We start from the raw sequence: 126,356 nt of genomic DNA on the forward strand, positions 1-126,356 counted from the left end.
GCAAATCAGTCTTTTCTACAGAACTCGTACAAAACGGAAATAATTAAAAATATAAAGCGCCTTATGGATTTGAAATGCAGCTGACAGCTGCCAACGCAAAGTTGGGTCTTGGTTCGATGTCGAAAGTTTTCTCCAAAGCCTTATTCGTAATAAACCATAAGCAAACGGAGAAAATGCACTGAACTTTTAAAAATATGCTGCAATTTCTTTGGTTACCATTAGTGAATGGAAAGTTTCCAAATTATGGTGAACCTCAATTCTCAATATTGGTGTATTTAATTTAGCACTCCGTGTAAATATTTTTAAATTCCGTAGTATTGTTTTTACAGTTCCACAGCCGGTACTTATTAACTAAAATTCTCACCTTTTTTGTTGGTTTACCGCCGAGTTAACTTGACACTCGACTAATTTTATGTACCTAGATGCGCGCCGTTAACCAACTCAACTTATCAATTGGACCTAAAATAAAGGACCTATCGCCTAAATTATTTTGCTAAACCAAACGCGTGAGGCGTGACGTTAACACCGCCAACTATCATGCAAATTTTTCTCTTGCGAGCGTGCCAACTTGTCTCTGGTCTCCGCACATCACTTACTCCAGCCGAATCTTATCTCACATTCCACATAAAAATAACTTTGCGTAGTTAAGTAGTCTTTCCTTTGCGTTCAGCTACTTCTCCTGCAATTATAAGAGCTCTGGAAGAAAACGTTTTTTTATTATTCTTGGTTCCGCGTGGGATAATTGTAGACAATGGAGTACAATTTCGATGGCGTGAATTTCGTAAACTGTGTAGTAAATATGGAGTAAAAATATCTTATACAGCCCTTTATCACCCACCGGCAAATCCCGTCGGGAGGGTAAACAGGGTTTTGAAAACGGTAATAGCTTCATACATTTCAAAAAATCAGCGCAATTGGGATAATTACCTCCAACAGGCAGCTTGTGCAATCCGCACTTCGAAGCATGAAGCCACAGGGTGTACCCCTTATTTCATAAATTTTGGTAGGGAAATTAGTTTAGATGGAGGTTGAGAGGCGCAGAAAACAGATAGTGATGAGAATATAGAAATAATTAGGGATCTGGAACATTTAAAAATTAGATCTGGTGCTTTCCAATCTTTGTATGGAGACGTTCAAAATAAATTAAAAATGGTCTATGATGAAATGAAGAAGGGATATAATCTGCGTCGCCGAGAAGTCCCATACTTTGTAGGGCAATTAGTTTGGAGAAGGAACCATGTGTTGTCAGAGGCGGCGAAGTATGTATCCGCCAAACTCGCTCCAAAATATGTAGGGCCGTTTAAGATTAATAAGAAATTATCGCCGTGGACGTGTGAGTTGGTAGATACTGATGGGCGGTTCCAAGGGCGAAGCATCTGAAAATACATTGACGATGACAGCTGAAGGGATTTGGGATTGTGAATCGAGTAAATTTTTCTATTAAGGGCGGGGGGGAGTTGTTAATTGAATAGTTCCATGGCGAGTTTCAGGGTTTGCACAGAAAAAATTTCGGAGAAATTTTCTTAAGTGGGGGGTGTTGTAACGGTTAGTTTAATTTAATAAATAAATAATTTTGTAGAGCTCTTTCGGTTATGAATAAAATTTACAGCAGAGGTCACCATCAGTATTATTTTGGTTATTCTTCCTAAAAATGAAAGAATTTAATCTTTAGGTCGAGGTGTCAAGAAATTTTTGATAGGATTTTGAGATAATTAGAGGAAGGGAAGGCAATTCTGAACAGATTTGAGAGCAGAAAAGTTGTATATGATATACTTTTAACTAGAGTTCCAATTAAGGAAACCGATCGTATTGGATTTTTGAAAGATAGGTACCATTTTTGTTGGCATTGGTCGTGGAATTACACCACTCTTCTTTGGAAGGATTTGGGCAATTTTTCTTAATCTCCAACGTTTCTGTTCACCCGAGGACAACGACCGGTGAGTTGGCCACAAATTTCTATAGGTTCTACAGAAGGGGGTATAACAATTTTAGGGTTGTAATGATAGTCGGTAAAAAACCACAACTTGCATCGTCCTAAGTAAATTGGGATTTAAATCCACGCACGCCATAGCTGCAGGAAGTTAACCGTAGCAGTTCAAGACATCCTCATAGGCGGAAGACGTCCTCCGGAGTGTTCCGTCACCGCAACGGCAGAGCAGGGTTCATCTCTCGGGGTTCGTCCTATCAAAAGAGAAGGTCAGACTATCTATACTTGATTATTAGTTGGGAACTGTTGGTGTAACGTGATTAACGAACTTAGACATAATTTTGGTAATCTAATTGGGGTTTGAGTGAGTGAATTTGAGGTTGTGTTTTTATGTAGGTAATTAGGGGGGGGGGGGGGGGTAAGTAGTAAGTTGCACATACTCACCTTAATTGTTGGTGATTCTTTAGCTGAGTTATTAGGCAGCTCGGATTGGTTTTATAGTACATATAGACTTCATTTTCGACATATTTAGGATTAAAAAGGAATTACTTTAATTGAAAAAACGTGGCCCGTTACAGAGGTCGTAACAAAAATAGGGCAAAATGTATTGTTCAGGATTTTATGGCAATTTGTAATATTTCATTAAAAGCAGAAAAAAAAACGATTGAGTAAAATGTAAATTAAAACCATAATAATTATTTCCTATAGCGCGTTCCTCCAGATGCAATATGGCGCTTATGGACATGCAGTACATGCTTGCCAAATGAGAAACAAACGTGAAAATCAGAACAAGGTAGTTATGTTGTGTATTTCAATCTTATGGCAGTTTGGCATCATTTCGGTGAAGAACAAGGATAGCCTTATAAGAGAGGCATTTAGTCCATAAGACCCCATACTGCATTTTTTTTAAATTTTAGTTATAGTATTTAGAGTTCGAATTGAAATAATAAGGTCATATTTACGAACCCCATATCTATTTCAGTAGGGTGGTAGGTACATAGTTAGGTACCATTGCATTTTTGACTTGCCAGTCACAACGACAAACAGGCAAGCAGTCGGATCCACAAAGACTTCCTCATTCTACGAAAGAAATGCGATTGTTTCGCCCTGTAGGAGCATAAATTAATAAATTTTTACTTTGCATTAAAAAAACATCCCTAACTTATACTTTTTTGAATTAAGTATGGCTGTTTTGAGCAGAATCAGACAGACTAATTAATTTACTACGGTTTCCACTTTAAACGAAGCCACACACTTTACATATTAATAAAATAGCAATAAAAGTAGTTTTTACTGCACAATAACTCGAATATGTTATCAAAAAATCATCGTAAAATAATCCCGATTCATTATGTGTTGCACAAAGGTTTTCAGCGCAACGACTTAACAGCAACGCAATTTCTAATTATCGAATAAAGGTTAGGTAAGAGATGTAAGCATTGCAGGAATGTAAAACAGCTTCCGTATAAGACGACTTCGCTACAAGAAACGCGCGGAACAAATTTTCTCAGAGTCGAAGAAGTTCTAACTGAAAGGCCAGTTCTCACGTAAGACATAAAGTGTATTATTGGTATCTTTATATCAAATACACAGCATCCAATCAGTCAGAAAACAGGTCTGCAACGATGGTCAATCAGGAAGAGCAACCCTCCCAGAAGCTCGCGCGTCTCACGGTTTGTCAACGACATAAACTAACTAGGTATAAGTCCCATATGAGGAAGTGGAAGTGTTTTGCTGTATTTGTATATCTCGTGACAAATTGTTATTTTTATAATTTATAATATACTGCATATCGCAAGCTTCGGTTGAAACCCTCGAACTAGTCTGTAATTAATTAAAGAATTTTGGAATGCTTGGTCATTAGTCGATTTTCGACGTGTTTAATTTAATTTCCCTTAAAAAATGGGCTACCGACGATGAAGTCGTCTAATGTCACAGTTAGATAATTTTCGAACGCTAACAAGTTAATTAGTAACTTCGTTTTAATTTTGAAAAATTATAAGTAATGCCAGGAATTACATAAATCTAACAGAACGTTTGTAGTTCAGTTAATTAGCAGCAAACTAACAAATAAATTATGCGATCGGAATTTTTATGTATGGAGAATGTTAATAATTTTATGCATCATCTAAAAATGTTTCCAAGTCCTGGTACGTACGTAAGTAATTAAGAGGACGTATACATAAACTTCACTTTTGGTAGGACCACTACCATATTTAATTTTGGTTAACGAAACAATTTTAATATCTACACTTAATCAATTCGGTGAATTTATAATTAGGTGGTAATTAAAGTACAAATATTTATGAAGAATTTGTTATCGTGACATGGGATCAATTTGCACTAAATTTCCTATTTTCGCTTGATGAACAGGATTACTCTTAAATGTTGACATCCAATTAAAAATTAGTCGCTGTTACACCTCTTTGAATTCTAAAAAAAGTAGTCAAAGTCGGTGGGAGCAGTGTAACTTGATTGGATTAGACTCACAATAACCATTACATTCTTACAAGCAACGTTTTGCATATACCTAGTACTTTCATTGTAATTTTGATTTTTAAAAAAACTCTCCATAATATTAGCATTTACCCCTGCACATCTACTTTAAAATTATAATGTGACCTGCCCCCCCCCCCCCCCCCGCCGCCCCATCGAGTAACCCATCATTTTAAAGCCCATCAAATTTTCTTTACAAAAATACCCATAAAATCAAATGGTCTGGTATTGCTTATTCAAGTATTCTCAAAACGTACCGACAGAAAAAGTGACGTATATCTAACTTTAGTTGTCAATTTAAATGTATCAAAATTGCGTTTTCAAGTATACAGTGAGTTCTGAAAGTGTAATTCCTATACCTTGGCGACTTTTTTTTCTAACTTACCCCTGCACCCTTAACAATAATAAATATGGCAAAGATACGGAGATTCTTAGTGCTAACAAAACTGCACTTATTAATAGGCATATTCTGATTTAAACTGACAATATAATTTCAAAAGAAAAAAAATCCAAAACTGAGTTCTAACGTAATTACTTTATACGATACAATTTTTTGCACCATTCAGCCAATTTAAAGAAATCGATGGTTTCTCCATGGTACGAATCAGTACCGCCCTTCACGAAAGGATGGTGCCTAAAGGCAGACAATATAGGATGTAACCTCGAACTCAGGAACTCTTTTTGTGCAATCGATCCTGCATTGAATCGCCTGCTTTCAATCAACTTTCTGCTTTCGCATTATAAGTTATTAATAGTTCGCTTTAATTTTGTTTCTTGAAACTCACGTTAACAGTAGATTGTTTTAATGATTAAAACTGACGCTCTTAACTCCTTATTTATTCACTTATAATTGCACAAGAGGTTTGTATTTTACCGACAATTCAACTCATGTATAAAAAATCGCATAAGCCGCAGTGCAATTGTCACTTTGACAGCGGCAAAAGTTACCTGCAACTTTTCCAGCGACAAATGCACTAGTGGTTTTTTCACTTATTCATTTTCGCACCAATTATCGCATTATCCTTTCCCATATGACTAGTTTGACGTCTGTCAATAATTGACTAGTTTGGTGAATTTCTTGTTCGTTAAATTGTCCTGCCGAATTACACTCGAGGTTTGTATTTAAACCGAGTAAATTTGGGTTGTTGCAATTCAAATCTGTTTCCTTTTAGCAATTGGACTCGAAAAACTGTCAACCTAAAAATGCTCCACCTGCGGTGTCGCATTTTTATTAGTTGACAGTTTTTCTCGTCTAATTACTAGGTAACAGATTTTCATTACCTAAACAACCCAAATTTACTCGGTAAAATACAAACCTCTTGTGCAATTATAAGTGAGTAAATTTGGGTTGTTTAGGTAATGAAAATCTGTTGCCTAGCAATAGACGAGAAAAACTGTCAACTAATAAAAATGCGACACCGCAGGTGGAGCATTTTTAGGTTGACAGTTTTTCGAGTCCAATTGCTAAAAGGAAACAGATTTGAATTGCCACAACCCAAATTTATTCGGTTTAAATACAAACCTCGAGTGTAATTCGGCAGGACAATTTAACGAACAAGAAATTCACCAAACTAATCAATTATTGACAGACGTCAAACTAGTCATATGGGTAAGGATAATGCGATTATTGGTTCGAAAATGAATAAGTGAAAAAACCACTAGTGCATTTGTCGCTGGAAAAGTTGCAGGTAACTTTTGCCGCTGTCAAAGTGACAATTACACTGCGGCTTATGTGATTTTTTATACATGAGTTGAATTGTCGCCGGAAAAGTCCGCTGATACTTTCATAATTTTTTTTCTTTCTGAATGGATACACGAAACGTCCGGTTAATTTGTCTCCCAACGAAACTGCTGCGTTCTCGATATAACTAACTGCATCCCTCCTCCATTGCCCTCGTAACGTTTATTTATTGGCCTAACATAATCATAAGCATATTTTAAAATGCGTCACGTACAACACTTTGAATAATTGCACAATGCAAATGACGCTCTAGTAGTCCGAAACCGAATGCACCTACGCGTCCCTAGTCTTTATAACACGCCTACAAAGAGGAGCTAATGAATTAAATAGGTCGTCTTTAATCTTTAACCAAGCAACTTCCTTTCGCCCAATCAAGCAGAAAGACCGTTATTCAAAACACACCATATTTCCAAATCGGTAATTCGCGTTTCTCGGTGAAATCACTATGAGAAATGTTTTGGTCACTTAAAAGGCATTAAGATTATGTTATCGTCCGTCATACTGGCGCCGATAACTTATCCCAAGACCGGTCACGACGCGTCCAGTGGCTACAAAGCGGTATGAGTGCAAATTTTCCTATGTTGAACCAAATTCAAATTTGAAAGTAAAACTTTTGGAAACAGGCACCTGTCACAAGAGGTGAGTACGAAAGATTCTGGATTGGAGGGGCCAGGAGGGGGACAGGACTACCAAAGTATTGTTGAGCTAACAAAGAAATTTTTTATCACAACATATTATACCAATAGCCTAACGCAGAACGTATTTGCATTTAATGGCATATATCTTGTTTGGCAAAGAGTCGAACTTCTCGCCATTGTAAGGTAAATCGTTAGGTATAATACAACTGCTCCATCACAGAACCATATGGCTACTCATGTTTATATGTTTTTTTTTTAATTCAAAATGCACATTTACTGCTATTAATAATAATAATAATAATAATAATAATAATAACGTTTACCTCATGAACACAAATACGCAATGATCTTCTAGATACTGGAATTGAAAGGCCAATAGGAGCAGGTTCAGTTATGGTGATAACACCAAAGTTCTACCTACCGCCTGTTCCAACTCATAAAAACATAATATAGGAAGAAAAGATCCTCAATCACACAAGCAAAATAAAAACTATGTGCTGTCACAATTGATCTCAATTTCCACGTCACCATAAATTAAAAAAATAGATTGAAAGATTAAAAAAATGTAAATGTTACACACTCCACGTTTTGGTCAGCAAAAGGAGTTTCTCCGGCAACCCCCTGGTTATTGTTGTTCAAACTACGTCACCCTTTATGTTTTATTTCATTTATTTTTTACATTAAACGTGGTCACAAATTTAAAATGAACACAATTCTTATTATGTTATCTGAATTTAAGGTGAATGTGTTTTGTATCAGATTTATTTGATGTTAGTTGTGTTTAATTAATCGCTTGTTTACTATATCGTAAAGTCAAATTACGTGTGAAAGGATTCATATGTGTTCATATATGAAAATAATTACATTGTTATTTTAAGGTTTATCTCCGGCCATCGCGATAAGAGTTTGTTATCGCTATGTAAATCTAATTAAATTTCAAGATAAGCAGGTTTCGCCTATAGAAAACGCAGATGTTTAATGAGAAGGAGGAACGGAACTGATAGAGGGAAAAATGTTTTAAATTGCAGAGGAAGACATGAATCATGGCTTTTTTGGCGTTGGGCGTAAATTGTTGTTTGGTGGGGGCTCTTAGTTTATGGCAGATGCAATAGAAGAAAGTTAGATAGTGCTTTAAGAGATTTTATGAATACGTCGTTATAAAAGTTAATTAGAGTCGAGCTGAAGCGTTCATCTACGCTTACGAAAAAGTTATTCGGTGTCTATCACTTAAGTAAACCATTTTTTTGAGTTTTCGCAGTACCTGTTAAAGGGAGTTTTCTCCCATCAAAGAGACAATATTTCATCTGTGATTACAACGAACTCCGTGTAATCTAAATCGGGATTCAAATGCAGTAAAAAAATGAAATTTCAGTTAGTGCCTGTGTTTGTGCGTCCGTTTAAGGAGAATCGCAGACCGGGATGTAAGGATTTATAACACTTTGGGCAAATTAAAGATTTCTTAATTTGACAATCGATAGCTTGTGCGTGGTGCCTGTGTGCTGATCCTGAACGCTATTTTCGTATAAAAGATTTTGTTTGTACCTACCATTGAGTTAGAAAACTAATGCATATTTGATAAACATTTTCCGGTGCAACCTTTGGTCGAAATCACAGTCAATGAAGCGTTGTGAGCACAAAAGTAAATTTCGAGAGCTGTTCTTGAGATATATTTACAAATGTAATATTACCATTTTGCTCGAAGTACCGGTTCGTTTGGAAAACTAAGAAACATAAACTAGGTACCTACAACCTCGCCTACAACATGATAAATGACATGTCTTACCGATGAAAGGAAATGCCCTGTTTCTTCCCTTTATGAGAAATTTTGCATGATACGCAGCTAATCATTCTCAATTCACAAAATTGCGTGTGATAAAAACACTATGCGGCAGTTAGTTATTTATATAAACCAGAGCACAAACCGATCCGAAATTATTAGGTACTTTAAAATGGCAAATTTAATAAAATTTGAATTTGGTGGAAAACTGACAGTGACAGGACCCGCGTTTTCATATGTCAAATAATGTCGGCCAAAATGTACCTTCACGGGAATCTATCCACGCGAGTGGCCTCTATCTGTGGCAATTTCCGTCTACAAAAATTCTTACCCCCTCTACCATTATATTCCCTCCATTAGTTTTCTAACTCAATGGTACCTACCTACGTATGGTTATTTGAGCTGATTGGACAGGGTGGTTTCGTTAATAATTTAGGGAATAATAGAAAAAGTAACTGATCTGTAATTAACCACTTTAACACCATTTTTTCATCCAAAATGAGTCAGGCCAACTTCACACCTTGTATAATAAATTAAGCTGCAATTTAAAAAACAATGTTACAAATGGCTAAGAAGGAAAAAATTTAAAGCACTTTTTTTAAATTGTTTTTGGTGCAAACCCTATCCACCCCTGCCCTCGTTTAGAGCTTGTTCGCAAACTAATATTTGTTGTAATAATCCCGCTTATTTTCTTCTTACCTAATACTGTCAAGTAGGTACGGGGGTCAGTGTTCCTTATACGTTTTATTACATTGCGCTGCTGGTTCAAAACAATGTTTAAATCGTTACATTGACAAAAATAATGTGGATTGTCTTGACCCATAAAATATTACTTGACAATTCACCTATCGACTCGGAGATTAATTTTCCACAGGATGAATAATTATACATGCGTAAATGTGTTTAAAAAATAACGTTCTCCTTATAACATCTTCATATTTCAATGTAGTACATAAGAAATACAATTTACACTTAATGAAAGTTGACAATTTTGACAAAAGCTTACAATTTTAACGACAACCAAACATAATTTTCTGGCGGCACGCTTAAATTGATTAAATATTGCGCGCATTCTGAGGTGTTCCTATCGGGCCCGTAATGCATTGCCGAAACGCGACTTCCATATACGGAAAACCATTTCAAACCTGTAGACTCGTGAATTATCATATTATGCGAAAAAAATGGGACACACTTTCACGACGGATTCCAATTTCTCAAACATCTTTTTAAAACATCCGCGATGTTAACTTACCTCCGTAAATAATAATTAATCAAGAATTTTGGCTGTCGTTAAATTTGCACAGATTTATGTAGGAGATTGTGGCATGACAGAAGCTAATCATTATGCTATTCTTAAGTGACACTGCTTCGTAGATAATCTGAAAATAGAGTGGCGCATTCTAAATTAAAAGGATAATAATGCCTCAGTTAATTAGTATTTATTCGTAGTTACCCTCAAACTTACCATCGGTGGCGGTCCCGTTTTGATGGTCGGGTGCGAATGCAACTTTTGCACATAAAGCAAAAAACCACTCTGTACAAGAGATCATCGCGATCCGGCTCGAAGTACCATGAACGAAGGATGAATTTACCATTGCATGGTTTTGAGGTTTGGATACCACCCTTGTTCACTGTGACACAATGGTTGTGGTGCTTTATTCTTAATTGGATCTTTATATGCAAATTTTCAATATGACATATTATTATGTTTGTGACCCTGTTCCTTTTACGGAATTGTTGATTGCATTATTTGGTTGTGATGTGTGTAATTGACATAATTGACAATTTCTGTTGACTAATTCTGAAATAATGATCAGTATGATTAGTGTGATTACGAAATGTGTTCTACATAATTTTACGTAATAAGTATATTTGCTAATTCTAACTTCAAACTTTAGATATTGTAAATTGGAGAAGTTTTTATGCTTTGCCATTAAACAAATAGATTAAATGAAACTAAATTCATATAACAGAGTCCGCAATCCATGCAACCATCGGAGACATTGAAAATGACAACCGTATAACGTTATATCTAATATGTAAAAGACAAAAAATTCTTATTCAATCACTTTTCTTAATAATAAGCCTAGTTCTTATAGACGCGATTATCCATTATCGCAATTCTTATCATCATTTGTTTCGCACAAACGTTCGTTGAAAATATGTTAACTTTTTGCGAATATTTGCATTTCTATGAAAACTAGGCTATAAGCGTCTAGTAGGGGAGCTAGCACGAAATCCACTGAACGAGAATGATCAAAATTTTAACCGATGGAGTTCCATTTTGCCCTATCAGAGTATGCTAAAATCGATCGTCTGCCGCCTCAGGTCATATGACTTAAGGCGCTGCGGGTACTTCTTGCGGTACCAATTCTGAAAGGTTGTTTTTCGAGAAAATAAGTTATACACCAAATGAAAACGTTGATAATAGCTCTTAAAAAAATATTTAAAAAAATCACGCACATTTGATAACTCCGTAAAAAAACAATTCTTAGTCGGTTTTTCACGAACTTTCTACGGATATAACTAGGTTACCGTTGGATGAATGAAGCTGATTTTTTTTACAGACTGATGATAGGTACTACTAATGACTTAACGGTGTTTGGTTTTTAAATTTTTTGTCTAATTATAATATTATCTTATTATCTCAACACTATAAGATATCTTATAATTAGAGAAAAAATTTAAAAAAGAAACACTCTCATAGTCATTGGCTGTACCTATCATTAGTCTGTAAAAAAAATCAGCTTCATTCTTCCAACGGTAACCTAGTTATATCCGTAGAAAGTTCGTGAAAAACCGACTAAGAATTGTTTTTTTACGGAGTTATCAAATGTGCGCGATTTTTTTAAATATTTTTTTAAGAGCTATTATCAACGTTTTCATTTGGTGTATAACTTATTTTCTCGAAAAACAACCTTTCAGAATTGGTACCCAAGAAGTACCCGCAGCGCCTTAAGTCATATGACCTGAGGCGGCAGACGATCGATTTTAGCATACTCTGATAGGGCAAAATGGAACTCCATCGGTTAAAATTTTGATCATTCTCGTTCAGTGGATTTCGTGCTAGCTCCCCTACTAGTCGAACATGTTCGTAATATTGTCAAAGGAGATGTGCCAGAATTTTAGATTGGAACAAAACAATTAAGCGCTACTAAGTAGGTATCATATCGACAGAAAACCGGGATCTTTCGTTCACCTTCCGATCACGGTCGAGTACGGTAGAATCGTCACTTGATGCGACACCGTTGTTTTTTCACAGCTTGAACGAAACTCATAACTTTGTACTCATATACAGAAACACTCACGAAAGCATATACATTTCCAATGTTAGAACATATACACTATGCAGGGTGTCCATTTTTTGACTGCCACTATGGGAATCTCGATTATCTTAAGAGATAGAAAGTTGCGAATATTCGTGCTGAATCGGACAAAAAAATTAAAATATCTTGGATACTTTTAAAAATATCGCAAAAAACGAAAGTTCTTTTCTAATTTTTTCATAATAAACTAATCGTACTAGACATTTCTAACGGAAACATTATTCAGACACTTTTTATGAAGAATTCGAATATGGCATCCCTTTTTAATACATTTCAAGATGGCAGAGAAGCACTGACATTTTCTTATGGACGCCATTTTGGATTTTAAAATGCAATTTTTTCTTTTTTTGGGAAGAGTGCTTTGGAAAAACAAAACGTTCTTTTGTCGTAAACAAAAATTTGACAGTTTGATCCTACTTCAAATAGCGCCATTTACATTGGTGCCAGTTTTATTGCGAAAATGCATTTTTCAAGTTCAATCAAATATCCAGAAACGTCAGGTAAACTGGGTGTAATGGCATTCGCCTTATGGCGAAAGTATTCGTATACGCCAATATACCTACCCAATGTACCTTATGTTTAATATAACACAACACTAACACATACCTTATTTGGGATATTGGGCCTATTGCATAACCTACCCACTTCTTTGGGGTTGAGTCCCAAAAGAAACACATTGGACCGTACGTTTATTTGGAAAAAGTGCTTGTCTTGATCCCCTCTATCACCCAATTTATTTTACATGCGGTCGTGTAACACCCTGTATACCACATAAACTAATAAGAGGTGTATTTTTTACCTCCAAATGTATCCAGTTTATGGTCGATGCAATGTAAGAGAAACGCAAGATTTAGGTTTATTCTATTACACTTCTACTAACTCTTACTAGCATACGAAGTTTTCTTACGGAAATCATCATCGCGCACATTTATTTGAAAACGCAGGCAAAGTGAAATAGATAAGAAAAAATGTATAGAAAGACCATGGGGTTTTGCAACAAATTCTGCGACGGCATGTGTCTGTGTAAACTTGGTTACGTGTTATAAGCATTGAAAGGTATTGCAGACGCCATCACGGAATCGGAACTTAATATTCAGAATGTCGTAAACGACTGAAGATAGACAATTTATTTTCTACATATTTTTTCGTGCCTATTTCGGTTTGTCTGAGTTTTGAATTAAATGCGCGCGATGGTAATGTTCGTAAGAAATCTGTTGGCGATAAATGTTGAAAAAGAAAACTTTCACTTCATTTAAAATTAGTATTTTATTGTCTATAGTGGCGTTTATTCATCTATAGACTAATGATGAACTATACAAATTTCCTTGACATTTAGCTATAATTTCACATATTAAGTCGACAGTTCTGCCATAAAAGAAATAAACCAAAGCTCTATAAAATTAACAAAAAGTACCAACAATACTAAACAATGCTCAACAATAAATGCAACAAAAACAAAATAATACGTACAACTAAATTTAGATCTATTTCACCTTTCCGAGAAAATAACACAAGAACACCATCCAGGTGTACACTTTGAGAACGGAAAAATAAGTTTCGCATCTTTAATGATAATTTTCACGTTTTTAATAACATTAAACATTCAATTTTCCATAAGACTTAAATAAAAAAAAAACCATTGCAACAGAATGCATAACACACATGGCATTTTTCTTACATCGGTATTGGTCGAGAACATTTACTATTACGTTAATTATTATACACAATGGACTAGTTTTAATAATCTTCCTTTGGTCAGCGCGTAAATCTACTATACAGCAATAAGAAAATATACACAATAATTTATACTCTGCGTTGTATACTACTTAACTTTTCTAAATTATAAACAAGAAATATGAGGTTTAGTTTTTCATTTTGGTCTCATCCAGAAACGCACACTTTCATAAACTAACACCCAAAAGCGCGGTATAGGTTAATGGAATAATATTCACAGATACAACAAGGGAAGTAGACAAAAACAGCAGTAACAAATTATTCAATCCGTTAGCGAGATTTGAACAACAATATCACTTTGCCACTTCGCAATGTGTTAAAAGTATACTACAATATATAAGTAAATGACTAGGCTAGATCTAGAGAATTTATGTTAAATTTGAAAGATCCGTCGTCCGCCATGGAGCGGTTTTCCATAGCTAAAGATCTAGTTTCCCCTTGGATTTCCTCCAATTCGCTCTCTTCCAAAAGGGGAACACCTGGTGGAAGTTTAAGTTGGTATCGCGAATAGTGAATGTGGTACTTACCTTCGGTGTTATGAACGGAACTAGTGTCGAAGGAGGCTAAGCTGCCACAATGCGCTCTGCAGGACGCTGATTGTGAACCACTATGGGAGGACGCCGTGTCTAACGTTACGGCCGTGGAACCTTCAGATGCGATCATGGTATCGGTTGATCCCATCGGATCACCCCCTGATCGCGTGCTGTTAGAATGGGATACGCTGAAATGTATGAAAAAAAGTTAGGTGACACTGTCATTTTAAGATTCCCTTCTTATTAAAAGTTTCTACCGTCCGGATAGCTACCAAAAATCTGTCATCAAATTCAACAAGTCAGATTTTGTCATCAACTTCAGTGTTATAAAGAACAAATGAAGTTTCCAGGCGCTTATTTAAAAAAAAGTGTAAATAATTTTAAGACTTCTTATTTTAATTGTAGGCCGTCTGCGTGCGGGGTAATTTTGTAAGCTCTATTAATTGTGTGTTTATTCGAGTTCATTGTGCGACCCGGATAGCTTTTCATGTCATATTCCGAGAGCCGGGCGTCTACGAGGAAAGTAATTACAATTCTAAATTTAAAGATTGATTTGTTTTGAGCTAGCTGGACAAGTGTTTTGTGGGTGTCGTAGTGGCCGCATGCCATTGCACACAGCAATACGTACAGCAGTCATATTAGTGTTTTATTTTAAGTGTTCTCAGAGTGTTAGTTTGTTAATAAATAAAAAATTTTAAATTGCCTTTACAATGTGGTAAAACTGACCGGTGTTGCAATTTAAAAATTTTGAGGTCACCCCCTAAAAAACCATGTAAAGTGTATTTTTATGACGCTTTATTGATCCCAACATTTTCTTCATTCGTTTGAATCTTTTATCTCTGTCCCGGTATTTTTGGGAACCCCAAGCATCAATTTCCTAATTATTATTAATTTATTTCTGGTTAAAATTACAAATAGAGCGCATTTTTAAACCGAAATAGCTTAGTAAATAATTGGGTTTACAACCACCCTTTGAGGGCACCCTTGTCTGACATTTTGTTTTTGATCTATTCGTTTCGACCTCACCAATAGATATGCTTCATTCAACCTCATTCATTTTGCCATTGTGAGTACTCTCCTCCAACGCACCGTTTTTAAGATATTCGTTTTTTTGACATCACCAATGGATATATTTCTTCCAGACGTCCCAATCGCCCCTGCGAGTACCCTCCCCCGACACTCCGCCCAGAAACGGTTAAGTGAAATTTAAAATCGGTAAGATTAATGGAATCAAAAGATAAATAAATAAATTAATTCATTAATTAATTACAAACATAACAGATTTCGCTTTACAAAAAAAAGGTGAAATTGCGGTAGTCTGCAAAACGGTCTCGAGCGCCACCAGAAGACTAACGATCTTGCTCCTGGTCAAGGACGGTCGATTACTGTATCGGAAATTATGAAGTTACAGGTAATTAGATAAAGAAACGGAATTCTCCAGGGATCGACAGGCAGTCACTGGCAAAAGATCTCAAACAAAATTACGGCACATGGAAACTATAACAATTTCCCAAAACGGGAACAGAAAACAATTATTAACGGTTGAAAAGAACGGTGCGGTAAAAATCAAATGCAAACTCAACTCAATAAAATTGAAAATACGATTGCCTCTAAATAACGGCCTCGCCTTTTAAAATTTCGGCAATATCTGGAAGGGAACGCTGAAACATCTTGATAATTTAGCGCGCTTCCAATGACACTAAACACAATCTAATCAAATGTCGTTTGCTGCAACCCATCTAATTAGCAACCTGTAATTATGCTTACTTAATTAGCCAGGCTAAAATTTCTGAACCGAGAAATGTCTGCGTTATGTACGTACTGCGACGACCTTGCAAGTTTAATCCTGGTTTTAAATTATCATTGCGAAATTAATTTGTCCGATAACGCTTTTCAAAACATCAACATAAAAGTTGTAGCTTACATATGCGTTATGATACTAAGTACAAGAAATATCATTAAATGCCTCACACAATTTCTAAATTTACAATAAAATGACAATTTAACAAGTTTTCCAATTCTGTGTTTATTTGAAAGAAATTCTCCCAATTGAAACATTTTACATAGAGGATGTCCCGGCTGCTATTTCCAATGCTTAAACCGAAATTATATTAACAACACGTAAATTTTTCACCACAGGATAGGTCGCTCTCCGGCAGTGTCCTAGAGAAACGACACTCCTCTGCAGTTTATACAACAGTATGTACGTATGTACGTTGGCAATTTTCCGAGATAATGGCTTGCCGGATTGTTTTCAAATCTTGGATAAGGATGTACCTATATTAGGCATACGGAAATGAAAAATAACGGGTCGGACTTTAAAAAAAAATTTTTGGAGCGCCGCAATGGCATCGAACTTTTTTGTTTCAAATAGCAACCTAGAATTGTTATCAAGTTATTCGAAAGACCTTATTTTTCTGTATACAACCTACAAAAATTATGCATGTTTTAAACAAAACGGAGAAACTACATTTCTTTCGGCAAAATGGCTATTTTGATTTCGTTTCGTACATGTTGGCGATGTTAGGTAAAAAGGGTATAAAACTGACACTTTTTAATCTATGAGTTTTTAGCGCCGTGACAAGTAGTTCACATTTTTTTATGAACGAGCGAAGTTACACATTCAAACACGAGTATTAACAGGGGACAATGTTGCTTAACTGTACACAATAAATAAATTATAAGTAATAAACATGAACAAAAGTTTTAAAAAAGCGCATAAAGTCCCAACAAGGTGGGGCCCGTTCCGAGGTATTTACGAGAGAACATAAAGAATTATCGATTATCGCGAACTAATTAGAATTATTAATTTAATAAGGGGTAAATTATTTGTCCGTGTATAACAAAGACCATGGAATTCGGAATAGCTGGTTATATACGATACTTCTGAAGGAGACATTTTCGCCTAGAAAAGAAATCAGTTTCAGGACTTTTCGTAACCAGTTTCGTAATGTTATATTTGTCATTTAATTAATTTATATACAGGGTGTCCCATTTATCTTAAGACGGTCGATTATTGCGGAAACTAACGGAGATATAAAAAAATGATTGATATAAAATATTCGTCATACAGAGGGCCCATTTAATGATGCTTTGCATATTTTCACAATACTTTCCCTCAAGGGCCAAGTGTAGGGCAACTTAAATTCAATTCAAATAGAAACCTATACTTTTTATTATTATTCTACATCGGAAAGTAACAAACTTCCGTGGGAAACGTTTTCCCCTACATTTACCATGTTTTGAAAACAGTCTCAAGAGCGCTATTTTGGTTTGAGCTAGAAAGCTGTTCTGTCTCAATTTGGCATATTTTTTTTTAAATTTCATTATCTTCTCGATAGATTGTACAGACAATTTCCCTTCCCCTAAGTTTTAAAAGAAAATACCGCTCCAATATTTTCAAAAATACGTTACGTTATCCAGTCCTTATGAATAATCGCCACATTAATTAATTTGTCCATAATATAAGTGCAATCTTAGATAGGTCTACTGATGAATTTGAACAAAAGTACATTCGCATCAATTAAATGAAATTAATAAACATTACATACAGATCTGTCATAATCGATGATCACATATTTACAAAACTAATCGATCAATTAAAAACTAAGCAACCTATTGCCTTAGAATGTAACTTTTGTGTCATTGCACACTCAAGTATAATCATTTTTCAATGAAGTTGTAACTGTGAAACACGAAGTCGTTTTTAAATAATTTGATCATCTTATCTTCATCAACACTGACAATCACCCGTGAAACCAACTAATCAGAATCGTGTAGTAAGTAACCATGAATAAGAATTAACATGAAAGCTCAATTGAATCAAGCTGATTTATGCAGAAAGCAGTTACTAGTGACACGGGTACAACACCAATTTGGGCAAAAAAAGTTTGTGGAAATGTGTCGAATAACTAATCTTTTATTAATTTGGAAAACAAGGCTGATTGTAGTTGAAACCTTGTCGACGGAGCAATTGAATATTCAATTTGTGTGTGTGGTACCACACAGGCGATCTAGCGAATCGGTTAAATTGAAACGGCAAACACATTACTCTCATCTTTTAATGATAGGTGTTGAAAGTGAACAACGCGTTGCCTTAATAAAATTGCATCGCTATTAATACGTTCCGCAAAGTCTCGTGTGTCATAAATCCATCAATTTAACGATATTTCTCAATAACCACAATCGATTTACATAGTAATTGTGAGAAACTCGTTCAATGTATGTACGTGCAACGCTCTCTCGACATTTTAGTAGACTGTAACAGGGAGGATAAGAATCTGAAAATCCAACTACACGTGATAGGTATAGCCTCTATAAAACCTCGAGTCATCTCCAAAGTCCTAAACGCACCGGTAGTTTATCACACCTTCATGTACATAAAATGGACGTTTTGGGGAGTTCTTACTCGGACTAATACGAACGATCATTTCAATCCTAATGGAGGTTAATTCCCTAAACATTTTGCAGTACCTAGCCAGTAGAGCCAATCAAACAACAGTGAGGTTACTTATCTCTGCAGAGCAGAAGAGACTTTTAATTTTAATTGATAGCAGTCTCTGGAGAGTTTTTTTAGGGTTGTCAAGCAGATTATTTTTTCGATTATGTGTCAATAGTGTTGTGTTGACCTTCCAGATTGATTTCGCGACTATCAATTGCTCCGGACTTGGTGACGGTTCAAGATGGTAGTCTTTTACGTGGTCACAACATTTTTGTAACCGTAACAGAATTATTTTTGCTGGTGTTTCGCGAACTAAATGTGGGAGAAGAAATTTTTTTGTAGTTTTTGAGTGTTATAGATGGACACCCTGCAAAAGAAACTCGGAATTTTGCGAGCTAGTCTTACCAGATTTACAAATGATTTAGAAAACTAGTTGAACGCAGTCGAGGTAGACCTCCAAACGGTAAACGTAGTTTGGGAGATATTGGAACAGAAAGAGGAAGAATTGGAGATATCTGAAATGAGTTATACAATCTTCTCCTGCAGGATATTGCAGTTACAGAATAGAATCTGCTGTTAGAAGTTAGAAGAAAAAGAGCTGTGTTCGGTTGTGGGTAGCAGTCAGGCATGTAAGCGAAAATTTAAACTTTCTAGACCCGAATGGAAGCAATTTAGTGAAGGCATTCAAAAACTGTTCATGTCTGCCAGAAGGTTTGCTTCGAGTTTGGCGAAAATCGTCGGAATTTACGTGCGGGCAAGGTTCGGCAGATACAACGGATGACACAGCGAGTACAGAGAACCGATTAAAAGGGTTAATGCGCTTTTTAAAAAACGAAGCGGAGAATGAGCTTGGTCTTGTAAGAGAAGTTTAGTTCCTATAAATTCGAATCCCTGACATCAATCACGGCCGTGATCGTGTTAAGCGAAATAAACAGAAGGTTCCTGTATATGAATCAAATTTGATGACGACGGCTGGACTTATATTATGAATTACGAATCGCCTTTGTGCGGTTTCTGTGGCGGCAGGCACACTCCCGATTGTTTCAAAGCGAAACAAATACCATTAGAAGACCAACGTAACACATTCATCGACATGGGCGCTTGTTTTAGGTGCTTGAAAACAGGACATCAGGGGCGTAAATGTCGGTTTCGAATACGATGCATCACTTGCAGTAAGACTCACATTCAGGTAAGTGTCCAGATTCTGCAGTGCGTAAGGTTGGGACGTCTTCGAAAAATTAAGGAACAAAGGTTAACGTTAAGACTGCCAATATCGATAAAGCTCTGCCCAGCGTATACGTCCGTCGTACATATCCGCATGTGAATAGCTCCTTTAAAACAGAAGTGCTTTAAAGGTTATTTCAAATATGAAATAATAGTATATTAAGATACAAGTGTATAATCAAGTCTTTAAAGCACGCGCAACGGGTTTAATGGCACGACGCAAAGCGGAGTGCCTTTAACGTTGCAAGTGCTTTAAAGACCAACTATACACGTGTATCTTATAGTATAGTATTTTTATAGTATAATTTTAAAATAGGAAATACAATGAAAGCATATTGACGTTATACTCAAATACATGTCTAATTAAGTGGGCTAGGTGTTCGTAATTTCACGATTACCATGGAAATGTCACTTGACATTTGCTTATAAAAATCATCGTCTTTGTGAATAAAACGATTTCCGTTGAAAAAGATAATACACCGTCCATTAAATCGCTTGTTGTAAAATCTAAACAAACGTTGGTAGGTGTAAAATCCAAATGCAGTAAAGCCTATTATAAAGAATATGAAAAGTTGTTCCCATGGATGAATAGGAAGTTACTTACGAATAAAGTCTTAAATGCTCGATAATAATATCAAAAGGTATTTAAATCTTCTATCTTTTGGTGGATTCATTCAAAACTTCAAACAATGCTGCGATTAAAAGGTGGAACAGATTTAGAAGCATACCCTAAATTACGCGCGTTTGTGAAAGCTTCAACCAAAGGACAGGTACAAGCCAAAGACATGTTCTGCATTTATAGAAAGCGACCTAAGAGGATTTTTTATTTTACCCAGATGACAGTTTCAAAAGTCATACTTGAAGTACCTATCATTACCTAACAACTTTAAAGCACGTGTGTTTTAAAGGCCTTTTTTCGCACGCATTTGAGGGTTTAAAAGGGAGATTGTGACTCAGGTACTTGTACCTACCCTTTGTTTAAAGCATTCACAAACGCGTGTAATTTAGGGTATACTGCCAAATTGTTCCATTTCTCAATCGCGGCATTGTTTGGAGTTTTGAATGGGTGCACGAAAGGATAGAAGATTTAAATACTTTTGACATTTCCCTCATATATGCCAGCATTATCGATGTATTTAAAACTTTGTTCGTACGATGCTTCCTATTCATCCACGAAAACAACTTCATACAGGCAAATAACAACTGTATATGCTTTACTGGATTTGGATTTTGCATCTACCAACTTTTCTTCCGCTTTTGCAAAAAGCCATTGGAGGGATGGTGTATTAGCTTTTTAAGCCAGTCATTTTATTTACAAAGACGATAATTTTTATCTAGATTTTTATATTCAAACGTCAGGGGTGGATTCGGCCGGCGGGATACCGGGATTTTTCCCGGTGGGCCGGTAGGATCCATGAGCGCTTTGCGGCTGGCAGCATCACTCAAATGAAAACACAAAACAGAGATAGAGCCAGGCTATGCCGCCATGTGCAAGGAATTACTTTAATTAATATCAATAAAATTTTGTTGAAGGCTACCACATTCCCTTTGTCGGTATCCACCTCCGACGTCCCGTTCACCCGCAATTCGTAGTTTGGTGGATTTTGCTAAAAACCTTCCTCAAAATAGTACTCCAACTTCTATTGGCGACACGAGAAAGAGAGACCGCAATTCGAGCACTTAAGAAACTTTTAGGTGCGCACAATCGGGCCAAAGCTGTAGAAGAAGGAAAAATCACCACGTTAGTACAACATGCTTCGGGATGGCTCCCAGATGTCGCCAAACGCATCATGTAGTAACTTGTTAATTACACGACGCCGGTAGCACTCCTGGTCTTCCTCCAAGCGTTTTTCTACAGGCCCGCATTTGCTGCCAGCCAGCTAGCCAGCCGGCTCAAGTGAGATTAAAAGCTACCTTTGACACAAGTTCTAGAGGATGTTCTGCGCGACAATTGCTGATATCGCGATGGTCGGAGGGGCCAAGCTGGCTCTGTGAATCCAAGTATAGTTGGCCTAAGGAAAATGCAGACTTCACTGAGGAAGAAATTGCCGTGAAAAACAGAAACTTTGATTACGTTTTTGATTAAGTTTGTCTTTTTAGGGTTGTTCTTCGATTATGTGTTAATGGTGCAATAATAAAAGATGTTGACCAGCTCCATGCTTGGTGACGGGTAGTCTTTTACGTGATCACATTAGAAGTATTCCCCTCTGATCCATTACGGTCAATCTGACGGTTTGAACCACTGGAACCTGCTTGCTTCTGGGACCTATGCCTAAAAGTCTCAAAAATCGGGAAAACCCACTACCTCAGGATCAGTGTCTTTCCAAAACTGAACTGATTTCTTCTCCATTTGATTCCATAGTTTGTCTGTGTCCTGATTCTTTACAATTCACTGTCGGAAAGTAAAGTACATTCATCTTAGTAGTATACTACCAAATCNGGTACTTGTACCTACCCTTTGTTTAAAGCATTCACAAACGCGTGTAATTTAGGGTATACTGCCAAATTGTTCCATTTCTCAATCGCGGCATTGTTTGGAGTTTTGAATGGGTGCACGAAAGGATAGAAGATTTAAATACTTTTGACCACGAAAACAACTTCATACAGGCAAATAACAACTGTATATGCTTTACTGGATTTGGATTTTGCATCTACCAACTTTTCTTCCGCTTTTGCAAAAAGCCATTGGAGGGATGGTGTATTAGCTTTTTAAGCCAGTCATTTTATTTACAAAGACGATAATTTTTATCTAGATTTTTATATTCAAACGTCAGGGGTGGATTCGGCCGGCGGGATACCGGGATTTTTCCCGGTGGGCCGGTAGGATCCATGAGCGCTTTGCGGCTGGCAGCATCACTCAAATGAAAACACAAAACAGAGATAGAGCCAGGCTATGCCGCCATGTGCAAGGAATTACTTTAATTAATATCAATAAAATTTTGTTGAAGGCTACCACATTCCCTTTGTCGGTATCCACCTCCGACGTCCCGTTCACCCGCAATTCGTAGTTTGGTGGATTTTGCTAAAAACCTTCCTCAAAATAGTACTCCAACTTCTATTGGCGACACGAGAAAGAGAGACCGCAATTCGAGCACTTAAGAAACTTTTAGGTGCGCACAATCGGGCCAAAGCTGTAGAAGAAGGAAAAATCACCACGTTAGTACAACATGCTTCGGGATGGCTCCCAGATGTCGCCAAACGCATCATGTAGTAACTTGTTAATTACACGACGCCGGTAGCACTCCTGGTCTTCCTCCAAGCGTTTTTCTACAGGCCCGCATTTGCTGCCAGCCAGCTAGCCAGCCGGCTCAAGTGAGATTAAAAGCTACCTTTGACACAAGTTCTAGAGGATGTTCTGCGCGACAATTGCTGATATCGCGATGGTCGGAGGGGCCAAGCTGGCTCTGTGAATCCAAGTATAGTTGGCCTAAGGAAAATGCAGACTTCACTGAGGAAGAAATTGCCGTGAAAAACAGAAACTTTGATTACGTTTTTGATTAAGTTTGTCTTTTTAGGGTTGTTCTTCGATTATGTGTTAATGGTGCAATAATAAAAGATGTTGACCAGCTCCATGCTTGGTGACGGGTAGTCTTTTACGTGATCACATTAGAAGTATTCCCCTCTGATCCATTACGGTCAATCTGACGGTTTGAACCACTGGAACCTGCTTGCTTCTGGGACCTATGCCTAAAAGTCTCAAAAATCGGGAAAACCCACTACCTCAGGATCAGTGTCTTTCCAAAACTGAACTGATTTCTTCTCCATTTGATTCCATAGTTTGTCTGTGTCCTGATTCTTTACAATTCACTGTCGGAAAGTAAAGTACATTCATCTTAGTAGTATACTACCAAATCTACAAACATTGATTGCTATGACACTTCTGTTTGAAGTACTTAATCTCCAGCAATTCTCCTTCATTGTGTGTTTGCCCCTCGTCTTAGAGGTCTGGAATTCTGGAGGTTTTTTCAAAAAGTTTGAATTTGAGAAACAAATACAGGGCGTTTATTAAAATTACATATTGCAAATGGCTCTTACGGAGATCGGTGCATAAACTGCTACTACCTATCGAATGTGACCTCTCGACTCTTAGATGGCGGTTATTTATACAAGCGAGCAGGGGGTACATAAGAGGCTCGTAAGTTAAATATAGATATCCGAAATGCCAAAGGTCATATTTTTTGAAATCTCCGATTTTTATAATTTTGTAATATACCACGTCCCACTGTTACGGCGGCGCTGGCGCTTGTAATTACTTATTTCACAAGTAAATTTATTGTTGTTCATTTATTAATAAAAAACCAATAAAGAATCTGGACAAATATAGATATTTGTATTCCGAGACAGACATGATTAATTTAAATTATTATAATGATATTGAATAAAATCCTAATACTTGGCAATATTTAAGGAACGAGTATTATACATTTTTTTTTTACAGTTGCATGTTTATTAAAATAACATAAATTTCAATTGTGTACGGGGACTGGAGATCATTCATATTATTAATAAATTGTAAAGGACTGGAAATTATGACGGCTACCCACGATTTTTTTCTATTTCCTGAAGTTTAAAAGCGGAACACGTCTAATACTAGATATCAGCCTACATGCGTTATAAAAAGTTTTGAATCTGAATGGGAATTACCTATAGGCAATAGATCAATTGGGATGCAATAATATGAGAAAGAGAATTGAGAGTCGGTTCTTACGACTGTGCTGCGTTATTTATGGACCAACCGATATGCCTTGGTTTTTATAATTTTTTGATTTACGTTTGTTACAATTGACATTATTATATTAAAATTTGGCGCCCTCTTTAGTATAGCTGTAAATAACTCCTTTGAAAAGTGGCCGATCGAATTCTTAATACCGAAATAACTATAAATCTTTAGAAATTCGGAACGCTTCTTTACAGCTCAATAAAAATTTGTTACATTTACGTTTTCTAAATGCAACTGCTTTCCTTCTTAGCAAAAAAACGATACCTAATGTTCTATTGTTATTCGCATATTGACCATGACACATTTTGGTCCACAGCTAAATATTTCATGATTCAATTTTTTTCGTGAAGGTTATCTATTTACATTCGTACAAATAGTACCTTTTAAAATGATATAAGGTTTTAAAGATATAAAGTTGACGTTTTCATTTAAGTGTTCATAACAGACCTAGAAAAAATGTTGATCCAACCCTCAATTTTCCCTTTGTAAGTACCCTCTTCGGACACCCCATTTTTCGAAATATTCGCAGCAACTAACTGGAAAAAAGTCTCGGCCGGGAAATGGAAGCTCATATTGCATCTCTGAAGCTAGAAAATACATTTGATAGGTGCTACAAAAACAGTGTAGGAAAAATCAAAAATAAAATCGTACAGGGTAGCTCCGTAATTGTTAGTACTAAGAAAACAGTAATATAGACGTCGTGGAGATTAATGATACAAAAAAATTAAAAACTGTTGAACAAGATTACAAGATTTCAAGAAATTAAAAAAGATTTTTGGATTTTTTTGAATCAAAATTGAATTTTTGAATTTGTTTAGTGTTATGTTATAGGAAAGAGAATTTAATATGCTATCAATTGCTTATCAAGGTCATCAAAGTTCATCGACCCCATTTGTTCTATTGTCATATTTAAATTTTAAGGTTACCAAAAATTAGCGGTCCCATTTTTTGCGGTGCCAAATTTTACTCCCAGGGTCATTAAAGGTCAATAAACCCATTTTTGTAGTTATTTTGTTTACAAGTTCATCGAAGTTCAATGAAGGTAATTGATTTTTGTCATATTTCATTTTCAAGGTTATCAAAGCTTAGTAACCTCCAATTTTTTGCGATGTAATATTCCATTTTCAAGGTCATCACACGTCAATGACCCTAATTGTGTATTGTCATTTCCTTTTCAAGGTTATCAAAATTCAATTACCTCCATTTAATTACGGTGTAATATTCCATTCTCAAGCTCATTAGCAGTGAATGGCCCTATTGTTGTGGTGTCATGTTATTTTCAAGGTTATCAAAGCTCAATGACTTCCATTTTCTGTGGTGATCAGAGGTCAATAGCCCTATTTTTGTGGTATCATCTTTCATGTTAAAGGTTATCAAAGTTTACTTATCCTCATTTTGTTTGCTACGTCATATTTCATTTTCAAGGTTATCATTTTACATTTACATTTTTGTAATGTCATATTTTATTTTCAAGGTTATCAGGGGCAAATAACCTTATTTTGTGGTATTCTCATTTCTAGGTCATCAGAGGTCAACGAGCCGATTGTTTGTGGTGGTGTTTACGCCTTTTTCCAGTTTTGAGACCAAGATACGGTCCGTTTGAAGTTGCTTTTTGACAGTTCCGAGTTCGAAGCGCTGTCCCTCGTGAGCAACATTTTCCCCGTAAAAAGTTTTCGAATCCAAGTTTCTCGGTTAGTTTTGTTTAGAAGTTTACTTGCCAGTGTCCAACGTTGTACGTTTGGAAGAGAAGGAGTTTGATAACGTTTATACGCTAGTTTTAACCTATGTAAAAAGGGAAAATTGCGGTGACAGACGTTTAATCATCGCACAAAATCTGTCGTTATCTCGTGGTCTATAAATCACACCCTCGGCAATACATTCATAGGAGGGAAAATAAGTAGAACAACCAAAATGACAAAAGACGATCTTTAAGGCACCTGATGGAACGATGGGATCACATACTCGTTACAGAAGAAAGGGGGCCATGAACAGAAGCATGTGAAAAAATAAGAAAATCGTTTATACAGATCTTAAGCCTTATTCGCTAGAAAAGTTATGCACCATTATATAAAAATGGTCGAAAGCGAGATCCCCGCGGAACGCCGTTATGTTTCCATCAATTAGCGCTGGTCTAAACCTAATCTTTCAAATCTTGTATAATCAACGTGTCGCACTCTTGACTGTGATACGCAATTATGCATCATTTTTGTATTAATTAAAAGAACGTGCTGTGCGAATCCTAAATAATGTCGACGAAAAAAGGTAAGTATAAGTTTATTGCATTCCGATTCGACCAAATTTGGTGTTAATGTCTCAAGTCGCCGTGGTGGTTTCGTGAATTAATTAAACTATTAATGAGAACTTAATCCCATTAAACTTTCCGCAAATTTAGTTCTGTTATAAAATCGGAATGGCATAGGTTTTTGTATGTACACGGTTTCGGGCGAGCGCTAAGCTTTATAATTAGATTTACGAGATAGAAAAGATGTAAATGTATCAACCGATGTGTTACTAATTTATTATTTATCACATCGTAGCAATGAAACATAGCATCACCGCCAGAAAAGTCGTTTATTTACAGAAACACTCACTATAATTAATTCTTTGTTTCCATATAAGGCGCGAGGATATTGTAATATAAGTACCTACTTATGTCTGTATACAGATTTCGTAATAAAATTAATTATGACTCTATTTGAAAACTAAACAGACGTGTAACGGTGGTGTAAATGGGCACTTCAACGTTGTTAGTAAGCGTTAATTCGCCCAATTCCAGAGAACAATTTTATAATATTCGTTCAACTTGTTAAGAAGCAGAAAAGATTGGCCAATTTCACGTGATATCAACACTTTTCACTTTTTTTTATGAAGAGTAAATCGACTCGCAGTAAGTATATTAGTGCGGTATTTTAACAAGGTTATAGCCGAAAGCGCCGCATTGTATTGACAACTTTCCAGACGACCATTTATCGACCATTAGTCATGTTACCTGTAATCATTGCCACGTCTTCAGAACGCGAACGATCGCTCAATTATTCTAAGTGGCTAAAAAAGATCGTTTGATCAGATGTAATCGGTTCTGATTAGCGAGCAAGTGAGAGCGTCGTGTGAAAACTGCAGCAAAACCACCTTGTAGGAACTCTTCGAGAATAAGTAATTTCCAGGAAGATCATACTGATGAACGGAATTTTATAGTAGTTAACGGGGATTTGTTGACGAGAAAAGTGAAGTAGATGCTGTATTAAGAAGTCGAGTTATTGTGATCCTAAGCAAATGTATCCCATGTAGCAACAAGCATTGTCGCTCTTCCAACCAAGATCCCTAATAATAACAGTCCAACGACACCAAACACAAAAATAGTTCATAATTTGTTTATTTGTACCACGAAAATTGTTGCTTCACATGTATTTGACAAAAATGGGTCCCTATTTGGTTTCATCCCTTAAAAAGTTTCATATTTTATTACGCGCTTAACAGCGTGTTGACATATACATACAGGCTAGGTACAGGAATTAATGCTCAACAAGATATTTTTGCATCCTCAGCGAATGACCTAACTAGCACCATACCTTAAAAAACACCATTGAATTTACCTACATTGATTTTTAAGATACTGCAATTTGAAAAACTTAGATGAAAGGATGGGCAGGCGAAGATATTCATAGCACAAGACCTATCTGGAAAATTTCAATTCACAGGACCAATTAGCAAGTTTAAATATACTGCTATGTGCAAATGGTACACTAAACCACCCACAAAACATCTGTCCAACTACATCAATTAAAAACAGGCACGACCAAGACCAAAATCGAGATATTGACGTAGATTTTATTAATTTGAGAACTTCAGCAGCCTTACGCACCACCAAAAGCCAAAGAATCAATTAAGACATTTTCAACCAACACCTAATGCAATTCTGGGTGCGAAATAGAAAAATTTAACTTGAGAACTCATATCTGGGTCGTAATTTGGGCTCGATTAATCACAAAACCAACCATTTACAGTCCAACAAATTCATTCGGCATACAATCAAATAAGTTGAAAGGAAAACAGGCACTTAGGGCCAGAATAACCATACTACGCAACAAGCGATCGATAGAACAATGAAATCTTTATTACCTTAAAGCGTCAATAATCCAAAATCGGTAGTAATTGCGATTTAAACTAAATGACGTACAAACATCAAACTAAGACACTTCGAAACTTAAAACTCGATTTAGACGACAATGACTTCGTTGTAATTACAATTTTAGTAAAGGTCCTTTGATGGTGGACACTCTTTAACGGGAAACTTCTCCGTAAACGTAAAACACACATGCGATTAACTTGGCTTGTTAAATGCCCTTTTCACAAACGACCGGAGATAACATTTACAATAACAACAAAGTGATTATTCAAACAAAATAAAAAACATGAAATTCTAATAGAAAACCTTGATCCCGAATTCAAATAATATGATCGGGTTTTGCATTTAATCTAAAAACCAATGATCACATTTACGCTTTAAAAATAATTGAAATGCACATACAGGGTGATCCATCAATATTGCAGATGCCGAAGCCAAATAAAACATCCGCCTGACGTAGTTTACACAATAGAGAGCTAGATTAACAGTGTAACATGACTTAAATAAAGTGGTATAGAATGCACTCATTCCAAATGCATCACGGTACCAAAATTTCGGTACCATCGGTTCAAAAACAAAAGCGAAAGTACTGTAGGTGGGTAATAAATCCCATAAAAAAGCGTTGAATTGCGCGAGGAGGGGGGGGGGGATCCTACACGGAACTTCAGACTTTTTTAGGATCAAAGAGCAGAACAGTATCTTCCTATTCAGCACCTGTAACGAGAGTTACAATTGTTGATAAAAGAACTTCGGGTTCGTGTTTCTATTTGTTAAATTATTCTCGTAAGCTTCTTCTACTTAGTAAGTTTGGACCTACCTTCCGTACTTTCCAGGCTAGCTCAGATAAAATTGGGTTAAGAATAGGAAAAGATTCAATTAATTTTTGTTTCACTGAAATTACGTTCATAATTCAAAATTCTTAATCAATAATTTGGAAAATTTTAACTGAATGTTATTAGCAAATTATTCAAAAATTTTAAAACTTTGTCATATCTGGAGAGATGCCGCAGCTTCTGAAATAAAACATTTTTTACTCTTAGATAAATCAGCACTGTAATAAAAATTTCAAAAAATATGATCTCAAAAAAATCCCTACTGGCCAGTTAATTAAATTTTATACTAGCAAATAATGTTATCAAACAAGTAAAATCTAAAACGTGAAATAAAAACGTCCATTAAAACGCGCAAAAATATACGCGAACGCTGAACCTCTCTCTTCAGCATACACAGGATGACCCATCGTTATTGTAGGTGCCAAGACAAGACAAAATAAAACGTCCGCATGATCTAGTTTACACAATACTATGTTTTTTTAATTGTCATGTTAAGATCACATGCTATGCAATTTGCGATAACCGATGATCATAAATACATTATTAACGATTTGTAAAAATTTAAGATCAATCACTGCTCTATTAGGCTATATGTCAATTGACCAGATCTTCATAGTGGGTTTCCAACGAAGGAAATGATTTCAATTTAAGACCTGGTCGTCCAATATATACTCAAAAAAAATGGTAAACGCAAAACATTGGATATAATTCGACTGCGGCCTAATAGCAATTCGTAAAACAATTATAGAATGTCCATGGTAACCGATGAGACCGTATCTTCAATGAAGTTTATCACTTTGGAGCACAAAACAAACGCTTCATTAGCTTGCAGCAATGGCAGCCATATCATATTTAGATTGCTAAATATATAATTGGTACTTACGGAGTGTTAAATTAGCGACAAGTACTTTCAATATGCAGTCTTCCAGTATAACCACAGACAACATATACTACAGACGGTCAATGCAATGCTATAGAAATAAACGCAACACGTAATAGAGTACGACTAGTGTGTTGTCTACCTTGAAGCAGTCGAAATAAATTGTTGTAAAATGTGGTAGACGCACAGAAAACTGTTGTGTGTGGTAAACGTGTGTAATAGATGGAGTCATTTTTGTAAAAATAAAATACATATACTCAAACCTTATTTCCTCGGCTTCGACGCCGGCTTTTACGTAGATAAGATAAGCGCTCACTTGTATAACATCATAAATTACATGAAATAGGATACATTTTAATTCTTCATTTTTCTCTTTTCTAAACATTTAAAAAATTGATGGAGCGGGTTTGGTTATTATACAAGGGCGGAAACTAAATTTGGCCTCCACATATAAAATTATGAGGTTGGACAAGGAAAGATTTTATTAGAATAATAAACATAATTTTTGTTTTTCCATAATAAATATATTATTATACCGGGTGGTGACTTGAACAACGCACCATAGGAATTGCAATAGTAATTTTTTCATTTCTGATTATTGACTTCTCTAATTATTTTAGAGAGAAAGTCTATTTAGGTTTTTTGTAGAGAAAAAAATTACGAATCCATGCATACTATAGCTTTTAATTTTCTGAACTTTAAATCCAAGAAATTGGATAATTAAAAACTGGCGCTTTTAAGAAAATCAGTGGTGCCATGGCAATTTGAGATCAAAATGCAGGCGCTTTTGTTTGATTTCCTAACTCCATGGAATTACCGACTTGGCGTCCAGAGCCTGGCGCTCCTCGCCCCTCCCCCTCGCACGGCCTTGCCTACCTATATGTATCTGTGATAATACCATCACAACATTTTTTGATTAGGGGAGAGAGCACTTAACGAACTTTATTTTATGTCAATGTGTAGGGTCAACATAGTCCAGTCACAGCGACGTCGGAAGTGAATAACGGTTGGGGGGGGGGGCAAAAATCAGCGACCATTGAGTCTGAAAGGTCCTTCCCATGCAAAATTGTGTACGAATTAATGCAAAGCAGTGGGTTTTTTAAGTGACCCTGAAACCTGTTTATTTAATCAATCAAATAATGTATTTTTGAAAGAAGTTTTGAAAAAAATTTAAAAAAGTGTCGGAGGATGTCTAGTTACATGCAACTGAGCAACTCAGAGATACTTGACTCGATTGAGAAAACCGTAGCCATAGATCATTAATATTTTATTTAAAAAATAATGAAGAACTAGAACATACAAAAGTTACAAAAATTTTGTCCCTGTTTATTGCACTATTGAGCATCGTAAAGAAAAGCAAGTATAAAAAATTAAATATATCCAAAAATTTTCCGCCTTTCCGTGGTTTCCTGGCAAATTCTTTCAATATATCCTCTACTTCTACACTTTTTGTAATTTCTGCATGCACATGCAGTAGAAGATGTGTTAGTCGCTTTTTAGTGATTTATCTACTCTTTCTTAGAGGGGACGCGGCCCCACCTTGTGTAAAAACTGAGGGGGCCACTCGCCCCCTCTGACCCGTACTTCCGACGTCGCTGTCCAGTCAAATTAGCTCCAAAAGTATTCTAAACTGGATGTTGGCATTTCACACAACGAAACCAAGTGTATTTTATGTAGTTCCCTGCCCGGAAGCTCCCGGAACATATTGCTATACAAAAAAAAACCAAGAAAAAATGGAAAAATGCAGTTTTTTTCGCATTTGACTTCCAATTGTCTCGTCAACTATTGCTCGAGCTCATAGAAATGAATTTGTTTAGAATCGAATTTTCAGTTGGTACAGAACCGTTCATTTTTAAATGTTATTGTTTTTTCTGGAAAAATACAAAAAAAGTAATCCCAAAAATTACCATTTGTTTTTGTTGATACGCCCTTCTCAATGGTTTGTCCTTCAAACTGGATGACTCCCGGAGCGTTTTCAATATTTTTATGGATGGTGGAACCGTAAAACAACCTATTCCAACAATTGTCTGTTGTCCCGATGAGTTTTGCAAATCGACGGACTGTGGAATTAGTTTAGTGGCCTGTTTAGTGGAAACCCCAGAAACAGAACAAGAAAGTAACTTTATAATAGGCCCTTGGCACGCTGTTTAATAAAAAATCATACCAACTGTATCTGATAGAAAAATCGATTCTAAGCAAATCGTTCTCTTCATTTTTTCCGTAAGAGGAATAGTTAACGAGAATACGAGATACCTAATTAAGTCAAATGCGAAAAAACGATATTTTCCCATATTTTCTTCGTTTTCTTGTGTATAGCAATATGTTCCCGGAGTTTCCGGTTAGCTAGACTGTCATTTACGGATTCAGGGGATTTTTTTGCATACAATACATGGTTTGGTTGAGTGAAGTGACAACACACTAAACCGGCAGACAGTAATAGATACAAAACTATAAACCATCTCGAGGATCGCTATTAAAACTTTGCTTTGTGACAATTTTCGTAGGTAATTGCACAAGCGCATCAAAATGCTCTTTTAACAAAGTATGAAGTGTAACTTCAGCGCATTTTCCATAAATTGATCAATACTTCTCCAAAGGCCATACCTATGTGCGCTACGTTTTTCATTACTAGACGCATATATGGTTAAAATTTTAAAAAAAATATTTTCATAAATAAGGAAGTTGACACTTACTGCGCAGTTGATATTGCGCGTCCTGCGCATGCGCTTATTAATCTCATATTTACAATTTGCAATACGTTTGCTTTTACTATAAGTATCTTTGGTTAAAATTTCAAAGAAATATCTCCATAAATAAGAAAGTTTGCATTGCGCATTCTGCGCATGCGCACATCTGATTTTTACTGTATGCGATATATTTGCCTTTACTACAAGTATCTGTGATTAAAATTTCAACAAAATATATTAATAAATAAAAAAGTCAACATTGCGCAGCCTGCGCATGCGCAGTTCAATCGTCAAGATTTTCTTTGACTCAGGTGCCAGAGCGATACGCTACCGAATGCAAAAAGAACGAACTAAATATCTTGAAAACTGTAGAAGTAGTTAAGGCCTCGGACAGACGGACAGACGGACGGACAGAGAAAGTGGCTGCAATAGCGCACCCAACTTCGTTGGAAAATGCGCTAAAAATTATCAGGTTTATTTTGATGCACGAGTGTAATTCGGGGGAATATTTCCCGAATAAACATTACAAACTCACCTTACCTACTTATAAAATTGTTAAAGTGTATTCCCATGAAATGTGCAATTATCGCAGGGCTCTTTCGTTTTCTACAATGCAATTACCGCTGTAATTGACCTATAATTGCACACCTTAAATGGGATTTATTACATATGATACAAATAATCATTCGAAAATTTGCTTACGTTTAGGTTTTCTTTATCCAAGTTAAATGAAGTTAAATTGCTGATTGCAAGATTTATTCCACAAAGGGAGAGACAAGTAGGCAAGTAGAGTACGTAACGTAGGTATATAAACAAACACGGAGATTACACTTTTTTTCGAGAATTCGAAAAGTGGTGCAAGTTAGATATATCGTTTCTTATGCACCCAAAGACAACGAGTAATACGTAATTGCGAATATAAAGTGATATTTGCTTTGTATGTGATGTGTACCTGCAAAGATTATCAGCACTTCGCCCAGATGTAAATATGGGGATTTCTTGCGAGAGTGGGACAGCTTTCTAATAATAAAGTATCAATACTTCTTTCTCTAGACAATTTGCAAAACCATTCCAATAAAAGAAATCTGTAGAAGAACCAACACATTGTTGTATGCGCTAATAGATGGAGCAAAATAGAGGGATAGCAGGCTTTTAAATAAGGGGACATTTGAAACAAAACTTAGCGTGCTTTTTCCCCTTAAGATTGACCGTCTGTAGTATATGTTGTCTGTGGTATAACTAAGATATGAAAACATGATTTACTTAATTATACCGTAATCGATTTCTATATAGGGATATGATAAAAACTAATTCGTGTTAGTATTTATCGAATAAGATAGTCAAGATAGTCAATGATAATTTACGAACAGAATATATGAAATTATGATATCGCGAATTAGCACGCAGGCCATGTTCTATGTTAATTAATACGACAATTACAGCAATCGTTGCCGTAAAGAGAACCCTGCGGAACACCACTTAGAATATAGATTTTACATACAACATAAATGTAAATATAAATATTTCATGATTACTGATAATTTACGCAAAAGTGGCACTAAATTTTCCAGATAACTTGAATATAACACACTTTTTTTTGTTTGTCATTTATATAACTTCATTCTAAATATCGACATAAAATATAATGAAGTATTAAAAATCTGTTGTCTTTATTACGGCTAAATAGCTGTTCCATAGGAATAAATATAAAACATACCCACACGTATGTGTCACGGAGAGCAATAAAATTATACTTACGTTCACTTTTAGGATAAAAATTAAAGAGGCAGGTACTTACAATGATCCCTGTCTGGTAACGTGCACAATATCTGGAGAGTTTCTATTCCTTCTATGCGCTAACGATGGCCAATGGGGTCGCGTAAAGCGACTTGAAACTACCCCCGGTCCTCGATCCCTTACCGCTTCTTCGTAGGTGGGCAGAACCGACTGCAAGAAAAAAATACTGTTTTATCGCTAACACACCGAAATAATACGATTATAATAAAAATTACTCGATCAAAAAAACTCATTACGGTCCACTACAAAGTAACACTGGAATAAACGGTCCATCTTAGGCGCTAAATAGTCGTGTAGGTAAGATTGTATCTTATTTTTCCTTTGTTTTTAAATGGGATAGATTTCGACCAAGACTCCTGAGGCTCAAAGAATATTTCTAAAAATACTCCTGAGGCAGTCTAAGGACTAAGGAAATAATCCTGAGTTTTATAAAAGCTCTATAAGAGAGTTTCTAATTATAAGACAAGAAAGGAAGTAAAATTCGGTAAAAGAGAAGAAATTATCTAATACGATTCTTTGTTAAAAATTGTAACAGTTTTATTTTTGCAAGTACAAATAAATTATTAGTGGTCGATTATCACTGTAATTTTTGTTTGGGGTTCACTGCATGACGTGCGTGACGAATGGTCATTGGTCCTTTCATTTCAGCCGTTGGATGCGCCCGTTAGCTTACTTTTTCCGATTGACCATTCTTCTTTACAAGTACGGTGGCAGAAAACTTAAGCGGTGTAATTAATAAATTCCATGTCTGTTTATAACAAATTTTTAAGTGTAATCATATTCTGCCGATTTAGCATATTGTTTGTGGTACTCTCGTACTGGTTTTGGACATAGTTTCTACACTTTTTTTTCTCATTCGGAGGCTTTAGATTGGATTTATTAAGTACGTAGGGACCGCCATTTGCTTAATCTATTACTATCTCATGCATTCTTTTCGAGATATAGAGTTTGAACCAAGTCAATCGTGGCCGTAATAACACTATTTTCTAAACAACGCGCATTAATTGGAGGTATGTTAATTTTTTGTGTTCGACGGGATGTGATTTTGTAACAGTTTTGTTGTGCGATTCTTTTAAGGATGCCGTGGAAGGTGGTACCTATCCCTGCTTACACATACTGCTCGAGGATTACCTCGAACTAAGACTTTGTTAAAGTTCACAGCTGCTGAAGAGTCTAAATTGCAGGAACTGACCTTATGTCAACTTAGACATTCACTAAACTACTACACAAGCTACTGAAAATCTCGCACCTGTAGTGACTTTCACTCTAACTCAGCCTACTGCTCCAGTGAGCCGAACTCAACTTCCAGTACATCGAACCCCGGTACATAAGTGGGGAATTAAATTTTCGGGAGATAGCGTGGATGAATCTCGTTTGTGGATAGGACTCGACTATATTGAAACCGCATTTGACTTATTTGAGGGAAACCCGAGTATTTGTGAATTATCAAAGCGACTGGCATCTAGAAATTACTGTATTACTCAGCTAAAAAATATAGTCCATTTTGAAACCTTAATCTGTTTTTATTATGGTTGTATACATTCCCTTTTAACGTACGGAATAGTATGCTGGGGAAACGCACGTGATGTAACAAAAATATTCATTCATCAAAAACGCATTCTGAGAAATATGTTAAACTTACCTCATCGATCTTCGTGCAGGCCATATTTTAAACAATATAGCATAATGACCCTCTGTTGCATTTACATTCTGGAATGTGTTACATATGTTAAGAAAAACATACACAACTTTAATAGGTGCGGGAAATCTGCAATTACCCAACAAGATCAGCCAACAACTTGTTTATACCTTCACATAGAACTACGCAAATGGGGAGAAGTCCGTTCATCACATGCATTAAACTGTACAACAACTTGCCTAAACATTTAAAATCAATAACAAATCTGAAACATTTTAAATGCGATGTCAAATATTACTTAAAGAAACAATGCTTCTACTCTATAGATGAATACCTGAGTACCCATGACAACATATATTCTCAAATTTAATGTGATATTAGAAATTAAGCATAGCGACACTTTTAATTTGTAATCTGTGATTTGTAAATTTTAATTGTAGTAGTTAACTGTTTGTCTCATGGCTTCATATTCCATTATTGACAGTTCCATACATGTAATTATGTCAGAGAACGCAATTAAATATTATTATTATTATTATTATTATTTGGTATAACGTTAACGGCGCGAAAGCGAATTAGAGGGAGCATATAGTACAACTTTTAATGACTTCTTTTTTACCGCCTAATTACGAGGGGGATTTACTGGACGAAACAAACGCCAAAATACAAGGACCTTCGGGAAAGATGGATATTTTGCCATTATGCAGGGGTTTTTCTCCAGACTTTCTAGTCCACCTATCGACGTTCGCATAATACGCCGGAATCTCACTCCGTTTTATTTATCGAAGGTAGGACCAAGTGTACATCAAAGTTTAGGAAATTTTACTCTTTTCAAAAACTCCAAAATATATAGGGTGGCCCATATGACAAAATATAGTTTACGGTCGTATAAAAAAACCAAACACCCTGTATAAAAACGGTGTATCGCAATTGATTCTATATAAAAAAGTCTTTAATAATTAGAAAGTTAGGGGGGGGGGGGTTAAGAAAATCGACAAAATTCGAGAATCGCCCCCTAACGGCCAAACGATTAGAGATAGCTGAATTAGAAAATTACCAACCTTTCCAGTTAAATTGGAACGTCCAAAACTTTAATTCGAATCAAATTGCAAAATTCGGTGAAGGAGAGGCCACGGTCACATTAATCAAAAACTCGTGTCCGGAGTTATAAAATGTTTATTCCAATTTCAAATCACTAAAAATATACTCGTCGCCAACACGACGATGTTTTTAATTTCCAGCTACTTGCATTAAGTTATTAAGTAGTAAAATTGGTAAATATTTGTTACTATTTAAAATACTAATTACGCATTTTCCATTGCCGCTAATAAATTATCTTAAATTATTTAAGGTGCAACTTCCTTAGTTTCAAGGATTGGTTATATAATGTTTGAGTGTTTAATGAAACGATTTTAACACATTCGCAATGTCAGAGTGAAGCCATCAAGAGTTTTTTAAAGAATGAAGTAATCGCATGTAACGTGTAGGAATCACAAGGAGGAACATCCTTTGAATATCCAAATAGATTTTTTTGTTGCTACACATGACCCGCAATTAACCTTTGGGTGAAACGCCAGAAAAAGAGACTTTGTCGGTTTCGTGTAATTATTAAAAGTGTGCTTCTATTTGAGAGCTAAAATTTGTGGTGCCTAATAGAGTAGTTTGATCCTTTGTAATGATAATAATCGCTAGTACACCTAATAGCCGATATTTCGAAGCGTCTATTAGATAATACCTGTATTTAACCTTAAAATCCATTGCGTGATTCAAGTTAACCTGTAGGCAATGCATGTTTTTAAAATATATGAATTTGTCATGCTTAAAGATTTGTAAACGTATACTTAACGTCACATTTTGACGCCCAGAAAAATTAACGCAGTTTATTATTTTTGATATAAAATTCGGAAATTATGCTTTATTTATAAGACGAATAAAGTTAATGGCTGTTTGCTAGAATCCTGGATAATCTCTTCGTTGGTGTTCTTGAGGATTTAAGCATATTAGACTACCTACTCATATCAGACCATCGTGATGATTGGTCTTGGGGGCATTATAAAATCGGCCTTTCTTTAATTTGGTAAGGTAACTCCTCAAATTGGCCGTTTAGAGCAATAATTATTGAATCTCTTTGATTTCGGATGAATTATGTAAATCGCTTGAGAAGCAAAAAAAATGGCCAGGACTCTCACTTCAGGTCAGATCTGAGTGAGTGGATAATCTGATCGTGAACTATTAATTAATTTTATAATCGTCAAAATCGGTATGAAATTTACGCATTTTCAAATACATTTGTTAGTAGATTCCTTGACTTTGCGTTTATTGGTCACGCTTCTGCATTATGCAATCGAAAACAAGTCGACTGTCGTTAAATCCGATTAAACTAATTGCAATTTATTGTTCACAGACTTCAATTTAATTGAATTTTACTCATTTACTGTTATTGTACATTTAATTAACAAACAATTTAAGTGTAATTATGAGTAACACCGTAACTCCGATTTTTCCGCTGCTGGCAACGAGTTATTTTTGAAAAAAATAAACGTCGCCATTTAGCACCCAATTCAACAGAAAGCGAAACGCGGAATTTCGCCAGACGAGATTGACGCCAGCTATAAAATCGTACGTTCTAATTACTTCATTTTTAATTCTAAAAATATATACTGGCAATAATACGGGTTTTGGAAGTAGGAGGAAATTTTCCAGTTTTACGTGTGTGGCCCTTTTTCTTAGGATGTAGGTAATAATAACCGATTGTTCTTTAAAAGAATGATTAAACATAATTGCCTTTTTCGTACTATAACATTTTTGAGTCGTGATCGATACATCGCTTATTAAATCGCTATAAATGTCAATAATTTTCCAAAAATATTTTTTGTTAATGCATACTCGGGTCTGTGCTTTTTTTGTGTAGAACGCGTGGAGCGTGATTGCCATTTTCTGTACAAGAAACTATGATAAATAAGCTACACAACATACATTTTGATTAGTTACGATCAGAATGTTTTACAATAATGACAAATAACACAGGTTTTAACAACATCGGCTTTATTAACAACGGTTTCCACCGACTGTTCACACGAAGTCGTGTTATCAAGAATGGTTCAAAGCAACGGCGTTATTAACACCGCGAACGGACGGACGGAAAAAGTGGCTATAATACCGCCTTCCAACATGTGCACAGATAAAATACCCATCTGTGAGCATGTGTTAGAAACTGCGCTAAAAATTCTTTTGCATCCTTTTGAGATTTTATTTGAAAAAATTTTTGCAAACAAACGACACTGTCACATTGCAACTTTTTCTCCCCTACAAAATAGCATAATTGTTTCGGTTTTTCTGGGACCATCATCAAATTTATTTTTTTAAATGCAGATCTGCGTTTTTTTATTTTTTAGATTTTGAAAAAAAGTACATTTATCAGACTTGGATAGTTGCTGAATGCTACCGCCGCGTCCGTAAAATTGACAACAAAGTGAAATTTATGCAAAAAGAATACATAAGGTGAAACAAAAGTATTACTGGCAAACTTTCTTGAAATATTTGCCAATATTATAGTTTCAGTTAGTTTTTACTATTTGTTTTAACTACAGCGTGCAGCATTTAAGTCCGCTAGGATCACAATCCGTGTACAACAAAAAATATCGAAAAAAATCAAGTCAATAGAATTATTGATTCGTGTTAATTACAGTATTAATATTCTATTGCCTCCGTGTCAGACGTTAGCATTGCTATTTCGCAATCTTTTAAGTGCAGCGCGATTCATTGCCCCTTCTGAATTCAAACGGTCGATACGACCAGATTTAAAAGGTAAATTTTCGACGACTCCTTGATGACATACTCGTTTTCGATACAATCGAATTGTAATTATTACATTTGTTTGTTTTCTACGGAAGCCTGCATTTTTATTAATCTAAATTCAAATATTGACATTGCAGATCTATACAGGGTGAGTTTTTTTTCATTTTAAGCATTAGGATCTCGGAAACCGTAAGATATAGAGATTCGGTTAAATGAGGAAAGAGTTGTAGTTTTAAGAGCTTATTCAAGATATGCTTTTGTTTTTTGAAAAAAATCCACAGTTCACTAGATATGAGCGAAAAAGAGATATAGTGATTTTTCATTTAGCTGTTGTAGAATCGTTAGTATTACAAATACAGAAATATGCAAAGAACAAAACTTGTAGATTTTTTCCCCCTTAATAAGGTACATTTATTAATATATATTCTTCTTTTATAATTTTCGAATTATAACGCAAACTTACATTTTTTTAAATGGTAATAATCATAGTTGGCTGTGACATTTTTAAAAAGTGCATTTTTTTCTGTTTATAATGATATAAGGTTCATTGTACTTACTTTGACAAATAAACATGATACAAAACTGTTTGTATTATTAAGAGTAGTAAAAACAGATTTTGACATGGGAAACATTTTTGTTCTCTTAATTACTGTCTATTATAATATTTAACTTGCAGTTAGTTGTGCGGCGGGGCACCGTTGTGTTGAAACCAGCTTAATTACGTCGTGTTTCCAAATCTAACCCATCCTACATATCTTGAAATTCATTTGGTAGAAAATCAAGATAACATTGGCCTGTCTAATTTTCGTCGTAAATGAAAGGTACCTATCTCACTAGACATGGCAACTCTGTTTACTTACCTCTCAATAACACGGAAATTACTGCAGGGCGTTTATTTGTTAAAGTACATTTAGCAAGCCTTATATCGTTATAAAGAGAAAAATTTGTTCTTTTTAAAAATGTCAAAGCCAACTATGACTACCATTTAAAAAAATTAAAGTTTGTATATAACTCAAAAATTGTAAGATCTAAAAATAAATTAGTATGTTCATCATGTTAAACATTAAAATGTCTAAAACTTTTATTCGTGTCATTTTATTGTATTTCTAATAATACCGATTCTACAACCGTTAAATGAAAAATCACTAAATCTGTTTTTCACTCATATCTAGCGTGAACTGTGGATTTTTTTCAAAAAACAAAAGCATATCTTAAATAAGCTCTTAAAACGACAACTCTTTCCTCATTTAACCGAATCCGTATGTCAAGGTTTTCGAGATCCCAAAGAAAAAAAACTGACCCTGTATATTAGTGTTCTATTTGTAATATTTATGAGATCATTTATTAAATTACCCTCGATTGAGACATCAATTATTGTTTATGTGCTATCTCTATTAAGTATTTTATTCATTTAGACCAGAACAAGGATCTCTTAGTCTGCCTTGCCTCCCCCCCTCCCCTTTTGGTAAATATTGTCCCATCTCTTTTGACATTTACTAAACACTAAGTGGCGCCTATCCGGTTTGCTATTCGATTTTGCTTATTTTTACTAGTAAACCAGAACCCCAATATTCACCCCCACCCACCTCTATTTTGCCTCAGCTCAGCTTACTGTGTTTAAAGTACTTAATTTTGTTACTTTTGCCCAAAGTGAATATAACACATGGCGACAGTAATTGGGTACAATTTTGCCAATCCGGATTCGGGCATGAATATTTGTAAATGTATAGTGGGTTGGGTGGGTAGAGCAGGTTTGGATTAAACCCCACTCACTCAAATAAAATACAAATAAATACAAAATATATACATATAGCGATTGACATAGAACCTTGTCTCTTTGCTTCTAAATTGTCAAAACGGGTATTTCATTTTCGACATCGTTGACATTATTATATTTGTCAAATTTAACTTTGCGTTAAATTTTCACCTTAAAATAACAAAATTTGAAGATCGTTTGGCACATCTACAAGGTATAAGCTACATATTGCAAAAAAAAAACTCAGTTTAATTCCCTTAATAAAGCTGCCTGCGGACAGACGGATGGACGGACAGATAAACAGCACATTTCTTGTCCAAAATGTTTCGTTTCAAAGGTACGTCCTCAAGCGTTCCACAATTTACGTCGCTTCTTTAATTTTTTAAAAATTACAATCATAACACAAAAGAATGGAACTTACTGCTTTACTTAGATTGTGGACTGTGCCTTTTCCGATTTTATAAAGATTTCTCCAAAATTCATCAGGAGTTCATTGAATATTACGGTTGAAACATTTTCTTAAGGCGTGTTTTACGTATCAGAAAAATTTCAAAATCTGGCGATTTCTGCCTGGTCAAAAATTGTGTTTGAAATCTGTTATCAAGTTTTCTTTGGATTCGATATTTTCATATCCGACGCCAAATTTCGTCGAGGTAAGCCTATACTAGTATGATTTCGAGACTAAAATTGAATCACGGGCGCTTTCCTACCCATCTATTCAGGCTTGGTATAATGGATTCACCAAATTGTACCTGTGGTAATAGACCAACGGCAGACCTAAACCATTTATTCTTCGAATGTCCAAATTATGCAGACGCCATTCAAACTCTATTAAAAGAGCTAAATGATAACGGTGTCCAACGTCCTTTAAACATTACATGTGTCCTGGTCCAAGGTAAAAAAGCAGTTTTCGATTCGATAACTAAATTTATAAAAACAATTAACCTCAATATATGATATAACAAATGTGATGTTTGATATATGAGACGTATGTGGCAAATAGCGAAAGCTGATGCTAAAAAAAAAAAAAGAATTTGACTGCACTCCCGTTCAGGGCTGGTCCATTTCCAGATAGCAATTGTGGCAACTTTTTACTGAAAGATCGAATCTGTTAGTTCCATTCTTCTGCGTTAAGAAAAATTAAAGAAGTAACATAAACATTGCTGCCTTGGTAAATATTTTGGATCCTTACTTTGTTCGAATTTGTTTTGGTCCCTTCTATCGCCCAATTTTTCTTTAACGTTTTCTCCATTGTCTTGGAAATAGACAATTGGATGGACAAATCTCAGCATTCATCACGACCCATAGTAAGTCGCGCCGCTGGCTATCAGTGTCTATTTTTTCCAATATGTTGGGCGAGGGGTGAGCGCTAGGATTAAATTATGACACTTTTTCTCCAAAAGTTCCATAATAGAAGATTAAACACAAATAAAATCTGATACCTACCAGCAATATGGGGCAACAGCCCATACCGCAGGGCTATGGACATACTTCCCCAGTCGTCAGATTAAGTTAAAACTTTTCCTTTGTATCGTCCTGTAAGGCATTTTGAAATTTCGTTTGACAATTATAATTACATTACATGCAAAATTTCCATAAGACCATGGAAATTGTCGCCAAAGGTTACCATGCGTATTAGATGGTTAGACGAAGATTAATTCATCACAATTCTGTTGTTTTTATGTATGACTCAAGGATGAGTAAATATAGTCACATCGTTTGGCAAAATTATAAAGTGGCGCTAATTAGCCTTGTTTTTAGATATACCTACCTATTTCCTTACAACGTTCACAAAATAACTAAATTATCCGAAATGAGGCGCGTAAAGCTATTTAAATTAAAGTGAGATCTGTCAAGTTCATTAAAAATTTGTTTAATTAAACGGCCAATGTACATAGATGTGAAAAGAATTTCCTAAATGATTTTATGTTAATTTTATATTTAATTAAAAACATACTAATTGCTCAAGTTAATTGTGGCAGAATTCTCAGCTGCGCTTCTAAATTAAGCAAGCACGTCTCGTGAGAACAATTACACTTGATAAGTGATTAGAATTGTACGACCCTGATACAGAAAACCATTGCCCATATAGGGAAGATGTTTGCCTAGTTTACTCGGCATTACCAACGCATTACCTGTTGTACTGCTAATATGATTTAAGTGCTTAAATGATAATTTCATATTTACGTCTTGCCCGGAGCTTATTAAACTTTTTTTCCAATTACGATTTGCAAACGGGGAATTGGCGGCGTAAAGGTGCAGTTTTCACCAAACTTTTTCTCACTAGCTAAATGGATTTCTTACACGAAACCACGTTTCAGGATGTAAGAGCACAATAACTAAAAGAACTTTTTAGTGCGGAAAACGAAATGATTAACATAATGCAAATTAAAGAGGGAACTTTGAAAATTAAAATTTATATTCCTACAAGCGCGTTCCTCCAATTAAAAATTTAAATTTACAGTTTTGCAATTTCACCTATATTTTACCCTACAAACCAATTACACCGTTGACCTTTGTTAGCCAAATGTAAAAGGACGGAAACTAATTATTTTTAATTTACTGATATCTTAATTATGCAAGCAAATAAAATACATCCAGAATAATAGATTCGTTGCTTTTACTCGTACCTTGACTTTCAGTAGATCTTACGCCAGAGGAAACGACATTGTATTTGATGCCTTGTTACCTACTTTTTAAAGGAAATCCTCACAATTGAGACGAAGGGTAGGTACATACTCCTATCGACGATACTACCTAAACTAAAACTAAAAATTGTTTTATAAAAAAGTTACAGATAATGATCTTGTAATTAATCTCATTTTTAGCGCATTTTTGTAAATTTATTTGTAAAAAGGTAGCTTTTAATCTCACTTTGGTTGGCTGGCTGGCTGGCCGGCTCGCTGGCAGTAAATGCGAGCCCGTAGAAGATCGCTTGTAAAAAGACGAAAAGTGTACTTACATGTAGCTATCGGGACCGTATCATTAACAACTTTAGGGAATGTGGTTGCTCCTCATAAGATCTTATTGAAAATGGAGTCAAAACATCAAACTCTATAATAAAATGTGTTTGAATTACAGACCTTTAGGCGCCACCAATAAATCTGTAGTCGTCAAGTGAGGGGTAAGCAATTATCGTTTTTATTAAATACGAGAGCAGTTTGTCGGTGACTTTTTGAATTTCCCGCGCAGTAACTTGAAATGCAACACTGCTCTCATCAACCATCATCTATTAATAGACTACTGTCTTAGATCATCTATTATTCAACTATTCATCAACCATCATCTATTAATACACTATTAGATCATAATTATATATTTCATAGATACAGCCTATAGCCACTAAAACTGTGCCAATATATGTGAGAGAGATAGCCAACAGTAGAATACAGATCATGCGCACTAAGTTGACATTCCCGGCATTTCACTGGCGTGTGGCGTGTTTTTTCCTTAAAACTTTACATCCCACATAAAGTCAAACTTCGTCCATCTATACCTGTTTACAGAGTGAAATCATTTTTAACAATCTTAATATATCAACAAACACATTGAAAGTGGGTTGCCTAAGAAGATTGAATCAAGACTACCCTTAACTAAGATTAATGTATTCACATTTCTGTCTGCTTCTATCAAATAGAGAATGTGCGCGCACTCTCTTGCATCGATGCGTACACCACGAGCAGGTGTTACGTTGCATCCTTCTCTTTCACATTGTGGTGTAAAATATGTGTATGTGTCTCAGTGTCTGTACAATTTTGAGCAAGCTACGCTAGTTAGTTTGTGTTTGACAGATAGTGAAAGACGGAAAATGGCGATTTCTAAATGTTTTTATTGGTTAGTTCTTTTTTACCAGTTCGTTAGAAATTTTTAAACTTGCCGTGGAAATAGAAACTTAAAATTTGGTTCAGAGCTATAATCTATCATTGCGAATTAAATTAAAATAATTTCAAGATGGCGGTGTTTCCGTAAATACCGGAAGTTGGCACCATCTTGGTGTTTTTAAATAGAAACATGCCGTTTCCTATTTAAGATGTACTTACCTATCGGTCATAGTTTTTGGCATATATATATATATATCAATTTTTCTCTAAAAATTTGGAGATGCAAGGGTCCATTCAAAAATTCATTTCGTAAACCGTTCGTTTTAAGTGAGTGGTTTTTTTAATAAGCGAGTCCTTCAAGCCCAAGGATTTTTTGAGTGACCGCTGAAACTCTCGAAAAAAATGTCAAAAACTTCAGTTTTTCAAATTGCAACTACTATTTCTGATGGCAGAAATGAATGTAGATTTGAATTTTAGGGTCACATTTTGTATGCCTAGATCCAGTAATTCTTGAGTTGTCATTTTTTTTAAAGAAATATTATTTTTTTACCCTAAAATGATATCTACATTCATTTTTTTTATTTTGCCTTTATTTTTGAGTGGGCGGGGTTTCAGCCAAGGCTGCTCTACCAACCCAACCCACTACACACTTACAAATATCCATGGCCGAACCCGAATTCGAACCAGAGACCCTTAGCACCACAGTCCAGCTGAACTGCGCCGCATCTCTATTAATCGATTATAGTGCAAAACATTAGTTATTGGTGATCAGAAATATCTGTGAAATCTGGAATTTATTGAATAATAGACATAGGGCGGGTGAGAATTGAAAAGTGGAATCGGGAAGGCGAACCTACTAGAAATAAAGAAAATGAATATTAAAGTAGAGATGAGTACCTACGCGAGGGATGGAACTCTGTGTACCAAATTTAGTTGTCATGCAACCAATGTTCATTTTGATGAGGCGCCAAGCAACAAATTTGCATGTTTCGTAATAATGCAGAATTACGCTCGCCGACTTTCATTTTCTTCAACTGTTCCTGCACTTTTCTGTGCTTCAAGGGAAATGAGTTTAATTAATACTTGCAGTTCCTCAATAAAATCAGTAATGAATGCGTAGTCACGCATCGCAGTCCGCAAGAATTGATTAGTTGAAACTTAAAAAGTGACAGTGACCGTTTCAAACAATCTAATTACAAATGAGCAACATAACCGCCACAAATGAATCACTATTATTAAAATCACATTAAACGATACGCCAATTCCCAAATTATTTCATTGTATATAACGCAATTCGCCATACGTTAGCAATTTCACAACAACTCCGTATGACTGGTCGCATAATGCTCAGGTTGTGGGCCGCAGCGATCACTGGACACATTTTTTAACAAAAACAATAATTGACCTCTCCCCTCATAGTGGGTGTAAAGAATTAATTCTCTAAGTCATTTGATTTGAAATATTTTCCTTTCTCAACACAGTTGGAGAAGTAGGAGCCTTTCGCGATATTATTCAGTAGAGGCAATAAAATTGAATTAAAAATTGCTAATTAATACATAATACAACTTTTATAAATTAATGACAAGCGGAAAATTAATAATTTCTATTCATTACAACTCCCACTGCCATGTCAAATTCGAACACACTTACCTCTAACATTCTGACTGAAATGGGCTATAATTTTACTTTTCACATAAGCGTTATTTAACATGTTAGCCTTTGTCTAAAACAGCACGATTACCAAATTTGAAACGCAACCGGGCGTACTATAATTTAAATTGAGATCCTACCTGTCCAACTTGAATGCCATCAGCAAAGGCGATGAGAGCTAATCTATCAGGATGATGTAAAAGAGCGGCATGATCAGCGAGATCCGGCCTAGGAACAGGTGGTGGTAGTGGTACGGCGCGTGACAGTGGTTTTCGTCTTCTACAAACTATTGCGAGCCAGATAATCAGTAGAAGCAGCAAAACGCCGGCGCCGGTTGCTAGAGATATCAACATTGGTCCTCCTCCATTGACTTCCACTAGAAAGTTAAATTTTATTAATTCCTGAACTGACCAAAACTGTCAAATTTAGCCAATCTCATCATTCAGTTTACAAAGGGGATAGCGGTAACTGAATTACTCTACTGGTCTCCACTTAGGATAATATAATGTTTATATCCATACAGTAGGGCACGCTAATCTATAACAAATGGACTATTAAAACAATAATTCCATTGTATTTCAAATTTAATATGTTCGACAGATAGGATAAAAGTCTTTGCATGGTATAGGGATATGGACCGAAGTCCATTTTGCCACCACTGTACTATTGGAGTAAATAACGGGAGATCAAAAAAAGATTCACCTCTAGCCGCCTTTGGAAGTTCAAGTTAAATATGATTTCCCAAGTAAACAAAAAAAAGGTAACTTGACAGCAACTCTTTTTTGATTGCATAGTACATTTTTGGGCAACCATTTGGCCCAAATGCTGACAAACACTTTTAGAACATACCATTTACTTTACATTTTTCGAAACGGAAACGTGTACAAAATGCAAAAAGAATATGACCATTCCAATCTCAGATGGAGCACACGAATAGACAGACCCGACAAGACGAAACTATTACTGACTAGATTCTCCATATCTATCAGTAAAGGTATCAATAACAATCTCAAAATCTGTTGAGAGTTACTATTTAAAACTTTTAATTTGGGAGTGGGGGGCTTTTTATTCGATAATAACAAGCTGTATATCTTCAAAAAGTGAAGAGAGCATTTAAATAAATAGACTCGATCCTCTACCAGTAGGTGTAGCATTAGGTCTTAGGTGCGCACTAAGTTATTATTATTGTAGAATGTAGATAGCGTCTTGAGGAGCTGCACAATTAAAGATGAACAATTTTATTAAATCTTCTCCAGAAACAAAATGTTCATTACAAATGAATGTAAGAATTTTTCATTACTAGTTCCGGTTTTTTTACTATTTGTGGCAAACCTAATCGCACAAAGTGCACGTAACCTAAAACCTTCAATATGAATATGCCGCTTTAAACTTACTTATTGTGAGTAGTCCAATTACACCGTCCACAAATTAAATGTTTGAGAAAGTTGTGCGTGTTAATAGATGACGCTTTAAGCGAACGCTTAATTGTAGCATAATTACATAATATGACAGAAAATTATTGAAAGCGGAGTGTGTCAAAGATTTACGTATATTTCTCCTATTTTTTGTTGTGCAATTGAACTGTTCACAATTAAATAGTTTGGAAATGTTATGTGTTAGACAGTGATTCTTTAACTTATCCTTATTGTTGGTTGTGTAATTGCACTGTTCATAAGTACAGACTTTTCACTGGTTGCCCTATGGACTAAGCTCCGCTAAATAAATTCCAATTGCTAAAAACCTCTTTGTAAGAGGTAATCCAATTGGTTCTTCGACAGATGTATTTATAAGTTCTGTACCCTCAAACAATAAAAACGACCGTACTGTATACTGTTTCTGAGGTACAGTACAAGTAGTTGTTCCGTAGCACAAGATGACACAAGTGTGGAGCAATCACGGCGTTTACAGTCACCTCTTGATAATTTTTTTAATTTATTTAGGTATAAAAGTCTGGAAGCCGCCATCTCTCAATTCAGACCTCTTTTACTGCAGACAATCTTGAGACCCGAAAGTCACATTAGGTTCCAATGTATGCCCCGCCCATGGCAACAAGGTTATAATCAAGCTACTAACCGAGGTCTGCGCTCTGGCGGGACTTGCTCTTGGATAATAACATCATTTGAATATGCTAATACTAGAGCATGCACCCTGATTACTCATAATCAAAAGTGTCAAAGTGGTAATGTTACATTTGATATGGTACAGTTTGAATTTCATGCAATTCGGTTTGTAACTCACATGGACGAGATGAGATATTCTTAAAAAAAAAGACTTCATCATATGTCTTCTACAGTAAATTACCAAAAAGTAGAATGAATCACAAATTATAAATTCATACCCAACTCTAGAAATAACACAACCTGATGTTTTTAGCGTTCCAGTGGCTCTGAATAGGATTACAACATGTACATACAATTATTGGCTAGTACTACTTTAGAAACATAGATAAGCAACCTCGCTTCTCCAAAGCGGCCATATTCCAATGTTTCCCCCATATCATCTTAAACTATAGACAAAATTGTATGCTACCACAACAATCACTGTAATAAATGGTCACGAATTCACGTCACCATCGTGACTTTACACTCTGATTATTGAGTTGTTCTCGATTGGGATAGATAATGCTAATAATAATTTCTTAGCAACTAAAAAATAAAGAATAGCTTATAAAACAACAAATAACGCTACCAAAAACATATAGAAATTATCCAAAAGGAAAGACAAATGTTAGTAATTCTCAGAAGGCGTTTTTGAAGGACTGCAGAGTGACGTCGCTGGTAGAGAAACATTGCTTCATATGGACGCCTTCAAACTGAGCGGCGTTATGGTACGACTTGTAGCAGACTTCCGCTACATTCACGCCATTAGTAGCGGAAAGCGATTCCCAGAAGCCACTACACGACAAGTTAGTTGCGGGATGCCGGGATGTTCTATTTGGTTGTATTATTGTACATACCTGTGACAACGGATAAGGAAGTCTCCAAAATCGCCACTGAGGAAATGCATATATAATTTGACGGTCATTGTGCAATGTATAGTGACAAATCTTTCTCTGCTCAAATGAGAAGATGGGTATGAACCCAAAATTAGTGCTTCCTTCGAGGTTTATTTGCAATTTCTTGCGTAAAAGTAGAAACTGCAAAAAATCGTCTGCGTGCATCTCGATGCACGGGAAATGACGGCTATTTTATTTCAGTTTCGCGGTTACTTAACAGCAGGTACCTGGCGAAACACGTCGTAGACCACTTGGTAGCGCTATTAAGCGACTCGGCAGTTGTCCGCTACACAGTACCGCTGCAATGACGCGCCACACAATCGCGTACCCTACCCCGCGCACCTCTGAAGCACTGCAAACACGCCTCGTGAGAAGCCTTAGGCAGAATTCCAGAAAATCGTGGAATTCAGCACTTAATGAGAGCGTTGCAAAAAGTGGAAAACAGCCCACAATTGCCTTGAGTGGCCAACCATAAATAGGTATTGTCTTTCACAAAATTCACTCCGATCATACAGGGCGAGTATTGTTAGCGAGTTGGTTCTAGTTGAGAACAGTGGCGGCTTGTCCGATGAGGCAAGTGAGGCAGTGCCTCACCTATAGATTTATAATTTGGTACGTTACGATTATTTATTGTAACGCCACCATAAATTTAAATCGTAGAACAAATTAAAATTAAAATTGCCCACGAATTTACTTTGTAATTGGCTGCGCGTCGCAGTATGAAAGCGCGAGGCAAATGTGCATCTGCCTCTACAGTTCCATATAATGAAACACTAGAACAACGTAAACTTTCCACGATACGTTTTTAAGTGCTGTATGTTGAACAAGGAACCATTTGAGGCTAGCCTCTGTCCGTTTAGCAGCTCAAGTGTAAAAGAGACGGAAAAGATTCGATGCAATCTCTCCGGAAAGACTGTCGTCGGGCGTTCTCGATTGAGGAGCAGCGAATCTAAACTGGGGAGAACGACGTATGCCGATTGAGTTTTATTATTTAATGTATGTTAGAATGAAATGTTACAAACATTCATATAATTTTGCGGTAGTGGAAGCGTCCCGTTCCTGATTTAAGTAAATCGTTGGAAATAAAATAAAGCTCTTATTAAGACCTGGTATGAAAAAATGATTGGCTCACACGTGACATTTATGGTTTAAATATCGCGGTTAAAATAGTCGCTACTTAATTGTCAAATAAATTTAGAGCTGGATTGGAACCGCCTGTAAAATTATGTAACATGCCCAACTGACAAGGAAAATTTCTTACAATGCTCATCAAAAATGCGCCCATGCATGGCAGTATACCTACACTGTACGTACCGGTGTCGTGTATCAAATACGAGTAGGTAACAAGGTACCTTCTTTTACTTTCAATGTCAACTTTAACATTAAAATATAGGAAAAAGCATTAATAATTTTTTTTAACTTTTGGAGTAAGAAATTGTCAAATTGTAGCTAAACTGATTTTTTCGGGGCCCCCCCCCCCCCATGTCCAGCCTCACCAGCTACGTAACTCATGAGCCGCCACTGGTTGAGAATGCCATAAGTGCCGTTATAGGACTATCATATGACCAGTATCATAACCAGTATGTTCTGAAGTTCTCCTTGTATCATAATGGCGTATCGCGAATGGCATATGACAGCTCTATAGTGACGCATGTTGCCGGACATTGGTACGAAATTACGCCCATCTGAAGGTACGTTTCCTATGAAGCGTCTGACGCGGAGTGGCAAATAAAACGCATACAACTGGGGACGGCCGCCGCATGCAGGTTAGGTCATTGCTTTCTATTGAGGCGGCGCATTGCTTGCGTCAGCCGCACCGCGTCAGACACTTCATAGGAAACGTAACTTGTAGAAGACAAAATGCGAGGGGCCCGTCAACATTGGACTGAGAAAAAATCGTGTATTGCCGCTATTCCGACTTAACAATGTGCATTAGCGATGAACGTTCAAATTTGACTTTATTATTGAATTGTTATTCCTTATTGCATTAACATACCTATGCAATTCTCCTCAAAAGGTATAAACAAACGAAAGAGCAAAAAGACAAAGGCTACGAATTGAATTACTTTTTTTTTATCCCCCTGAATGTGTGTGTTGCTGTAAATGTTGGAACTCAATAGAAACTCCCTTTTGATGTCCAGATTTGTAGTGTACCAATCACCCCATGTGAAAGGGGTGGAGGGAGCGGGTTCAAACACTAGAAAAATTAAATTGTTTATCTAGGAATCATTGGCACACAACTCAACCGAGTTGCTATGATATCAGCCCTGCTATCGCAACGCTTCTGTTTTATTAAAGTTAAAGCTCCAAAAAGTCGTGAGAGAGTAGAGAAAAGAGTATACAACGTTATTTACTCTATGGCAGTAGTAACTTCACCTCGAATAGTTTTTCAGAATAGCACTAGAATGTATATGTTCTTATCCTTAGGTACGATGCCCATCGATGATATTATTTAAAATTATTAATTGATGTACCCTATTCACCTGCTATCTATCGTTTGTAAGAACTGCAGATGGATTTGGAAAATCCACGAGGAGGGATAAAAGAAAAAGTACTAAAATTGGCTAAAGTTGACTTGAAAGGAAAAAAAACGTAAATCTCTTGGTACTTAGTATACCATTAATATACGTACAGAAATAATGACTGTTCAGTTTGCATGCAGGCGGATTCATTGGTGTCCAACACCCGCCAGCCGAACAAGTCAAAATATAATTCCCCTGCAATTCGAACCCTGGAAGACACTGATACGAAATTTGTGCGTTAATTGGATAGCGAACGCGCCCAGTTTCTGGATTTAAGTCGAAAGGGGATCCGTGCGCCACTACGGGTGGAGATGAACATTCTCTGGCAAGAACTGAAAAGAACACAATCAGTAAATCGATTACGATTGATACTCACCACGCACTTACCACAGTTAGGTAACATTCCAACCCATCGGCCATTTGTACATTTTAATCTTGTCGACTGGCACGGATTGCGGGCGTTACGATACTTCGTTGTACATTTAATTTCGACTTCTGTTCCCGGAAGTGCGGTCTCCAAAGATTGAAATCCCTGAACGACCGACGTTAGAGCGTGTGGGACGGTTGGCGCCGATGAACAAGGATAATCATCGGTGCTTTCTAAAAAGGTCAGCTTGATTAGTGATTATATTGATTACGTTTTTGTGAAGAATAATGAATGAAGCTAATCAATTAGACACCAAACATAGTTTTAATTGACTTAATGAAGCATAAAATTGTGGTACATGGTTTATAGAAAAAATATACAACATTGTAATTATTTCATTAAGAAACTTCATAGGTAGGAATTTGAAAACAATGTACGGGAACTAATAAATTAATAGCGAGTTAAAAAGGCATTGACAAGAAGTAATTTAAAAGCGTTTCAGGGCGATAACTCCAAGGGACAGTATGTTTTATGACCATGCCTATGCCTAGCTGATTACTCCTGTCCCTTGAAGTAGGTAATGCCACTATTTCTATATTTAAGGATTACCAACGATACCAAAACATAAATACACTATTTATGATGTTGTAGCTCTCATTCATTACAGCACCTTATTGTATCAGCTATTTACACCTACAGAGAAAATTTTAATAATTACACTTTAATATAATACGTGACTGAAAGCTCATCAAGTTCGCAGATCATGCTGTGATGAAAATAAGTCTCTTCTTATTTTTGTTTAATGACTGTAAATGACTTGCTAACTTTTAAGAAAACAGTAAGATGCAATTTAAATGGGGAGGTTTCTCTATAAATATTCCAATGCATGTGTTGCAAGAGCAGCAAAAAGAGATGGACAAGCGTTAAATAGAAAATCTCGCCTGAATTTTAATTAATAGTCGTTCGCACATTAGGAAATGATTTTATTAGAAACAATACTCCCTTAAATAAACGTAACATGCTGTAACGTCCGCCTTCGTGAATTTTGTCCGTACTTTTAACTCAAGTTGAATTTACATTACAAGCGCCGCACTCTTTGATTTTACCGCCTTGCTTCACTCATGATACATTTACAACGTGGGAGGGCTCCAAATATTCATTATTAATATCGTCGCGTTTGAAGTGTTCCTGTATCTTGCCATGTATTGCTTGATATAGATCCGTTGTCGCTCAATAAATTGATCTATGGATCATGAGGAAAATGTTAATTTAAATTTCCTTACGAATCCATCATATATCACTCTCGTTAAACAAGGGCTTTTGACGTTTAACAAGACTTAAAGTAAATTAGGTGTAATATTTGTATACGCTCTTGATAGATATGCTCTTCAACGCCTCACCGTCCAATTAATCACGCTCCTTACAAGATTCATTAACTAATGGCGTTTGACATGAAATGCAAAACAGACAAAAGGTTCGTCTTCTTTTTACCTGAACGCAACATGTATTTACAAAGCACTGCCTCCGACTATTAAAATCAAATTAAATGTACGTTAATTGGGTACCCAAACCACCAGATGAAACAAAGCTGTGGAGGCGTACAAGGAAGGAAAATACCTATAATTAAGAATACTGAAAGACTAAAATTAATAATAACAAAGGTCGGTAATGGTAAAAACAATCAAATTCCACACAAAATGTTCGGCAAATAATGCCAAAAACTTGCGAATATCCCATCAGGAATTCAATATTAACAAAAATATTTAGAATTTGTTGTAGGTACCTGCCGTCTTTTATTGTTGCCAAAAATTTAGACCTTGAAGTGCGCTTAACGGTGGCAAAAATAGTCGGCTATAAATATAACCATTTCTCGAAACTTATTCGTGACGTTATATAGTGACGTGTATGGGGTGCACCAAAAGTGGAACAATAAACAGACTCTTCTTCTAGCTATGAAAATAATTCTTGGCGGGACGCCCGCATGAATTCCGAGTTAAAAACTGTTCATTTATGGTGTGTAAAAGAAAAATAACGAAACCTCTTTTCTTGAACCAAGGCAAAGGCCATTTCATAGGCGGCTTAATCAGGTTATGCCCTATTGTTAAATTATGACAAAGAATTGCTATATTTTATTAATAAAAAAGACGTCTATGGGGTCACCAAAGTACCAAAATTTGAATGTCTTGATTAATTTCTTTTCTTCGACAACCTTCAACAAATTAACGGCATTAGCTTGGTTCTTGCCACTTGAATTTTGTAGTTTCCTACCTCAAAAATTCGATTATTAAAATCCAAAACAAACCTATATCCATGCATTCATCAGCTAACCGCATGCTTTGATGGAAGGTGGCTTTTCTGCAACTGTAAACGAGTAGCTGGAGGAGGTGAAGTACAATCTCTCACAGCCCACTGTTAGATATAGATTGGAAAATCTCCAATAACGCAACAATTAGCTAGAGTTGTAACTCCTAAAAAGGGCCCCTTGCTTCGAACATTCCGCAAACAATGAGCCCTATAAAGTGACCGAAAGTGGTACACCACAATTTTTACCGTTCAAAACCATACGATTTCTAAGAGGTAAGTTACAGTGTATACCGCAGTCTGATGGGAGTGATTTGATGCCACATACAACGGGAGGCCGGTGACGGATTTTTCGTTAGGTAATCAGAATTGTACATATTTTTTTAGAGTTAATATTAACTTTTCGTGGTATCATCTTCTCTATATATTTATCCGTGTAGGGTCTGGAAAGAATAACTCTACCGCAGAAGTGTCGTAAGAGGCGACTAAACAACAGCCAGCCGACCACGACAGCGACATAGCGCCGAACTTCCTAAAACTAATGGAGAAACATATTGAGCGACACTTAAGGGATGAGGTGCTGGGACCCGAACCCATCAGTAAACACCAATGTGCCTATCAACCAGGAAACTACTGTGAACTTGCTATCCACAGAGTAGTGGATGTAGCTGAAAGCACGATCCCCTGAAAGGACCTGACTCTAGGGACGTTTTTAGATATAGAGAGGGCGTTTCACAATACCACTCTAGAATCAATTAAAAATGGAAGCAAGAAAGTACATTCTACCGGATACATGCTAAAACAACAATATTACAGCCTCGCTGAACGACTCTCTCTCTCTCTCCGCTGCTGTGGTGTTTGGTGGTAGATGCACTGCTGAGGAAATTAAGTGAGACAATAGTAATTGTGGTACATAGCAGATTTGAGGAGACCATATCAACTGTGGTGTAGGGAATTTTAAATCTAGTGGAAACATGGTGCGAAGAAGGCTTTCTGTTAATCCAACAAAAACAAATCTCCTTCTCACTCCTCACTGGATATACCTACACTAAAATAGCTACACCAGTAATTACGTACTGCAATAATAATAGGTACTACTATAATCGAGTATGCATGGTGAACATTTTATCTGAAACACTGGGTAAGTTTTCAAAACAATTTTTTTTTAATAATTTGTTAATAGTACCCAAAATAATAAAAAGTTTGCTAGCAATTTACATACTCTGAATTTGTCAGTCGTCTACTTCATTCAAACATGGTCAAGAGGAGCATGTTTTTTTAAATAACAATTACTAGTTTTCATTACATATTATCATAGAGTACACTATTTTAGATGGAGCACCATAAAAACTTATTATATTACACATAATCAAATTTAAGAGAAAAACTTAAAATTAACGAAAATGGTTAATTAATTTTATAATTTTATTAGTTTAATTATGTGTTTTATGTTGTTATATTAACAAAAACTTCATTTTTTAATAATACCGTATTAAAAATAGCGCTTTCCATTAAACAAAACTGCCCTCTTAATTCTGTAGATGCACGTCACTGTAAATAACGAGGTAAATAATTTTTAAGCATAGATTTATTTATACATTTTTAATGATTTTTGATACAATAAATTGCTTTCACATAACCAGGGACATAACTAACAAAAGAATGACGATTTTTTTTAAAACAAACTAGTGAAATTATAAAACACACAACTATTTTCTTTAATTTGAGGATTGTTCTTAAATTCTTATAATATAATAAGTTATGTATGCTTTCAGCTTATTATATTATATAATTACATTACCTACATTATTTATACAGGGTGTTCCTTAAAGGCATGCTAATATTTAAGGGGGTATGTACGTATGTCCTAAACGTTTTAATTTTTGACATACAGTGTGGTAAAAAAATCTGTTTTTTTAATAACAGAGGTAATATTGTAGACATCTTTATAAAATTTAGTACATGTCTTCTATGCATCAAGAATCAAGATGCATTTTTTGATATGCAAAAGTTTTTATTTTCTCTACCAGTGGCGTCCGTACGGCTTTTGCATTGAATATTTTTGGAGAAAAAAATACTACGCCACTGCTTTCTCTTAAAATAAAATCCTCATTCATTTTTGAGCAAATTTGATTTTCTGGTTTTTCTTTGTCTGGCGCACGGTTTTTGCTTAAATAAATAAAAATCGATTTACTTCAGGAAAAAGGAAAACCAAAAGATCAAATTTGCTCAAAAATGAATGAGGATTTAAAACATAATTTTTATTTTAAGAGAAAGCAGTGGTGTAGTATTTTTTCTCCAAAAATATTCAATGCAAAAGCCGTACAGACACCACTGGTAGATAAAATAAAATCTTTTGCATATCACAAAATGCATCTTGATACATAGAAGACATATATCAAATTTCATAAAGATGTCTCTGTTATTAAAAAACGGATTTTTTTTTAACTTTCCCACCCTGTGTATCAAAAGTTAAAACGTTTAGGACATACGTTCAGAAGAAGTTTAAAATGGTTCCTAGAATCAAAATTAAGTAAAATACCTAGTTGTTTTATAATCTCACTAGTTTGTATTGAAAAAATCCAAAAAAGTATACTCTTTAAGAATATGTAACGAAAACGAGTAGTTGCCATGAAAACAATATGCCCCCCTTCACCATGCAGAAGTAAGCCACTGACCACAAATTTAAAGTAGGTACATAGGCAGTAAACTTTTTATAATTTTGGAGTTTCTTTAGAAAAAAATTTTGTTTTGAAATATGTATCCAGCGTTCCAGACAAGATGTTCGCCCTGTCCTGTAATTCTTTATTTTGTGCCATTGTTGTATAGTGCTAATACTTATTAATAAAACAAAAAATGAATAATAAATACAAAGTGGATTCCTGAGGCAACTTCAAGTAAAAATTGCCGCCAAAATCATTTTGAAAAAACTGAATTTGCATTCACAGTTTTCATGTTTAACGACTCCAAATTTTGTCAGGATCAGAATTTTGTTAGGATAGAGATTTTTTAAGTTCATACTGTAAAAAAAACAAAGCAAAGATGATAATTTCATTATGTTGTCCAGCGATTGACAAAAATATAGATGAAAGAAGACAAAAATAAACACAAAAGCATATACTCAATTTATTCAACAGCTTTATACACTTTATATTGTCACATCTTGATTACACAATTGATTGTTGCTAAAATATATTATACACCTACTTCATTTGTGACCTAACAATATCTTTGGAATTTCTTACATAATATTCGTACCTGTTATCTTCATTTCGAATTTGAAACATTTATAAATACATTAAATTTTTATTATAAATATGATTGAAATTCTCTATAGCATGATAATTTTGTTTTACAATGTGATATAATTTTATATCAAATTATTACATTATGTGATGATACAGAATTTAGTTTCAGTACCAAAATCAACTTCCAAGCTTCCCTCAACAATCCAATATGCTTCAGATACAAAAAAATAATACAATAAATAATATAATAGTACTTTCAGATCACATGCAGTTAAGAAACGACACGAAAAGTTGTTAGACAAATTGTTACACAATTTACATTTCTCAAAAAAAGAAAATAATACAATTACCTATATAAATTACTAATAATAAACAAAATATCACGTTTATATTCTACAATAGGAATGTATAAGATAAAAATTATCAAATAAATATAGCTTAAAATTATTTTATTTAAAACAGAGCATTTCAATTTTTCGCATTTCAATACTGATTATCACTTTTAACAAATATTTATAAGCCAATGATAATTGCACATTCTTCCCACAATATGAACAGATCCTCAATCAATTTTTTAAGCCAACAAAACATACATTGTGCCTATTTTAAGGGAGAGTAAAAAAGGGTCTAAGCTAATCTCTAAACTAAACTATAGATCACCAAAAGGATCGAAGCTGACTTCTTGTTTAGGTGGCTGTGTCTGACTACTCAACTTGGGGCTACCCATCATCGGCTGTACGCCCAATGGATATTGCATAGGAAGACCGCCCATCTGTTGGCCCATCGGTTTGTAGTTTGGAGCTACTGGTGCTGCTGGTTGCTGCCAACCTGTACCTGCAGGTTTTGCTTGATTTTTAGGTGAGTTCCACTGCATGGTCGCAGCTCTACCACTGTCAATAGTGAGATTTTCCGCGAGTGAGGCGAGGCTCGATTCCAAATCGCCGGTTAGTAACTTCTGTTGTTGCGGGGGGCGCATTGGTTGCGGTACCTGAGGCTGTGGAGGAGAGGTTTGCTGAACTGCACCAATTGGATCGAATACTGACGGTTCGTTACTATTAAACATATTCGTTAAATTGTTGCCGGTTGTGAAGAGATTCGGAGCTGGCTGCGTGGTAAAACCGTTAGCCCACATGTTGGCGGGTTGAGCCATCGACGTTGTTACGTTTGAGCTTGAGAAAAAGTCAGTGCTACTCACGCTGGCGGCGGTTGTAACTGATGTGGTAAACATATCTGCGAACGGATTGCCTAATTGAAGCAGATCGTCAATTGCTTTAGACGGCTGGTTGGTAGCTGGCTGAGTGCTGGTGACATCAGACCCAAAGAGATCCAAAATAGGCTCCGTCTTTGTTGGGGAACTCAAGAAAGGATTGGTGCTACCGGCCGTTGGAGAATTAACATTTGCCTTGTACTTACTTAAAGCGGCCTCTTCTTCGGCCATGGCGGCTTGTTTAACAGTTTCGTCAATTTGCGCATTGCTAGCAGCAGAACCGAAAGCGTTACTCGTACTGGACAACGCAGAAACGCCTGTCTTTATGTTCTTCTGGTTATTAACAGCTTGTGTGGGCGTATTTCCTTCGAGCGATGCTAGATGTTGCTCCAAAGCGTCTAAAAGACTATTTGGCGCTTTCGTCAGATCGGGAATGTCGCCTTTATCGATTCCTATATTTTCGGCTACCTTTAGAAACTCTCCCACACGATCCATTCGTATTAAGAACTTCTTATACAAGTCTAAAGCATCTCTACATTGCTTCTTGTTCATTTCGAAATACTTTTCTAACAAATTAATAATTCCATCATTATAACATGCGAATAAACGAATAAGATCTCTAAAAAGTAACATAAAACACACATTAATTACGCCATTCGTGAGATCATTGGCCGTACAATCGAATTCGAGCAACGCATCCAACTGATTTTGCAAGATGGGCAAAGTTTTAAGTAAGTGTTCCGAATTCATCGTCCTCAAAGTTCCCTCTTCTTTTCCACGCTTCACCTTGCAAAAGTCGAATGCGACAGCACGATATGATAGTGCCTTTTCGTTGATATAACGAGCATATCGTCTAATAAAGGGTGACATATCGTAGCCCGTTCGAGCACCTACTGCACTTTGAACACCTGTTTTATCAACAAAATTAGAGAGCTGAAACGACGTGTTACTTGATGCCAAGTATTGTGTGAACCTTTCGTTACCGTAACACATAAGGTGATGAGTAGTGATCAACGCTTTATAAACTACGACCCAGCTTGTGTTTTGTGACCTTTCGATTAGTAAATTTGCCATCTGTGGTATCGATACGTTCGGTTCGTTTGTACAATGTACTAAGTAGTCTAAATGTTTCTTTTTTGGCCCTAGTAATTCTTCAGTTGTGGCTTTACATACAGATTTAGCAAGTCCTTGTCCGGCTAAGCTGTGTTTGGCGGCAAGTAAACGATCGTTGATTGTTTGTCCTGCCATCGTTCAATTGTTCTATGTATCACAATAACAAAAAAACTCAGCTGTTCTCGCACTACTTTATTTAAAATGAATTTGATGGGTCGATCAAAAGAAACTGGCCGGTGAATCAATAAAACTGACTTACCGATAACGCACGCGCATTTTTTACCGCCATCTGTTAGAATAGATTCGAATGATAATGTGCACTTTTCAAAATTGCGAAATTTCCACGTACAACTTTAACGCATTGGCACTTTATTAGGTGTAAATATGTGCCAATTAAATGGATACTCACGTTCTCAAAATTCGGTTTTAAATAAAAACCGCAAGCGGAAGCGAGATATCTTATGTGGTAACGCAACGGTGGAATTCATTCGCCAGGACCGGATTCAAGACAGTTTAGCGCATCATTACGACACAAATACAGAAAATCTCCTCAAAAACGCGTGCAATGAATATTAATGCGTGCGGGATATAAAGATTCTTAATATCGTACATTCAGGAATCCCATGTTGCCTCTAAAAGACTGTTTTAATCCGTTCTATCGCGTATTCAAAAGCGTCTACCAATTAGGCTTTAAATGCGCGCATTTTCTACATCCATGATTAAACTTTTAAATGCCATTTTAGAACATTATTATCTATTTTCTGATGAATTGTTAGTGGAGCATTAATTAAAAAATGTGCACCATTAATAATGAGATTAATAAATTTGTCTCAATTACCTCGCCAATTACACTAATTGAAAACTGCGATATTAAAAAAAGAGCTATGGTAGCCGTCTTCCACGCCAGCTGTCCTCATTCTGAACTACATCAAGAATTCCCCCTCAGATCTCACTCCTCAGTGCTGTTCCTTAACGTAACTGTAGGACTTGAGTGATTACAATAATAAGAGGATGGTTTTCAAATTTACATACTTCAACCAGCCTGTTGTATGACAGCCCGAGTGAGAGCTCAAACCTAGGCTCAAACCGAGAAAGAAAACCTAACATCCCTTTAGTGTGTAAATCCATGAATATCTATAGACATCTTTGGACATCCTCTGTAATGCATGGGATATTCTTAGATTTATTTCCATGGATATCCTTGGATCTCCTTGAATATACTGTACATGTAAATGCATTTCAAAGCTGGGAATATAGCCCCTAGGACAAAAAACAAAATTCCGCCACGCAGGAGTTTCCGACGACACCAATTTGAAAAGAATCGGACCAAGACTGTAGTAGAAGATAGGAAAAAACTGAAAAACCTTCACGTTAGTATACTACGCTCGAGGATGACGCCCGTCGCCCAGAGGTCGCCAACCCCACTTCATGTAGCCATGTCCCTAAGGTTGACAAATTTCACGGCCTTGTAGATACACGTACACCCGCCCACATTTGCAGCCAGCCAGCCAGCCAGCCAGCCAACCAGCCAAAAACAGATTAAAAGCTACTTTTTCCAAATAAATTTGCAAAAATGCGCTAACAAGTAGGAATAATGCTCGGAATAATGTAAAGAAAGCATTATTGGCGAGATTATTGAGGAGCACGTTTCTTGACAGCAGTATCAGGATTAAACCTGAATCAAATATTTTTTTACCAACCGGCCCTTGAAGTTTTGTTTAAAAAAGAATTGATCGATAAGTAAGTTACTCAAATGTTGGCATATGCGGTAATTTTTTAAGTAGACATTATTTTACTCCTTTGATTTAAACAAAACGGGAAACAAAAACTTGAGATCCACAATTTTCGCATCCGTGTTGTATTATTGCTTCAAAATAAAAGTATTTTTCGAGCTATTTTTCTACCAATGTCTCGACCAAGGTATATACCGAAGGGTATCTCACTGGGGAAAAAAAAGTACCTACATACTGACATGACTCGAAATCAATTCCACTGATTTCCCCTGACTGTCTTATGATTTTTTAATATGGATTTGTAACATGACTGCAGTGTATCTCAGCTGTTTTCAAAGAGACTTGCGCTCGGACTTGCGGTTTTCGCTCAGGTTTTCGCGAGGGTTTTCGTGACCCTGTGCCACTTTTTTGTGAAACTCTTAAGACCACAAACAGAATCAATCTAGATACGTTTATTTCTGAACTAGAGGATGAACACGAAAACTGTGACTTTTTTTGGATATTTTGATATCTTAAGTCGAGGGGTGAACCACTGGTGAAGTATGGTGTACAAGTGTGATGAAGTCCGTGAAGTTCATATGAAGTTTTGGTGAAGTCCATGAAATATTGGTGAAGTTCGTGAAGTATTGTTGAAGTGCGTGAAGTACTGATGAAGTCCGTGAAGTATTGATGAAGTCCGTGAAGTACTGATGAAGTCCATGAAGTATTGGTGAAGTTAGTGAAGTTTAAGCGAACTATTGGAAAAATGCATGAGATTGTGGCGAAGTTTATAATCAAATCCCTTAACAAAAATCGTACGGTAGTTCAATTCACGGTTGTAACCACTAAAATTCGAGGTAAAATTAAATAAATTTCTGCGAAATAAAACTGAAAGTATAGATTAAAAAAATGAGACAGCGACTCATAGACGTACTGATAGTCCTTGCGTCGTATTTATGTGTAGGTACAAAGATCGTAAATTGTTTCCTTTTAAAAATTTAATAAATCCTTTCCTTTATTACCATCAGGTTCAGGTAGCTAAATAACACTTCGATAACACTTTTATTAGGTATATTAAAATAAAATCGACAGACGGAAAATTTGTCACGTGGATAGCGGCTTTTGTTTTCCTTAAAATTTCAGCACCCTCCACAACTTAGTACATCAGCCCCTTCCAAATCAAGTTTCTGGCCACGCCATTGAGTTATTTACGACTATAACGTCAATCCCGAGGTCAATACTATCCCACAAACAACACCATTAGCATAATTCTTGAAAATAATCCCCTAAAAATGCAACCTGTTGTAAAAGGATTAAGAGTTGCTTATTGGGTTCAGCCTGGTAATATGTTACAATACCTTTTATAAGACCTAAGCAATATTTTCCCGCTTATTTTGTTTGTTTTTTGAAATGAAATTTTTAAAAGAAGAATTGAACACTTATATGGTATAGAGCCCGATATCCAATCTGTTAATAAAATAGGTATATATTGTAACAGGACCCATTACATTAATAGGAAGTGAACCATTTAGTATAACTGCATAGGTAGGTATAACAGAAATTTGAAGCTTATAAAATCTTAAGTATAAATGGTGCACAACTCCTGTGCAGATAAAGATAAAGGGCCATTTTTTAAACCGAAATAGCTTAGTAAATGGTTGGGTTAGAAGGTAGTAGCATGTTATCGATATTTACTTTCTTAGTATTGATGGGAGGAAGGAGGACATTCAAAATCCTCCGACCCGATCGATTTTGCCTTTGAAAGTACTTTCCTCCGATAAACCGTTTTCGAGATATTCGCTCAATGGATATATTTCTTTAAGATGTCCCAATCGCCCTTTGTGAGTACTCTTCCAACAATCTGTTGTGGAGATATAAGGGAATATATCCAATCACGGTAAGGGATCGAAGAAGAGGACTATGGTTGGTAGAAATTAATTCCTTTCGTTGAGACCTTTAATTAGAATATCATGAAAGATAAAATACGCCCCCCCCCCGCGCCATGAACTGAACTTGAAAAAGAGTCGCGCGGTAACGTTATAGTTTGTGCAAACCAATTTATTTCGATGAGACCATGAAAGGTGGAACGGGTGTTTACCCCCCCCCCCTCCCCATTTTCAAACCGCAGAAGTGGGTCCGACGGGCGGGCAACAAACAAAAGCACATTTTTTTAAAATTTCTTAAAAAAAATTGATTCATTTCACTTTCGTCTATGTACTTACCTCTATGTATAAACAAAGTATGTTTTTATTTTACTTTATATTAACGTTTCGTTTTTGCCAAGTCCATGAAGTATTGGTGAAGTCCGTGAAGTATTGATGAAGTGCGTGAAGTATTGATGAAGTCCGTGAAGCATTAGTGAAATACGTGAAGTATGAAGTTTGGTGTACACGATTTTGCCTAGCGATTTACCCCTCGTCTTAAGTACTACCCTTGGTACTTCCCGAGGTACTACCCATGTACTTAAGATGGAAAAAAAAACATAAAAAAATGATATTTTTACGTAGAATTTTCTGAGATTTGGCCCAATGTTGGTGATTTTTAAAAGCAACACCCTGTAAATCTTAGTCAATTTTTTGCATTCTTGTCCTGATTACACTGACGTATCACAATCTATCTTTTTTTTTAATTTTAGCCATGAACCTCGCCATGAACCAAAGCTAAAAACCTTAATTTTACGGTTTTTAAATAGTAGGCAATGAATTCATCAAGATTTTGTTTTGTATAGTGTATCGTTGGTAACTAACGCAACCGCTACTAATCAACAAAAATGGCTGGCGGTAAAAACATGTCATTTCAAAAATTTATTTATTATTTTATTTTTTATTTTGCCTTTATTTTTGAGTGGCCGGGGTTTCAGTCAAGGCTACTCTACCAACCCAACCCACTATACATTTACAAATATCCATGCCCGAACCCGGATTCGAACCAGGAACCCTTAGCACCACAGTTCAGCTTTAACTGAACTGCGCCACACGGGCCGGCCTTTGAAAGATATGATATAATATAATATCTCGTATAATATATAATTAAGCTCATAATTAAGTATATACAACAATTGTGAAACATCAGGGTAATCAGAAAAAAGAATGCAAAAAATTTACGTTAAGATATACAGAGTGTGCATCTCAGTGTGCATTTATCGAGGCATTTATTTAAAAAGTACCAGCTTTGGATCAAATCTCAGAAAAGGTAGTTCAAAATTTTTTTTTACTATGCCACTGTCGAGGCCACAGCATTCTATGTAAAAATACCTAAAACAGCCAATTTTTAAATTTTCTCTATCTTATATGAGTAGTAGGATATGGTCAAGGATATGATAACATCTCAAAAAGACAAACTTTTTGATTTCACCCTGTATCTCAGAAACAAACGTAGCTATATTGATTCCGAGATTGATTCTGTATTGAGACTGAGATACACTCTCAAACCAAAATAGGACACACAGTACATTATACACTGCACCCCCTGTGAAAATATATAAATGGAGGTATAAATTCAATAATAATTAAATGCAGGAGTATTCGAAAAAACGTTCTGACTCGTTGATTGTGATTTTTTTTAATGGTAAATTCGAGGGTAAATTCATGCACCTATACAGGGTAGCCCAGAAGTAAGTTACTTATTGTACAATCATTATTTTTCCTATAACTGTTCAGTTTAGCTCACAGTTCGGCCCACAGAAAATTCCAAAATGAAATGATAAAGGTGGTGGTAACTTATTTCTGACTACTTTGCTCGCACCTCCCGATGTAGTATGAGGTTTTATGGACTAAATGCATCTCTTAACTAATTTGCGCCATTCTTTAATATCGCTATCCTTGTTCCTCACCGCCAAACTGACATATGAATATTAATATGATTGAATTGAAGTATTCAAACCGAGAACATAATCTCCTTGTGCTATCATTGTCACATTTGTTAATAACACATCCAATACCTCGTCCAGTACATTAAAAAATACACTCGGAAATACATCAAGAAAGAATAGTTCCAATCAAGGTTTCAACCTGGGATTTGTACCTATGTCACCATCTCTGTCACCATACACCATGCGAGACACCATGCCATACATTTCAAGATGTGCACAGCACCTTGAGAAACTCTCACTAAATTTAAGAAACTAATCTATTTGGACCTTTAAATGGAGAAATATGGCATTCCTCTAACAATGCAAGTCTTTGCTTCAAATTGTGGTGTGGTACCTACTTAGAGCCACTTATGCCATTTAACCTCTCATTTAACTTAGGTATAGTATATTAAAAATGTACTATCTCGATACTTTTCTTTAAGTACTCACCATTTGCATCCGGTAAACACAGAGGGGGGCGTTTCGGTGACCACGTTCCGTCGTCCAAGCACTGCTGAATTAATGGTCCAATTAACACATATCCTGTTTTACAACTGAAATGTAACCTCTGCCCTACACTGTACACTCCATCATAATCACCAGGAGTCTCGTGTACATAATAACCGTTTAAAATATCCTTCGCTGGTTTACAACCTAGTATTTTCTCAGTCCGAACACATGTTGCATTGGCACCTGTCCAAATTCCTTTCTCACACACGCGATAGTGACTCTCCGGCGGCGTTAACTGGTAACCTTCTTTGCACGAATAAATAGCTAATGCGCCCTTCTTATAAATTCCGTCACTCTGATTGCCGTCTAGTTGATAACGTCCGTTTGATATGTACGGAGGATGATCACAGCGTGCTAAACAGCGAGGCCTTACGGTTTGCTCCCATTCGCCATTCACGCACGGGATTTTCGGCGGACCCTCTAGATCGTACCCTACAGTGCAATGTATGTGAACAGTTTGTTGCTGCGAAATGTCATCCATTAACAAATTATCGACAGTTGTTGAAACCATTGCGTGTTCTACTTGACCATAGTCCGAGCACAAAGACGTTACGTTAGTTATTGGAGACAAAAAAGTCACTCCGAAGGAGAAATTCGAGAGGAAGAGCAGTAGGAAATTTAAGGTTAACTCCATTTTCGGTTTTTATAATATGTCTCCCATTAGGATTCGATTTTATAAACGTACAGTTCAATAGGGTTTTCTATTTTACGCATTATTCGCTGAAAATGTAACATCTAATTACCATTATTGTAAATTAAGGCTATTATTGTTTTGATAAAAACATCGATCAGCTGTTCTACTTCTATTGTTCAAGGTCATTTTGGTGCCATCTATTGGATGACACATTTTCAAATTCTACTTCTAACTTCCGTTACCATTTGCCTGTTTTCTTATTTTCTTTCCCATTGGGTCCGTTTTTTTTTATTCTGTAAGAAACCACTTCTTTCTTTTAATAACTTGGTACTGCTACTACTTATTTTGTTTTCGCTACTGGAAGCATTTCTAACCGCTAGTGTAGAAGTAGAGCAAAACTGCGGAAAGGCCGAAAATTTTTGGATACATTTCATTTTTAGCTTCCTAGCATGTGCTAGGTAGCTATTGCGATAGCCGTTTTTTGAACATTTCAAAATTTCATCAAATGTCGACGTTTTTAGACCATTTTAAGCAACTTTTAAAGAATAAAATTTTTAGCTTCCTAGCATGTGCTAGGTAGCTACTGCGATAGCCGTTTTTTGAACATTTCAAAATTTCATCAAATGTCGACGTTTTAGACCATTTTAAGCAACTTTTAAAGAATAAAATTTTTTTCCGTCTGTATGTACGTACGTAGGTACGTTTGTTGGCAATTTTCTGAGAAAACGGCTCGACGGATTTTGTTGAAATTTTGTATATATGTTTTAGGCATACCGAACAGAAAAATAACGGGCCGGATTTTTGAAAAAAAATTTTGGAGCGCCGTAACGGCATCGAACTTTTTTTTTTCAAATGGCAACCTAAAATTTTTATTCTATTATTTGGAAGACCTTATTTTCCTGTGTACAACCTACAAAAAATTGGGCCGGGTTATATTATCAAAAAACGGAGAAAAAAATTGTCAAAGTCAAAAAATTGTGTTGCATATGTGCAAAACGCAACGATCTTGTTTCTGAAGCAATTTAAACGAAATTTCTATGGTAAGTCCCTTTAATAAAAGCAAACAAAATTCATGCGCAAAAATCGTGTTGCGCATGCGCAGAAATGCAATTTTCTTATTTATGGAACAATTAAAACGAAATTTGGATGGTAGGTCCTCCTAATAAAAGCTAACAAAATGCATGCGCAAAAAATAGTGTTGCGCATGTGCAACATCCAACTTTCTTATTTATGGAGCAATTTTAACGAAATTTGGATGGTAGGTCCCTCTAATAAAAGCAAACAAAATGCATGCGTAAAAGATGCACCTTTCTTATTTTTTCCGTCTGTATGTACGTACGTACGTTTGTTGGCAATTTATTGGTTTCAGCTAGGAAGCTATTCTGTCAAGAATTTGACACCTGGTTTAAATAAAATATTAATGATCTATGATGGCTATGGTTTTCTCAATCGAGTCAAGTATCTCTGAGTTGGTCTGTTGCATATAACTAGATATTCTCCGACACTTTTAAAATTTTTTTCAAAACTTTTCTTTGAAAAATACATTATTTGATTGATTAAATAAACAGGTTTTCACTTAATAAACCCACTGCTTTGCATTAATTCGTACACAATTTTGCATGGGAGGGACCTTTCAGACTCCATGGACCATGGTTGCTGATTTTTGCCCCCCCCCCCAACCGTTATTCACTTCCGACGTCGCGTCGCGTTAAGTGAAAAATTAACGTTATAGGTATTAAATGGTTTAAGGGTTGAAAAATTTGCAATGAATTTCAAAAAAACCAAAAATCAAAATTTACTCAGGGCTGCTAATTTCTATCAATTTAACCAATATACAATGTTTAGAGTGCTAATACCGAAAATGAATCTAAAACATCAGTAGAGGGTTGAAATGGGAATGTATGAGGAAAGCAATATGTGTATCATGCTGCTGAAGAAAAGCAAAACAGAAAAGCACAGGCAATTGACAGAGGTAAGTATAACTATAAATAAAGTTTCAATTAAACCTAAAAAAATATGCTTACGCAAATGAATAATTTTAATTTTTTTTAATTAATTTTGTGTATTATTTATTTCCATAATTAATAATTTTAATTTTAAACCCTTAAAAACCGAAAAAAGTGGAGCCGGGAGCGGAACCATTACGAAATAATTCTACCTAGTGTAGAACCGGCTATTTTATATGGCTTCCAACCCCTGCTTCGAACTCGCAATTTTTTGTATGCAAAATTTAGGTATATATAACGTAAAAAATTGATTTTTTCTCGTGACTCTATTATATCTTTGAATTATATTAAAACAAATGAGCTAACTTCTAGACTTTTTCGATCCTTTTTAAATTCAGTAGATGACATGCATCAGAGGAGTCTGATTATATACAAATGAATTACGCCGCTTTCGGATGAAGGTGAAGTGGGCGGCTTAGTTATAACACTTTAACAGAAATGATACTTCTGGTCCCTTTTGTTTTAGTTCCACTGATTATTTCCAGTAAAAGTTTAATTAAAAATAGAGGCTGATTAGCAAAAAAATAATGAACCTGTCCGGTTTATTCAAAACGATATGATTGTAGCGGAGTCTGTTACGTAATACGCTCGACCAATCAGATGACATAACGAATTGGCAATATTGCAGAGACCCTCGCACAAGGTTGCCGACTCACATCTACGTGATTCGTTGTAGGTTTGTGACGTATTTAAACTGTGTTAAAAGTGTTTCAAATTCGGACTAAATAAGATACAGCTTTTCAATAATTTACTTTACTCGCAAATAAAAATTGAAAACACCTGCGTCTTTTTATTTTTAATGTACTTTGAAGATAAGAAATAAAAAAGGAAGCCGGGATGTCCCCATTCCTTTTGTTGAGACCTTTAACTAGAATACCATGAAAGTTAAAATTAATTGAGCACATTTAATACACTGGAGATCTCTGTAGCACAATGGCCTACCTTGGAAGGTAGAAGGTTACTGGACATCTTAAGGACAAACGCGGGACGCAGAATCTAATTTGCCTGAGCCAATTATTACTTGGTTGTGTTAGTGTACCAACTTTTACTGTTATTTATTCTTCCTTGTGTTTCCTAAGTAAATATTTTAAATAAACAACAATTTTTGAGCATAGATAACTTTATTTATTTAATACTTTTTACACTCAGTGAACAATTATAATGGCTTATCACAGCCAAAGTCGTAACACAGACTACACAGCAGGTTAGACATCTTGAGATCAGTTATACAATAGGTAAATAATAATTTTAACTGTAAAAGATTATTCAGAACTGAGCTTCAATACTGCGTCAATCATAATAATACTCCAAAACAATTTGAATTTTTCAAAAATCATTTCCAACACTTTTTCAGTGTTTGAACGTTTAAGGCTGTAAAATTCCTAAAGTGAAATTCAAATTGTTTTAAACATTTAGATACTAAGTCAAAATGTTAACAAAAGCCTAGCCCATTCATACTTTACACATATAAAATCACCAAGTGTTCCCATTCCTTAAGCCAAATTAAAATTTATAGTTGATTTAACATACTTTAGGCAGCCTCAAATTGTCATGGTAATTTATGTGTACTTATTTTTGAGCAAGTATGTCTATATACTTTTTTTTTAACAATCAGATAATTATATTTCGTCTGTACAAAATATCACAACATGCATTTGATGTGTTTCATTTGTTTTATTATATTTTAACGCTAGCCTCCACTGTTCAAACCACCAAAGTAATACCAAAGAGTTACTCTTTGGTAATACCACAGTCTACATATAAAGCAGTCGTTTCACTTCATGTCGGCACCATGTTTGTGACACCAAAAATGTTACTCTATCAGATCTTCCCAACGCAGATTCCGTAATTTAAATTAAATTGGGCGCAAAGGCAAAAGGTGTCTTTTTGAAAGTATATATAGTTATGTGTCGAACTGTTGCACATATGCGCCCGTAAAATTGAAACAGAAAAGTAATGGGACTGGGACGACTGCTTTGTACCTATCTAATCTGTGGTAATCTAACAGTTTACTAACTAAAACTCTGCATAAGACCACATTATACAATCACGTGGCGGTCAAAATGAGATTTAATCAAGCAATCACAGATGTGATAAAAATTGTTAAACTCAAACAAATGATGAATGCATAAAACTACACTCAATGTACTAATCTGCTATAGAAATAATATATTGAAAATAAATAAGGGAAATGAACATATGTTAAAAGATAAGCCAGTGTCACTTGTGTAAGTTAATTATGACCAATTGGCTGTAGGATCAATAATAACTGTGTATATAATTGATTCTTACCCATTAATTACAATTAATATCATGCAAAAACAGTGATATTTGAGCAATTATAAATATGCTGTTTAAAATATGAAAAGAAAAATTATTTACAATAAATTATTATAATTGTATTAAATACAAAAATTCATCTACACACACAGTGCCTCCATAAGGAAACAAATTCATTTACAATTACTGGTCAGAAGTAATGTCCTCCCTTAGAAACTGCAACTGTAGAAAAAGTACCAATGTGTCAGTTTCTCCCTCGGTTTCTCCGTGATTTAGTTCAATTTCATTCCAATCTTAGGCATTTTCCTCATGTTGAAAAGAAGCTCAAATCTCACAGGAGATCCGGTATATTAATTATGTGCTACACTTGAGATAATCGAGGGACATTACTTCTGACCAAAACCGTACATGAGTATTAATTTTTGAAATGGAACACGTTGTATACATGGCATTGTACAACCGGAAACAATTTATCGATGCCATGTCTTATTACAATTGAGAGTCAAACTGTTTGATTATTTCAAGGTATCTTTGAAGTCAATAAATTGTTCCCAATCGCTACCGCCCATACTTTCTGTTGTGTATTGGTCTATTACGTCACATTTTGAAAACCGTCGATTTTTCTACAATATAAAAACCGGAATGAAGTTGTTCCTTTTATGGAGGGCAATGTACAATCTACCAATACAAATTATGTGTGATACTGTAAAGATATAAGCGTTTACTGTGTTGAAAGTGAATATGTTCAACCCACCCCTTATCCCTTGCAATCAATAAAACAACATCAACCAACAGAGTACAATTTTTCTTAAATTTTTATTTCATAGTGATCTAACTTTGCTTCTAGGAATGTAACATAGGAAATTTACCATAAAGGTTTTTAAAAAATTATATTAGTACTATGGCCCTCCCCCCTCCCTCCGCCGACCAGTGTGGCGTCATTAGAATACAAAGAGTGGCGGTATTTTATAAACATGATACAAGTTGTTCACGATGATGACAACATTTTTATTTACACAGTATAAGCCAGTTTTGAGTAGCAAGATTATTTCCTCAAAACAATGGGTCAATGGGCGCGTTCATAAGACACAACTGTTCTGGAACAGTTACTGATACGTCTTACAATTAGGTCGCTACTTTTACGCTCTTTATGGAGCAGTCGGCCATTTTTAGTAGCGCTACATACGTCAAAGTAGGGAACGTGACATAAGACCCCCCAACTGTTACCGATACGCTACGAGGTAGCGTAGCGGTAACTGTTGTGTCTTATGAACGAGCCCAATGGAAATCTGAGAAAACACTGGCACCGTATATTCCACTCACCATTTGCTGCACATACTGAAGTGCGCAAGTTTGCATAATAATGCAAAATCAAAATGTTATGCGGATAAAAGCCCACTTTTGTGTATGCAATTTCGTTAAATTTAAAGTGGTGATTATTATGTACATGACATTCTGAACGTTATCAAGTTGTTTGTGTAAGTGAAGAGGAGATTTATACCAAACTGGTTGGTGTTGGTGCATTATTCATGTGCCCCTGACAACCTGTATGTATAAGTTACCAGAGTATAATCCACATTTTAGAATTTATGGAAGTGCTAATTAGAAGAATGATTCCAATTTTGAAAAAATCGTTACCCTTTGTTAATAAACCCAGTATAACATTACTAATAAATTAAGAAACATTTCTTCACTTTTTGGTTTATATAAAATTTAAAATCTTTTTTAAGATTATTATACCTAGAAAAATTCATCACAAGTGCATAAATGCCATTATTACAAAATAATCGCATTATAGGAACATTTATGAAAACCAATGAATTCAAATAAAATAAAAAACAACTAAAAGGCCATAACTAAGTATCCTTTTCTGGTGATTGTTTTAAACAAACCTCCATCGCTAACTTTCCGGCCAGTAGTGCGTGTTTTTCCATCATATTCCACGCGGTTGCCATTATAAAAGTAAAAAACAGAAGAATCGTAATAACCACTCTTACTATGTGGATTAGCACTGGTTGATTAAATGGTGTATCCATCGCAATTGTAGATATAAAAAGCAAAAGCAAGCCGGCAGTGAGAAACCAATAGACTCGTTTATGATTGACTAATATCTGAAGTGCAGAATTGCAGTTATCGATACATTCGGTTAAAACCTTAGCGCGTGTCCTCAAATCGTGATTTTTTGTTGTGCCTTCTGTTTTGGAAATTTGAAAAGTGGCGGCTAGGGCTTCATGATCTGAATAACTGTAGGTGCAACCTGGTACACGATTGGGTAGTGGACGACAATATCTTTTCATAACTACTGAAGTATTTGAGCCGGAATTATACAAAATGTAGTCTATACGTTTACCGGGATACTTTTGCTTGATTAAAGTCAAGTTTGTGTACGAATTATCTGGTCCTTCATTTGTGTAGGAGGGTTGTTGAGCATCCTTGTCCGCTTCGTTAAAGGCATCGGTAAATCCGGTCATACTCATTAACAATCTAAAACACAACAGATTTCAATATGCGACAGTTGTAATCTCACACCAACAACTAAACTCTTGGCAAGTAAATGTCAGTAAATAGACTCGTCAGTTTTGAACATTTTTTTTTATCATTCTAATAACAAACACAATATTACCCTGTATCATTTTATGGCAAAAATATGTCTGCCTGTCCCTTTTAAACTATTTAAAAATCATTATTTATGCCAGAAAATCATTGAAATGCATTGTATACATGTGCAAAAAATCTATTTGAAATATTACACAGAATAAGATCTGATGTGGTATATAATTTTGACAGGAGAAATCAAAACCGTTACTTAATTACTTAATTTGGTTGAGAAAACATCCAAACTTATTAAAGTGATCTTCAAGTACTAAATCTTTTGCACTTCACAAACATAAATCGCTATGTGTAGGCGAATTTAAAATGTGCAAATTTACATTTTACAAATTTATAATTATTATCATAGAAAAAGTTGCAATGCTGCGCTTCTTTATTACCGCCAGCGGGCGCATCGTTGCCATCGCGTTTGTTTCACAATACCTACGCGCATTATCCTAAATCTGAAAGTATACCCGATGTCAGCTCGACCACGTAACAAATGTTATAGAGCAAGATCCCATGGCCGCCAGACCTTACTAATCTCCCGATGGATAAAATATGTAGAATAGGGTAGTATTAATGTATACATACCCCCTAACTCCAATGGCCAATTATCAGGTTCCAGGTGCTACAGGTATGTAAAGATTGTACTCACTTTAGTGTTATACTTCTTTAAAGGGCTTATTCAATGGTAGTAGTCCATTATTTTTAGGAATTTGAATATGAATTTAGTTTGAAGTAATTGTAATATTCCTAAAGGAATCGACCTATGGGAAACATTTGCATGAACAGATTTGTATTACATTTAAGAATAAGAATCGGATCCAAACAAAGGGTTTGGGTTATTTTGATTCATTGATTGGTGGAATTTTGCGTTTAATTTTGGTGATACCATTCCTTTGGTTGGATTAAAATTTTGAACAAATGTACCATAATTTATTATGGGGTAAAAATGAATTTTAGATAGATTCTTATTACTAGAAATACCAGTCCCTACGGGTCTGTGTGATATCCTACATCAACCATCTGCATTAGTCTGGCGAAGTGTAGAAATGCTAGGACCGGAAATCAAACTCGGGCCGCCAGCGTGGCAGCTACAACGATTAGACGAACGACGTCTGCTAACATCTTAATAGATATGGATGGATTATTGACACGTGATCACAAGATAGACATTTGTTTTTGTATTTCTTCAAACCAATATTTAAAATCTAACGTCTAAAGGAAAGTGGAGCTTGATCGCCTTTGTTCTTATTGATATATTCAATTAACTAAAATCACATGCATATTCATTTGAGTTCAATCAAACCAGAGCATTAGATTTTGGATTTCATGTTTTCAGAGGAGATAAATGGTCAAACTTTCGCAAGGTAAGGGGTATAAGAACATTTTTTATTAGAGCTAGCTAGTGCTAATGCTAGTGGAATCATCAACCCTTGCAAATTCTTCATATTCTATTAGCCAGTTTGAACTCCACCATCAAGAAGATCTTGTTGGGGACAACCACATTCGCTTTATCGCTTCCGACGTCCCATTCACCTTCAATTCGCATTTTTGTGGATTTTTCTAAAAACCCTCCAAAAATAGTACTGAATTTTTGGGGTACTTCTCATAGCTCGTCCCATTGGCGCTAGCTCTTAGGAAACTTTTAGCGCCCAAAGTCGACTACCCCTCGAAGACGAGCGCCTTGCAAAAGGGGGCTAATTTCGCCCCTAAGAAAACAAAAATTCCGCCACACAGGATTTGTGGGCGTGTTTAAAAGATCTTTCCGACATCAATTTGAAAACAATGGGTCCAAAATTGTAAAGAATTGGAAAAACTGACAAATCACCACGTTAGTATAACACGCTCGGGGATGGCGCCCAAATGTCGCCGAGCCTCCATCATGTAGCCCTGTCCTTAAAGTTGTTAATTACACACCTCCATAGGTACATGTACACTCCTAGTCTTTCTACTAAGCGTCCTTCTACAAGCAAGCATTTGCTGCCAGCCAGCCGGCCGGCCAAAGTGAGATTAAAAGCTACCTTTTTACAAATAAATTTGCAAAAATGCGCTAAAAAAACACAAAATTGATGACAATCAGTGATTCTTCCTTAAAAACCACGCAGATACAAAATCTAACTTTGTGGGTACAAATTAGTCTTTAATTAGCCCTAATTTACAAGCACACTAATTTCAAATTCCTAACACTTAGGGGCGTCCGCGTCGGCATGTGATTCTTGTTGGTACAAGGTGCTTACAAATAAGATAAATATTTACTTGATTATTTCTTGGGTTTTTATGTTGATTTACCTTCAATTTTCAGTATCAATTTATTCATGCTTGACTTTCGCTCCTTGCACTTTTGACTTGCCCTAAGCCTAACATTCTGAATTAATTCCATAACATTATCATAGTCTGATGATTTTTCGGTTTTCTACACCATTACCCAAAAACAATATGTAAAATTTGCATTCAGGCAATCACCATCGGAGGTCTTATTAAAAACTACATTTGTAAATACATTCCCTGCTCTCTACAACATCCCCCATTTTCAACAAAACAAAACCAGTGTAGGAATGCCATGTGTTTAGTTGGATGGTCTGAGACTATACTGAAATAATTAAACAAACCGGTGAGGTAGATCCCCTGGTTCGGTGTTAAGATCACCAGCTAAAACAATAAAATCGGCAGCCCCAGAGGTTAACTGAATAAATTGAGCAGTATCGAAAACTTGTAGCATACGATGAGTTTCATATTCGTCACATGTTCTGTTATATTCCGCCAGTAACTAAAATTTTGATGTCAACTTTTTGCATCCACACGACACAAACTTACGTGAGATGTATAGATGTTAACACTAAATCCCTTAACAATAACCCTACACATCGCTATACCTTTGCCTGCAAACCAATCTCCATGTTGAATCTTGTGTATGTAACCATTTAAGGGCCATTGATGAAAGAAAACATCTTGTAATAAATATTTTGAAAAGATACAAACTCCAGAACCAATGACACCACTGAAATGCACATATGAGATTCAAAAATGTGAGTCGGGTGTCTCAATACCTATAAAAATAATGAGAGAAGGGATATGTGGACACTACTACGTCTCGTATTAAATTATAATCTGCAATGGCCCATACTTCCTGCAAGCAGACCACATCATAATCAGATTTCCCCAAATATTCGGCAATTGAGCGCATTCGGGGTAGCACATCCTTCGAGATAAATGGGATGCCCCTGTTGGAATACAAATCGGTAGATACAGAGAACATATGGCAATTACATTTACGTACCAACAGTTTAATGTAAGAACTTTAAATTCAATTTCCATTATAAAGGTAAAACCAAATAATAAGTAAATAAATGGATCAAGAAGTCCATCAACAAAATTGAAAATTTGTGTTCGTCACTTGTCTCCCACCGCCTTGGTTCGATGTGGCTAACGTGCCAACAACTAACGTAAACGTAACGAGCTATGTACATGGGAGTAGAGACAGGAAGCGATAATATCTACGTCATAGAAATTTCCCTGATTTAATAATATTTATCCGAGTTTGTGGTTTTTGATTGTAATTTTTACACTAAATATACGGAACTAGAGGTAATCAAAATTTAAAGTTCAATTTAAAAATTAAAAGATAAAAAGTGTAAAATATTTGGCATAATCACTTTCGGCCAAGAGCCAAAAGTATAGCGTCTTAACGAATCACGATTTAAGCTCCTGATTTCATAACAATGTATTAGAAACTTTTTGGGTTGAAAAAGATATTCCGTAATTTTTCTATAACGAAATTTCTCCAATTAAATTTAAAGATATTTTTTTTGCCAATTTAATTTTTTTACATCAACCATTAGAAATTGTATTATACAAGTTTGGTAATTCCTACCATGCACTTTTAGTGAGGGCCTGGTTATTCGTCGGAGTGTTATAAGGTGTAATCCACGTCGGAATGACTATCATTGTTAGCGAGAATTCATCATCTGGTTGATATATAATATTCCTTCCTAATTTTTCGGCGAACAATCAGACTCAAAGAGACCACTGGCAATAAATAGGTAAATACATTTCACACCTGTTTAGTTTTCATCATTTAGCTATTGTGGGGTCAAAGTGACCTAAGTATATCCCGTCCGGTATCATGCCGATAAAATGCAACCCGAGGTAATATATACCATATATAGCGGATAGCCTAAACATCTATAAGAAAGAATGGGAACGGACGAAACTTACACTCAAAAACAGATTTCCACAGTGGTACCTATATACCGCTGGCTGGTTCAAAAGATGGGAAACGAGGATAAGAATTTGTGACCCCAACTCCCGCACCTTTGAACCCCTAGGTAAAAATCCCATCATCTTTCAAGCTGAAATTTATACCACCAACCTCTGCGTTCTCAAAATCCTTGTTATGGAGAAAAAGTGCCTGTGATTTTGAGCTGATCTGGGAGTGCATCTGCAACCGGAAGCAGATGGCAATTAAAAACCATTTTACTTTAGTGGGTTCTAATGCATTCGGATATTGCAGGTAACATAAAGGAAAGTGATCTGGCACAAATAGGTGCTAAGTTTATGCCAAAGGATCCAGAGCTTTATTGTGGCCATCAGAGGTATCGCTTCCGTGACTTTGGTAATTTCCGGTTCCGGTTTCAGTTTTTCTTTTGTTTTTAAGAGTACCAACATAAAATAGGCGATGATAGTTCCGTTGCAAGCTCACAGTTCCACGATTTACAACGGTCGATTTTATGCGGGTTCCAACCCAAGCCTGCGCACAATGCACGGTTTCGATATTTTTCCCACATCGGCGATTTTTTTGTCGTAGAGGTTCAAAGCGGTGGTTCTCCTTGCGTTTACAAGTCAATTGTCAGAGAACATTCCTCGACTTATGCGCCGCCTCTGACAACTTTTGGTACTACGCACCAATCGACGCGTACGGCCTCACTTCTCACATGAAACAGGCTCTCGACTCTCGAGCTGTGTATATGACCGTGTCCGCACACCACCTTTTCCGCTACCAAGTATGACCATTATTTAAACAAGTATGACTATAAAATTAAAATATCATACAGAGTGCTACCTAAAATCCTACACTAGTTCAACCTACAACTGCAATTTACGCAAAGGTTCTAGCCGTAAAAATCTAGAATATAAATCAAGCCTTACGAATACGATAAATACATGGATTAATACGAAGTTTGGCAAAAAACACCACACCATACATACAAAGTGTATCGTAGGCAAAATCAGACGGCATTGTGAGGTATGGGGAGGTGAGACACACTTAACAGGGTGGTGAGACACAACCCAATTTAAAATTTCTAACCAAACACCCGCATCGACATCTTTTCCAAGTTGCCGGTTTTGCGTCTTTTTTGTTTTTTCGTCAAGGTCTTTTGGAAACGCTCTCAGACTGATAAGTATTTACTTGATAAGGTATTATACAAGATCAATTTTATTACATTGATTTACTGTAGTTATTTAGTTTGGATTATATCGCTAGCGATATGAATAAATTGGTTATTCCACCTTCGCCTAATTGGTTTGCGAATAATGTACTCGCATGTGCTTCTGATAACACGGTCGTATATGGTTCAAGAAATGAGATTGTTGTAATCAAGCCCGCACCACCGGAAGAGCCAGCCGATGTTCAAGTTTTAAGCGGCATTCACTCCACAAGGTTTGTTTGTTATTGTTATTAATTCTAGACTTCTAGACATAGATAAATTGAAACGTTTGTAAGCAAATTGTATGTGTGGAGCATACGATTGTGTTGTGTGGAAGTAGTTCACAAAAAATAAAATTTGCAAGGATGGTAAAAATTATGCAGAGTGCACCATATGCAAGTTTTGTAACTGAATGAAAAGATCAAAACAAATGCAGTTGCCCTTAAAGCAAAACATAACTTCCCTGAATTGAAATCCAGTCTCGCACACTAGAATACCAATGCGTGGCCATAAGCCCACAATGAACACAAATGCCAACATACACACGTGCATGAATACGACACGGCTCTAACAGACCAGTAAACACATGCACAAGCGAAATGTCTACATAAACAGAACCGCTAATTAGGGGCTTTTAATAATAATAATAATGTTTATTAATCAAATAGATTACAATTTCTGGATATAGTCAAATTACCAGTTCATAAAGTTTTTTGACAATTCCAGGTTTACCTGATTATCCCGCCTTGTCACCTTGTAATTAAATGAATGTATCGGACAAAATATCTGCCCTTGGTGGCCGATATTAATATCGGTATCGGTAGATCCATAGTAAGAAAATTATTGGAATTAACATCATTTTTGTAAATGGAACATCGTGTAAAAAAGATTAAAGATTTTTGAATTGTTTTAAATTCTTTTTTGATCACTAAGGCAATTTTGATTTTTTAAAAATTTTTTAGTGTTACATTTTTTTAAAAAATGCTATTTTTTTAGATAATTTACAGGGTGTTCCATAAAAATGAGCTAAAGTCCAATATATTTTTCACCTGTACTGACCCCGTAAACTTAATTTTGAAATGCCGGCCTGTGTGGCGTAGTGGCGTGGAAGCTTGATGGCGACACTCAAGGTAGGAAAACACATGCGACACGGACGCCACGCCACGCTGCGCTTGTGCACGAAAGTAGGCGCTTGTGCACGAAAGTAGTACATTTATCACTCTGTATAACAAGATACATTTCAAACTCAAAAAATGGAAAAAAGGTTTTCGCCTTAAGGCGAGTAACTGTAACGAATTGATCAGTACTTCCCGAAAGGTCATGTAACGGACTATTTATGCGCACACCTGATGTTTAAAATATGCGATGTTTGCCTTTGCTAGAAGAATCTTTGGTTAAAATTTCAAATGTATGTACGTATGTATCTATAAATAAGAACAATGGCATTGCGCAGTTTGCACATGCGCACGTTTAATTTTCACAATATGCGATATGCTTGTCACTAGAAGCATCTCTGGTTAAAATTTCAAAAAAAGATCTACAAATAAGAAAGATAATGCATGCGCAAATTAATTGTGGGTTGCCCCTCGGGATACCCTCTACATAAAATATTTCATGAGGTGCAAATATGTATAAGTAAATGTTGAGAATGGCAATTTATCATCTCAGTTTTGCGATACTGGTTGTCTGTCTACGCGAATATCCATTGACGTCCTTTGAAGTTACACAGGAGTTGACATGATCCAAGGATGCTAGCCAGATCCCTATGCTTGTAGTGTTGTGCCCCTTATGTGGCGTCATCAACGGACCTACAGTATTTGACTCGTCCGCCATTTTGGAGCTCACTGACAACCAAATTTGTGCACAACAAAGTTTTTAAGGTATAAGGTCTTATCTTTATGCATTAGTAAACGTTGAAAAAATCAATGGTTTTTCTGTAAATAATAACACAATACATGCAGGACATGGAACGTTGTGCAAGCATCAACTGTCAGTGTCACTGAGCTTATAACATGGAGAGTGTAAAGTCTGCAACTATCACAATAAACTTTTTATGATAGGGGGCGCTTTAGGGATGACTCATCTCGTGACAAAAATATGGAGGTTTTAGTTCCCCCAACCTCTATGACAGTCATTCCACGTCTCTTCTTGTGCCTATACAAACATTTTTGAAATTTTTGAAAAATCTTTGAAACACAAATCGACAGAAAAAATAATCGCTTTAATAGCCAAAGCATGCGGCCCGATCCACAAGTGACTTTACAACCCCCCACTATACTATACTATATTATAATCCTATATTATGCAGGATGTTACATTATAAGTATCTAAAAAAATTGAGTGATAGTGGGGATCCCAATCACAAATTGGAATATGCGCCTCCTCCCATCCTAGTCATTCCATTCCAGGTCTTTTGAGCTTTTTTTAGGTATGCCAATATCATTATTGCAGATTCTTTCCTACTGTAAAAAATGTCACTCTAACGAAGTGCTATTTCTAGGGTCACTTTTGTATCATTAAATACAAACTGGGGCAATCCCAACAAATGGGCCGTTTCAGTCGCCGAAGACAATGTGGTTCAATTACTGGACATCGCAACATGCACACCCAAAATCTCCCACGTAGGTCATAAGGTAAGTCCTGTATTGCATCAACCTTCGCAGACGTATTTTTTTGTAGACTCATCCTCATAGATTGATAGGTGCTGTATTTTGTGGAGAGGACAAAGTTGTTAGCGTTTCTGAGCATGGGATTATAATTGTGTGGAAATTGTCTACCAACAGTTTGACACCAATACATACCATGAAAGGAATGTATGTCAAAGTCTCCACACTCAGTAGCTGTCCCCACGCACCGTGGATCGTTGCTTTTGGGCTTAAGAAAGGGGGAATTATTGTCATGGATATGAAAAGTGAGTAACACCTCCTGATTATGTAACTTTGAGCTAAATGTTTTCAGAAATGGGGAAAGTGCTATTCAAAATCCACGCACATGACGACGAGGTAATTTCTCTAAGTTGGTGTCCTACGCCTTTTAACATTTTCCCAAAAAATATAAGAAAAATAACAGTCGTTAAAGAAGTATCCTCTAGTTCAGAAGCAAACCTAAGCAAAATAAAAGAACCTGCACATGACACAGAGTCTACTGAAATCTCAGTTACTACAGACGAATCAACAGTAACGAACCAAATTCCTCCCATAGACTCAGAGTCTATAGAAACTGAAGCTTTTTGTTCGGGAAACCATGAGTCGCTGGAAGATGAAGACCCCATCATTAATACAAGTGCAGACGAGATTACTGAAATCAAAAATGTAGAAGTTGAAAACGTGCAGCAATCTCATGGCGCATCAGAAACTGTCATTAAAGTAGACAAAGAAGAGGAATGTGTAAAAGAATCTACAGAGAGCTCCAATGATTGCAAGCACGTTCAATCAGAACCAGAAAATATTGAAACGGACTGTGACTCAAAAATTTCTCACGATCTTTTGCTAAGTACAAATGACAACGAATCCTGTAAACTCGCTACACCTACAAATTCACCTAGAACTGGTGATATTATAAAAATTGACATAGTTAGTGATGTTTTATTGCAAGAGAAGGTAGAGGATAATTTCTTAGAAGATTCTTCTACCTTATGCCAACTTGCTGCAACATGTGAGGATACACCCTTAAGAAAATGTACTGTAGCAATTGACTCAGATCAGAATTCTTTTTCACAAGAGCGTCCAGAGGATCAGCCTACTGATATACAATTTGGCAACAAAAATTCAAATTCCATAAATGAAGAAAGTACAGTAATTGACTCTTCGCTACCAGAACGTGTAGATGATTTGTCTCTTAAGACGGCGACTGAACCGGAATTATCAGCACCCAAGCAGGAGTTTTTACTCGCGTCGTATGCAAGAGGATCAAGGTAAGAAAAGTGTTGCACATAAGGGATGACTGAGTCTGAAATTGTAGGTCGATCAAAATTTGGCGTGCTGGTTCTAATGGGTTACTGCAAACGGAAGTATTTCCACCCAACCAGCCTTATCCGAAACGTTCTAATAAATATCATCATGACAAAGCGTGGCTGTCTGTTTGTTGGGTTACACCTACACAACTACTGTCATCCAGCAGTAAAGGCCAGCTACTTCTTTGGGAGCTCAACGAGGTGAAAGAAGGTACCTCGGGAAAAAGGTAAATTACACTAGCGAAAAATGTGTTAGTAAAGTTATCTTTGTGGCAGAAATTACCATTATCGCGTGATCCACGCCGATCACAGCAAGTATGTTTTCTGCATAGCGGCACCCGTGAGGAATTATCCACCTATTGATGCAAGTGGTGGTGCTGGGGACATGGGTGAATTAAACGCCTGGACTATAGGGAATGATCGTTTCATTTTAAATACTAGTCTTGGCACAGGCTTTAGTAATTTGGTGACTTATTCGACAACTGGAGGTGCGGTCACTTGTTTGGTGCCTTCATCTATTACACCTTCAAGGTATGCTTGATGTGGTTTATTGTAATATCGGTAGCTTTTTGACTTTGAGTACTGCATTAGTACCAGAAGAATTGGGTAAATTGTTCCATTATATCAAGTGTTTTTATGAACGTTACAAAAGATAAAAGGTGTCCGAGGAAGAAGCAACTTACACAAAAATTCGAATTTTGAAAAATTCGCGCATATTCAGAAACATTTAGAGAATTCAAAAAATGACAAAAATCGTGACAATGTTTTTTGCAGTATAAGCCTGGCACTTTAAGGTTGCGTTTACAGCATTATGATAAACAAGTACAAAAATGACCTTGCAATTTCTGTCTAAAAATGTATGGATAATCCTCGGGATAATCTGAACAGAAAGTTAGTCGAATCCGTTTGAATGACCCATATTTCCAAATTCATAATGAATGATAACTATAATTCGAACACGTTTGGTTTATAATAATAATAATAATAACACACAGACACAGACACTAATCGTTACTTGATTTTAATCCGTGCGATTAGTTAACCAGGCTAGAGCTGAGTTCTCACAAGAAACACCGACAATAATAATAATCCTTTATTTGTTCAACAGAAAGACATAACCTTTCCAATTTCAGAGCAAAAACAACATTTTGCAACTTGCCAGAGTACAATAGAGTTAAAAATAAATCAAAAATAAAAAAAATATGTCTAGTAATATTGAAAATAGTGCTTAAACTACCGAAACCAATAACAAAAAACAGTCAAACAAACAAAGAGAAAAAGAAAAAATTATCTATCGCCGCTCTTGAATAATTACTAAGTGCGACTAATAATACTAAAAGTTTAATTAATCATAATTGATTATAGGAAAAATAATGTTCTATGAAAATATTAAAATTAATTACTGTTAATGTTAGTAACCGAGCGTATCATTTCCGGTAAAGAACTGTAATGAAGATCACAATTTTGTGAAATTAAATTAAAATTATAAGAGATTATAAATAAAGGATTTTTGCGCAACAAATTAGATTTAGGAGTGGGGTTTGTAAAGGTACTAGCATGGTGAAGTTTAGGCCAGTTAATAAGTGCGGACAATCAATTAAATTATTACTATTATTACTATACTTTGCATACTAGTGTCAATGTGACATGCTTTCGTTTATCCTCCATCAACATCTTACATACTACATACAGTTTTTGCAACCCTACACAAGGTGAGACATGCCTTAGTTGAAGGTCTCTGGTAGATCCGCACGCCTTGAAAAAATAGCTAAATAGTTTTATGCATTGTAGTGAATATTCTAGAAATCTAGACAGACATGGATTGGTCACCGGCGATAAAAAACCAATGGGAATTTGACGCATTCTTGCCCGGAAATATGAAGTGTTTTGTTCTAGAATATTCGCGAGCGTTCGAGAACTTTCGAGACAGATGAGCATTTGCATTGGGTCCAAGATAAGGATGTCTATTATGGAGGTCTCTGAAACCATGAAAGATATGACGTTGGTCAAATTAAAGAAAAGATGAGCAATTAAAGAGATATTATCATGCTTTAAAGAGAACCAAAAAATTTCGATTACTTCCGAAGATGTGTCAGAAAGATAGAAATTTGCCGCTTCGTTTTTATTTTTTCTGATGTTGCTCGCATTTGAGCAGATCACTAAAAACTCATTGTCACTTTTTGACTCCTCAAAAAGTTTAAAAGGTTTTTTTAGTCACAAAAAGCGGCAATATTGCCCTCATTTAACCTACACTGTATCTTACTGTTGCGAAGATCCCAATGGTGAGCCACGAATTTGAACCACCCTGTACATACGACGCAATCATCCGCCATTATCAAAATATTGTGACTTACAGAACAATAAAATTTCGTATGTAGTGCTTAATAATACAACAGATTTTACATACAGGGTGAGCTTTTTTCATTTCCACTATAGGGATCTCATAAACCATAAGAGATACAAAGTCGGTTAAATGGGCAAAGTTATGCAAAATTTTATGCTGATTAATTATCCTAGTCAAAATTTCCTGTGGTTCTACAAATACCAAAGTTATGACCAAAAAACGGAAATTGTCACTTCGAAAACTCGAAAACGTGCTGGCGTTCATTTATTTTCAGAGATATAAAAAAATCCTTTTTGCGAAATTTTTTCTCGGCTTTCCGAAGGTACTAAAATAACTTTTTTATGACTTGTAGGTTTTGAGTAAATCACATCAACTTTTTTATTTCTAATGGACGCCATATTGTATTTTGATATCACTCAATAGAGAAAAAATTATAAAATCGGCGATACCAAATACTTAGTATTTTATTTGCAAATTAATCTTGAATTTCCATCTACAGTTGATATTTGCACAAAAGGTTTTTTGTTATATTTTTTAGGTATGAGCCAGGAAACACTTCGCATAACATTGTGTTATGTCGGTTAGACCGTTCTGCACAAGGTTGTTTTTTTGTAGAATAACAGTAAACCAGAGGGTAAATGCACGAAACCTTCCCCATAAAAATTGAAATTTATTCAAGAGCAATATCTTATGTCAAACTTGACTTAACCCTGTGTCGATGAAAAAAAAATTTGTACGGTATTATGCTCATAACGATCGGCTTTATGGTCCAGTGGTAGAGCGTTGGACTATAAATCCGGAGGTCAGGTGTTCGAACCTGGGTTGAGGTGAATTTTTCATCTATGGCAGAGATGGAAATTACCTTAGACCAGTTTCGAGCATTCTGCCGGCTACTCCGAATTAGGTTTTCCTACAGTTTTCCTAATTCGTAAGGTAAATACCGGAGTAGTATAGAACAACTTAAGACCTTCTGCAGAGGCACCTCTAAAAAGCATTATGCGGGTCACTCTGTAATTGGGCGCAAGCCTGTTGAGGGCCCAAAACAAGAGAGGGATAATAAATAAATAAATAAACATTACTAAGAATTCAATTTCACCCTATCTTACTTAGTATGTGAAAACCTGCATTTTCGTCACGTAGTCGGCTTTAAACAGAACGGAACGAAACTTTTAGGTCCGAAGAGATCGTGGCAACCCCGCTAATTTTCCTCAATATGTTTCTCGTTATCGCCAGACATACTTTCGTTCACGTTCGCTATGAAGTGGTACATGTGAAAATTTCATTATGTTGACCAAAATACAAATTCAAAACCAAATTTTGGAAAACAGCCAAGCAACTCCCTGTCACAGTGAGCAGGCGAGTAGACAGTAGTGGCAAATAAGTTACACATCTTCGTGTATTTACACAGTAGGTACAAGTAATTTGTTTGAAAGCATCTGATAGGTATATTTTTAATTTTCCAAAACTAAATAGATCTACAGGATCTTCAAACTTAAGTCACTATTACTAACTTCGTTATTATATCAGATCCAAGGTCGGTTAAATTAGAGAACTAGTGTTTTCGTACGTTATATACAGTGTGAAAACAAAGAGAAATCAGTTGACAAAAACGCATTTTTCTAATGTACATACGGAATTATTGGTTAAAGTCCTGTAGGTGATTTCCAAGTTTTTCAATGTAAACGCCACCCTAATCTGCTTGGCAACTTCAATAAGAAGCTAGTAATAGTTTCATTCATTCATACATTATGACGTCGTCACTTATAGGCCCAATTTAGAAATATTTTAATATTTGGGAAGTGGTACCTGTATAAAGGATGATCATTATGATGGTGATGCTAATTCATAAACTTTCTGGTATTTAAATTAAATTCATTTTACTGTAAAGTTTAAAAATTGTAGCCTGTTATTTCTTATATGTTAATTTAACAAGTTTAAACTATCCTTCCAGAATTGCTTGCGGCTTTAGCGATGGAAATCACAAAATGTGGGATTTAAGTCAACCGCATCTGCAGCGCGTTATTTTAAATCCGATATTTGAAAAGCACACAATTAAAGTGACTAGTTTTGCATGGCATCCTACCAAAGAAGATTGTTTAGCCTACGGCACTATCGATGGATATGTAAATATTTCCATTCCTGTTTCTTGTTTGTCATTTAATTCTTGCAGATTGGTTTAATAGATGCCAGTAGTTTATCGAAAAATTTCACCCAATTGGTACAGTCATCTGCTGCAACTGTATGTCATCTACAGTGGGGTCCCTTGGATACTGATACAATAGGTCTATATACTGTGGCCAACGGAAAACTAGTTGTCTACAATGTTAAACATCCTTTACATGGTAAGGTTCGCTTCCAAACATACTGTTGCTGGATTTACATACATTTTAGAACCGGCAGCGATCGAATTTGACGTCGATTATAACTTGACTTCCTTCTCTTGGAAACCAGATTACAGTATTATAGCAATTGCTACCAAAAATTTTGAGCTTTTGTTGTACAGCAACAAATTTAAACTTTTAAACACTTTTCTGCTTCAATCTAAAATTGTGCGTTGCTTGGCATGGCACCCTTCCGACACTACTGAAAAGAACTGGTTGGCAATATCTTCAAACCAAGTGATTGTGTATGACTGCACGGAAAAAGATACAGGTAAGTCATTACTGAATGGTGCTGTTTGCATTGTAACATATTTCAGAAGGCTCATGTAAATATGACAAATGTGCCTTAGCTATTTTCTCACAGCACAAAGGCACTGTCCAGTGCCTGTCGTGGAGCCCGCATCAATCCGGGATATTAGCTTCGGCCTGTGATGATGGATCTGCCTTGGTAAATTGAGTAATGTTACGTTCTGTAACGGACCTTGTTTTTGTGTTAGGTATGGAATGTTAAGTCGCAAACTTTGCTACACGCTTGCCATTGTTACTCAGATGTTCTTTCTTCGGTTGTGTGGAGTCCATTTGATGCCGACTATTTAATAACTGGTGGGAAGGCGTGTACAATTCGTATTTGGAAACTTTCGGAAAATCCTCCTGTACTACGACCTGGTAAGAAATGCAGCTCTATTCAGTTCATATCATTTCATTGCTAACAAAGAATTAACTAAATTGTTCGGTAATCTGAATTAGTGAGTCACTGAGTGTGAGTAAGCAAAAGGTTTGTAGTAACCCTGATTATAGTGTTAAATATGCCTTTAATCCCTGTTGTTATGTTAGGAGTGATACAGCTATGAAAACTTAAAAAATGGAATTTGTGGCATGCAATTTCCACAGAAACTTTTCATTTATATATAAATAGCTTCTCATAGTTAACAAACAAAATTGACATTGTATGCAATTCATGGTGTTCTGATTTATTTTCCAGAAAAACCGTCAGCAAACCCAGCATTAACACTGAATGGAGACAAGGATGATACTACAGAAAACAGCATTGTTGCAAAAACCGAAAGCAAACCTCGACGGACAACCAAGCAATTTTTAAACGGAATTGCGCGTATACACAATGTAAACAATCATTCCGAACTTCTGCAAAATTGTCTAACGTTGTTTTCATTGCGATCGAGGAGTAGTGACGATGTTAACAATTATAAACATGAGTTGGACAAGGAGTCGGAATTCAATGTAGTAAACTTGTTTGGTGATAAAGACGGAATAACGAAAATTTTGCGACTTGAGCGTAAGTAACCTTTCAAATGAATAATTTTGAATATGGTGGAAATATACTACAAGTTCTCCTTGGCAGTTCCTATTATTATAACTCTGTAGTCATGTCCTGATAGTGTCCCTAATAATGTTTTTTTGTTTAGGAGAGAACCACCTCAACAGAACAACTCCTTTAAGTTTGGAAAGTGTTTCATTATGGGAAGGTAATATTGACGAGACTATTAAAAATGCGATTAAATGTGGGAGTTTAAATCCATGGCTCATTGGAATTGCTCCAATGGTGTCACACAGGTGCGTTTTAAAATAATAGGACATGTACAAAAATTAAATGACATTTTTGCCTATCTGTCCTTTTATATTCTGTTACCATTGTTTTAGTTTATGGCAACAAGCATGCGAGTCATATGCGAAACAATTATTGAATAGTGCCAATAATAAACCTGTTGAAGCTTCATTTTATTATTTGGCATGTCACAAAGTAGAAGAAGCGATCGAAGCGCTTTGCTCGGGTTCATATTATCGAGAAGCACTCATTTTGGCTAAAACTAGATTATCCAATTCTGACCCGATTATTAATAATGTTATTGAACGCTGGGCGAAGTATGCTGCTTCAGTAGGATGCTATGAAGTTGCCGCTCAGTGGTAAGTAGCACTTACACCAAAGGTCAGACACTTAATCTAATCAGATGCATTGCCTTCTTTCAAAATTTGCAAGTGATATTAATAAAAGACTTTGCCTTTTCAGTTACTTAGCTTTGGATAAGTTGGAAGAAGCTACCAAAGTGCTATTTCGCAGAACTGATATTCCCACATTGGAATTTTGCGTTACACTGGCAAAGGAAAGTGGTAACGAAGATATGTTACATGCGACATTGTTTAGACTGAACTCGTTCAAATCTGAATTCAGCGATAAGGTGGGAGATCCAGCTCCACCTTTACCAACGAGATTGGAAGCTGAATCTAGCCATATTTCTTGCGATATCAAAATTGCGGAAATGGCAGAAAATAAGACTGAAAATGGCGACGAAATTACCAGTGATAATACAATAGTCGCCTGAGTATTTTATTGATTTTGTTTAGAATTTTGATTTTTTTCTTGTTTCAAGAGTTACTTTTATTTTTTGACAAAGTATGTTGGTTTTTTATTTTTGTATTAATAAATGCGTTATTAAGTATCATTTTGACCGTTCTCTAAGTAATTTGCTTTATACTTCCATTGCATATTGGCATATACAATGGCAAACGGTCACTAAAACCACACACAAACACATGTCCAGCTAGCTCGGTACTAAAAGAATCTTATATGAAATGGTAAGAAATTTTCCAGGGCACGTCCAACCACAACTTAAAATCTTGATAAGACTTTAATTTGACAATACTCTGCAGCCTGAATCAACTCCACAATTGCAAAGAATTATATTTACAAATTTTATTTGAACACCCTGGGTATCGGAAATCAAATAGAAAATTTATCATGAGAAGTCTTATCTAGGATCACAGATGACATAAATTTGTTACACAAAATCAATCAATAAGGCTGAAGCAAAATTAGACACTCAGGGCCAAAGTACAAATACCACGCAACAAGCAATCGGTGAAACAATTAAAAAAGATTGTAATTGCCTTAAAGTGTTAATAATCAAAAATATCCGGTCGTAACTGAGATTTTCATTAAATGGGTTTGTTGTAATTACAGATGTAAGGCCAGTCATACAGGTGGATGTGTACCACAGAGATCTGTGCGCTTTAAGAGGTGTGCATCGGCCATTGAATTTAAGTTATAAATTCAATGCCTCGGCTTGTGTGTCACTTCGTGTGATGAAACTACAGGCAAATTGACGAGCTAGACTGAATTAAAGAATTATACTTTCTGTCACTAGAGGTGACTAGACGTAATTAGCACGCTGTATATCTTCTCGCTCTGGCTTTTGTCAAATCTAATTATTTGAATCTCCCAACGTCTTGAGAACTTCGAGTGAACATGGTATTCCATTGGCGTTGCTCAGAAGGCTCTACAGTAGCGTCTAGTTTACCTTGGGACTTTTCTGGGATGCATTTTACCATTGAATAAGTAATATGATTACTTATTCAATGATTTTACTTAAGAATACCTACTTGCATCTCCTTGTTAGCGGTTCCTACCTCATCAGACCTCCATTCAGTTGGTGCGTCCAGGTCCACCAAACCCAATTCTATTTTACCTCTTCTTTATCACTTATTATTTCTTCCCACCAACTTTTGTGCCGAAAGTAAACCAACAGGGCTGGGACGCCGCCCCTGTTCCCTAGCCCCGACCATCTCTGTTCACTCTTCAGGGTTTCAATGCTATCAGGTCACGTGTCAGTTGAAAGGAAACGCATAACCGGGGTGTTTCTGCTGACTAGCGTTCTTCCTGTATTGTAAATTACCTGTATTGCAACACTTATGAGACATATGTGACGTCATACATTTTTAACTTCCCTGGGTGTTGCTATGGCGCGCTATAATGCACTAAAATCTCCCCTTAATCTTTGAATATTTATATTCAAAGCAAAGCTGGGTCGAGCGTTCTAAAAAACCGCTCGAGCGACGAGCCCTCTAATTTTCTCAAAAATGCTCGCGAGCATCGAGTTCTTTTGCAAAGCGAAACCGCTTGCGAGTTTATCATGATGAGCGCGCGGGAAAAGTGCTCGTGAGCGGAATAAACGCTCAAGAGCGGAAAAAAACGGCTCGCGAGCGGCGCTTAATCCTTCAGCGCTTGAGGGGGGTTAAAAGCAAACCGCTCATGAACGGAAAAACCGCTCGCGGGCAGAAAAAAGCGCTTGAGCGCCGAGCACTAAGCAAAGAGTAAATGGTACCTACTCTTTGCTTTAAGTAAACGGTCGAGTATCGAGCACCAAGCGGCCGCTCCGAAAGTGCTCGCGAGCGGATCGCTCACAAGCGCTTTTTCCACTTGGAGCGCTTTTTCGACGAAACGCTCACGATGAGCAGTACCTACCCAGCTGTGGATTCAAAGCCTTAAGTATGACCTACCTTTTGATGTAGTATAAATTCAACCGCTTACCGCCCAAGCTTAAACCCCAACGGTCACTACTCACTAGTGCTTTAGTTGTTAGTTCTTCAAATAAAAGAAGAGTGGTGGCGTGAAATAAAATACACTAGCTCCACTATTTAAGGTGCTTGGAGGATCCCATCCCCGGCCCATACACCCTACAAGAAAGTGACTTATTTATTTAAAGTGGAGTCTGCAATTTGATATTATCCGAAGAATCCCTCCAAGGTGCTACATGGGAAACTGAAAACTCATACTATACCTTCCGCCGATGTGGAATGTGGGGAATTGCCTATTCCTGCCATGCTAAAATGTAGGCAAATGTTAAGAAATAATAATTGTCTAATTCGCTTATCTAAGGGCCCCTCTCAATACGCGTGCTTGACTCAGACTCGCCCCTTTTGTTCACATAAGTATATCAGTATATGTAGGGCCGTTGATGCTTGATGAACTTATCGCATACGATTTTCAGTAGGGGAATTTTTTGCCACTTAGCTCGTATTCGGAAACACGACTTTAAATCCAGCTCATATTAAATATTGAAGTCATAGTACTCGATTGGCGAAGGTTTGACATTGCTGTCTCTTTTCGTTCTCAAGTTAAAACGAGGAACAGACGGACAAGCAAACAAAACCATCACACATATGGGGAATTTTTTGTTTGTTAAAGAATTCCCCTGAAAGGATCATGTCATAAGTATAGCTCTACTCTAGAATCGACTTCAATTAATTTAACACGGAAAGTACAATAGTGACAAATGCCAGCAGTATTCATATGGAAGTCTAATAGCGCTACATATACAGAGCATCTTATATTGGACAGTATCGGGTACTTCCTTCGCGAAATATAGTTAAACGATTCATACAAAGAAATACTAAATTAGAGCCCCCTTCTTGTATAGCTTAAGCACCGTCCGGTAGCGGGCCACGCTGCCACTACTATAGATGAATTAGCAACATATGCAGCCGAGCTTGCGGTACTCTCTCCAAGGAATAGTTAAATCGAAGCAATATAAAGGCAGGATTCACATAACGGTACATAAAAAAATTTATTCAAAATGTAAATAGTAACAAATTGTGATATGAAATTCAGAGATTAATGGGCTTAGTACAAGAAAGAATAAAAAAACTACTACTCAAACCCAGTACAGATTCGAATACCCTTAACCGACGTTAACTTTTCCCCCAAGTTGTGTAAACATTTTTCACATACTGCCATTCTTTCATGTGTAAGGTGTGTTGCCTAACCATAACCATAGCCACAGGTATACGTTCTTTAGATACGTATATCTGTGCCATAGGGGCACAGATAAAGGGTATGTTACCACAAAGAATAAAATGATTACTACGATGTGAGCGGCTTCCGGGATCGTGCCAATGTTGAACGCAAAGTCAATGTTTCGACCACTTGCGTAAGGGGTTACATGCTGAGCCTACGAAACGTTTTTGATTCTATTTCATTCAATTGCCCGCTTCATTGTTTGCGATGGTCTCGGTTTTCTCTTTTCGCGTTGAAAATCGAAAAAGAAAATGTTACAGTTCATATCATATCATCAAAAAATTGTATAGGGTAGATATACAGATATGAAAATCGATAATCTTTAATTTTTTATTAACACAATCTTGACAAATATTACTTGCTTAAACGTATAATTTACAGAATAGTGAGCAACTTCCATTAAATAAATTCTGCGAATTTATGTTTTTTGTAATATCTTTATGTTTTCACAGCCATCCTGTTCTTGGTTGTTTCCTAGGTTTTGTATCCCCGATTCGCGTTATGTTTCTAGAGGTTAATGGCGACTTGGCTGCAGTTTGCGCGCTATCGGGGGATATCACTCCTATTGCGTCTTTTCCTTCTGTTGAACTGGCTTTCTTTGATTCTTCCGGTGGCTGAAAAGTGAAATTGAGCTTATTGCTGCCTGTAAACAATCTCACCTTAGCTTCGGGAAGTGGAGGTGCTTGCGCTTTTCGACTTTTTGATTTTCCAGTTGGCGATTCTTCGGTTGTCTCTTCTGACGGCGGAGATGGTGTTTTTGTTGGGGAAATTTCCTCCGCGTTTACTTGCTCTTTATCTTCTTTAGTCGCACTGGTCTCTGGTTCGATCGGTACAGATTCTGCAGATTGTTCTACAGGGCTTGGTTTTGTGGCATCATCTGTTTCTGCAATCCCTTGTTCGCTGACTTCTGTGTCTTCTTTGATACAAGTTACATCCTCTATTGTTGAGTTATCTTCCGGTTTACTCGTCTCTTCTTTTTCGTCTTCCATGTCACTTCGGTCTGATACTTGCAGTTCTTTTTCGTCTGGTTTTAACTCTGCGGTTGTTAGGGACATCTCCACTGGTATTGGCACGAGCAGAGTGTCTTCAGCAGCTGCAGTCGTAAGTTTTATTTCTTCAATTAATGTATCTTTAGTTTCTGCAATTAACTCCGCACTTTCCTTGTACGCGTCTTGGACGGTTTCCTCTTCAGATTCTACAGTCGAAACGGGCTGCTCGGGTGTGGTACTTTCTGGCAGTGTTTCAGGTTCTTGATCACTGGTTGTCGGTTCTTCTGTGGTAACAATTACAATTGGTGGTCTCGTTTTTAAGTCGGGGGATTTTATTATTTCCGATTCTTCCTCAAGTATCGTTTGGCCTGAAAATATGTTACTGCGCAATGATTTAACTGATGGTGATTTAGGACTTTCTAATTGAATAAAATCAGGAACGTCGTCAGCTGCCAAGCTACTTTCTTTTTTAGGCGAAGGAGGAGATAAGGCGATTGAAGGCTGTGAGACAACGACTTTGGGTTGTAGTGGTGTTTTAGATAATTTAAACATATCAAACTTTTTTGATACTGCAACAGTTTAACATTAATGCTGAACATTATGTTTCATATTCGCTTACTTTTTGGGTTACCTTTGGGATTCATGTCTTTTAGTATTTCCATGATTGATTGACCAGTTGTATCCGGCAAATCTATAGGCGTTGGAGGTCGTGATGTAGGAGCAGGGCTACGGGTCACTATCCGTTGTACTTCCTCCATTGCTTTCAATAAGTTTTGCTGTTTTCTAAATGAATCTTTACTGCTGCAATGTCCTATTTGGGATCTAGAAACAATGATCTAAAATGTTGCGCGCTTCGAGTATGCCACTCATTACGCTAAGCAAACGCCCGTTACAACTTGTTTCCATTTATGCAAATTAGATGTCAGAACCGCTAATTTTGCTATTCTTCGAAATCTGCAAAGTATCCATATCTAAATATCTTTAAGCTAACGGTACGCACTTTAGGTTCCTACCTAGCTAGAGGATCTTCATTTGCTGGAGGAGATTCATAAATTAATTGATCAGCTTCTTCCTCAGTTACAATCGGCGCTACTTTAAAGTCTTTCATTAATTGCCGTTCCCACATCTTCATTTTTTTCCCCAAAACAGCTGAAAACATGTGCGTCTTACGTAGGGGAATTTTTCTTAAATGTATATGGGCTATATTTATAATTGCTCTGGCTAGCACAGATACCACCCGCACACTTGCTTTTGGGCAGGACCGCGCATGCGCACGTGTGTCAAAGTCTGATTTCCGGAAAAACGGCTGAACCGATTGGAACTAAATTTGGTACACAATATTCTTAGATATAAACGGGCAGTATCCGCATGCGCAGATGTGCGGGTGATATCTGTGCTAGCCACAGCATATTTTTTTAAAGTATATACAACCCATTTAAGAAAAATTCCCTGTATAGTGGCATAATATCCACAAACCTTTTTCTTTAGTTTCCACAGATGATATATCCATCCCATTTTTGCTAAGTACCTCTAGTAAATCATAACGGAAGGCGGAAATGTCACCTTTAACTTCGTTAATGTCATCTTCTGTTACAGCATCTTCTTCCATTTTCTTATGCATGCTGGATACATAACGCCATACTAGAGCTCTCATTATCGAGGTGTATCTATAGTCTCTTTCCTTTTCTTCTCGGTTTCTACTCTAAAATTGTTACGTTCACCAAGTTATAATATGCCAATTACCTATCTACTAACATTTGTAGATAAATTCCTTTCCTTATCTTTCCTTCTGAGTTTGAAGGCTTTTGCCAAAGTTTTCATTGTTGGGAATACATTGAAAGGTGGAGGTAAGGTGTTCCCCTCCTCAAAATAACTTAACCATAACTTTGTTCTCGCAAACTTCCACTCAGTATCAGAATGTTCCTGTAAATGTTCTGTCGACGTAGAAAGAAATCGAAGTACTTATACTTACATCAATCATCGCATACGAATTGGACATCATAGCGATGAGTAGATTCAGTAACACGATAACGTTGATTACCGAATACGAACCGAACATCAGCAAGCCCCAAAATCGCGTGTACGTCTTTATGCCCATCAATTCAAAGTTTTCCAAATCGACCATACCGAAACTGGCCCAGAAAAGAGATTGCGAAGCTTCGAATACACTGAAAAGGGTAGATGTAAGACATGGAATCGTATTAATTACAGTGCGAGTACTTGGCAAAACTTCTCCATTTCATGCAGGCATCAGATTGATTTTCCCAGTCCGGTTCGCCATTCGGAAGAGAGTAGCATTTCTTCTTTTCCAAATTAGAGAAGTACCACAATAACTGATTCAAACCTAAGGGTGGTATCTTGTTACTATAAAATCTAATTTGAAATAATTTTGTTTATAGGTACCTATAAGTCGCGGCTAAGCATTACCTATGAACATGGGGCGGTGTAATGATAGGGCTTAGAATAGCTTATTTGTAGATATTGTCAAAAATAGGTCATTTAAAAAATCGAATTCCTTATTTTATAACCTAGCACTGGTACACCGAAAAAAGTTCAGCGGTAGAAAATGGAACATGACCCTTGGAAAAACAACATTTGTAGATTCCCACTCCCATGGACATGACGCATATTGATATTGAGAAGGATTTGAGTAGAAATTGTGACATTAATGGAAATTTAATGGAAAAGTTAAAGGAAACATAAGAGAAATTCAGGAAAACCTTAAAGGGAAGTTTGAGATTAACTTGAGAGAAATTTGAACTTTAAGAAAACATGATGGGACCGTAATGCTAAGTGGCAGAAGGCATTAGGGTGAATTTGTGAGCACCTTAAAAAGAGAACCTAAACTAAACTTAAGACACTCAAGAAGAACTTGGATGGAAACATAAGAAGAAATTGAGCAAATGCACAGAAACTTGAGAGGGAGTTGAGAGAAACGTGTGTAACCTAAGAAGAAAGTTAGAAGTTCGAGGGGAACATTTGAGATTAACTTGGAGATGTATTATTGGTGGGAATTTGAGAGGAACCTGTCAAGAAATAGATAAAAACTTGAGAAGAACTTGAAAGGAACCTGTGACGTGAACTAGAGGAAAGGTTATGACGTTATGAGGAACAAGGGTAAATTGTGGAACTTTAGAACAGATTATGAGAAAATTGAACGTAACAACACAAAGAGAATTTGAGGAGCACTTTTAAGGCTGGACAGTACATACAGAACGGAGTATGAAAAGTTGCCTATTGTCAATCCCCAAATTTGGTTATTTATAATATTAATTTGTGTTCGATGGTAAAAACATAAACTTAGTCCAATTATAATGCATATTTTCTATCTGTATAAAACCAGCCACGCGGCGGAAGCTATCTTTTCGCGCTTTTCAGGAAAACTTTTAAGTTGTTTTTCCCAGATAACGTATCTATAAATGAAGTTGGAACAATTTCCAAAATTAAGATACGTTCGTAAACTTAATATCTAGGCAATAACGCCAGGAAAATTTATTTCTTTTTTTCTTTTCCAAAATATGACACCCTAACAGCCCTCGACGCTGCCCTTAAAAAAAAGCTTATTTTAAAGCATTTTAGTAAACCCCGGCGTTATTGTCTAGCTAAAGCATTCACCTTCCACAGGAATATTCGACCCCTTCTTCATTTTCACTCAGAATTAAGATATCGTGGAACGAAATCAAGTATTATCGGGCAACGGAACGGGTGTACTCATGTACTGTCCAGCCTTAAGGCACATAATGCCCTTAATGGAAAATTGCAAGATGCATGAAAGGAACTGTAGAAAAATTTAAAGAGGGACTTGGGAGGAACAATAAATGAAGACGCACTTTACAGAAGCTTAAGAAGATCTTGAGGCGAATTTGTGAACGACTTGAGAGCGGTTTATCAGGGAACTAGCAGCTTAGAATGAATTTGAAAAGATCTTGAACAGAAAGTGAGAAATTAATGAAAAATTTGCTTCCGGAAAATTTAGGTTCGATAAAACCACCCTTGAAACATTCGTCCCAACAAATTTCCCCTTGAATACCTTTACGGAAACTGGTGCCCACAAAATTTAACCTAAAAAAATTGTCCTTGGAATAATCAATCCATCAAATTCATTCCAAGAAAATTCGTCTTGCGTAACTCCTCCCAGGGAATTCGCTTCCGGAAAATTTGTCTATGGTATATTTGGTCTAGAAAAAATTGTTGTGGGTATATTTCGCCCTTCGAAACTAGTCCCCGGAAAACCCCTCCTGGTAAAATTCCTACGTAAAGTTCCTTCTCTAAAAAGAGAAAGAGTAGCCCAGAAAAATTCCATTCGTCTCGTAAAATCCTGGAATATTTGACCTGGAATCACTGGCCCACTGAAAAAAAGATCCAGAAATTGTTCCTGGAAAAATTTTCCCCAGGCATACCTAATTGTAGGATTCGTCCCAGTAAATTCACCTCCAAGGAAACCCATCCATATCATAAATTAAGACAGGTAGAATTTAAACAGAGGAGTGCAAAAATACAAAGCCGCCTGCATATTATTGTACAAATTCGTTACTTACCACATGCAAAAGCGAAAAGTACCAACGAATAAATAAAGAAGAACTTTACAATATCAATAACCATTCGGCCTAAGGATATTTGCAGAGGTCCCAAATGCGGATTGATTGAAAACAGGTGAACTAACTTCAGCGCGCTAAAAAAGTACTATTCAGACACGAATGATGGTGTTACAGGTTACAGGTTACCTACCTGAAAATATTTGCAGCCGCAAATAAACCTTCAGCAATCAGTTGCGGATCAAATGCGTTCCAGTTCTCCCGGGGGATATAAGCGGTTGATGGGTCCTTTTCGATTTCATTCTTTTGCTGTAGATAAGCTGCAACGCGCAATACAAAGACCATGCAATATAGAAAGTTTCTTGTAAAATCGATGGAGTTCCACAAATTTCGCAAATATGATTGCATCCCTTCCGCGTAGATTTCGTATGTTTCTTCGTATATGTAACCTGTAAATGTAGTAATGAGTTGCTCTTTCCTTATTTGAAGGGTTACATACCAATAACGTATATTAATACGACATACTCTAGAATTGCGGGTGGGTTTCCTCTTTGTTTTTCAAACCTTTCCGTTTTCATGCTTTCAGTCCCGAAAAATTCAATAAGTAGATCTTCAGCTCGTTGCGACACCAAAATCAGGATAACTGCAAGGGAAGGATATTATAGAGGAAAAAGCTTGAACGGTAGCCTTACAAAGAAAAAATAGATAAGAAGATGCATGTATCAAAAACTTCATAAATGGTTTCCTCATTAATTTCCCGGTGCCCGTTTGGGGCGCAAGCATGTACAGGGTGCAGTACAATGGAAAAAATAACGCCGTCCTTAGTATGATGATCAATTTTTCAGGCGTTGTCATTCGCCGAAACCCTGGCACCCCCTCGTACCAAAGTGCGGCTAGTAGTTGTTGAATGTTAGAATGGGCGACAAACTGAAATACAACAAATGAACTTAAATCCAATTTAAACTATTTAGACGCTGTCGCACTTTCTTCTGTTTATACGTAATCGCCAGCTCGAGCCTAGCCAGCTTCATATGATCGCCGGCTTCATACGGAGGACTCTCTGGATCATAATTTAATATAATTGCTAGCTCTTCTGAACTGCGCGATTGATGCAACAAATCGACTGCGAACTGTTGGCATTGTCTTCTCAATTCTAAATATTCGGCGCGACACTCCTATGAATCAAATGATTTAGTTGCAAATCTAATGGCAGCACGTTACCGGTTCCCCAAACGCAAGATTTCGCAGTTCCCAGGACAGCTGAAAGGCGGTCAAAATCGGATCGCTTGATGATAGTGCGATCAAAGAGGGACTTGCTAGCGCTTTGTATTCGTTTAATCTTGAGAGGGCTTGTCGTAATGAATCTTCCTTTGACTCCTTGATGCAATCGTCACAACCGCACCTGTTAAAATCCAATTTTTATTATGAAAGGCACTGGTGTTTCTTTACTTTAAAGTTTACTGTATTTCAAAAGGAGGAACGTGGCTGTTTCGCGTTGTGGTGCGTAGGGTATTTGGGATCGGCGGGTACGTAAAAATTGGGTGGGAGAGAAGGATTCTTTGCCGAATCTTCGATGTGAAACTATTATGTTTATTTGCCAGTTATCAAACCAGTGCATTCGCTGTTAATAAATTTTCAGCTTATAATTGGAAATAACGAACCAACTTTCCGCAAGGTAATAGTCATTAAGATGTTTACTTATTACTGAGTTAGCTGCGGATTTAATTATTTCATTACAAAAAATTAATTGTTACTGTATAATTTTTACCAGTACCGTAGAGAATAAAATTTATGTTATGGAGATGGGGTTTTCAACCCCTGTAGATGTAACTGAACCATTACAATGGGGCCGTGGGACAGAATCGAGAAGGAGATGGGATAAAACTAAGAGTTTTGTGGAAGAAAAGATAAGAAAAATAAAATATATTTCGCACGAGAACCTGGCATAATATAGAGAATCAAATTCAGATGAAAAAATTCAAAAACGAAATACATGATACATAATAAATACAAATGGAAAACAATTTAGCACAAAAACACGCCAAACACAGCTACAATTTGGACCAAAAACACTCCTAAAATGATACATTGCATGTACCTAAATTACATCAAAATGGGATGGTTATTTTCCGGAATCACCTAACATTGTAAGGCGAAAAGGTTCTATACAAATAATTTCGTATTTTTTTCCACAGTTCTATTCTTTCTGATGTACAGTGTCTTGCCTAACCGTAAGGGTATGTTATCACAACCCTTGACATGTTATGAGTTATGACCGAATATTAGTTGTCGAGTCAATCTTTCGCTAAACTGCTGCAAGTATGTCACCTCTCGAAGCATATCGATGCTATATTTTTATTGGTTATGTCCGAGTAGTGGACAGTGTTGCTCGAGCAATGATATAATATGGACGTATATCACCCAAAATGAGTTCGCAAAGATTATGCTGTTGTTGTAGAGCAGTAATTAGTGATCTATAACTGATTAACACAGGAACCCCTTTCTGTTTCAGACCAGATAATTTTAAAGTTCTTGTGGTAATTTTTAGCGCATTTTTGGAACAAAATACGTTATTATATTCATTATGGCTGGCTGGGTGTCTGGCTGGCTGTTCGGATGTCATCTCGGCAATTACAATAGCTAGAGATTTCAAATTTTCACTGAAAACGTGCCGTAAGGGTCGTGGAAATGGTAATAATATGAATTTGGGCATTACAGTTTAAACTCCTTGAAAGTATTTTCCAAAAAATGTGCTTACTGCGCTATGCAGTAATCTTGAAGGATAATTGTTTTAAATGTAAGTAAAAAACGCTCCCTTCTACACTAAAATTTTACTAATTGTGGAAAAATAAATTCATTTCGACATCCTGCAAGTTTTTGACTGATTAAACTTTTAATTATTTACAGGCTCGCGATGCAGGTATTTAATTCAATGTGTTGATTTTAGCTGCTTGTACATATTTAAAATTCTTTTGTAGATTCACTTCCACTCTAATTCGCCGCGGTTTCTATCGCAATTAGCAAGCATCTACATATTTAATTACCAACACTTTTACATTTTTATAGAAGTACGCCATAATTGAATTAAGCCGTTCCATTTCTTTGGAAGATTGCCTTGATGTCTAAGAACGCAACATTCAGATTCAACTCCAGGGTTCTGTTTGATCATTTCGGATGTTTACAATGGTGAGACCTATGAGAATTTTTTGTTGTATACAAATAACAAAACTACAATCAATTCCGGCATTAGACGTTCTCGTCGACCATTTAGTCTTGACTTCGGTCATCCATGCAATTTCAACCTTGCGGCAGACAGAGGTGGCGGTGGGTTAAATTACAAAGGAGTACAACTTAAAAACCGTATTTTTTTCATGAAAATCAAGCGTTTATTAACGAGCTCTTAGCGAGTTTGTAATTTCGCTATCCGAAATTACAAAGGAGTACAATTGGCTTAAAACACCGTATTTTTTTCATGTTAAAATCAAGCGTTTATTAACGAGCTCTTAGCGAGTTTGTAATTTCGCTATCCGAGTGTCTCATTAGAAGCGAAATTTTGTGACGAATCTAAATATGCACGGAAAAGTACATGTTCATGATGAAATAAGGAAGATATTTACCGCCGAAGCGGCGTCTGCTCTGACGCGGCGGCACGCTATGCAGCACGTGTTTAAATCTCATGACTTTTCCACTAGGTCTAGTATATAGCTGATCTAGGACAATCCTTTCCTTCTTCTGCTGAGTACTTTTCTTCACAAAAGGCATGGTGTCTTTCAGAAAGAACACCAAAACCAACGATATTTATAAAGGCCAGCACACGTCTTGTTGACACACTGATCGGATCGAGATCAAGATAGCGGCTGGGGATCTCTGGCACCAACATCGAAAAACCAAATCCGACTTCACGTAAAACGCCAAATCATTTCGTTTCTCGGCTTTTACATACGTCTCGCATACGTTTTGATTAAAAATAAATATATTCGTTTAGGATTTACCGCTTACACTGTGAATATTTAGTCGCGGTGTGTCGTCAACATTTAGTGTGCAAAGGTTTGAAACAGGGTCGAAAAGTAGGGAGATTAGTCAAGTTGACTACTGTATATACCTTTTTAAAAATCATGTAAGACGTTTACATTGTGATGAGGTACAAAATACCACTCATACCGTATTTCTAATTATGTTTCCTTCATAACAACATTTTTTTGGGGACGTTTACCGTAAGTAATAGGTAGGCCGAGCTTGACTTCAGCCGAACGCGCTCTAACTACTTTAAGTTTAATCGATTCAGCATATACCTACAGTGCCCTTTTGCATCTCGGTCATTTATGAAACAAACTGCAAACTTTTTATTTACAAAAGCATTTAACTGAAATTTGATACATGCGCATTTGGAATAATAGCAAATCTAACACGAGGTTCAAAATTTGGTTTTGCACATGCTATAGCCAGAAACTCGTTTGCTATATTTGTTAACACATTCTACTCATTAAATCTTTAGTAATGTTTATTCAACTGGAAAAGGTTATAACCTTTTTATGATTCCGAATTCAACAAAAATTCAATCCCCCTTTGTTCACTAACGCGGTTAAGTAAAAGAAGTATCTTGACGCGATACTTAATTTGTTTTTGGTGGTTTTAATCTATGCCACCGAGACTGCGTATTCCATGATCGTTAAATTAGGAAAAAAAGTTTATCGCCGGGTTCTAAAGATATTCATTTTGTAAATAAAACAATGTTTACCTGCTGTAAAATTAGGTACTAGTCTACTTACTTTATATCATGTGGCATAGGAATTGTCGCACCGCGATCAAGCAAAATCTTGAGTATCTCGTAGTTATTCTTATGAGCTGCTAACATCAATGGGGTTAAATCTGGTGTGAAAGTGGCAGTACTTAAATTTACGGTTTGCCAGCTCTAAAAGAGAAGTTTTGTTAGATACATCAATAATGCACGTATGAACGTTATAGAGTGTATTGCTTTATTCATTGATTCTTTGTGCACGTACAATAAATAAAGCAGCCGGAAAATTGGTTCATTTGGAACATATGTTAAACAGGAATGGATTTTCAATTTAATGGTGGGACAGAAACTATAATTGCAGATAACTACGATCACGATTACGTATTATGTAGAGGTAGATCCCGTTTGGGTATTAAGAGCGAGAAATTTGCAAGAGATTCGCGTCCAAGCGTCTAAAAAGACGTACGGGAAATTAACAACAAGTATAAATTGTGCACAAGTCTTGTGCAGATAAAGTGCATTTTTTTAACTGAAATAGCTTTTGTTTTCACATCACCAATGGATATATTTCTTGCAGACGTCTCAATCGCCCTTTGTGAGTACCCTCTTCCGACAATCCGTTCTTGAAGTGTAAGGGAATATACCCGATTACGATAAGAGGTCGAGGAGGAGGGCTATGGTTGATAGAAATTAATTCCTTTCGTTGAGACCTTTCATTAGAGTACCATGAAGGATGAAACTAGTTCCACTCCCGCCCCTCCCCTTGACCCCGTACATTGATAAGAGGACAGAAAGAAGGGCAGTAGTTGGTAGAAAACGGTTCGTTTCGTTGAGACCTTTAATTAGAATACAATGAGAAATAAAATTAATTTTTAACCCCCCCCCCCCCTCAGGCCCCGTCGCTCACTGATCTCGAAAAAGAGTTGCACGGGAAAGTTATAGTTTGTACAAACCAATTTATTTCGATGAGACCTTTCATTACAATACCATGAAGGGTAGAACATGTCTCCCCCCCCCCCGCCATTCCCTACAGTTTAACCACAGATTTAAATATATTTAAATCTCTGGTTTAACTTAGCACAACTAAAGGCATGCGTATGCAAAATCTGAGACCAATTGGTTGTCGTATGTAAAAGCTATGCACGTTTGACTTTCGAAAACACCATCTCGGGAAATAATTCGTGGGGGGGGGGGTCCTTTTAGACAGCGAAATTTGATGGCCGTCTGGCACACGTTCAAGGTATAGGCTACCTACTGCAAAACATTCCAGGACTCTAGGACCATTCCCCTAGAAGTAGTTCAAAACGGTAGAAGTGGGACGGACGGACGCACAACACGCAAACAATAGCACATTTTTTCTAATTCTTAAAAATGCGCTAAAAAATAGAAACAGTTTGCCAGTAAAAGTTAGGAGCTGTATATTAACTCAATTCGAATAAGAAAACGTGTCAACCAGCAGCAAAAACAGAGTGCAGGATTTAAACGAAAAGTACACAAAGTCTTACAATTAAACAAACAATTAAATAAAGTTCAGGGTGCGTGACCTTTCGTGGATAGTTAAGAAGACAACCAGTTAAATATAAAACTCGTAACACTCGCAGTTACTGCAGTAAAACCAAACAAAAGGACTACTGCAAGTAAGCTTGGCGCGATTAATTACCCGCCCGAATTATTTGGATGTGCAAATTATTGCGCTTCGAAAGAAAGTAATTAGGTTATTGTGATTCCATTCCACAAACCCTAAAATTTGAGGATCTTCCAGTTGCCCAAAGTCGAACTGCTCAAAGGGTAGATTTAGAAGCCATGTAAATAAGGTAAACCGAATTTGTATGTCAAAACGGACTGTGTTCTTCTAGAAATTTGACGAGTGAAATACCTTAAATAGAAACATTCTCGAAAGACAATCCATTTTCTTTGTAAAAAAAGTTGACGGGATTTTCCATTGTAATTCCTGTTTGCGTATGAACTCGGCTGTAATGGACGGTAGACATTAATTGATTTAAATTTCAATATACTTCAATATTTTCATGTTGTGTCTTTCTTTGCCATCAAGGTAACCGAAGGCGGAAAAGATCACTATTTGAGTTTTCAGGTAAAAGACAAATACGTCCATTCCAATTTCTGTAAAACATTCTAATTTTAAATAAATCGTTTGGGGTCTTGCCTACCATGAAATTTAAGCCCTGTTACATAATTGCATGTGATGCAAATGTCAGGAGATGCATATAGTGGAAATGGACATTATTTTAAAAAACAATTTTTTGTTATCAGTTGTTTACCTTTTATGGGGATACCTTTGTCACTTAATTTTTTGATTCATGTATTTGATACTTGTATTATATATTATTTTCAAAGGGACCGGAATGTTAAAGCAAATTATGTTATGAAATATGTAAGATTACAGAACACTGATTTCAGGTTTGCTATATCTCTGGTTTTCGAGTGAATGCATTTATTGTCAACACCTCTATGGCCTCGACAAGTTCAAAGTTAATTAGAAGTTGTGACCGCCATTTATCATTTCAGAACCGTTGCATTAGCACCAGCAAACTTTGAAAGTTAGTGTACGTACACATAGGCTCATTGAAAACTCAGAAGGACACTTGAACTTACGTATGGTTCGCCTTCCTGGTGTATCAACTCCTCATGCTCGAGCAATAACTCAACCGCCTCTACAAACTCCGCATTTATTGCGTGAAGAAGCGCGTCCCTGGTCTTCACACCCATTATGACCAACAACTCGACCATCTCCAAATTCTCCCCGTCTATGGCTATAGTCAGAGAACTTCGGCCCAAGCTATCCACACAGTCGACGTCGATGTAACGGTGCCTGTGTGCCTTCTGCAACATCCTGCGAAATCTTCTCTTAACGAGGGATGAGTGTGGCATAAGACTTACCGTCGCACATTTGCCATATCGCCTCTTTCTACCGCGAGTAAGTACTTCTTCTCTTCCATTGTCAAGGGTTTGGGCAAATTAGTTTTAAGAACGGATTTTTCGGGGGCGCCATCGATGTCAATCTTAAATTCCGCCACCGTTTAACAAAAAGATCGTTGAAACTTGTTATACTTACAGTTGTTTCGTCCATATTGTTTTGATATTAGAATTGGTTTCAGGTAAATATAATGAAATGCACATAGAAAATAAGTCGAAAATAACACAGTTAACGTAAGGAGAACTAAATCAAAATGAAACCGATCGCAAAGTGCAGGAAATTTTTTATTACAATAATGTAAGCTCTTTATTAGATTACACTTATGTAATACCCATGGCGTTTAATTAAATTAAAGGAAGAAGGATATCTGGATATGTACAGATACCTATACACAAAAACCTTGAAAAATGTAGGTTGACAATAAAACAAGGAAGTTCTTTTGACCTGAAATAATTGGTTCGACCTACTGACTAATGAATATTAGTGCAAAACGTGAAAATTTGTTCTAACGGAATCGGACCTGTTTTCACAGCAAATCGTTCCACCAGTCAATCATATTAGTACATAAAAATAGTATTTTTAGTCATTTACATATGATAAACAGTATTTCTTTCGCCACGCACTGTTTTTAAAAATAGGTTTTCAATTTAGTATATACTTAGTCGTGGAATTTCAATCGGAGAATTCAGTCATCAACAATATTGGCTAGAAGAAGTTGAATATTGTGTTCCATTGAATGTAAGTAATTGTGTACGTGAAACCTTATCTATGTACCTACAGGGAGTATAATTGTTTTATGCCTCCTAAGCTCTAGCGTACTAATTGTTTAAATTAAGTAGTGCTAATGAATTAGAAACTTTAGTATGTCTTTTGGGAAAAATGACAAGTTTAAACGGGCGATCAATTCTTTATCCTCATTTAAAAGTCTGAAAAGCATTTGGGGCGTGGGACATACTTTTACCTACTACGTAGATATGTTCAAGAGGGGGTCGCAATCGGTTTGGCAGAGTGGCTGCAAATATATAACTAAGAAATGCAAAATGCATACGGGTATAGGTATATTAATAATGATATTAGGCCAGGTCTCTCGAACTATGAATTGATCCAGTGCAGTGACGATGATATAGGCGCTTAGGAGCTACCAAAGGGTAAGGGTAAAAACCCTCCCCTTGGAAGTTATAGGTTTCAACGGTTGTACTCCAAATGCGCATGAGTTTAAACAGAGGAATCAAAGGTGAATATTATATTATACATTGCTATGTGTCATGGCAAACGGTCACTAAAGCCACCCACAAACCACCTGTCCGGCTAGCTTAATTAAACTCATAGGAACCTACTAATAAAACCGTTAAAAGAAATAATTTCAATTTTTCTAGGGCACATCCAGCCCCCGCCACGACGAAAATCTCGATGTTGACGTAAATGTTATTAATTGAAAATCATTCAACAGCCTTTACCGCCTCCAAAAGAATCCCAATACAAATTTTTAATTACACCTAAGATACCCTGAGTGGCACTAAAAAATCTTGAAAACTCTACGTCGTAAATTTGGGAGACTGACATTTACAGATGAAATAAATTTATTCAACATCAAATCAACTCAAATCAACTGATCGAAAAAATGGCACTCAGGGCCAGGTAAAACACACCACGCAACAAGCGATCGATTAATCAAATTACACGTAATCTTAATTACTTACAGTGTTACTAATCCATAATCTGCTCAAAATTGCGATTTTGCTTATCAGACGAACAATAACAATCAATCCAAAAAACAAACTAATGCTGCTTTTGAAACTCTGCTTCTTTATCTATCATACAAATCTTGCTTTAAACCAACTCACTGTAAATGGTAAAGTTGTCTTCTTCTAATTGTATCTATAAATGTGAATAACTTAACTTTTACAGGTCCTTTTAGAACAACTCTCCGTTTGGGTAATAACACAACCCCTTCTTAACTTATACTACATTTGGTATCCGTGACAAAGCAACGCTTTATTAACTCAAAACTCGACTACACACTTTTATAACGACAACTTTTACGTTTACATTTAACTTTCTTGTAACATAACTTATTAACATCCAGACGCACTGTCCTTTACGACAGCAACTCTGATATACAGCAAAACGCACCACCATAAAAAAGCAATCAGGTATACGGCAAAAAGCTGCGCCAAAAAAAGCCTCGTTTAGACGTCTTCCTCCGCTGTGAACTACTAATCCTCCTCCTTTATAATTTTGCTAATGTACACCAATAAAATTTTATTTAGCCATCAAAAGTCAAAGCATTGTAAGAAAGACGGGCAGTGCTCCCACTCGTGAAATGAATTTCACGTCTGAAATTTACACCTGTACCTTCTACGGGGAAAACCCGCGCTTATTATGAAATTTAATTAGCGTACGCAGAGATAACAATAACTCTTATCTACCACCGAAGAAAAACATGAGATAAACTGACCTAAAAATCAAATAATATGATCGACATAGCGTCCAATCCCAACCCATGACCACATCTAACGTTAATACAATGTAATTCATTCAAGGAATATAAATTAAAATTTCAAGTCTATTACGTAATCACGTTCAAATCTAATTCATTATCTCGATTTTTTTCTATTTGTAATTACATTACATTTTAATATTTTAACAATAAACTCGACCTCTTCAGGAATTCTAAATTGACTTTCAGCATAAATCGTTTGCACAAACCCTCCAAAACGACTCCTATTTTTAGACAATACAAAAAATTCCAAATAACCTGCATTTTATCGCTGTTTCGAAGTTTTCTCCCATTGACATGTTGTTTCTCTCCTTTTGGGAGGTAGGCCAAATTGAAAAAAATGTATGGTGGAACGTTTTCTGCAAATTATAATCGGAACTTTTGTATCGCCTGGTAAACTTTACAGCTCGTCGAAAGTGAATCTCGAAAGATGTATGACAATTTGCATAGGGAACGAACTGGGTTTTATCCTTATAACTTAAGGTTTAACGGCTAGCAAAGGCACGAATTAATTGTCCTTAAACTATTTTACCTAGACACAATGAACGTTCTGCACCTTGGGCCACAAGCACAATGCTTTCGTGGTAACAATTTATTTAAATGCGAGCACGGTAATCCCATAATGCAATAAAACATAAGTATTTTCACGTACGTATTAAGAAAGTAACATATTGGCACTATTTACTGTTAAACATTAATCAGCCACCCTTCATTACCACTACACGATGAAGTTCCATTGAATTGATAACGCAGTTTAGGTACAGTTACACTTTCTCATTGCCACGTTTTGAGCTCTACAGCTTTGAGAGATTTTCAATACATCGTTTCGTTTCGGAGAAATCATCATCAACTTTATTTTTTTATATGGCCCGCAAAGAAACAACATTGTAACGGTTTATTTTCTTCATTACATAGCAGCCAATATTACTTATCCTCGTAACAGTCGTAACCTCGGACCTTTTATTTTTTGTCTGTTCAAATAACATCTCTAATTTGACCATCTTCGTATCTCCTGTGGGTTCGGAGATTGCTTTGATAGACATCCTTATCTTGGACGCAGTGTATGTAACTTCACTTCAGTGTGGTTTTATAAAAGGTAGTTAAGAAGTGAAGTTTTTTTTGTGAAATTTGTTGAATATTATTAATGAAGATGAAGAAGTCAGATGAAGTGAAATAAAGTGAGGTGTACATAATTTGTTTTTTAATCATTTTTTAAAATATGTTTAAAGTTTTTTTTAGATTGGGTAGGTTAGCTTTTAGGATTTTTTTACATTAATTTATGATTTTTGAATGTTTTTAGATTGGTTAGCTAGGTTTTTGGAATTGTTTTTTGGAGAAATTTTCCGTTTCTTTTATTGTTGTTTTCCAAATTCCATCAGGTTTTCTTCGTTTAAAAAAAACAGAGGGGGGTACTGTAACGGTAGAGGCCATTTTGGATTTAAATTTTTGATAAGTTTTCTCGAAATTTGGTTGCAAGTGAAGAATGATTTTTGTCCATTCTTGACCACCTAGATTAAAATATAAAATTCAATTAATGGTTTAAATAGGACCGAAAACAACGAACGAAGTGTAAAAAAGTCTGTAACATCCAACAATTTAAAAATATTGAGGGTGTACCAATTAAATTAGGTCACTTCTCCTCAAACCCAAAGTGATACGAAAATATTATTTCGAGCATTCAACTCGTTTTCACTCATATCACCCACTAACCAATTCTGCCATTTTAGTAAATTCGGTTTTACAAAGAAACCCCTCAAGTTTTTAGAAGTTACCTACTAGAAATATTCAGGTCAGTGGTTCTCTTTTTTAACGTTAATACAACGTCTCGACGTTAAAAATCGTTATTATATTTGTTTTCATTTCGAAGTGTGATAATTACCTTAATTAAATTATGTAATTTGGTATTGATTTTATATCATTTTACTCGTTAGTTTTCACTACGGTCCCACATTGCCGGATTGTGTTTTCGATGGCACGCGATGCAATCGACAAGAGATTCTAAAGCAAACCTGCTGGACAATGCCACTTTTGGTATTTTCGAGAAGATTAATAAATCCCCCTACATTATCACCGATAAACCTCTAAGTCAGGTCGAGAAGCTATTTCTGTTGCATGTGGAACGGGGCGACACCAACACTGTCAAACGGTATACAAGTAAAAAATTGCAGTTTTTCTTTCTAATAACGCGTTTCAGATTGATAAACGAATACAAAGACAGGTCGGAGGATTTGGATGTCAATTGCGTGGATCCACTTAACAGGTCGGGTCTTGTTGCGGCCGTTGAGAATGGTAACATTGAAATGATTAAGCTGTTGGTGCAGCATGTCGATGTTAAGGTTTCCCATTTTGTCTGCCATTTTCGATAACAGTACAGTGGAAGGTTTTCAGGACGGATTACTTCATGCAATTAAAGAAGAATTTGTTGAAGCTGTTGAAGTCTTACTTGGATGGGAGGAACAACACCACGTACCGGGAACTTTATATGTAACCGCTCTAATCGAAATAGTTCTTTTAATTTTATGGCTACTTTTGCTAGATCTTAAAACTTTTGCGAGATATCATTTCTTATTAATCTAATCTTCTGTTATTTGCTTCTCCCTTTAAGCTATTTAAATTCTGAACACCGCGCATTTCCGGATCTAAAACTGTAATAATAAACTAAATTTTAGAGCTGGGAATCTGTGGATTGCAGTTCAACGTTCACCCCAGACATTACGCCACTTATATTAGCAGCCCATAAAAATAATTACGAAATTATCAAACTTCTGTTGGACCGAGGAGCTACCCTTCCAGTTCCGCATAATGTCAAGTAATTAAGTGCCCCCCCGCATTTCCCTTCCATAATATACAAATTTATTCATAACCTTTAGATGCGGATGTGACAATTGCGTGAAATTATGCCAGGAAGATTCTTTGCGACATTCTCAGGCGCGTATAAACGCATACAAGGCTCTCATTTCGCCGTCTCTCATTGCGTTATCGTCGAAAGATCCATTACTGACCGCGTTTCACCTGTCGGAAGAGATGCGTAAATTAAGTCGAATTGAAACCGAATTTCGGGCACAGTACAATGTAAGCATATCCCGCATCTTATGTGATCTACAATGGTAACATTTGTCAGGAGATGCGCAACCAGGTGCAGCAGTTCTCAACCTCACTTTTGGATCACGCGAGAACGTCGTACGAGCTGGAAATCATGTTAAATTACGATCCAGACGGGGACAACTGGGATCCTGGCGAAAAGCAAACGCTGGAACGGCTCAGGTTGGCAATTAAGTATAAGCAAAAGATGGTAGGGTTGGTACAAATGAAGTTGAGGAAAGTAACTTATTTACAGTTTGTAGCACATCCGAATGTCCAGCAGTTACTAGCGGCGATCTGGTATGAAGGTGTACCCGGTTTTAGGCGGAAGAAAACGTTCTGGCAACTCCTCAGTATAGGAAAGCTAATCATCCTGTTTCCGCTTTACTGCTTTGCCTACATACTCGCACCGACGTCGAAGCCGGCGCGATTTATCAAGAAACCGTTTATTAAATTTGTCTGCCATTCCGCCTCCTACGTTTTCTTCCTTGGTCAGTGGAGATCCCCTTAAAACTTAATTTAATCATCTCTTGCGCAGTTTTTTTAAGTTTGGCATCCCAAAGGATTGAACATCAACTGATAGAGTTGTTAGATATAGACTGGATGAAGGAGATGGCTTCCAGTTGGACTAGACAAGAAAGAGGGTCACTGCCTGGAATTGCAGAATCCGTCGTCATGGTTTATGTCATAAGTAAGTAATCGGTTTTGTTTACGTGTTAAATGCAATGTATACCTACAGGCATTATTTGGGCAGAAATTAGATCGTTATGGACCAGCGGATTGGAGCAGTACTTAACTGACTTATGGAACATTTTTGATTTCATTACGAATGCGTTTTATGTGATCTGGATTTCCTTAAGGTTTTCGTCTTACTGTATAGTTTGGGTAATATGGAAGCAAATTTAAGGTTAAGTTGCTTATGAGCTAACTGTCTTGTGCTTGTCTTTTAACTCACTCGCTTCTCAATTGATAAGCTCAATGCTATTCAACGGTAAGTTTTTACCACGCATCCTTTCCTTAATGACTTCCAGGATCTACTGTGATCAAAAGGTCAGTTACGTACTTGGAGAAAAACTGCCTAAGCAGCTTTTGTTATCCGCTAGACCGATTGAAGTTTTTAGTACAGTGCTCAAATTCTTTAAAATCTTACGCTAATACGACTCTTACTTAGAAGAGCATTTTAATATCAAGATAGGCTTGCTAAAAACTCTTTTGAGTCTCAAATCTCGAACGTCGAATCTTCAATCTTGAAATTTTAAGCTTCATATATGCAGATTCCAACATGAAATTTCCAGTCTTAACTATATTTTGGTACTTACAACCTTGAATCTTAAAATTAGTGACCTTCATCTGGAACTAGATCCTAAACTCTTACGCCTGAATCATCAACCTTCAGTCTGGCACTCCGAATCTCTCCGAATTTTCTTTTTTTATATTTTACCTTTTGGCTATTTCTGCTTGTTTTATCCGTTGAGTCTTAGACCTCGGACCGGATACCTTGGATAGTTGAGTCATAAGTTTTGAGCATTAAACCTTGAGTTTTGAGTCTCGAGCCTCGATCTTGGATTGTTGAACCTCGAACCTTTATTGTCGATGTTCTGAGTCTTGAGTACAGAGTCTGCGACCTTGAGTCTTGATTATTGATCCTTGAACCCGATCTTATCATCTCCAGTCTTGAGCTTTATAGCTTGACTGTTGAACCTTGTGTTTTGAATTTTTAAACTTTGCGCCTTAAACCCACTAAATCTTGGCTTTTTAGTATTTAATTTCAAGACTGAGACACACAACCCACTAATCAAGCCTCAGTGCTCTAGGCTTGAGCCTGGCTGCCTTGAGCCTTTATTGTTCATCTTTTAATTTAGAGTGAAGGAATTTATCTTTGAGCTTTGAACTCGAATCTGGGGCCATGTACCTTGATTTTTAAAATTTGAACCTTGCCTTTAATGTTGAGCCATGAATCTCGTATTTTCCGTCTCAGAGTGAAGGAATTTATCTTTGAGCTTTGAACTCGAATCTGGGGCCATGTACCTTGATTTTTAAAATTTGAACCTTGCCTTTAATGTTGAGCCATGAATCTCGTATTTTCCGTCTCACGTCTGGAATATTGAGCCTTAAAAATTGAGCCATAAACTTTGGAAGTCTTGAGTTTTGAGTGTTTAATCTCGAGCCTGAAACATTGAGCCTTGATTGTTGAGCTTTGAATCATAGTGTTGAGGTTTGATCTCAAGTCGGGCGCCTTGTACCCTGATTGCTAAACTTTGAAATTGAACATCTAGCTCGGAACCGTGACCCATGAGCTTTGAGTCGTGGGTCTCGTGTCTTGAGCCTGGGCCTTGATTTTGAGCCACGAACGTTGAGTCTTGTCTCTACATTTTGAACTTCGGGTATCGAGTCCCACGCCCAAAGCATTGCATTTGAATTGTTCAGCCCCGAATCTGAGTTTGTAACCTTAAAGCTTTGAGTCAGAGTCTGTGGGACCTTGATTTTTTATTGTTCCTTGAATCGTGGAGTTTCAAGCCTTGATTTTTGAATGAAGGACCTTGTAATGTGATTGTTAAACCTTGAAACTTGGGATTCCAACCTTAAGTCCAACACTTTGAACCTTGAGTTTTGAAGTTCGTCTCTTCGCCATAAAGAGGGAGACTTTTGAGCCTTGATTTTTGCCCTTGAGTCTTAAAGTCTCGATGTCTTGAGTTTTGAGTATTGAATTTGGAGCCTAGAGTTTTGAGCGTTGGCCCTATAGTCATGAGCCTGGATGCCTTGAAACTTCAGTACTGTGTTTTGTATATTACGCATCCAACTCGGGACATTGATTGGGTTTTGATTTTCTAGGCCTTCGGTTTTGAGTATCGAGTCCCAAGTTGAGCCTTGAACCAGAGATTTCAATTCTTGAATGTTAAGCCTGCGGTCTTGACTTGAATCTCGAGCCTGAAAGCATTGGGTATTGATTTTTGCCTTTTGAGGGTGTGAGCATTGAGTCTCGAGCCTTGCTCTTAAGCCCTGAAATGTGATTCCTGAACTTTATAACTTGGAATCTTGAGCTTTGAGTCTGGAGTCTTGAATCTTTTATCTTCAGCTTCAGCCGGGTATCTTGAGCCTAAGTTTTAAGTCTTGACTTTTGAGTATTGAATCTCGAGTCATTGAGTTTGAGTGACGACAGTTTAGCCTTCAGTGTTGATGTCGTGGTTATGTCTTTATTTTAGGGTTTTCGATCTTGAATCCTCAAATCTTGAATACTGAACTTTAAGTGATGAATCTTCTATCTTGAATTCTTCTCGCATATTAATGCTCGAATCTTGAAATTTGGCTTCTGTTCCGTTGTAGCTCTGAAATTTCTTTTTTTTTTACAATTGTCAAAGAACCTGTCATTTTCTGACAAATTTCGAAGCGCGAAGTACTAGATTTTTAAGTGATAAACTTTCAATCTTGATCTTGAACCTTGAGCATTGATCTAATTCTGATTTTCAGTCTTGGGATGTGAACCTTAAACGGAGTATTATATGCGAATCCTGAATCCAGAAAACTGAACCATGAACTGCATCGATAGCATAATTCGGGGAGTGGGATTTGTTTTTGTATTTTGTTGCTGTGAATTCCTATTGGTAGAATCTTTCTCCGAGAGACATATAGAAAGGTGAATAAAACAACAAAAATATTTATTTATTTACAAAAAGTTCCTTATCTTCTCCAATACACCGTTGGAAGGAAGTACACGTTTTCAATTGGAAAACACATTCTTTCACCCCCAAGTCAAATTTACCAGATTGATTGGGGATGGACACCCAATACGTTTCAATTTAATATAACATGAATTATCTTAAAAGGAAATCCAAACCCTACTCCAATAATAATAAATAAGGCGATATGTTATTCGTTCATATCTTAAATGAATTCGGACGAGGCCGTTAATACCAAATAATTTTAATAAAAACTGCGAAATTCTCGTATGCTGACGCACGCAAAACGGAAGGTGAAGCGACGCGCTGTGAATGATCAATGGTCTTCCGTGTACTAAATTCCACCTTCTGCTGTCTTCTACCACAGGAAGTGTTTTCTATCATTAAACTGGGGCTGACATTGTCAAATCTTCGTTTCGGAAAGTGGTCGGAGTTGACCTATCCGTTTTTGGTGATAATTCGAATTTTCCGCAACCTTACGCCCGCGCCGGTCTGAATGCAGAGGTTTCCCAAAGAAAAAGTGTTGGCTCTTTATTGCGACTGTCCCTCATATATAGTTCCAGTTGTATTATGATAAGAACGCGGCGCGCTGGCGGCGCATAGAAACAGGATGATTGCGCGGTAGTGGAGTTAGCGGTAATGGAAGAAATTTGGTAATTTCCTTCTCGCTAAGATTTGGTTATGACTTTACCTTCGACTTATTAACCATACGAAGGGTTAGCGTAATGAGTAATTATTAAATTCATTATATACTTGCAAATTTCATTAATGCAGGATACAAGCACTGATTTGAACCAAATTATTTTAGAAAGAGTTGCACCACGGACAGGACCCTTGGTATCCACGAGAGCAGTGGCAAACTTTCGACCCTATGCTCCTATCTGAAGGCGCTTTTGCTGCTGGAATGATTTTTAGGTAATTTACGACACCTATAATTTCCCAATTGTAGGTTATGAATACACTTGTAGACAATAATGTACGATATCAATTAAGGCTGCAACTGGCTAATTCCACCTCTGTTTTCTAATAGTTTTGTTTTTTAAGTTTTTTGAAGTTAGTACACATGTTCGGCGTCAGTCCCCATTTGGGCCCTTTACAAATTTCCCTTGGCCGTATGTTTATCGACATCGTAAAGTTTTTTTTCATCTACACACTCGTACTTTTTGCATTTGCGTGCGGTGCGTATCCCTGTACAATTATAATATAAAAGACTTATCTAGTATTCCGCAGGTTTAAATCAACTGTTGTGGTACTACGCAGTGTTGGAAAGGAACGAATGCTTCACCAGGACCGGAATGCCTGACTTCGACGAGCACGAAAAGGCGTGCACCGTCTGGCGAAGATATTCTAAGTAAATATGGTTACTTTGACAATGCAAAGGTACAAACTCGCCGTTTTAGTTTGTTTGAATCCACACAGTCGCTGTTTTGGGCCAGCTTTGGTCTGGTTGATTTGGTCACTTTTGACTTGACAGGAATTAAGGCGTTCACTCGATTTTGGGCCTTGTTGATATTTGGTTCGTACTCGGTGATCAACATAATTGTTTTGCTAAACATGCTCATCGCTATGATGTCCAATTCATACCAAATTATATCGGTAATAGACTTACGGCAATTTCCAAGAAACAATCTTCGTGCCTTTGTAGGAACGGGCTGATGTGGAGTGGAAGTTTGCCAGGAGTCGTTTGTGGCTTACTTACTTCAGTGATTGTGATACACTTCCGCCTCCATTCAATATTCTTCCAACGCCAAAACTGATATGGCGCATGCTGACACGTAGAAACCACAGCAGAGACGAACAGTCATTTAAGGTAACTGTACTTTTGCAACTTCTGCATTTATGGGTGCTTCCGTAGAGAAAGTCTAGGAACCGAGCAACTGAAAGGCACGATTTAGTCATGGGGCTTTTAGTGAAGCGATTTATTACAGCCGAGCAACAAAGGAGAGATGTGTACGGAATTACCGAGGACGATGTCATAGAAATACGACAGGATGTGTCGAGTCTTCGTTACGAGCTGATAAGCATTCTTCAGGATAACGGCATGAAAACACCAAACATTTCCGACCAAGACCCGCAAGGTAACGAAACTATCCGATAATGTTCAATCATTTGAAACCTTCACAGTGTGCGGGAAAAAGGACAAAATTATGGAAAGGCGCATCTTGAAAGATTTTTACATAGGCGCTTTGGAAGGAATCGGCAGTAGTGACAAACCGATTCCCTATAAAAATGTCTTTAGCCATATCGTCAAAGCAATTCGGAGAGAATCCCGTTCAAGTCGTCGAAAAAAATGGAACACGTACGTTCGTAATTCCAGAATGAAGGAAAATCACATAGGTTCGTCCAAAGAAGCCGATACCCTCCGACATAATAGACAAAGTTTGCAAAAAGCAAAACAAATACTACCAGCTGAACTATCGGAAGCGACAAGAAAAGCTTATTTGAAGTTCATGGCAAGCACCACAAGGGTACGTAACAAAGACTTTGTCTAAATATAGAAGAACGAAATACAAGACGCCAATTGTTGGTAATAAATTTTAACAGATAAATAAACATTTTAGGAGAAGATCAAAGGCAACGTTAACCAAACTACCGAAAGCGGCGAATTTGAAGTAAGTTACTGATTGTAGCGATTATATTATGTACATATTTGTTTGTGGCGCAGTTAAACAAAAGGAATGCAGCATTTTTTGAAGAAGAGAGGATGGAGCAAACGACGAAGAGTGGGTGGATGTAATAATAATACACAATCAGTGTGTATGTGTTAATTATTTAAATTTAATAAAAACATAATTACATATCCTATTTAAATGATGTTTTTGGTGCATGGGATAAAAGTACATTTGCGAGGTAGATAATCGTAATCCTCCTTGAGTAAATCAGGTAACATTAAAATTGGAATGAATAAAGTCCTTTGAATGGAGAAAGTCCCCAGAATTTAGTTTCCGCTTATGAAAGATACACCTTAGTTTAATGGGATAGGGACCAAATTCGATCCCATTTAACCAGTGTTTCAGATGGCAAACAATTTTGTAGTAACCAAATGGAAGGTATGGGTGTACCAAGTCGCGAAGATCTGTTTTGCTCTTACATCCATGACAGACTGACGGATTTGCAGGCAAGAGAACGAACGAACAGACATTGCGATCTCACGAAGTAGTTTCCACCTAAAGCTTTAGCTACAACATAATAATCAATCACAGCAGAAATATTTGTAAGGGCACCTAAAATGGCCACGCTTAAATAGAGTACAAAAAAAGATTTTCGGGAGTAACTTTAGCGCATTTTCCATGAATTGATCAGTAGGTACTTCCCGAAAGGTCAGATAACGAACTATTTTCAAAAGGAAATAAGATAAGGCATAAATATACTTATACATAAGACACTTTTCATTCTGCGCATGCGCACATGATGTTTAAAATATTCGATATATTTGCCTTTACTAGAAGAATCTTTGGTTAAAATGTCGAAAAAATATCTCCTTAAATAAGATGGTTGCCATTGGGGAGTGTGCGCATGCGCACATCTGATTTATATGCGTTAAGCTAGTCTTCGCTAGAAGCATAATGCGGTTAAAATTTCAAAAAATATCTTTGTAAATAAGTGCCCAACTTAAAAAGAAGCAACTCAATATCTGAAAACGGTAGAAGTAGTTAAGGCCTCGAACCGACGGACGGACGGACGCACGGAGAAAGTGACCATAATAGCGAGTTCTAACACGAGTCGGAAAATGCGCTAAAAAAATTGAGCGTAATCATGTGGAATCGTTTTTTTTTAAAAAACGCTAGAAAACTACTGCTCAAGTTCCCGAAAAATTGGTACACGAAGCACAAGTTGCATGCTCAATATACTTTTAGACATGTGTGTAATATGTAGGTACATAGAAATCTGAAGAAACTGAAGAGGCCAATGAAAATCAGAGAAGACCAGGTAACGGGTGAAACATCAGAAAGTAAGAAAGGTTGTAGAAGACATGAGCGTAGAGAACAGAAGAAGCTATTAATTCTACAAAGCTTTGTAACGGGAGCTCTTTAATAGGGTTGACTTTGATAGAATTTTCTTTATGGTAACTCAGTTTCAGGTGTTAAGTATTAAGAAGTATACAGAGTGTTTCCATTAGAGGGCTGTTTCTTCCAAAATTTTGTTATGTATTTTCAAATTTTAAAGTCAATTGATTCTTAATGAATTTAGTTAGTCAGAGTCAGAGTGATTTAGAAAAGTCGATGGAGCCTAGAACGCTAAGAAAATTGAGCGATCACGACACCGAATATATAAAAAAAAGGAAGAATCCGAGGAAAGCGATAAGACATAGGAAGTAATAAAACATGGGAAATCGAGGTTGGCTAAGAAGCTACTGGAGACGTGACAACTGCAAAAGGCGAGGTAGGCTAAATCGTATAGAAGTTGCGAAATTCAAAGCAGTCAAAAGAGTTGAAGGAACTAAATTAAACACTTCATTGGATTTGGGGAGCTTATGTTGGAGCGGTCCTTGATTCTGAATATTTGCTCCTATAAGTGAAGTGCTTTTCAACAATTCAAAGAAACTCAAATCGCCGAGGAAGCATAGGAAAGCAAAGCATCTTGAAAATATAAGAGCTATAGATAGCCTATGGGGAGCTGAGAAAGTATAAAGATGTCGAAAAATTCGAAGGAAAAAACCAAAAAGCAAAATGTTCCGACGAATTAAAAAAACGAAAAAAGGCGCGAAAGGAAGTCATGCAGAGAAAGATCCCAAGCAGCTTTAGAAGTTAAAAACGAAGTAAACGAAGTAGCGTAGCAAAGAAACCCAAGGAGTTTAAGGAATTAAAGAATCGGAAGAATATGAGAGTCCGAAAAAGTCAACAGAGTCGAGAAGGTCATTTCAGCAAATAAAAAACAAAGTTGTCAAAGGAACCAAAACTGCTGAAGGAGGCGAGGAAGTAAAAGATGTCAAACATGCATGCGAAGAATACGACGATGTCGAGGAAGTATGGGAAAGCGGGAGAGCTTGTGAAACCATGAGCATCTTCTCCAGTGTCAAAGAAGTCCAAGTTAAATACCTAAATTCAGAAGGAAGAAGAATACGAAAAAATCCACTAGGCTACACTACAAATGTTGCAGTGTGAGGTGAATTCATACACTGTAACTATCGCATAGTGAAACAGTGCAAGTGTACACTTTTGAGTGGTACAGCATGCTTTCTGGAATCTTGAGTCAACGAACTGTGATAAAGGCGCACAAGGCCTTACAAGCTGATTGTGGATTCAACAATTTTGACATTTGCTTCGGATGTATCTTGTGAAAAAGTATCTTTGGTTTGACGCCAGATTATTAAGGTAGGTATAGTGCCTTCCGGGAGATTTAAACTTTTACATTTACCGTAGATGTTCCAAATGTCGCTCGCATTACTGCGGCATTAAGGTTATGCTTTTTGTGTAAATTGAGCGTGTATATTACACAAAAAAATAATTTAACTGAAATATGGCTCCAGTAGGTTGCTAAACCACAGCACGTAACAGATTTCCATTTTTAACAAATGCTAGAGATATAATAAAATAGCAGATGCTGTAAGTATAAAATATGAGCTTTTCTTATGTAGCTGATGTTTAGAAGGTGTAACATTTCATAAAGGATTCTTTGAGGTGAGTGACAAACGAAATGTTTCATACCAACCAGCAACCACCCAAGCAATATTTCGTTACTGTTAAAATCTCTCATAAATTTCCAAGAATATATTAATTAATTAACCCAGTATTGAAATTGTTTTACAATTTTGTTATGCGAATATTACAACGTTACCCTGGGGATAATATCGCATGCTTGTATTAGTTTGCGTAACATCATGCATCGACGAAATTTGTTAACGATTATACTCAATTGAGAAGGCGAAAAAATTAGCTGGTTTCAAATAATCTTAGTGAGCTAACAAAAGTCGTTCGCTATATGAATGCGGAGTTTTCAACACTATTAGCGTGATGGGAACTGCCTATTCCTGTCAATCTTGGACTTTATTGAGTAATAAACTGACCACTTTTCGGAAACGCTCCGCGTACTGTAAACTCGTTACGATCAGAGGCAGTTGATTCCATACTTTCGAGAAATCCCATTAATTTCCAACAAAACTGGCAGAAGTTCGTTGACAATGTCAAATTTAATTTTAAAAGCAGTTTTCACTGAGGGGTAATAAATACATCTCGTGGGTAAGATAAACTTAGGAAGAGATAAAATTAGAAATACCATGAAAAAATCTGCATGACCTCGATCGGCGAAACAAAAACTATCGTAATAAGAAATCTATAAGACTTGGAACAAATGTACTACAGGAACGACTTACATCTTAAATACCTAGATGGTGTAAGAATTTTGAATTTAAATTACGAGCGAAAAGAATTTAAACAAAAGTACGAATCAAAGGTTACTTAAACGGTATTTAAATCAGGAATTTTGCTGACATGCAAATTTTTTTCTTGGTGCGTTATTACTTTTTGTAAGGATAATTCTTGGTCTATAAAAATGTTGCTTTTGCTAGTGTAAAGTCATCAGAATTATTGATTCTTTTTGAGTATTAATTACGGTCTCAGTGTCAGACGTTGGCATTACTTATGCAATATTTCATGTGCCTCGCTATTCACTCCCATTTTTATTTGTTTGTTGCGTTATTTTCTGTTACAGATAAGGGAGAAAGTGTCCTTATTGAGCACAAGGCCGTTGCGACCTGTAGTTCAAAAGGGAATTTTTTTCGACGACCCCCGGATGTAACGTTTGATTACATACTGGTTTTTGATACAATCGAATTGTAATTTCTACCTTTTTTGAGATTCATGTAACGATTATAGCTCCGTTGTTTTCTGCGGGAGCCTGTTTTGATATTAATATTTACTCTGACTTGGTGCTGATCCCCTTTTTACTAAAAAAATAATTTAAATTTAAATATTGGCATTGCAGATCTATTTATTACAGTGCGGTATTTGTAATATGTTTTGTCATCTATTAAATCACCCTCGATTGTGACCAGAACAAGAATCTCTCTGTCTACCGTGTTTTTGTTTTTGTTCTCTTCATGGCATATTATAGATACAGGATGTGTGAGAAATAAAGGCTATTATTATTATTATTATTATTAAATTACCACGAGGTTCTTGTACACTATCAAAACGAAGCAAAAGGGAAATATAGTAATTGTAAACCGGATAGGCGCCACTTAGGCTTTAGTAAATTTATAAAAGAGAGTAATTACCGAAAGGAGGAAACGAGGCAGACTAAGAGATCCTTGTTCTGGTCTTGATAAGCTAAAGAAATGAAATAATGAACAGACATAGAACATAAACAAGAAGGGCGCTTTCTGCTTTATCTGTAACAGATAATAATATCAAACAAAAGGGATGGTAAACAGCGCGACACAAAATATTGCGGTAGCAATGTCTAACGTCTGATACTAGCAGAATCGGATAGTAAAACCGTAATTAATACTCTAATACTCAAGTAACGTGAATAAAAATCGTAGATATCGGTCTGGGTAACTTCAACAACTAATTTACAAAGCAACGGTAACTAATATCTTCGTATGACAAAGCTAATGTGAATACAATGTAATCAAACTAACAGGAATGAATCTTCGGAATATCAAAAGTAATCGTAGACAAGATTCGGTCTGGGAAGGTATATTCTTCTGTAATGACAAAAACAAAGTACGTAGGATAAAAATCATCGAAGCGATTAATAAGCTAAAAAAGCTCCAAAAGGTTTCGTAATACTTGCAGTTAAACAGGAACAGGAAAAGATAAAGACCTAAAAAATACGTATTAAGAATAATGCTGCGTCATAACCACGGTCATAACGGTACATATCTAGCTCACACTATTAGTCTGCAAACACAAATCCGCAATCCACAGCCACAAACTCATCAGAAATAAAGAGAAAACCAGTCTAAAGAAGTAAGGTGATAGCCAAAACCAGGCAAAAAACCCTTTTCAGCCACTAAGTCAATCAAAGAGTAATGGCGTTTCGACAAAAATTTGCATGCAACCAATATGAACGCAAAAACTTAACTGAAGGAAAAAAGTACAGGGAATGCGTATTAAAGAATACAGTGACTCTATACAAGACAGTGGCGACAATTGAGCCCATCCGCCATGCTGTGGCAAATTCAAACAAAAAACTTTATTAAGTGGTGTGTATAATTAAGGATAGAAGATAGCATGATAATGCATTAAAAGAAATTACCACTGGAATACTTTAATAATTGAAGATATTCACCACAGCTAAACATTGTAATGACACTAAACTGCGGTTGTTCAGAATTGTAGCTACCATGAGGAACAAAGTAATAATCTCTAACACGACCACTCCAATGCTCGTAACGTACACAAAAAATACATCCAAAATCCCATTAATATATAGGTTTCGGATTGCGATATAGGTAGAAGAAAAATAGGTACCTAATTAAATGAATATATATGGCATAACCAATAATGACGTAAATACGTTTAGATAAACAATTTAAGAAATTTTAGCTTGATGTCTAGAATTTTCTACTTCAAATTTTATCTTTCGCAAACTAATAACCTGTCATTTCAACGACAAAACCAAAAGTAATATTCCCCCAATCCCAATGCTACCAACTACTCCTAACACAATAAAAGCGCATTCAGTCATTCATTTCCTCAAAGTAAAAGTACATTCAACGAAACAACGGGACGTTACACAATTTTTTTTTGCAGTGTGGACGTACATAGTTCACTCTCCCCTTCTGAATCAATCACGACTCCAAAAAAAATTGGAAACAGAGGGTATATTTTAGAAAAGAATCTATCCTCCCTTTTCTCAAGGCAGCTTACTTGCGATACTTGTAAACCTTTTATAGCGGTTAGCGAACTTTCTAGACGCTTTGAAAGGAAATGACCCTTCCACAGCACGCAGTGTGTCTTTGAATACCGAGGACGACAGTCTAGTGATTCATAATAACGAGGTTTTACCTGATTTTTAAGATAGAGGATTGCCTCCCGAATTTTCCGACTTATTGCAGAGAAACCCTAACAAAAGCAATGATACTTCGTTTTCTCTTCATGGTTATCTTGTGAGTATTTGGCAGAATATAGTAACTAATGGGCTACCATGCTACCAATAGAAGATTATTTGAACATTATTAACGCTTGTACGCCATTCAAAATAACGTTAGAATTAGCGCCGCCTGAAGTAAATCCAGAATTTCTCTCTCTTTTGGATCAATAAAAAAAATTCCGGGCAACTTAGATTCCGAGTTACAAATGGGACATTCAACTGAAGTGAAGTTGATCGATCCTTACTTGTTATTGGATAAAGACAACATTTGAATATTCTAACAGA

At 36.4% G+C, this 126,356-nt stretch overlaps 6 protein-coding genes across 11 annotated transcripts; 2 read left to right on the top strand and 4 right to left on the bottom strand.

Annotated features, from left to right (window-relative positions):
- Positions 1-13,156: 13,156 nt before the first annotated feature.
- LOC116167653 (sushi, von Willebrand factor type A, EGF and pentraxin domain-containing protein 1-like) lies at positions 13,157-68,171 on the bottom strand. The gene is made up of 7 exons (XM_031483085.1): positions 67,310-68,171; positions 53,449-53,661; positions 53,172-53,393; positions 47,685-47,920; positions 34,882-35,030; positions 14,167-14,360; positions 13,157-14,118 (listed from the first exon to the last, which is right to left on the bottom strand). Exons 1-7 carry the CDS (start codon positions 68,001-68,003, stop codon positions 13,988-13,990), a joined length of 1,839 nt encoding a protein of 612 aa, XP_031338945.1. The 5' UTR covers positions 68,004-68,171; the 3' UTR covers positions 13,157-13,987.
- LOC116167654 (phosphatidylinositol-binding clathrin assembly protein LAP-like) lies at positions 58,834-61,930 on the bottom strand. Its single transcript, XM_031483086.1, has one exon. The coding sequence runs from the start codon at positions 61,430-61,432 to the stop codon at positions 59,627-59,629; it is 1,806 nt and encodes a 601-aa protein (XP_031338946.1). The 5' UTR covers positions 61,433-61,930; the 3' UTR covers positions 58,834-59,626.
- Positions 68,172-71,119: 2,948 nt separating the features above from the next.
- On the bottom strand, positions 71,120-78,320 carry LOC116167941 (putative neutral sphingomyelinase). The gene is made up of 5 exons (XM_031483564.1): positions 78,162-78,320; positions 77,932-78,105; positions 77,699-77,882; positions 77,494-77,651; positions 71,120-74,773 (listed from the first exon to the last, which is right to left on the bottom strand). The coding sequence occupies exons 1-5, from the start codon at positions 78,197-78,199 to the stop codon at positions 74,146-74,148; spliced, it is 1,182 nt and encodes a 393-aa protein (XP_031339424.1). The 5' UTR covers positions 78,200-78,320; the 3' UTR covers positions 71,120-74,145.
- Positions 78,321-80,174: 1,854 nt separating this feature from the next.
- LOC116168854 (gem-associated protein 5-like) lies at positions 80,175-91,446 on the top strand. 6 transcript variants are annotated; one of them, XM_031484848.1, is made up of 16 exons: positions 80,175-80,283; positions 80,341-80,543; positions 82,811-82,943; positions 82,990-83,221; positions 83,269-84,223; positions 84,271-84,489; positions 84,539-84,793; positions 88,558-88,729; positions 88,777-88,948; positions 88,998-89,258; positions 89,305-89,435; positions 89,485-89,653; positions 89,970-90,281; positions 90,412-90,559; positions 90,647-90,910; positions 91,014-91,446. In XM_031484848.1, the coding sequence occupies exons 2-16, from the start codon at positions 80,371-80,373 to the stop codon at positions 91,324-91,326; spliced, it is 3,909 nt and encodes a 1,302-aa protein (XP_031340708.1). In that variant the 5' UTR covers positions 80,175-80,283; positions 80,341-80,370; the 3' UTR covers positions 91,327-91,446. The 6 variants fall into 6 exon arrangements, with proteins under 6 accessions (XP_031340708.1, XP_031340705.1, XP_031340710.1 ...); XM_031484845.1 differs by having other exon boundaries at positions 80,193-80,299; positions 80,349-80,543; XM_031484850.1 differs by having other exon boundaries at positions 80,193-80,299; positions 80,349-80,543; positions 89,308-89,435.
- A 3,439-nt stretch (positions 91,447-94,885) lies between these two features.
- On the bottom strand, positions 94,886-108,034 carry LOC116169503 (transient-receptor-potential-like protein). The gene is made up of 19 exons (XM_031485612.1): positions 107,913-108,034; positions 107,738-107,859; positions 107,453-107,690; positions 104,871-105,013; positions 101,323-101,503; positions 101,085-101,276; positions 100,794-101,028; positions 100,601-100,744; positions 100,295-100,550; positions 100,105-100,238; positions 97,787-97,910; positions 97,539-97,734; positions 97,322-97,489; positions 97,043-97,268; positions 96,580-96,715; positions 96,440-96,520; positions 96,186-96,388; positions 95,237-96,135; positions 94,886-95,191 (listed from the first exon to the last, which is right to left on the bottom strand). Exons 1-19 carry the CDS (start codon positions 107,925-107,927, stop codon positions 95,024-95,026), a joined length of 3,861 nt encoding a protein of 1,286 aa, XP_031341472.1. The 5' UTR covers positions 107,928-108,034; the 3' UTR covers positions 94,886-95,023.
- Positions 108,035-108,449: 415 nt separating this feature from the next.
- LOC116169576 (transient receptor potential protein) lies at positions 108,450-119,830 on the top strand. The gene is made up of 19 exons (XM_031485701.1): positions 108,450-108,512; positions 112,206-112,420; positions 112,469-112,610; positions 112,663-112,758; positions 112,944-113,083; positions 113,145-113,346; positions 113,396-113,566; positions 113,612-113,846; positions 113,894-114,046; positions 114,095-114,240; positions 117,841-117,947; positions 118,077-118,210; positions 118,263-118,383; positions 118,433-118,628; positions 118,678-118,842; positions 118,888-119,110; positions 119,157-119,500; positions 119,594-119,644; positions 119,698-119,830. Exons 2-19 carry the CDS (start codon positions 112,254-112,256, stop codon positions 119,767-119,769), a joined length of 2,865 nt encoding a protein of 954 aa, XP_031341561.1. The 5' UTR covers positions 108,450-108,512; positions 112,206-112,253; the 3' UTR covers positions 119,770-119,830.
- The last annotated feature ends 6,526 nt before the right edge of the window (positions 119,831-126,356 follow it).

This window comes from Photinus pyralis, unplaced genomic scaffold, assembly GCF_008802855.1.
Source record: "Photinus pyralis isolate 1611_PpyrPB1 unplaced genomic scaffold, Ppyr1.3 Ppyr1.4_LG4, whole genome shotgun sequence".
In the NCBI taxonomy this organism is placed as follows: Eukaryota; Metazoa; Arthropoda; class Insecta; order Coleoptera; family Lampyridae; genus Photinus; species Photinus pyralis.

What these genes read in the sequence shown, in the direction of transcription:
- LOC116167654 (XM_031483086.1), bottom strand. Translation starts at nt 61,432, where the DNA reads ATGGCAGGACAAACAATCAACGATCGTTTACTTGCCGCCAAACACAGC.
- LOC116167653 (XM_031483085.1), bottom strand. Translation starts at nt 68,003, where the DNA reads ATGGAGTTAACCTTAAATTTCCTACTGCTCTTCCTCTCGAATTTCTCC. An exon ending in TGGAATGTTACCTAACTGTG is followed by an intron (nt 53,394 to 53,448) that starts GTAAGTGCGTGG and finishes TGTTCTTTTCAG; the next exon opens with TTCTTGCCAGAGAATGTTCA. An exon ending in ACTGAACAGTCATTATTTCT is followed by an intron (nt 47,921 to 53,171) that starts GTACGTATATTA and finishes TTAACTTTCTAG; the next exon opens with TGGAAGTCAATGGAGGAGGA.
- LOC116169503 (XM_031485612.1), bottom strand. An exon ending in CCTATGCCACATGATATAAA is followed by an intron (nt 101,504 to 104,870) that starts GTAAGTAGACTA and finishes GGATTTTAACAG; the next exon opens with GTGCGGTTGTGACGATTGCA. An exon ending in TCCCAAAGGTAACCCAAAAA is followed by an intron (nt 96,136 to 96,185) that starts GTAAGCGAATAT and finishes AAACTGTTGCAG; the next exon opens with TATCAAAAAAGTTTGATATG.
- LOC116169576 (XM_031485701.1), top strand. Translation starts at nt 112,254, where the DNA reads ATGCAATCGACAAGAGATTCTAAAGCAAACCTGCTGGACAATGCCACT. An exon ending in GACACCAACACTGTCAAACG is followed by an intron (nt 112,421 to 112,468) that starts GTATACAAGTAA and finishes AACGCGTTTCAG; the next exon opens with ATTGATAAACGAATACAAAG. An exon ending in AATTTCGGGCACAGTACAAT is followed by an intron (nt 113,347 to 113,395) that starts GTAAGCATATCC and finishes AACATTTGTCAG; the next exon opens with GAGATGCGCAACCAGGTGCA.
- LOC116168854 (XM_031484848.1), top strand. Translation starts at nt 80,371, where the DNA reads ATGAATAAATTGGTTATTCCACCTTCGCCTAATTGGTTTGCGAATAAT. An exon ending in TCCTCCTGTACTACGACCTG is followed by an intron (nt 89,654 to 89,969) that starts GTAAGAAATGCA and finishes TTTATTTTCCAG; the next exon opens with AAAAACCGTCAGCAAACCCA. An exon ending in GAAAATTTTGCGACTTGAGC is followed by an intron (nt 90,282 to 90,411) that starts GTAAGTAACCTT and finishes TTTTTTGTTTAG; the next exon opens with GAGAGAACCACCTCAACAGA.
- LOC116167941 (XM_031483564.1), bottom strand. Translation starts at nt 78,199, where the DNA reads ATGGAAATTGAATTTAAAGTTCTTACATTAAACTGTTG. An exon ending in GTTCTTACATTAAACTGTTG is followed by an intron (nt 78,106 to 78,161) that starts GTACGTAAATGT and finishes GTATTCCAACAG; the next exon opens with GGGCATCCCATTTATCTCGA. An exon ending in CCAGGGGATCTACCTCACCG is followed by an intron (nt 74,774 to 77,493) that starts GTTTGTTTAATT and finishes GTTGTGTTTTAG; the next exon opens with ATTGTTAATGAGTATGACCG.